At 45.5% G+C, this 142111-nt stretch overlaps 7 protein-coding genes, 1 long non-coding RNA gene, 1 other non-coding gene and 1 pseudogene across 20 annotated transcripts; 8 read left to right on the top strand and 2 right to left on the bottom strand.

Annotated features, from left to right (window-relative positions):
* The first annotated feature begins 26168 nt into the window (after positions 1-26168).
* LOC133052067 (E3 ubiquitin-protein ligase SIAH1-like) lies at positions 26169-27035 on the top strand. Its single transcript, XM_061136840.1, has one exon. It carries the CDS (start codon positions 26184-26186, stop codon positions 27033-27035), a length of 852 nt encoding a protein of 283 aa, XP_060992823.1. The 5' UTR covers positions 26169-26183.
* Positions 27036-45024: 17989 nt separating this feature from the next.
* Positions 45025-46030, top strand: LOC133052068 (E3 ubiquitin-protein ligase SIAH1-like; annotated as a pseudogene).
* A 7046-nt stretch (positions 46031-53076) lies between these two features.
* Positions 53077-61540, top strand: GLOD5 (glyoxalase domain containing 5). Its single transcript, XM_061137150.1, has 5 exons — positions 53077-53199; positions 56694-56831; positions 59593-59748; positions 60744-60872; positions 61274-61540. The coding sequence occupies exons 2-5, from the start codon at positions 56757-56759 to the stop codon at positions 61325-61327; spliced, it is 414 nt and encodes a 137-aa protein (XP_060993133.1). The 5' UTR covers positions 53077-53199; positions 56694-56756; the 3' UTR covers positions 61328-61540.
* A 2167-nt stretch (positions 61541-63707) lies between these two features.
* On the bottom strand, positions 63708-85179 carry LOC133052330 (uncharacterized). 3 transcript variants are annotated; one of them, XR_009692030.1, is made up of 6 exons: positions 84943-85179; positions 77972-78199; positions 76177-76391; positions 74334-74510; positions 67203-67315; positions 63708-66707 (listed from the first exon to the last, which is right to left on the bottom strand). It is a non-coding gene; the product is annotated as an uncharacterized LOC133052330 (long non-coding RNA). The 3 variants fall into 3 exon arrangements; XR_009692028.1 differs by having other exon boundaries at positions 78086-78199; XR_009692029.1 differs by lacking the exon at positions 74334-74510 and having other exon boundaries at positions 78086-78199.
* TRNAE-UUC (transfer RNA glutamic acid (anticodon UUC)) lies at positions 64991-65062 on the top strand. The gene has a single exon. It is a non-coding gene; the product is annotated as a tRNA-Glu (tRNA).
* On the top strand, positions 70137-76836 carry GATA1 (GATA binding protein 1). 2 transcript variants are annotated; one of them, XM_061137148.1, is made up of 6 exons: positions 70137-70210; positions 73907-74145; positions 74635-74922; positions 75116-75261; positions 75782-75907; positions 76334-76836. In XM_061137148.1, the coding sequence occupies exons 2-6, from the start codon at positions 73926-73928 to the stop codon at positions 76703-76705; spliced, it is 1152 nt and encodes a 383-aa protein (XP_060993131.1). In that variant the 5' UTR covers positions 70137-70210; positions 73907-73925; the 3' UTR covers positions 76706-76836. The 2 variants fall into 2 exon arrangements, with proteins under 2 accessions (XP_060993131.1, XP_060993130.1); XM_061137147.1 differs by having other exon boundaries at positions 74635-75012.
* Positions 84537-103071, top strand: HDAC6 (histone deacetylase 6). 8 transcript variants are annotated; one of them, XM_061137143.1, is made up of 29 exons: positions 84541-84651; positions 85699-85821; positions 85907-86035; positions 86170-86258; positions 88206-88290; positions 88397-88437; positions 89119-89215; positions 89357-89454; positions 90666-90770; positions 90889-90957; positions 94545-94671; positions 94768-94833; positions 94926-94985; positions 95065-95154; positions 95465-95571; positions 95661-95728; positions 95983-96154; positions 96244-96372; positions 96532-96700; positions 97006-97139; positions 97659-97727; positions 97837-98029; positions 99488-99637; positions 101075-101249; positions 101360-101784; positions 101868-101972; positions 102101-102247; positions 102343-102471; positions 102686-103071. In XM_061137143.1, the coding sequence occupies exons 2-29, from the start codon at positions 85729-85731 to the stop codon at positions 102752-102754; spliced, it is 3390 nt and encodes a 1129-aa protein (XP_060993126.1). In that variant the 5' UTR covers positions 84541-84651; positions 85699-85728; the 3' UTR covers positions 102755-103071. The 8 variants fall into 8 exon arrangements, with proteins under 8 accessions (XP_060993129.1, XP_060993126.1, XP_060993122.1 ...); XM_061137139.1 differs by having other exon boundaries at positions 84543-84619; XM_061137140.1 differs by having other exon boundaries at positions 84555-84619; positions 85677-85821.
* A 465-nt stretch (positions 103072-103536) lies between these two features.
* On the top strand, positions 103537-107487 carry ERAS (ES cell expressed Ras). Of its 2 annotated transcripts, none has more exons than XM_061136835.1 (3): positions 103537-104349; positions 104484-104546; positions 106739-107487. In XM_061136835.1, the coding sequence occupies exon 3, from the start codon at positions 106783-106785 to the stop codon at positions 107485-107487; it is 705 nt and encodes a 234-aa protein (XP_060992818.1). In that variant the 5' UTR covers positions 103537-104349; positions 104484-104546; positions 106739-106782. The 2 variants fall into 2 exon arrangements, with proteins under 2 accessions (XP_060992818.1, XP_060992819.1); XM_061136836.1 differs by lacking the exon at positions 103537-104349 and adding an exon at positions 106154-106208 and having other exon boundaries at positions 104429-104546.
* A 1139-nt stretch (positions 107488-108626) lies between these two features.
* On the bottom strand, positions 108627-113143 carry PCSK1N (proprotein convertase subtilisin/kexin type 1 inhibitor). Its single transcript, XM_061136290.1, has 3 exons — positions 112916-113143; positions 109262-109734; positions 108627-108949 (listed from the first exon to the last, which is right to left on the bottom strand). The coding sequence occupies exons 1-3, from the start codon at positions 113027-113029 to the stop codon at positions 108757-108759; spliced, it is 780 nt and encodes a 259-aa protein (XP_060992273.1). The 5' UTR covers positions 113030-113143; the 3' UTR covers positions 108627-108756.
* Positions 113028-114736, top strand: LOC133052775 (ragulator complex protein LAMTOR5-like). Its single transcript, XM_061137624.1, has 2 exons — positions 113028-113108; positions 114395-114736. The coding sequence occupies exons 1-2, from the start codon at positions 113028-113030 to the stop codon at positions 114734-114736; spliced, it is 423 nt and encodes a 140-aa protein (XP_060993607.1).
* Positions 114737-142111: the final 27375 nt, after the last annotated feature.

Genomic DNA, 142111 nt, shown 5'->3' with positions numbered 1-142111 from the left:
TATATACCTATGAACAGAGAGAGACCTTTTATACTGCAACATTCAGCCACAGTCATGTCAGGGATCCCACACATTTGGAAATACATCCAACAACAGCACAGGAACCTTACAACACCCTTAAACAGTTTAGGGGGCTGAAACCCTAGGACACAGATTCCCCCTGCCCTCAAAATCAGTCATATTAATATCTGAACACAGACTCTCAAACACCACAGAAACTTCATATCCAGGAACTCAGTGGCCCAAACTGTTCTGACACCCAGTACCCTGGATGCAGACTCTAGTCACCTCGGTGATATCTCTTTCTGGGCCCTAAAAATCCCTAGAGTTCAAAGAACAAACAAAACCTGTATGCATCCTCCAAAGAGTTCATGGCTGTGAAATCTGAGACACAAACTCCTAAAGGCTTCAATGTCCTCACACCCAGAACACAGACTGCCAGAGGGCTCAGAAAGTTCAAATCCTGAACTCCAATACAAGGTATTTTAGAGACATTATACCCTGGGATCACAAATCCCAAGTAGTTATGATCACATTCTGGACATGAACAGAAAAACATCCCAGAACTCCCATAATTCTAGACCTAGATCCTCAATTGGTTCAGACATCTAAAACATAGAGAGAGAGAACCCAGAGATCAGAGACCTGAAAATGTGAAGCACAGAATGCTTAAAACATACAGATATACATACAGGTTACAAGAAACTCAGGACTCTGGAACCCTGGACCAAGACTCTCAAAGAGCTCAGAAACACCTCAAATTACCCCTAAATTTAGCAGCTTAAAACAATGGTAAATGTTAATTATCTCACACAGTTTTGAGGAGTCAGGAACTCAGGAGAAGCTTGACTGCACAGTTCTGGCTTTGGATCTCTTGGGCTGCAGTCATCTGAAGGCTGGAGTGGAGCCAGAAGCTCCACTTGCAGGTTGGATCTCTTACACGGCTAATGAATTAGTGCTGGCTTTTGGCTGAGATACTTCAGTTATGTGGTACAGGTGTATCCCCAAGGGGCTGCTTGAGTATCCTCACAATATGGTGGATGGCTTCCACTAGAGCAAGAGATCCCAGAAAGAGCAAGGCAGAAGCCAAAATGCCTTTTAAACTTCCCTAGAGGGCAGAAGGAGAAGGGGGCAACAGAGGATGGGATGGTTGGATGTGAGTCTGAGTAACGGACATGAGTCTGAGCAAACTCCGGGAGATCGTGAAGGACAGGGAAGCCTGGCGTGCTGCAGTCCATGGGTTGCAGAGTCGGACACAACTTAGTGACTGAACAACAACTAAGAAAGCATTGCTTTGCTGCATTCCGCAAATTAGGGAGTTTTAGTTTCATTTTCATTTAGTTTCAACTATTTTTAAAAATTTGTCTTAAGGCTTCTTTGACTCATTGAGCCTCTGTGTGCATGTGTGGTAAGTCACTTCAGTCGTATCCAACTCTTTGCAACTCTGAGGACTATAGCCCACCAGGCTCCTCTGTCCATGGGATTCTCCAGGCAAGAATACTGGAGTGAGTTGCCATACCGTTCTCCAGGGGATCTTCCCCACCCAGGGATCAAGCCCACATCTCTTACATTTCCTGCATTGGCAGGCGGGTTCTTTACCACTAGCGCCACCTGGGAAGCCCCCTAAGCCTCTGCACCCTCTCCCAAAGCCTTTCTCCAGAGTTCAGAACCTAACCTCTTGCATAAATGCACAAACCTGTCTGTCTTATAACCAGATTTACAGTTTTCACAAGAGGAACAATGTTTTTTCTTCATTGTGTAGCCCTGCCCCATGGTATACAGTCAATTATGTCTGTTCTCAAGCAAACAAGTGAAGTACAATTGTGAATTTTGTAGAGATGGAGACACAAATCTGGCGAGTATTTATTTACTCTTTCTTGAATCCAATACACATTTATAGTAAACGATATGTGCATGTTACTCCTACATTCCAACTGAGACAATCTCAGACCCACACTGGCCCCTGACCAGAGATGGCATTTACCTGGATTGCATTCCTCCCCCTACCCCTGAAATCTGCTTTCAGAAGTCAGGGGAGTGTAGATGTGTGGACTGTATATTGTCCTATTGACTCAGAGCTAAGTCTTGTAAAACTTTAGTAAATCAAGGTTTAGAAAGATGATTCAAAAAGTTAGACTCTCCTACCATCCAGTCAGGACTTAGGGGTTCCAGACTCCAAAACAGGGTCTGAAAGTGAAGTGAAAGTGTTAGTTGCTCAGTCATGTCCGACTCTTTGCAACCCCATGGACTGTAGCCCGCCAGGCTCTTCTATCCATGGGATTTTCCTGGCAAGAATACTGGAGTGGGTAGGCATTCCCTTTGCTAGGGGATCTTCTCGACCTAGGGATCAAACCCGGGTCTCCAGCATTGCAGGCAGATTCTTTACCGTCTGAGCCACCATATGTGACAACATCTAGGGACAGTTTTGGCTGTCAAGGCTGGGAGGGCAGAGGTGCTATTGGCATCTAGAGGGTAGAGATCAAGGATGCTGCTTGTCATTGCCCTTTAGCCAAAGACCCCCCACCCCCAGGAACATACTTGTAGTTAAACAAGTTGGGTTTATTACTCATTGCAGTGAGGAAGAATGTGGGGAACCGTGGGACATCTAGGTAAGAGGGTGTTAGAACAAATCATAGAATCTGGGCTTCAGTTGAGTGGTTTGGGGAAGGGTCTAAGGAACTGCAGGCTCACTCTAGATCGGATGCTGTCACAAAGTGAGAGCAGATTTATTATTTGGTATCCCAATAAGCCTTTAAATCTATGGGGAAGGCAGCCTAGAGTAAGGATAATGCTGAAATTGATAGAGAAGTAGCAGTCACTCATTTTAACCAAGTTGTTGTTGTTCAGACCCTAAGTCATGTCCAGCTTTGTGAATTTATGGACTGCAGCATGCCAGACTCCTCTGTCCTCCACTGTCTCCTGGAGTTTGTTCAAATTCATGTTCACTGAGCCAGTGACACTATCAAACCATCTCATCCTCTGTCACCCCCTTCTCCTTTTGCCTTCAATCTTTCCCAGCATCAGGGTCTTTTCCAATGAGTCAGCTCTTCCGTATAGTCCGTATAGTCAAAGCTATGGTTTTTCCAGTAGTCGTACGGATGTGAGAGTTGGATCATAAAGAAGGCTGAACACCAAAGAATTGATGCTTTTGAACTGTGATGCTAGAGAAGACTCTTGAGTCCCTTGGACTGCAAAGAGATCAAACCAGTCAATCCTAAAGGAAATCAACCCTGAATATTCACTGAAAGGACTGATGCTGAAGCTGATGCTCCAATACTTTGGCTACCTGATGCAAAGGGCCGACTCATTTTAACCAAGAGAGAAGGATGTTTGGTATCGTGTGGATGGCACAGTGACCTTGTTTTTGCCTATGCTTAGACAACATTATAACATGGCTTGGCTTTGTCTCATTTTGGCATGGTCTCAGAATAACCTTGTCTGAGGTTAGTATTCTATGAGATTTTTTATGTCTAATAAGAGAATAACAGCTTACCTGTGGGTGCCAGGACATCTTCTGGATGTTGGGGACTGCTCCTTCTCTCTCTCCCTCCTTTCTTTTCTTTCTCATGCTAAACATCTGTTATGAGTTGAATTGTGTCCCTCAAAATTCACATGTTGAATTCCTAATCCCTAGGACCTCAGAATGTTACCTTATGTGGAAATAGGGTCATTACAAATATAAGACAAGGTCATACTGCAGTAGGGTGAGCCCCTAATGCAATATGACTGGTGTCTTTATAAAAAGAGAAATTTGGGCACAGACACACACAGGGAGAATGCCATGTGGAGATGAAGGCAGAGATTGCAGTGATGCAGCAAAAGCCAAGGAATGTCAGACTGCCAGCAAACCACCAGAAGCTAGGAAAGAGGCATGGAACAAATTCTCCTTCTCACCCCCCAAGAAAGAACCAACTGGACTCACACCTTGATCTCAGACTTCCAGCCTTCAGAACTGTGAGAAAATAAATGTCAGTTGTTTGAGATACCGAGTTTTTGATACTATTTTTAAATTTTTATTGTTGCTTTACAATGTTGTGTTAGTTTCTGCTGTACAATGAAGTGAATCAGCTATATACACACACACACACACATACACACACACACACACACATGTATCCCCTTCCTCTTGGACCTCACTCCTACCCCACTCACATCCCACCCATCTAGGTCATCACAGACTGAGCTGAACTCCCTGCATTATACAGCAGGCTCCCACTAGCTAGCTATTTTACACATAGTAATGTATATATGTCAATGCTACTCTCCTAATTCATCCTACTCCCCCTCACTCCCATGTCCACACATCCGTTCTCTACATCTGTGTCTCTGTTCCTGCCCTTGATGTGGTGCTATTTTTTACAGCAGCTCTAGCAAATGAATACAACATCCTACAACACCTTCCATAAAAAATTTTCCAATCCAAAATGTCAATAGTGTGTGGTGATCATTTTGTAATGTATAGAAATATCAAATCATTGCTATGCACCTGGAACTAACATCATGTTGTAGATCAATTATATTTCAACTTAAAATGTATTATTTATCCAATTATTATTTTTTTCTGTGTATTCCTCTTTATTTTTTATTATTTTTAAGTTTAATGGTTGATTTAATTCTGTTATGAACAACAGAAATCTACTCACATTGGCTTAAACAGTTTTTTCCTTTCACACATTTTATTTATTTTTTAATTTAATTTTTATTTTATATTGGAGTATAGTTCATTTACAATGTTGTGTTAGTTTCAAGTGTACAACAAAGTGATTCAGTTATACATATACATATATTCATTCTTTTTTCAGATTCTTTTCCTATATAGGTTATTAAAGAATATTGAGTAAAGTTTCCTTTGCTATCCACTTATTCTTGATTTGGGGGAAATTCATGTAGAATATCATAATCTTAAGATTCATGGTCTTGAGTTTTCATTTACGTAATAAATTTCAGCAATATCCCCAAGAAAAAACCTGTCAACAGTGCTGAGGTTGAAGAATCCTGCCCTAGACATGTAACCCAAAAGTACTTACTAACCTCAGAATCTCTGATAAAGACCCATAAAAAGTAACAGAGTACACACAGCTTTGGACATAGATCCCCAAAGTGCTCAAAGACCCCACACCCTGAATACAGAAGCCTAAACAGCTCAGAGAAGACGTGCCTTCAAGAGACCCCTAATAAGTCAAAAACTTTATTCTCTGGGGCAAAGACCACCAAGAAGATGAAAAACCTAGCATCTAGAAACAGAAACCAAATGCTCAGAGACATCAAGTATGGGACAGGAAAACTAAGAGAGCTCTGGGTCTAAAATACTCAGATATTTCACACTTTGAACACACACCAAATAGGTGAACAGCTCAAGAACAATAGTATCATTCATTTCCTGCTTCTAAAACTGTATTATCTTTATTTAAGTGCTTTACGTTAGGGGAAGCTGGGCAAAGGGTATACAAGAACTCTGCACTATTTGTGCAATTTTTCTCTAAGTCTAAAGTGATTTTTAAAATAAGCTTTTTAAAGGAAAAAAGATCAAAGGACATAGAACGGAATTTATAAACCTTAAATACATGGTTTCACAAGCTCAGAAAACAACATTATGTCCCTCTAGTAGTCAAAGAAATGCCACAAAAAAAAAAAAAAAAAGGAATTCAACTTTAAGTGAAAAAAACCCCACTTACCCAAGGACAAAGACCCTCAAACAGCTTAGAGATTTTATACCCTGGGACAGAAATCCACAAACGTCTGGAAAACCACAACCCCTGTGACAAGAGCTTCAAAACAGCTGAGAGACTTCACTGTAGGCCCATAGACGTCATACCTTGAACTGAGATTCCAAGCAATGAGATTTCACATTCTGAACACAGTCCTCCAAAATGCACACAGCATATAATAATTATAAGTCGACTGACTTAAAAACCATTTTCCTCCTACTCACTTACACTCAACCAAACACATTCCCTGCCTGATGCTTAAAATCCCATCATCAAAGTTTACTCCTTTGAGTTGTCTTTCTCCCCTTCAAAATTCTCCTTTAATTGTCACACATCCTTCTGTCCTAGAGCGTGAAATCATGCTTCGCTCTCTAGTCATTTATGACCCAGCCCCTCACCCTAACTCCTACACACACACACACACACACACACACACACACACTGCCACACACCCCGAGTCAGGCCTGGTCCAGAAGGGGTAGGAAACGTCCAAGTCATCCTCTCCCGGGGGAGGAGGGGATGGCTTGGAGGAGGATCATGAGATCGCCTTGAACCTTCTCTGCCGGACTCAGACCTACAAAGGCAGCCTAATACAGTGATATCAGGAACCCTGGAGAAGAATTTTTCTCAGTTGCTGTTGTGAATGGTGAGTGGATCCTGAAATCAATATAATGGGATGCAATAAGCATTGTTCTAAAAAGAGAAACAACAGGTAAAAGAGAATAGAAAAGATTACCCGACACATTCTGTGCCAGCCAATAATACCAGCTTCTTTTACAGGTGCGCAAACTGAAGTTCCTAGATGGGATTCGAACCTACACTCTCCAGTAGCCAAAGCCCTGCCTCAGCAACCCCGAACGCCAACCTGGGAGCCATAGCGCCTGCGCCAAACCAGCAGCCAATGGCATCCCGCAGCCGGTGAACCCCGGGCAAGTAGCCTTTAAGTGATTCCAGAAAACCTCGGTACCCTGGAAGAGCTTCTGTAGGGAATCTCGCGGCGGCCAATCAAAGCTCAGGGCAAGATTTGATCCCGCCCTCCTCATCTAGGATCCAATCACCACTCCACGACCTTCCACCCCACTCCACCCACCCCGCTGTTGCTTAGAAGCGGTAGCCAACTCAAGCGGGACTAAATATAAGATCGTGGCGGTGGCTGAGAGTGGAGTTTACCCTACCCCGGACCCCGGGGCCGAGGTCGGTCAGGGCATCGCTATTCTCAGTTTGGGGAAGGGGCCGATACACGCGCGGGATATTTCGTGTCCCCAGACATGAAATGGTTTCTTCCAAAGTACACTACCCACCCACCTCCGTGGTACCTCCCACAGCGGACTGTTCCATCTCTGCGTCGCGCAATGGAGTGTCCCGAAGGTGCAGAGTCTCGTCAGTAACTTCATTCCCAAACCTCACGCTCTTTGTGTGTGTGACCTAAAAATAGCTGTTTTATGTCAATACTCTAAGGATCATTCACACTTCGATTCACGCTGACATAACTAAAGACGCCCTCTCTCTTTCATATCTTCCTCCCCTTGCCCATGTTCCATCCTCCGTCTCCCTCTCAAATGTCCCTCAATAGAGCATCCTAGCCTAAAGATCTTGTTGAGAGCCATGCTAAGGGATCCAACCCCCTGCTGCAGATCCCTGGCCCATTAAAAGGCATTCGTTCCCCTGATGCCACTGATGGAAGTGTGAATTTATGTGCCAGCATCTATAAGAATTAAAAAAAAAAAAAAGACACCTCTTTCTACTAGAATGTCAGTACTACCAGGGTGTATAGAGATTTCTAGTTCCCCTGTGTCCCCACAGCACCTAAAACTGTGCCCTGTACACAGTAGGTGCTCAAAGCGGGGGGTGGGGGGTTGTTGAATAAATTGAGTCCTTTGACCTAGCAGTTCCACTTCTAAATATGTGTTCTAAGGAAATACACATGCACCGGTTTGTGTGCACATGAATATGAGAAACACACAACTGGGGTGCAGGGTAATCAATGTCATACTGTTGTAGAAACCAGTAATCTAGAAACCAAGCACCACACTCGGAGAGTTGGAGAACTCAGGTTTATTACGCCGGTGGGCCCAGAGGAGTTGGGCCCAGAGTGGGCCCAAGCTCTGAGCCCCAAACAAAGGGGTTACAGAGTTTTTATATACGGACAGGCATGATTAAGTGGGTTTGCAGGTTTGCAGCTGCTGGGCAATCGCAAAGAACAGGACAAGGGTGAGTGAGATAAGCTCCAGTTCCTAGTATTGTAAGTCCCCACTTTCTGAGACTATGTGACCTACGTGATCCAGACTTTGCAAGGAGCAAGCTGAATTACAGAGGCAGAAGGAGCAGGAGGTTATGTAAAATTTTAACTTTTCCTCTTCAATACCACAGAGTATGGGCTGTGAGACAAAATAAGACCTCAACACTGGAAACATACCCTACATGGCTCAGGAATGTCACATCATTGGACATAGCACAAAAGAACTTGGAGAACTCACATGATGAGGCATAGATAACCAGTTCATAGATCTCATCCTTTGGACACAGACTCCTACAAACATCTTAGAGATTTTACTCTCTGGGACACCAAAATGCCTCAGGGACCCTTCACACTGGGACACAAACCCCAAATAGCTCACATACCTCATACCACAGACACAGACCCCCCAACAGCTCAGAGATCTTGTCAACTGAGATTTACATTAAAAATCTAGGCAAAGACCTCTGGCTCTTGACATAGACCACAAAACAATTCAGAGGCCTGAACACAAACAGAATGAGGGTGCTGGAGGGACTATTTAAAAGACATACTGTTAATGGGAAAGCAAGTAGGAATGCAGGTGGAAAAAAAATGCTCAAAGACATGAGATGAGCACTGGCCCTGCAAAGTGTTCTGAGACCTTATACCCATACAGCTCAGAGAAGCAACTCAGACACAAATCTTGTGCCCCAAATCATAATCACTTCAGTGATCACACCCCCTAGGATATTGACCCAAGGAGCTCAAAAAGGTGACATCCTGCACATAAGTTCCCAAACAACTCAGGAGACTCTCACACCCTGGGACAAGACAGAGAACCAAAAAATAGAATAGCGGGGACTTCCCCAGTGGTCCAGTGGTTAAGTCTCCACACTTCCACTGCAGAGGGCACAGGTTCAGTACCTAGTGGGGGAACTAAGATCCTTATGCCATGCAGCGTGACCAAATAAATAAATATAGTACAGCAACCTGAGACTCCAGAAACAGATCTCTAAACAGCTAATGAGACTTTATACTCAGGAACACAGACATCCAAATACTCATAGACCCCCCCACACCCTGGAAGAGAGGTTTCAAAACACTGCAGAGATATAACCCTCTGTTACAAAGGCCCAAATATCTCAGGTACCCCAAAACACAAGACACAAAGTTCACAACAACATAGAGACCTCATACCTTGGACGCAGACCTGGAAACAGTTCAGAGACCTTACAACACAAGTTAAATGAAAAAATAGAAGATTTCAAACCCTAGAAATAAACGACAAGTAGCCTATGAGACTTCATACCCAAGAACTCAGACACTCAAAAAACATAGATGCCTTGGAAAAGGAACACTTGTACAACTCAGTGACCTGACTGTCTGGACGTAGACCCTAATGTAGACACATCACTCTCTGGAACTGAGATCACCAAAACGATCAAAAACCTCATGCCTGGAAACAAAACTCAGCTTACTCAAAAATCTGACATCCAAAAATTCAGGATGCACATGACCTCAAACAACTTGCGCATTAAAACCAAGAATCCCAAACCACTCACAGATCTCCAAACATGGGTACACAGCACCTGACAGACTTTATACACTAGACACAGACTTCTAAAACATTTCTAAGACTGCACATTCTGGGATAGAGACCTGCCAAGGGAATAGCGATGTCCTACTTTGTGACACACTCCCATAAATAATTTTGGAAACTGACCCCAAATAGGGCAGGGACATCGTAATCAAGAAAGTAATCCCTACCCTCCTACACTCTTGGTGGGAATGTAAATTGGTGCAGCCATGATAGAAAAATGATACGGTGATTCCTCCAAAAACTAAAAATAGAGTTATCAGATGATCCAGCAATCCTACTCCTGGCATATATCTGGAGAAAACTCCAATTAAAAAAGATACATACAAAAAAAAAAAAAAAAAAGATACATGCAGCCCTAATCTCTGTTTATAGCAGTACTATTTACAATAGCCAAGATATGGAAGACATGGAGGCAACCTAAATGTCCTTTGAAAGATGAATGGAGATATATATATATACACACACATACATATAATGGACTATTATTCAGCTGTTTAAAAGAATGAAATAATGCCATTTTCAGCAACATAGATGGACTTAAGAGATGATCATACTAAGTGAAGTAAGTCAGAAAAAAAGACAAATACCATATGATATCACTTATATGTGGAATCTAAAATATGACACAAATGAACCTATATAGGAAACAGAAACAGACTCATAAACCTAGAGATCAGACTTCTGGTTGCCAAGGAGGAGGTGGGTAGGGGAGGGATGAATTGGGAGTTTGGAATTAGTAGATGCAAACTATTATATAGAAAGTGGATAAACAACAAGGTCCTACTGTATAGCACAGGGAACTACATTCAATATCCTATGATAAACCATAATGGAAAAGAGAATGAAAAAAATATATATATATATAACTATATATAGTAATATATAGTGATTCACTTTGCTGTACAGCAAAAATTAACACAACATTGGAAATCAACTATATTTTAATAAATTGAATTATTTTTTAAAAAAGAAAGAGGACTTCTCTGGCAATCCAGTGGTTAAGACTCCATGCTTCCCAAAAAAAAAGACTCCATGTTTCCAATGCAGGGGCATGAGTTCCATCCTTGGTCGCGGAACTAAGATCCCACATGCTATGCAGAGTGGCCCGAAAAAAAATTAATTAAATAGAAAAAAGAAAGAAAGTAATCTCTAACAGGATAAAGACACCACATCCTGGGACTGACATATCTGAAAGGAAAAGAGATTTCACATCCCAAATGGTTCAAGGATATCACCATATGGAGCTCAGAATCCAAAGAGCTTGGATACCTCCCACCCTGAAACACAAAGGCTGGAACAGCTCTGGGAACTAAGACCCTGGACACAGACCCTAAACAGCTCAGAGACCTCACACGTCAGGACACAGACCCTGAAACACCTTAAAGGTGGCATGACACACTCACAAAAATACCTCAGAGACCCAGACCCTGCAAACAGATCCCAGAAATAAATAAAAAGCCTTATTCTTGAGATCCTACAGAATAGCACAAGGAACTCTACTCAATGCTCTGTGGTGACCTAAATGGGAAGGAAATCCAAAAAAGGGGGGATATATGTATATATATAGCTGATTGACTTTCTTGTACAGCAGAAACTAACACAACATTGTAAAACAACTATTTGTTGTTTTGTTGATGTTACTGTTTTAGTCCCTAAGTGATGTCCAACACTTGTGACTCCATGGGCTATAGCCTGCCAGGCTCTCCTGTCCATGGGACTTCCCAGAAAAGAATACTGGAGTGGGTTGCTATTTCCTTCTCCAGGGCATCTTCCTGACCCAAGGATTGAACCCTCATTCCTGCACTGGCAGATGGATTCTTTACCACTGAGCCACCAAGGAAACCCATGAGCTAAAGATAAGGCTACTATACTTCAATAATTTTTTTTAATAAAAAAGACCTCATTCCTGTACCTGAGACCCACACAAGCATCAAAGACCTCACACATGAAAACATCTGCCAAATAGCTCGAAGATTTCATGTGGTAAGATTTAGAGCCATAAGAGTTATGAGTTCCCACATCTTTGACAGAGGCTTCTACAAAGTTAAGAAACTTAAAACTCTGGACCCATATCCCCCTGCAAAGCACAAATCCTCACACACATGCAGAAAATACACTCCAACAGCCCAGAAAACTTACACTGCAACAAAAAGAACTATGAACATCTCAACAATCTCATTCTTTGGTACCAGACTATTCAAGCATGAAGACCTCACACCCTTGGACACAGAACATGATTCTGAGGCCTTGGACAGCGATTCCCAAGAAACTCAGAGATTTCATAAGCTGGGACAATGATTCGGAAACACTGCAGAGACTTCACACCCTGAGACACAGTGTCCCAAAGATCTCAGCAATCTTACACTGTGGGCACAGCAGAAAACAATTCTGAGGCCTCAAGCTTTGGACTGGGTCCACTCTCTTCACCCCCTACTCCTGGCCAACCTCACAGACCTCGCAAGTTCAGAGAAAATCCAAAGCAGAGATCTCACATCCTGTCACATAGAATCCTAACACGTCAGAGACCTTTAGACCTAAACACAAACCCCAGACAGCTCTGGCAATTCACACCCTAGGAACGCACAACCCCCTAAGGGCTCAAGCAATTCACTCAGGGGCATAGGTGGTAAGTACTTCAGCAATCTCATTTCCTTGAGATTCAGCTCTCCAAAACAGTTCAGAGGATATGACACAAAACCCGAAACAGTTCATAGGTCTCACACTCTGGAACCCCAATCCACAGACAAACAGTGCTCCCACACAGTTACACAGATGACTAAACAGACTCCACCCCTTAGAAACAGAACAGAGGTCAGAGATATCATACCCTTATCAGTGATTGTCCATAGAAACATATTCTTCACGCACCTGGAAACATATCCAAATGGCTCATAATTCCCATCATGAGTCACAGAACCTCCCCCTGAAAAAACACACAGATTTCATACTCTGAACATAGATCCCCAAATCGCAGAAACTTCACATCCTGGGACCCAGACCCTAAAGAGCTCAGAGAACTCGAACCCTTGGACAGAGGCCAGGAAACAAATGGAGACATCAGGCCATGAACACAGATGCCCATGAGTTCACAGACCTCCTGTGTTGGGACCAGGATCCAAAATATCCCAGAGATTTCACACTATGCATTACAGGTCCCCAAGAAAGTCCTTGAAGCCTAATCATAGTCACCAGATAATCTGAATTCACCTAGAGAGTTCAGACATCTCACACCTTGGACAGAGAACACCAGAAACAAAACAAAAGACTGTTTGGAAACCTCCTACCTTGATAACAGATCTCGAACAGATTCACAAACTTCATGGAAACCAAATGGCAAAGACAACTCCAACTTGGGACATAAACCTGGTCCTTTTTCTAACAGACCACTTATTAGTTACAGGTATCACACCCTTACACAGAAACCACCAAAAGTGTGAGTATACCCTAAGTGACACAGGGGTTTTATGGCATGGAACACACACCCAAAAGAACTCAGATGCCTCATACCCTTCAGACAACTCATATCCTCAAACAGCTAAACCTCATTTCTTGGACCTTGACTAAAAAATAATTCATAATTATTGTACCATTACCAAACATCCTGAAGAAAATCAAAAGCCTCAAGCGTTGGGGCACAGATATAGAACCACCTCCAAGACATCACACTGTGGAACAAACCCAATGTGAAAGTGAACATTTTCGTCACTCAGTCATGTCCGACTCTTTGTGACCTCATGGACTGTAGCCCACCAGGCTCCTCTGTCCATGTGGATTCTCCAGGCAGGAATACCAGAATGGGTGGCCATTCCCTTCTCCAGGGGATTTTCTAAACCCAGGGATCATTCCTGGGTCTCTTGTATTACAGGCAGATTCTTTACTGTCTGAGCCACTAGGAACACACCCAGGGACACTATAATTCAAACAGCTCAGAGACCTCATTTCTTGGAACAGAGCCCTCACCGCCCACCCACATCCCCACCCCAATGCCTCAGCGACCTCACACCGTGAGACAGAATACCTCACACATTTCAAAGACTTCAATTCTTGAGAAAAATACATTTATTTTTAAGATCTCTCAAAGCCTGGACACACATTCCAAAAGAGCTCAGATACAACATACCATAAGGCACAGAGGATCAACCTTGGAATTGAGATTTTCCAAAAATAACAGATACATTGTGCTTAATAATGTACCTCCAATGGTTCAGGAACCTTGTACCATGCAAGACAGATGCCAAAAGTGTTCTGAGAATTTACATTCTGAGATCTGGACACCAAAAACAACTGAGAGACCTCACACTCAAATACAGGAACTATGAACACCTTAGAGCTCTCATTCCTTGGGATTCAAGTCTATAAATGGCTTAGAGACTTCAGTCATTGGAAGTAGTACTTTAATAAATTGATAATATCACACACTGGAACTGATACCACCACCCCTGCAAGAAACAGAGACTTAAAACTTGGAAATATACCCCCAAACAACTTAGGGGACTCAGGTAATTGGACACAGAAACCAATGGTTCCAAGACACCTCACCCACTGGACAGAGACACTCACACATAATCCAGTTTTCAAATTCTTTGCTACAGGTGCCCAAATAGTTAAAATAAATTCTAATTCAAATAAAGTCTCCAAAGAACTGAGAGATCACATATTCTTTAGAATGAATTTCCAACAGTATAAGGATCTTTCACCCAGAACCACAGTACCCAACCATAATCTGAAGAGTGTGGGGGAGTAGTGGGGGGAATCTCTGGGGATTTTTTTTTTCTTTTTTCTTTCTTGGTTTGCCCCGAATGGTGGCCCCACTCCAGAACCATATGGCAGCACTGTAGGCAGCTAAATATCCAAGAGAAATGACACCATTCTAGCCAGAGAACCAAGAATACAGGCTCCTAAAGGCTGCAGAATGGGGAGGGAAATGCCACAGAAGAGACAGCTAGAGAAAGGAATCCTCCAATTCCACGTATAAACTGACAAAAGTCTCATGCTTGTTCCTGAGCTGTACGTGCATAAGGATAACGAAGCTTTGAATACTACAGTCCACAAAAGGGGAGATAAAACTTATGGTTTGAACCTAAATAAGTGGATTGTCTGGTAAAACAAATAAATCATTATTTTCAGGAAATTAAAAAGACCTAGAGTCTAAACAACACAATCTTTAAAATATCCAAGATATCACCTAAACTTCCTATACATACAAAGAGCCAAGAAAATGCAGTCAATTCTCAGAGTCTGGACAACAGATAACAACATGCAAAAATTTAGATGTTAGAATTCTCAAAACCTTTTTAAAAGACTTTAAAGAGAAATTATGCCAACTATTTCTCATGAAGAAAGGCAAACACACCTGAAATGAATGGTATGCTAGAAGATTTTGGAAGATAAGTAAGTTTTAAAGGGGCTTCCCAAGTGGCACTTGTGGTAAGGTAGTCCCCAACCAATGAAGGAGACAAGAGATGTGTGTTTGATCCCTGGATTGGGAAGATCCCTTAGAGTAGGAAATGGCAACCTACTCCATTGTTATTGCCTGGAGAATCCCATGGACAGAGGACCCTGGCAGGTTACAGTTCACAGGGTCACAAAGAGTCAGACATGACTGAAGCGACTTAACATGCATGCATGCACCTGTTTTAAAGACTGTAATTTTTTTAATACTCTACAGAGTATGTAAAAACTATAAAGAAACTATAACAAAGAACCATGTGGAAATTTTAGAACCCAAAAATACAACATTAGAAATTTAAAAATTATCTGGATAGTCTCAATAGAAGAATAGGTAGGACAGAGGAGTCAGTGAACTTGCAGATAGGTGAATAGAAATTGTCCAATTTGAAGAACAAAAAGGAAATATTGAAAAATGTAGTGAGAACTTCAGGAACCTCCAGGAAATTATCAAAAGGTCTAATATACATGTCATTGGAGTCTCAGAAACCGAGGATGATACTGGTAAGGAAAAATATTGAAGAAATAATAGGAAAATCATCTCCGACTTGGGTGAAAGATATAAATTAACAACTCAAGAAGTGCAATGATCTTCAAGCAGCGTAAACTCAAAGAAAATAATGTCAAGAATATCATAATCAAATTGCCAAAAACAAAAGATGAAGTATCTTGAAAGCAATTAGAGAAAAACACACATTACTCATAGGAGGAAAAGGATACAAATTCCACATATTTCTCATCAGAAATATGGTGGCCAAAAGACAGTGGAACAACATCTTGGTTTTAACAGTCACCCAGAGTTCCAATCAGCAAAAATGACATTCAGAACTGAGAACAAAATACATTTTAAGATGACAAAATTATGATAATTTGTCAACAGCAGACCTGCTCTACAAGAAATGATACAGAAAAATGATACCAGAGGGAAACTCGGAACTTCAGGAATGAAGGAAGAGCAACAGAAATGGTAAATATCTGGGTAAACACAGAACACCATTTTTCTCCTTATATATGCTTTAGAATATGAATGACTTTTCTAAACAAAAATGTTATCATTGTCTCTTGATGTTTCAGAGTATACAAACGTAACACACTTGACAATGTAACAGAAGAGCATAGGGTAAAGGAACTACATGGTTGCAAAATTTTCACATTTGACCTGAAGTGCTACAATATCAACTCTAAAAAGACTGTACAAGGTTAGGTGTATTCATTGTAATCCCTAGAGCAACCACTAAAAATTATTACAAACAGAGCCAAAATCCTCTTTGTTCTTCAGTCACTCAGTTGTGTCCAACTCTTTGCGACTCCATGTACTGCAGCATACCAGGCTTCCCTGTGCTTCACTGTCTCCTGGACTTTGCTCAACCTCATGTCCACTGGGTCAAGGATGCCATCCAACCATCTCACCATCTGTCATCCCCTTCTCCTGCCCTCAATCTTTCCCAGCATCAGGGTCTTTTCCAATGAGTTGGCTCTTCCCATCAGGTGGCCAAAGTATTGGAGCTTCAGCTTCAGCATCAGTCCTTATGATGCAAGTCCAGGATTGATTTTCTTTCAGATTGACTGGTTTGATCTCCTTGCAGTCCAAGGGACTTCTCCAGCACCACAGTTCGAAAGCATCAATTCTTCAGTGCTCAGGCTTCTTTATGGTCCAATGCTCACATCCATACATGACTACTGGGAAAACCATCTATTTGAGTATACAGACCTTTGTCAGTCAAGTGATGTCTCTTCTTTTTAATACGCTGTCTAGCTTTGTCATAGCTTTCCTTCCAAGGAGCGAGCGTCTTTTAATTTCAGGGCTGCAGACAATGTCCACAGTGATTTTGGAGCCAAAGATAATAAAGTCTGCCACTGTTTCCATTCTTTGCCCATCTATTTGCAAGGAAGTGATGGGACCTGGCTTTAGAAAAGGCAGAGGAACCAGAGATCAAATTGCCAACATCCGATGGATCATAGAAAAAGCAAGAGAGTTCCAGAAAAACATCTATTTCTGCTTTATTGACTATGCCAAAGCCTTTGACCTTGTGGATCACAATAAACTGTGGAAAATTCTGAAGGAGATGGGAATACCAGACGATCTGATCTGTCTCTTGAGAAACCTGTATGCAGGTCAGGAAGCAACAGTTAGAACTGGACATGGAATAACAGACTGGTTCCAAATAGGAAAAGGAGTATGTCAAGGCTGTATATTGTCACCCTGCTTATTTAACTTATATACAGAGTACATCATGAGAAATGCTGGGCTGGAAGAAGCACAACCTGGAATCAAGATTGCTGGGAGAAATATCAACAACTTCAGATAACTGCAGACGACACCACCCTTATGGCAGAAAGTGAAGAGGAACTAAAAAGCCTCTTGATGAAAGTGTAGGAGGAGAGTGAAAAAGTTGGCTTAAAGCTCAACATTCAGAAAACTAAGATCATGGCATCTGGTCCCATCACTTCATGGGAAATAGATGAGGAAACAGTGGAAACAGTGTCAGAATTTATTTTTTTGGACACCAAAATCACTGCAGATGGTGGTTGCAACCATGAAATTAAAATACACTTACTCCTTGGAAGGAAAGTTATGACCAAACTAGATAGCATATTTAAAATCAGAGACATTACTTTGCCAACAAAGGTCCATCTAGTCAAGGCTATGGTTTTTCCAGTAGTCATGTATGAATGTGAGAGTTGGACTGTGAAGAAAGCTGAGCACTGAAGAATTGATGCTTTTGAACTGTGGTGTTGGAGAAGACTCTTGAGATTCCCTTGGACTGCAAGGAGATCCAACCAGTCCATTCTAAAGGAGATCAGTCCTGGGTGTTCATTGGAAGGACTGATGCTAAAGCTGAAACTCCAGTACTTTGGCCACCTCATGCGAAGAGTTGATTCATTGGAGAAAAAAAACCTAATGCTGGGAAGGATTGGGGGCAGGAAGAGAAGGGGACGACAGAGAATGAGATGGTTGGATGGCATCACCGACTCAATGGACATGGGTTTGGGTAGACTCCAGGAGTTGGTGATGGACAGGGAGGCCTGGCGTGCTGCAATTCATGGGGTCGCAAGGAGTCGGACACGACTGAGCGACTGAACTGAACTGAACTGAACTGATGGGACCTGATGCCATGATCTTAGTTTTTTTTGAGTGTGGAGTTTTAAGACAGTGTTTTCAAAGTCCTCTTTCACTTTCATCAAGAGGCTCTTTAGTTTCTTTACGCTTTCTGCCATTAAGATCGTATCATCTGCATATGCGAGGTTATTGATATTTCTCCCACCAATCTTGATTCCAGTCTGTGAGTCATCCAGCCCAGCATTTTGCCTGATGCACTCTGCATATAAGTTAAATAAGCTAGGTGACAATATACAGCCTTGACGTACTCCTTTCCCAATTTTGAACCAGTCTGTTGTTGCACGTCTGGTTCTAACCATTGCTTCTTCTTCTGCATACAGGTTTCTCAGGAAACAGGTAAGGTGGTCTGGTGTTCCCGTCTTTCAAGATTTTTCCACAGTTTGTTGTGATCCACATAGTCAAAGGCTTTAGGGTAGTCAATGAAGCAGAAGCAGATGATTTTGGGGGAATTCCCATACTTTTTCTAGGATCTAGTGCATGTTGGCAATTTGATCTCTGGTTCCTCTGCTTTTTCGAAATCCAGCTTATATATCTGGTACTTCTTGGTTCATGTACTGCTGAAGCCTAGCTTGCAGGACTTTGAGCATAATCTTGTTAGCCTATGAAATGAGTGCAATTGTACAGTAATTTGGTATATGTGCTGCCGAAGCGAGCACGGTTGTACAGTAATTTGAACATTCTTTGGCATTGCCTTTCTTTGGGATTGGAATGAAAACTGACCTTTTCCAGTCCTGTGGCCACTGCTGAATTTTCCAAATTTGTGGGCCTATTGAATGCAGCACTTTAACAGCATCACATTTTAGGATTTGAAGTAGCTCAGCTGGAATTCCATCACCTACATTAGCTTTGTTCATTTAAGGTGAACTTTCCATTTACCTGTGAGGGCAAGCTGTGCTTTATAAAGCACCGATTTCCCGAATGAAGCCAGAGTTTTGAGAAGGTTCAGAGGAGTTGGGCATCTAGGGATGGCAGACATGAGAAGCAAGAATGTGGAAGCATCAGTGGACTTGTAGCCTGTTCCTGCAATGGCTGGAGTAAGGCTGCTGTCAACTGTCCACTTTTAGAACAGGCTGTGGGAGTGAGCACTTGCTGATTGGCTGTTCCGTAGAAGCATGGGGTTGTCTCTGATTGGCTGATATTCAGGAGGATTTTTCTACCAGCTGACTCTAGGACTGGCCATTAGTCACTCAGGGATAATTGATTGGGTGTATTATTCCACAGTTTGTTTATCCTTTCTCCAATGTGTCTGAAGAAGTAGAATTTCTGGATCACAGAAAACAAGTATATTTAAACTTGCTTAAATGACTCTGAGAGGGTAACAGGCAGGAAGGCTAGAGGCCCCCAAATGGAGGAAACAAACTACAAGTGACAGATTTTTTCCCCTTCTCTATACAAAATTAAAAGGAGGTTTCTTTTAAAATTCTGTGTTGCCATGATGACACCTGGTTCCACCTGAACTTTTCTCAAACCTTGAGCTAACCAATGCGTTTTTCTTATGGAAATGTTTTTTCTTAAGCTATGTTAATGAGCTATGTATTTCTCTGTCTTTCTTCAAATTGGTTCTGCCTAAGACTCAAAACCCATAATGGCTGAACAAACCAGTATGTTTTACCCATACAGTTGTTCTCCTACTCTATGTTAATGAGTCTATGTATTTGCTTGAAAATCCGCCTTTCTTCAAGATTCATGTCAACCATTTTATGGCCCGAGATGACTCACATTGTGCCAATGTTATCTCAAAATGCATGTTGTGGGTGAGGGGCCTGGTGCCACTCTCTGAGTTTTGAGACATTTCCTTTCTCTAATTAGCAGCCTGCTAGTAGGTATATAACTTCCTTCTAAAGATTAGCAGAGGGGCACTCATTCTGCCATCTTCTGATGTCTATGTCAGAAACTTTCTCTATCTCTTTTATACTTTAATAAAACTTTATTATGCAAAAGCTCTGAGATCAAGCCTTGTCACTGGCCATGGATTGAATTCCTCTTCTCCAGAGGCCAAGATTCCTGGCATCTTTCACGGCTCAGCAGCAACCTTTCAATTCCAAATGGTTTTCTGAAGTGCTTCTATCATTTAATATTCCCACCAGTAGTGCACAAAGAATTACCTTGAATTTTTTTCTTTTCTCTCTTTTTTAACAATCTGATATTATGTTATGCTCCTTATTGTGGTTTTAATTTGAATTTCCCCTGTGATTTATGAGGTTGAATGCCTTTCAGATTTATTGGACATTTGTAATGTCTTCCGTAATTTGCCTGTTCAGATGGTTTGCCCACTTTTTGAAGCTTGGGCCTGTCATTGATGTGTCAAGTCTCACGAATATAGTCCCTGGGGTGAGACTATTCCTGACTGGCTGATTTTCCAAGCACGTGCACACAGCTGAAGTTATATCTAAACAGTGATTACCTGGTCACAACTTGAGACTTTGCCCACAAAACAGCCTTTTCCTTTCTGCAGTGTGTATTGTTCATTCTCAGTCACCCTTTTTGGTCTTTCCTCCCTCAAATCTGCAGGAGCGACTGTAAGAGATTTTCCAGATCTTTATTTGGGAAGGTATGATTTTCAGTAGTGTTGCCCTGTTAGCGATTTAAGAAGCAAATACTGGAATTTCCCTTGTGGTCCAGTGGTTAAGACTCCATGCTTCCAATGCAGGGAGCACAAGTTTGATCCCTGGTAGGGAAACTGAGATCCCACATGCTGAGGGACACAAGGGAAAACGCAAAGAACCAATTACTGTGGCAGAAAAATGGCTCCAACTGTGCAGTTTCTGTGGGTTTCCCAGGTGGCGCTAGTGGTAAAGAATCTGCCTGCTAATGCAGGAGACACAAGAGATGCGAGTTTGATCCCTGGGTGGGAAGATCCCCTGGAGTTGGAAATGGCAACCCACTCCAGTATTCTTGCTGAGAGACATGCACATCCAGTTTTGGTAAGTCAATAAGGGGGAAAAAAGCTAAATACAAGATTTGGGGTATCCTGACAAAGGCAATGCAGGGACATAGCACAAAATAAATACAGGATATGTCCTGTACATATAAGATGCCTGGCAACCCTGCTCCCTACCTTTGGACCAGACCCCTCCACCACACATACACACACAGACACCTACACACACACAGTGGGATTCATCAGATTTACACTGCACAGTGGTATAAAGACCAATGAAATTGTTAGGGAAAGCACACTGACTGAAATGGCCCACCCTGGTGAGGCACCATAGTAACCATTTGCATGAGTTTTTTTATGATTGGGGTTCCTGGTAAGGAACACAGAACTAATAAGCCACCACCAACTGGAAGAGTTCAGGAAAGGTCAAAAGGAGACACCACATGTTCGACCACCTCCCAGAATCTTTCTAACTGGCATCTATCTTGGCTGAAAAAGGCGTGCACCACCAGGAAGGACTCTGAGTCAGAACGATCGGCTAAAGACAACCCAAATACAAATCCCATCACCATAAAAACCGAGACCACCAGCCACGTCACAGAGCAGTTCTCCCGGGTTCCCCTACCCTGCCGCTCTCTGCCCATTACAAGGTCAAACATAGCTGCCCCATTCTTCATGCCCAACATGGAGCAATGGCCCTCAGGCAGGTCCTGGAGGCTTTCTCTGCCTGGCTTGCTAGGTGACGCCCCAGGGACCTGCATGTCCACTGACCTCACCATTGCACAGTCAGCTATAAAGTCCAAGAATGACTGGTGAATGTTTTCTCAACTTAAAGTCCTAATAGTAATATTGGCAGCTGGATCCTCATTTTAAATTTGAGCTATATTCTAATTAATAAGAATGTGCTTTAAAAAATCCATGAAAATTTCATACCTTGAATTAATGAGAGAGAGCCAGGAAGGGTTCAGTTTGATTTTGTGTCCATCAAATTACCATTAGCATATTTTTAAAAAAGGTTTTCAATGCTTTTTTTAACTTAAAAAAGACTGTCTCCTCGGTTCTATATTCTTTAACAGCCTAAATGGTAAAAGAATTTGAAAAAGTATCAATATAAGCAAATATATTACTGAATTTCTTTGCTGTACGCCTGAAACTAACACAGCATTGTAAATTAACTATAGCTCAATATAATACAACATTTTTTGGATGTCTCTGGTGGTCCAGTGGTTGAGAGTCCACCTGACACTGCAGGAGACATGGATTCCACCCTTGGTCTGGGAAGATTCCACATGCTCTTGGGCAACTAAGCCCATGTACCACAACCACTGAAGACCACAGGCTCTAGAACCTGTGCTCTGCAACAAGAGAAGCCACTGGAATGAGAAGCCTGCACATCGCAACTAGAGAGTAGTCCTCACTCACCACAACCAGAGAAAGTCTGCTCACAGCAGCAAAGACCCAGCACAGCCAAAAATAAATATAAATCTTTTAAAATAAAATAAAATAAATTTTTAAAAGGCTCTCTGAACAACAGGATGAGGACATCTTAGAGATCAGGGCCAAAATCAAATGTGATACTTCCAGAAGAGAACTGTTGATGTGATGGACTCTGTTCTAGACAGAGTGATGTATTTTTTGGCCCCTGATCTCAGCATTCCTATGCCATGTTCAGGGCTGGCGCCTGGAGATCCACATGATAACGTGGGACTTCAGTCAACTCCTATGTGCCCCATGGGCCTGTGTTTTCTGGCAAATGAGGAGTCATAAGCACCATTCTGATCTGCCACAAGTTGACTGGTTTGTGAAAAGTTATAAGACTGTGAAAATAAAGTATCTTTCAGGAATTAAATCAGCCCTCTTAGAACATGCTTTGAAATTACTATCACACAGAAGTTGTTTCTTTGGAGCAAAGTAGCGGGTAATGTCACGGAGAAGGCAATGGCAACCCACTCCAGTACTCTTGCCTGGAAATCCCATGGATGGAGGAGCCTGGTAGGCTGCAGTCCATGGGGTCGCGAAGAGTTGGACATGACTGAGCAACTTCACTTTCACTTTTCACTTTCAGGCACTGGAGAAGAAAATGGCAACCCACTCCAGTGTTCTTGCCTGGGGAATCCCAGGGAAGGCGGAGCCTGGTGGGCTGCCGTCTATGGGGTTGCACAGAGTCAGACATGACTGAAGCGACTTAGCAGCAGCAGCAGCAGCGGGTAATGTCAGTGTATTAGTCTTCTCAGACTGCCATAACAGAATATCACAGATGAGTGGCTGACACATCAGAAATGTATTTTCTCACAATTCCAGAGGCTAAAAGCCCCAAATCTAAGTGCTGGCATGGTTAGTTTCTCCTGAGGCCTGTCTCCTTGGCTTGCAAATGGCCACCTACTCATTGTGTCTTCACCTGGTCTTTCTGTGTTCTTGCTGTCCTAATCTTGCCCTTCTTAAAAGGATATCAATCAGAGTGGATTAGGGCCCACTCAACCTCATTTTAACTTAATCACCCCTTTAAAGGCCATATCTCCAGTTATGGTCACCTTCTGAGCAACTGGGGACTAGGGCTTCAACATCTGAATTTGGGAAGAAAACAGTTCAGCCCAGAATAGCCAGGCACAAATTTTATCTATTTGTCTACAATGTGGAGAGAGGAGGAAGGAGTAGGTTAGATCTGGGCTGTGCTGCTTGGCTCTGAGGAGCCCACATCTGGGATGCACAGATTGCTCAATTGTGGCTACGGCTTTGGCAATGAACATGAATAATCATGACCTTATCATTTTGGTTAAAAATAATGATAATAATGCCTGCTCATTACAAAAAAATGCCCCCCCAAAGTGCAAAGAAGCACAAAGATGAAACATTTTTTTTAATCACTCTAGGGGGGTTCAAGATGGAGGGGACACATGTATACCTAATGCTGATTCATGTTGATGTATGGCAAAAACCATCATAATATTGTAAAGCAATTATCCTCTAATTAAAACAAACAAAAACCTTCTAGAAATAAAAAAAAATTATTCTAAGTCTCACCACTAAGAAATAAACATTTTCTCTCACCATGTTTTTCTACATATGTGCACAGATAGAAGGCAAGACTGGTGGGTACAGAGAGAAAGAGAAATAAAAGTAATTTACACAAGCGGGCTTATACTACATATTTTAGTTGAAGTTAAAGGTGTTAAGTTTCTCTTCAATGACATTAAGAGGAGAAAAATAAAAGGATGCTGTATGAGTCTCCTATCGCTGTTGTAACAAATCAGCACAAACCTAGTGGCTCAAGGCAACACTAATTAATCCCTTACAGCTCTGGAGGTCAGAAATCTGACACGGGTCTCACTGGCCTCCAGTCAAGGCGTTAGCAGGCCTGTGTTCCTTTCTAGATGCTCTAAGGGAAATTGTGTATTCTTGCCTTTTCCAGCTTTCAGAGGCCCCTGCATTCCTCAGTTCCTGGCCTACTTCCTCCATCTTGAAAGCTAATAACTTCAGCTGAGTTCTCCCATCTTATCGATTCTGACTCCCTCTTCACTTTGAAGGACCCCTGTGATTACATTGGGTCCACCAGATAATCCATGATACTCTCCCTATTTTAAGGTCACTTGATTTACAACCTTAATTCCATCTGAAACCTTGATTTTTCTTTTACCACATAATGCACCATATTCATGTGCATGCATGCTCAGTCCCTTCAGTTCTGTCCGACTCCGTGCGACCCTATGGAATGTAGCCCATCTGCGTCCTCTGTCCATGGGATTCTCCAGGCAAGAATACTGGAGTGGGTTGCCATGCCTCCTCCAGGAGATCTTCCCAACCCAGGGATCGAACCCATATCTCTTACATCTCCTGCATTGGCAGATGGGATCTGTGGCACTAGTGCCACCTGGGAATTCCTAATATATTCACAGGTTCTGGGAATTAGGACTGAGACATCTTTGAGGGGTAAGGGCATCATTCTGCCTGCTGCAAATGCAAAATGTAAAAAAAACAAAAGCAAACAACTGCTGAACTTCAGCTAAATTTTTCATCACATCACCCTTCACTTTAAAATTTTTCTTAATTCTCTAAGTAAAAAAAAAAAGAAAAAAGAAAAACCTTTATCAGATAAAATGCTTTTGTTTACAAGTAACAGAAGCCAACTTGAACCAGCTTGACCAATAAGAGACTAAATCAGCTTACAAAAGAGGAAGTGAGCTCTGGTGCCCTGAATACAGACCTAGTGGCCCTGCATTCTTCTTACCTCTCTCCCCTGAAATATCCCAAGGCTCATAATATCGCTTGGTATTCATAATTACTAACATTTGCAAACCCCTACTACCTGGAGTACAAGAAAGGGAAGAGAGGGCTTCAGAGAGGATAAGTAAACTGCACAAGGCCATCCTGCCAGGGGTCCCAGGTCACCCAACTCTAGAAGCCAGTATCTTAACCACTGTCAGTCCTCACTGACCTGTGCTGGGGGGACACTGTGGTCCAGAGACCTGCCTTCCTGAGTGCATGAGTAGGGGCTGGTGGCACAAGTTTCCAGGTCTGGTGAGAGGCACAGGCCAGCCCTCAGCCTGTCCATTACACACAACTATGGAGCTGCACCAGGATATTGCCAGGTTGCCTATTTCCTTCTCTTCCCTCTGCCTGGCTGGGCTAACTTGGGCCTTGGCGATGTGCCTATTGCTTGACAGGCTGGTCTGCTACCTTAAATGGCTTGGTTTCCCCAGGTTAAAATTGTTTGTGCTTAGGATTTCCCTGGTGGTCCAGTGGCTAAGACTCTCTGCTCGTAAAGCAGAGGTCCTGGGTTCAATCCCTACTCAGGGAACTAGATTTCACAGGATGCAACTAAAGAGATTCTGCATGCCACAATGAAGATCAGAGATCCCCTGTCATGCAACTTTGACCCGGGGCAGCCAAATAAATAAACATAATTAAAAAAATATTGTTTGTTCTTGCCGCCTCGGGGCCGCCGGTGCGCGGGCAGTGCCTCTTTAAGGGGACCTCTCTTTAGTGTGTGGTATTTAGCAGGAGTGGGGGGCGGGGTTTGATGACGTGCAAAACTGCGGCCAGGGATCCACTGGGGCGGCCATTGCGAGGCGCACTCTTGAGCAACAAAGGCTTCCCAGAGTGTCCCTTCAGTGGTGGCCTGAGGAAGAGATGGTGGCGGCGGTTGGTGTTGGCAAAGAAACGCATTTGAGCCAGGACCAGGGTCCGAAGCGTGCTCTCTGCCCACAGAAATGAGCCGTGAGGCTGCACCAGCGGTACCTACTAGAACCTCAACGTGTATACCATCCTCCCAGAGCGCGCCTTCCCTGACTGGCACCGCTGCGGCCAACAATGACCTAGCGAGTCTTTTTGAGTGTCCGGTCTGCTTTGACTATGTGTTACCACCCATTCTTCCCTGTCAGAGTGGCCATCTTGTTTGTCGCAACTGTCGCCCAAAGCTCTCACGTTGTCCGACTTGCCGGGGCCCATTGGGGTCCACTCGCAACTTGGCTATGGAGAAAGTGGCCAATTCATTACTTTTCCCGTGTATATATTCCTTTTCTGGATGTGAACTAACTCTGCCATACACAGAAAAAGCAGACCACGAAGAGCTTTGTGAGTTTAGGCCTTGTTCCTGTCCATTCCCTGGTGTTGCCTGTAAATGGCAAGGCTCTTTGGATGCTGTTGTGCCACATCTGATACATCACCATGAGTCCGTTACAACCCTACAGGGAAAGAAAATAGTTTTCCTTGCTATAGACATTAATCTTTCTGGTTCTATTGACTGGGTGATGGTGCAGTCCTGTTTTGACTTTCACTTCATGCTAGTCTTGGAAAAACAGGAAAACTACGATGGTCACCAGCAATTCTTTGCAATTGTACAGCTGATAGGAACACGCAAGCAAGCTGAAAATTTTGCTTATCGACTTGAGCTAAATGCTCACAGGCGGCGATTGGCTTGGGAAGCCACTCCTCGATCTATTCATGAGGGAATTTCAACAGCCATTATGAACAATGACTGCCTAGTTTTTGACACCAGCATTGCACAGCGTTTTGCAGAAAATGGCAATTTATGCATCAATGTAACTATTTCCATGTGTTGAAATGGCAAACATTTTCTGGCCAGTATTTAAAACTATTGTATTCAGTTTCCCAGAGAATAAGTCACCTGTCTGCCTACCAACCAGAAACCTTTGGTAGGTGGAAGCTAGACACATGATGGTAAATCAAAGGAAAGGCTGTTAAATACAGGGAAGATTTGCATGTAATAACATTAATATATTTTTTAAAAGTCAACAGTAAACCACTGAAAAATATAGATATATTTACATGCAACATGGGCATCTTTTGTATTAAAAAAGGAAGCATTGTAAAGGAGTTCTGAATTTCTGTTTGCTGTAGATTGAGTGTACTATTGAAAAATGCTGGGTTCTTGTTTTGTTTTGTTTTTTGTGTGCCTGTGTGTGTTTGGATTTTTTTCCCTTTAACTGACAAGATGTGTTGAGTGCCCTTGAACCACTGATATTCCCCTATGTGAATCAATACATAGTGCTGCTGCTGTTTGTATATATTTTTTGTGTCTGAATTTGCTAATTTTATGAATTCTAGGTTTCATTAAATAAATTTGACTTTCTTTTCTATAAATAAAAAAACATTGACTGTTCTCATCTCCAAGTGCTTTTACACATATCACTGGCACATTCTGTCTCCCCTTCTTCTGCTTGGTTAACTTCATATCCTTTATACATTTCAACCAAGATGTCACTTACTCAAGGGCCCCTTCCTGTCATCCTCAACTGTGGAAGGCTAATTAACGCATGTGTACCTGCTAAGTCGCTTCAGTTGTGTTTGACTCTTTGAGACCCTATGGACTGTGCCCGCCAGGCTCCTCTGTCCATGGGATCTTCTAGGTAAAACTACTGGAGTGGGTTGCCATGTCCTTCTTCAGGGGATTATCCTGACCCAGGGATCCAACCCACATCTCTTAGGTCTCCTGCATTGGCAAGCGAGTTCTTTACCACTACTGCCACCTGGGAAGTCCAGGCTAACTAATAGCCCTAAAAAATTATCTACCTCCTAATCCTTGAAACCTGTGACTTTTCACTTATATGGCAAAAAAGACTTTGTAGATGTGATTAAGTGAAGGGTCTGTAGACAGGGAGATTATCTTGATTATCTGACAGGCTCTAAATGTAACCACAAGTGTCCTTATAAGAGTAGCCTGAGAGAGATTTGAGATAGATAGTAGAGGAGATGCACACACAGAGGAGGTGGCATTATGACCATGGAGGAAGAGACTGGAGTGATGTGGCCAAAGCCAAAAAATGCTAGCAGCCACCAGAAGCTGGAAGATTCAACCAGACAGTGCCCTATTAGAAAGCCATTTTCCAGATCCCTTTTTCCAAGATTGGATATAGATGTGAGGGCTGGAGGTACAGTAGCCATCTTGGGACCACAAGGCATAAACATGAAAACATAAAAGTCAGTATGCTTAAAGATGATCAAGATGAAAGATGGAGAGAATATTCGAAGCTGTTTATGGTATCATTGAGCCTATGACTGCCAACCTCAAATGTTCTGGTAACGGGAGAAAATAAAGCCTTCCCACTTGAAGGCACTCTAATAGAACTTTCTGTTACTTGCAGGGAGAAGAATGCTTTACTGAAGAAAAAAAAAAAAAAAACCCTTTCAGATAATCTCTTAACTACCCCTTTGAAATGGCCAGGCTAGGTTCTAGCATGTCTATTTTATAAACAAGGAAACAGAGCTGCAGAGCTTATGTGGTTTAAATGTCTGCATCTGGTGGAAAGAGAGCATTTTTCTTTTCTTTTTTTGGTTTTGCTGCAAGGTTTCGGGGACCTTCATTCCCTGATCAGGGATTGAACCACACGCCTTGTCAGTGAAAAAGCAGAGTCCCAACCACGGAACTGCTTAGGAATTCTGGCAGGAATTTCCTTTGGGGTAGAAATAATACTGTCTAAACAAGAACTATCACAGCATATTGTGTGGGCCTGTATCATAAGAACATCAAATGGCCCTGAAGGTGGCCCAGTTGGGGGACCCCTGCCCACTGCCCCACTAGCCCCAGGGGCTTTGTCCTAGGAGAAGCACTGGATCCAGTGGTGGGGGTGGGAAGGAGCATGATGGGTCTCATTTACAACAGAAAGTGCCTTCATTCTAAGAAGAAGAAATCCATTGCTGGAGGCATTTAGTGAAATCAAAGTTATATTTAATGTATGTACAGAAAGTTGTGGCTGAACTCTCCCAACTCTAGACGGACCCTGAAGCCCATTATTAAAGCCAAGCAGGCTATAGAACACCAGCACGTCATTCATCTCTAGTCTCTGAAGAACAGCATTCCATGTCCAGGGTCACTCTGCCCCCAGCAGTGTTGCCCAGAGCAGGGTCTAGCTTGGAGATGCAAATGCCCTCCCATCCCCACCCCGTGGCCAGAGCTGTGTCTTCCATAAAGGAAGGAAAACCAAATCCTAGAAGCCAGGAGGCCCTCCCAGAAGAAGGCTGCCCTATTCTTGAGCTCCTCAGCTTGCAGAGCCCATTTCCACAGAGGATTCAATCCACACAGCACTGTGTGTGTGTTCAGGAATGAATTCTCCTCCAGTAACAAACCAACACCCCAATGTCAGTGGTGCAACACAATAATAAACATCACAGACTAATACCTGTGTTCCTGGTTGACAGGTGGACTTCCAAGTAGTGGCAGAGGACCCCAGGCTCCTTGTACACTGTGGCTTCACTCTGCTGAGGCTCTGTAAAAGTACATGAAAGTTATAGTTGCTCAGTTGTGTCTGATTCTGTGACCCCATGGATTATACAATCCATGGAATTCTTCAGGTCAGAATATTGGAGTTGGTAGCTGCTCCCTTCTCCAGGGGATCTTCCCAACCCACGGATTGAACCCAGGTCTCCCGCACTACAGGTGATTCTTTACCAGCTGAGCCAGCAGGGAAGCCCATAAGCTAATGATAAACAACTATAATCCAATAACTTTTGTTTTTACAAAAAAAAACACCTCATTCCTATAGCTGAGACCCACACAAACATCAAAGACCTCACACATGAAAACGTCTGCCAAATAGCTCAAAGATTTCATGTGGTAAGATTTAGACCCATAAGAGTTATGAGTTCCCACATCTTTGACAGAGACTTCCACAAAGTTAAGGAACTTTAAACTCTGGACCCACATCCCCCCACAAAGCACAAATCCTCACACGCATGCAGAAAATACACTCCAACAGCCCAGAAAACTTACACTGCAACAAAAAGAACTATGAACACCTCAACAATCTCATTCTTTGGTACCAGACTATTCAAGCATGAAGACCTCACAAAGTTGGACACAGAACATGATTCTGAGGCCTTGGACAGTGATTCCCAAGAAACTCAGAGATTTCATAGGCTGGGACAATGATTCGGAAACACTGCAGAGACCTCATACCCTGAGACACAGATCCCCAAGGAGCTCATTTGTCTTACACTGTGGGCAAAGCAGAAAACGATTCTGAGGCCTTAAGCTTTGGACCAGGTCCACTCACTCCACCCCCTACTCCTGCCAACCTCAGAGACCTCACAAATTCAGAGAAAATCCAAAGCAGAGATCTCACATCCTGTCACATAGAATCCTAATACATCAGAGACTGTCAGACCTGAATACATACCCCAGACAGCTCTGACTATTCACATCCTAGGAACACATCACCCCCTAAGGGCTCAAACAATTCACTAAGGGGCATGGGTGGCAACTACCTCCATGATCTTATCTCCTTGAGATTCAGCTCAACAAAACAGTTCAGAGGACATGACACAAATCCCCAAACATCACAGAGGTCTCACACTGTGGAACCCCAATCCATGGACAGTTGATCTCACACAGTTACACAGATGGCTAAATAGATCCTACCCCTTAGAAACAGAACAGAGGTAAGAGACATCATACCGTTAATACTGATTGTCCATAGAAACAGATTCTTCATACCTGGGAACATATCCCAGATGGCTCAGAAGTCCCATCATGTGACACAGAACCTCCCACCCAAAAAACACAGGGATTTCACACTCTACATATAGATCCCCAAATCTGAAAATGTTCACATCCAGGGACCCAGATCCCAAAGAGCTCAGAGAATTCGCACACTTGGACAGAGATCAGAAAAAAATTTGGAGACCTCCGGCCATGAACACAGATACCCATGAGTTCACAGACCTCCTATGTTGGGACCAGGATCCAAAATAGCCCAGAGATTTCACACTATGGGGTACATGTCTCCAGAGAGTCCCTGCAGCCTAGACATAGTCACCAGAGAGTCTGAATTCACCTAGAGAGTTCAGACATCTCACACCTTAAACACAGAACACCAAAAAGAACTGTTCAGAAATCTCCTAAATTAGTAACAGATATCAAACAGACTCACAAACTTCATGGAAACCAACTGGCAAACACAATTCCAACTTCAGACATAAAACTGACCAATTTCTAACAGACCACTTATTAGTCACAGGCATCACACCCTTACACAGAAACCACCAAATGTGTGAGTATACCCTAAGTGACAGGGGTTTTATAGCATGGAACACACACCCAAAAGAACTCAGATGCTTCATACCCTTCAGACAACTCATATTCTCAAACAGCTAAAAGACCTCATTTCTTGGACCCTGACTAAAAAACAATTCATAATCCTTGTACCAATATCAAACATCCCAAAGAAACTCAGAGACCTCAAGCATTGGAGCACAGATATAGAACCACCTCCAAGACATCACCCTGTGGACACACCCAATGTGAAAGTGAAAGTTTTAGTCACTCAGTCGTGTCTAACTTTTTGTGACCTCATGGACTGTCACCGACCAGGCTCCTCTGTCCATGTGGATTCTCCAGGCAAGAACACTGGAGTGGGTGGCCATTTCCTTCTCCAGGTGATCTTCTTGACCCAGGGATCAAACCTGGGTCTCCTATATTGCTGGCAGATTCTTTACCATCTGAGCCACTAGGAACACACCCAGGGATGCAATAATTCAAACAGCTCAGAGACATCATATCTTGGGACAGAGCCCCTACCCCCACCCCAATGCCTCAGAGACCTAACACCATGGGAAAAAATTCTTCACATAATTCAAAGACTTCAAATTCTTGAGAAAAATACATATATATTCAGATCTCTCACAGCCTGGACACACATTCCAACAGAGCTCAGATACAACATACCATAAGGCACAGAGGATTAACCTTGGAATTGAGATTTTCCAGAAAGAACAGAAATATCATGTTTTAAAGCATGTATCAAATGGTTCAGGAATCTTGTACCATTCAAGACAGATGCCAAAGGAGTTCTGAGAATTTGCATTTTGAAATCTGGACACCAAAACAACTGAGAGACCTCACACTCAAGTATAGGAACTACAAACATCTTAGAGCTCTCATTCCTTGGGATTTGGGTCCATAAATGACTTAGAGACTTCAGTCACTGGAAACAGTACTTTAGTAAGTTGGTAACATCACACACTGGAACTGATTCCACCACCACCACTACCCCCAAAGAACAGAGACTTCACACTTGGAAATATACCCACAAACAACTTAGGGAACTCAGGTCATTGGACACAGAAATCAAAGGTTCCAAGACACATCACCCACTGGACAGAGACACTCACACATAATTCAGAGTTTTCAAATTCTTTGCTACAGGTGCTGAAATAGTTAAAGTAACTCCTAATTCAAATAAAGTCCCCAAAGATCTGAGAGATGACATATTCTTTAGAATGAACTTCCAACAGTATAAGGATCTTTCACCCAGAACTACAGTACCCAACTATAATCCAAAGAGTGTGGGGGAGGAGAAGGAAATGGCAACCCACTCCAGTATTCCTTGCTTGGAAAAGTCCATGGACAGAGGAGCCTGGGGGGCTGCAGTCCATGGGGTTACATGACTGAGCATGTGTGCACGAGGGTGGGGGGAGATGGGTTGGTAGCAATAAAGTGGTAGAACTAAAAAAAAAAAAAAATCAAAGAGTGTGGGGGAGTAGTGGGTGGAATCTCTGGGGATTTTTCTCTCTCTCTTGGTTTGCCCTGAACGGTGGCCCCAGTCCAGAACCATATGACAGCAGTGTAGGCAGCTAAATATCCAAGAGAAATGACACCATTCCGGCCAGAGGACCAAGAAAACAGCCTCCTGAAGGGTGCAGAATGGGAGCAGGGTGCACATTTCCAAAGAAGAGAGAGCTAGAGAAAGGAATCCCCTAATTCTATGCATAAACTTACACAAGTCTCAGGCTTACTCCGGAGCTGTATGTGCATAAGGATAGCAAAGCTTTGAATATTATGATCCACAAAAGGGGAGATAAAACTTGTGGTTTGAACCTAAGCAAGTGGATTGTCTGGTAAAACAAATAAATCATTACTTTCAGGAACTTAAGAAGACCTAGAGTCTAAACACAATCTTTAAAATATCCAAGATATCACCTAAACTTCCTATACATACAAAGAACCAAGAAAATGCAGCCAATTCTCAGAGACTAGACAGCAGATACCAACATGCAAAGACTCAGATGTTAGAATTCTCAAAATCTTTTTAAAAGAGTGCAAAAAAAAGCTATGCCAACTATGTCTCATGAAGCAAAGGTAAATACATCTGAAATGAACAGTATGCTAGAAGTTTTTAGTAGAGAAATATGTTTTAAAGGGGCTTCCCAAGTGGTGCTAGTGGTAAAGAACTCCCATGCCAATGCAGGAGACATAAGAGACACGAGTTCGATTCCTGGGTCAGAAGATCCCTTGGAGTAGGAAATGGCAACCCAGTCCAGTGTTCTTGCCTGGAGAATCCCATGGACAGAGGAGCCTGGCAGGTTACAGTCCATAGGGTCGCAAAGAGTCAGATACAACTGAAGTGACTTAGCACGCATGCACGCACATGTTTTGAAGACTATAAAGTTTCTTTAGTACTCTACAGAGTCTGTAAAAACTGTAGAGAAACTATAACAAAGAATCATGTGGAAATTTTAGAACCCAAAAATACAACATTAGAAATTTAAAAATTATCTGAATAGTCTCAATAGAAGAATGGGTATGACAGAGGAGTCAGTGAACCTGAACAACAGTGAATAGAAATTATCCCATATGAAGGATAAAAAGAAAAATATTGAAAAAATGTGGCCAGAACTTCAGGAACCTACAGGATCATATCAAAAGGTCTAATATTCATGTCATTGGAGTCTAAGAAACAGAGGATGTTACTGGTAAGTACAAAATATTGAAGAAATAATAGGACAATTGTCCCCGACTTGGGTGAAAGAAATAAACTAACAGACGTGAGAAATGCAATGATCTCCAAGATGCATACACTCAAAGAAAATCATGTCAAAAATATCATAATCGAATTGCCAAAAACAAAAGATGAAGTATCTTGAAAGCAATTAGAGAAAAACAACACATTACTCAGAGGAGGAAAAGGATACAAATTTAACATATTTCTCATCAGAAATACAGTGGCCAAAAGACAGTGGAACAATGTCTTGAAAGTAACAGTCAACCCAGACTTCCAATCAGCAAAAATGACATTCAGAACTGAGAACAAAATACATTCTCAGATGACAGAAAATTAAGAGGACTTGTCAATAGCAGACCTGCTCTACAAGAAATGATCAAGAAAAATGACACTAGATGGAAACTTGGAAGTTCAGGAATAAAGGAAGAGCAAGAGAAATGGTAAATATCTGGGTAAACATAAAACACAGTTTTTTCCCTCATAAATGCTTTAAAATATGAATGATTTTTCTAAGCAAAATGTTATCATTGTCTGTTGATGTTTCAGAATATACAGATGTAACACATATGACAATATAACAGAACAACATAGGGTAAAGGCAGATACCTGGTTGCAAAACTTCTACATTTTACCTGAAGTGCTAAAATATCAACTCCAAAAAGACTGAAAACTTAGGTATATTCATTGTAATCCCTACAGCAACCACTAAAAATTATTACAAACAGATACAGCCAAAATCCACTTTGTTCTTCAGTCACTCAGGGTGTCCGACTCTTTGAGACCCCATGGACTACAGCATACCAGGCTTCCCTGTCCTTCACTGTCTCCCAGACTTTGCTCAACCTCATGTCCATTGAGTCAAGGATGTCAACCAACCGTCTCAACCTCTATCATCCCCTTCTCTTCCTGCCCTCAATCTTCCCCAGCATCAGGGTCTTTTCCAATGAGTCAGCTCTTCCCATCAGGTGGTCAAAGTATTGGAGCTTCAGCTTCAGCATCAGTCCTTATGATGGATATCCAGGATCGATTTCCTTTCAGATTGACTGGTTTGATCTCCTTGCAGTCCAAGGGACTCTCAAGAGTCTTCTCCAGCGCCACAGTTCGAAAGCATCAGTTCTTCGGTGCTCAGCCTTCTTTACGGTCCAAAGCTCACGTCTGTAAATGACTACTGGGAAAACCATCTCTTTGAGTATACGGACCTTTGTCAGCCAAGTGATGTCTCAGCTTACTAATAGGCTGTCTAGTTTTGTCACAGCTATCCCTCGAAGAGCAAGTGTCTTTTAATTTCATGGCTGCAGTCACTGTCCATAGTGATTTGGGAGCCCAAGAAAATAAAGTCTGTCACTGTTTCCATTTTTTGCCCATCTATTTGCAAGGAAGTGATGGGACTGTATGCCATGATCTTAGTCTTTTTGAATGTGGAGTTTTAAGCGAGCTCTTTCACTGTCCTCTTTCAATTTCATCAGAGGCTCATTAATTTCTCTTCGATTTCTGCCATTAAGGTGGTGTCATCTGCATATCTGAGGTTACTGATATTTCTCCCAGCAATCTTGATTCCAGCTTGTGAGTCATCCAGCCCAGCATTTCATATGATTCATTCTGCATAAAGTTAAATAAGCAGGGTGACAATATACAGCCTTTACATAATCCTTTCCTGATGTTGAACCAGTCCATTCTTGCACATCTGGTTCTAACTGTTGCTTCGTGTTCTGCATACAGGTTTCTCAGGAGACAGGAAAGGTGGTCTGGTATTCCCATCTCTTTAAGAATTTTCCACAGTTTGTTGTGATCCACACAGTCAAAGGCTTTAGGGTAGTCAATGAAGCAGAAATAGATGATTTTGGGGGAACTTCCATGCTTTTTCTAGGATCCAGTGCATGCTGGCAATTTGATTTCTGGTACTTCTGCCTTTTCTAAATCCAGCTCATACATCTAGTACTTCTTGGTTCATGTACTGCTGAAGCCTAGCTTGAAGGATTTTGAGCATAATCTTGTTAGCATATGAAATGAGTGCAATTGTACAGTAATTTGAACATCCTTTGGCATTGTCATTTGGGATCAGAATGAAAACTGACCTTTTCCAGTCCTGTGGCCACTGCTGAGTTTTCCAAATTTGCGGGCATATTGAGTGCAACATTTTAACAGCATCATCTTTTAGGATTTGAAATAGCTCAGCTGGAATTCCATCACCTCCACTAGCTTTGTTCAAATAAGGTGAACTTCACGTTTACCTGTGAGGGAAAGCTGTGCTTTATAAGGCACAGATTTCCCCAATGAAGCCAGAGTTTTGAGAAGGTTCAAAGGAGCTGAGGTCTAGGGATGGCAGACATGAGAAGCAGGAATGTGGAGGCATCAATGGACTTGAAGCCTGTTTCTGCAATGGCTAGAGTAAGTTTGCTCTCAACTGTCCACTTTAGAACAGGCTCTGGGAGTGAGCACTTGCTGATTGGCTGTTGGATAGAAGCGTGGGGTTGTCTCTGATTGGCTAGTATTCAGGAGGATTTTTGACTGCCTGACTCTTAGGACTCGGCATTTGTCACCCAGGGGTAATTTATTTGGTGGATTATTCCACAGTTTGTTTATCCTTTCTCCAGTGTGCCTGGAGAAGCGGAATTTCTGGATCACAGAAAACGCGTATATTTAAACTTTCTTAAATGATTCTGAGAGGGTAACAGGCAGGAAGGCTAGAGGCCCCCAAATGGAGGAAACAAACTACAAGTGTTTTTTTCCCTTCTCTATACAAAATTAAAAAGTTTCTTTTAAAATTCTGTGTTGCCATGACAACAGCTTGTTCCAACAGCTGAAGTTAATTTTTCTCAAACCTTGAGCTTACCAATGTGTTTTTCTTATGGAAATGTTTTTCTTAAGCTATGTTAATGAACTCTGTATTTACCCTAGACTCTGTCTTTCTTCAAGTTGGTTGAGAACCCATAATGGCTTAACAAATCAGTATGTTTTACTCATAAAATTGTTCTCCTAATCTGTGTTAATGAGACTATGTATTTGCTTGGAAACCTGCCTTTCTTCAAGATACATGTCAATCGTTTTATGGCCTGGGATGACTCACCTTGTGCCAATGTTATCTACAAATACATGTTGTGGGTGAGGGGCCTGGTGCCACTGTCTGTGTTTTGAGGCATTTCCTTTCTCTAATTAGCAGCTTGCTAGTAGGTATATAACTTCCTTCTAAAGTCTAGTAGGGGGCACTCTTTCTGCCCCCTTCTGATGTGTATGTCAGAAGCTTTCTCTATCTCTTTTATACTTTAATAAAATTGATACTGAAGCTGAAACTTCAATACTTTGGCCACCTGATGTGAAGAACTGACTCATTAGAAAAGACCCTGAAGTTGGGCAAGATTGAAGGCAGGAGGACAAGGGGATGACAGAGTATGAGATGGTTGGATGGCATCACTGACTTGATGGACATGAGTTTGAGCAAGCTCAAACTTGGTGATGGACAGGGAAGCCTGGCATGCTGCAGTCCATGGGGTCACAAAGAGTCAGACACAACTATGCAACTGAACTGAACTGAAAATTTTATGACACAAAAGTTCTGTGCAATCAAGCCTCATCACTGGCCCTGGATTGAATTCCTCTCCTCCGGAGGCCAAGAATCCCAGCGTCTTTCACAGCTCAGCAGAAACCTTTCTTTTTTTTTTTTTTTTTTAGCAGAAACCTTTCAATTCCAAATGGTTTTCCAAAATGCTTCAATCATTTTACACTCCCACCAGCAGTGCACAAAGAATTATCTAGAATTTTTTTCTTTTCTTTTCTTTTTACTATCTGATATTATGTGACCTTCCTTATTGTGGTTTTAATTTGCATTTTCTGCAATTTATGAGGTTGAACATCTTTCAGATTTATTGGACATTTGTAATGTCTTCTGTAATTTGCCTGTTCAGATGGTTTGCCCACTTTTTGAAGCTTGGGCCTGTCATTGATGTGTCAAGTCTCACGAATATAGTCCCTGGGGTGAAGCTATTCCTGACTGGCTGATTTTCCAAGCACGTGCACACAGCTGAAGTTATATCTAAACAGTGATTACCTGGTCACAACTTGAGACTTTGCCCACAAAACAGCCTTTTCCTTTCTGCAGTGTGTATTGTTCATTCTCAGTCACCCTTTTTGGTCTTTCCTCCCTCAAATCTGCAGGAGCGACTGTAAGAGATTTTCCAGATCTTTATTTGGGGAGGTATGATTTTCAGTAGTGTTGCCCTGTTAGCGATTTAAGAAGCAAATACTGGAATTTCCCTTGTGGTCCAGTGGTTAAGACTCCATGCTTCCAATGCAGGGAGCACAAGTTTGATCCCTGGTAGGGAAACTGAGATCCCACATGCTGAGGGACACAAGGGAAAACGCAAAGAACCAATTACTGTGGCAGAAAAATGGCTCTAACTGTGCAGTTTCTGTGGGTTTCCCAGGTGGCGCTAGTGCCTGCCAATACAGGAGATGCAAGAGATTGGAGTTTGATCCCTGGGTGGGAAGATCCCCTGGAGTTGGAAATGGCAACCCACTCCAGTATTTTTGCCGAGAGACACACAGGTCCAGTTTTTGTAATTCAACGTTGAAATAAAAACTATATACAGGATTTGGGGTATCCTGACAAAGGCAATGCAGGGACATGGACAAAATAAATACAGGACAGGCCCTGTATATATAGGATGCCTGACAAGCCTGCCCCATACCTTGGCACCAGACACCACACATACTTATACACACACACATACAATGGGTTTCATCAGATTTATACTGCACAGCAGTATAAACACAAATGAAACTGCCTGTTAAGTGAAGAAATAGAGCTAGAAGATGTCAGTAAATTCTTCTGTAAAGGACCAGATAATAAATATTTGAGGCTTTGCAAGACACCATATGGTCTCTGTCACACCAGTCAACTGTGTCATTATCATGAAAGTAGCCATAGACAATAGGTCAATGAAGGATGGTGGCTGTTGCAATAAAACTTTATTCACGCAAACTGAAATTTGAAATTCCTGTATTTTTCATGTATCACAAAAGTTGTTAAATTCATTTTTTATAATTTTATTTTTTTCACTTTTTATAATTTTAAAAGGTAAAAACTTTCACTGTTTGTAGCTCATGGCTATACACATACAGGCAGCAGAAAAGACTTTGCTCACAGGTTATAGTCACTGGCCACTGAAATAGAGCATGGCCAGGACCACAGAGACCCTTGGTGGGACACTTCCCAAGTGTATGGTCCTCTCTCTAGACAGAACCACTCCCCTGACTTCTGTGGTCATGATTGCCTTGCATTTCTTTTTCCTTACCATTCACATGTGTGAACATAAAGACAAAGTTTAGCTCTGCATGTTTTGAATAGGATATAAATGAACTAATACATTAGATATTTTTAGTGTCTTGCTTCTTTTTCTCAACTGTATGTCTATGAGATGCATATGTGTTGTTGCGTGTAGCTGTAATATTCCTCCTCATCACACTGTAGCATTCCATTGGGTACACAGTCCACTCAGTGTGCAGCAAAGAGTGTCATCTCTGGGTCATAGAGGATGTATCCCTTTAATCTTTCCTAAAGAATTTCAAATGGCTTCCAAAGTGATCACCTCATTTGGCCCTCCCACCAACAGTGTAGAAAGAATTACATTAAAATATTTTTTCTTTTTTGCCAGTCTGATGTGAAATGAAGTTCTTCTTTTGGTTTTAATTTTCATTTCCCTAATGAATAATGAGGTTGAATACCTTTCACATAGTTGCAGAAACCAGTACTCGAGAAACCAAGCACCACATTCAAAGAGTTGGAGAACTCAGGTTTATTACGCCAGCGGACCCAGAGGAGTTAACACTCCAAGCTCTGAGCACTGAACAAAGGGATTACAGAGTTTTTATAGACAGACTATAGTGGGCAACACTAGGTGTTAACAGGCTGGTTTGAACTAAGGGGTTTTGCACATGCAGGAACAGCAGTCAAGATGGGGAGGGGGATGCCTGACCTTTACACGGATGGGCATGAGTTTGCAGGGGCTGGGCAATTGCAAAGAGCAGGACAAGGGCGAATGAGGTAAGATCCAGTTCTTAGTATTGTTAAGTCCCCACTTTCTGAGACCATGTGACCTACATGACCCAGACTTTGCAAGGAGTAAGCTGAGTTACAGAGACAAGAAGGAGCAGAAGGTTATGTAAAATTTTAACTTTTCCTCTTCAACATGGTTATTGAACATTTAGGCAGCTCTTCTGTAATGGGCCAGTTCAAATCTTTTGCCCACTAGTCTACTGGATGCAAAGGATTTTGAAAATTCTAACTAGTGACCAACTAGTAAAAGATCCTCTACTAGACCGCAGTATCTGGTTTCTGTTGAGATATCAGAAGATCTGGCCATCTGTACAGCAGCCATATATGAGAGCTGGGTAGTGGCTGCCCCTCTAGATGGGACATGGGGTCCCCAGTGTCCCCAGAGACCACTGCCTATCTGGCTTCATTCATGAAAATGCTGAACCCTGGAAGCACTGGAGTTTGGGACATGCTGGGGCAACCACTTCTACTCCATCTTCACTTTCACCTTCCAACCAGGTTCTCTGCAAACATGAGGGGTCATGGAGAAATGTAGGCAAGTGTCTGCCAAATGCCAGCTCGAAGGTTGAAACTAGCTTCCCCAATCTTCTCACCCAACATGGAGCAATGGCTCTCAGGCAGGTCCTTGGAGCCTTTCTCCACCTGGCTTGCAAGGTGATGTCTGAGGGCCCTGCATGCCCACTGACCTCACCATCACACAGGCAACTGTAAGCCCAAGTATGATTGGTGAATATTTTCTCAACTTAAAAAATGACCTAATAGCAATATTGGCAGCTGGATCCTCATTTTAAAATTGAGTTATATTCTAATTAATATGAATTTGTTTTAAAAATCCATGAAAATTTCATAACCTTGAGTTAATGAGGGAGAGCCAGGAAGGGTTCAGTTTGATTTTGTGTCCATCAAATTACCATTAGCAAATTTTTAAAAAAAGGTTTTCAATGCTTTTTTTAATATAAAAGGTTGCCTCACTCTGCTCAATAACCTTAATAAACTAAATGGGAAAAGAATTGGAAGAAGAATCAATATAAGTAAATATATAACTGAATTTCTTTGCTGTACACCTTAAACTAACACAGCATTGCAGATCAACTATAGCTCAATATAAAACTACATATTTTTTGATTTCCCTAGTGGTTGAAAGTCCACCTGCCATTGCAGGAGACACGAATTCCATCCCTGGTCTGGGAAGATTCCACGAATTCCATCCCTGGTCTGGGAAGATTCCACATGCTCTTGGGCAACTAAGCCCATGTACTACAACCACTGAAGCCCACACTTCTAGAACCTGTGCTCTGCAACAAGAGAAGCCACTGGAATGAGGAGCCAACACACTGCAACTAGAGAGTAGTCCTCTATCACCCCAACTAGAGAAAGCCTACTCACAGCAATGAACACCCAGCACAGCCAAAAATAAATAATTATTAAAATAAAATAAAATAAATTTTAAAAAGGCTCTCTGAACAACAGGATGAGAACATCTTAGAGATCAGGGCCAAAATCAAATGTGATACTTCCAGAAGAGAACTGTTGATGTGATGGACTCTGTTCTAGACAGAGTGATGTATTTCTTGGCCCCTGATCTCAGCATTCCTATGCCATGTTCAGGGCTGGTGTCTGGAGAGCCGTATGCAAACGTGTGACTTTGGTCAAGTCTTATGTTCCCCATAGGCCTGTGTTTTCTGGCAAATGAGGAGTCATAAGCACCATTCTGATCTGCCACAGATTCACAGGTTTGCTGAGAAGTTATAAGACAATGAAAATGAAGTATCTTTGAGGAATTAAATCAGCCCTCTCAGAACATTTTATTTTGTGGGGCTCCAAAACCACTGCAGATGGTGACTTCAGCCATGAAATTAAAAGACACTTGCTCCTGGGAAGAAAAGTTAAGACCAACCTAGACAGCATATTAAAAAGCAAAGACATTACTTTGCCAACAAAGGTCCATCTAGTCAAAGCTATGATTTTTCCAATAGTCATGTATGGATGTGAGAGCTGGATTATAAAGAAAGCTGAAAGTCGAAGAATTGATGCTTTTAAACTGTGGTGTTGGAGAAGGCTCTTGAGAGTCCCTTAGACTTCAAGGAGATCCAACCAGTCCATTCTAAAGGAAATCAGTCCTGAACAGTCATTGGAAGGACTGATGCTGAAGATGAAGCTCCAATACTTTGGCCACCTGATGCAAAGAACTAACTCATTGGAAAAGAGCCTGATGCTGGGAAACACTGAAGGCGGGAGGAGAAGGGGAAGACAGAGGATGAGATGGTTGGATGGCATCACCGACTCAATGGACATGAGTTTGAGTAAACTCCGGGAGTTGGTGATGGACAGGGAAGCCTGGGGTGCTGCAGTCCATGGGGTCGCAAAGAGTCAAGACACGACTGAGCAACTGAACTGAACTGACTCAGAACATATTTTGAAATTATTATCACACAGAAGTTGTTTCTTTGGAGCAAAGTAGCAGGTAATGTCAGTGTATTAGTCTTCTCAGACTGCCATAACAGAATATCACAGATGAGTGGCTGACACATCAGAAATGTATTTTCTCACAATTCCAGAGGCTAAAAGCCCCAAATCTAAGTGCTGGCATGGTTAGTTTCTCCTGAGGCCTGTCTCCTTGGCTTGCAAATGGCCACCTACTCATTGTGTCTTCACCTGGTCTTTCTGTGTTCTTGCTGTCCTAATCTTGCCCTTCTTAAAAGGGTATCAATCAGAGTGGATTAGGGCCCACTCAACCTCATTTTAACTTAATCACCCCTTTAAAGGCCATATCTCCAGTTATGGTCACCTTCTGAGCAACTGGGGACTAGGGCTTCAACATCTGAATTTGGGAAGAAAACCGTTCAGCCCAGAATAGCCAGGCAAAATATTTATCTATTTGTCTACAATGTGGAGAGAGGAGGAAGGAGTAGGTTAGATCTGGGCTGTGCTGCTTGGCTCTGAGGAGCCCACATCTGGGATGCACAGATTGCTCAATTGTGGCTACGGCTTTGGCAATGAACATGACACGGGTCTCACTGGCCTCCAGTCAAGGCATTAGCAGGCCTGTGTTCCTTTCTAGATGCTCTAAGGGAAATTGTGTATTCTTGCCTTTTCCAGCTTTCAGGCCCCTGCATTCCTCAGTTTCTGGCCTACTTCCTCCATCTTGAAAGCTAATAACTTCAGCTGAGTTCTCCCATCTTATCGATTCTGACTCCCTCTTCACTTTGAAGGACCCCTGTGATTACATTGGGTCCACCAGATAATCCATGATACTCTCCCTATTTTAAGGTCACCTGATATACAACCTTAATTCCATCTGAAACCTTGATTTTTCTTTTACCACATAATGCACCATATTCATGTGCATGCATGCTCAGTCCCTTCAGTTCTGTCCGACTCCGTGCGACCCTATGGAATGTAGCCCATCTGCGTCCTCTGTCCATGGGATTCTCCAGGCAAGAATACTGGAGTGGGTTGCCATGCCTCCTCCAGGAGATCTTCCCAACCCAGGGATCGAACCCATATCTCTTACATCTCCTGCATTGGCAGATGGGATCTGTGGCACTAGTGCCACCTGGGAATTCCTAATATATTCACAGGTTCTGGGAATTAGGACTGAGACATCTTTGAGGGGTAAGGGCATCATTCTGCCTGCTGCAAATGCAAAATGTAAAAAAACAAAAGCAAACAACTGCTGAACTTCAGCTAAATTTTTCATCACATCACCCTTCACTTTAAAATTTTTCTTAATTCTCTAAGTAAAAAAAAAAAAAAGAAAAAAGAAAAACCTTTATCAGATAAAATGCTTTTGTTTACAAGTAACAGAGGCCAACTTGAACCAGCTTGACCAATAAGAGACTAAATCAGCTTACAAAAGAGGAAGTGAGCTCTGGTGCCCTGAATACAGACCTAGAGGCCCTGCATTCTTCTTACCTCTCTCCCCTGAAATATCCCAAGGCTCATAATATCGCTTGGTATTCATAATTACTAACATTTGCAAACCCCTACTACCTGGAGTACAAGAAAGGGAAGAGAGGGCTTCAGAGAGGATAAGTAAACTGCACAAGGCCATCCTGCCAGGGGTCCCAGGTCACCCAACTCTAGAAGCCAGTATCTTAACCACTGTCAGTCCTCACTGACCTGTGCTGGGGGGACACTGTGGTCCAGAGACCTGCCTTCCTGAGTGCATGAGTAGGGGCTGGTGGCACAAGTTTCCAGGTCTGGTGAGAGGCACAGGCCAGCCCTCAGCCTGTCCATTACACACAACTATGGAGCTGCACCAGGATATTGCCAGGTTGCCTATTTCCTTCTCTTCCCTCTGCCCGCCTAGGCTAATCTGGGCCTTGGCAATGTGCCTATTGCTTGACAGGCTGGTCTGCTACCTTAAACAGCTTGGTTTCCCCAGGTTGAAATTGTTTATGCTTAGCATTTCCCTGGTGGTCCAGTGGCTAAGACTCTCTGCTCTAAGCAGAGGTCCTGGGTTCAATCCCCAGTTAGGGAACTTGATTTCACAGGACACTGCTAAACAGATCCCACATGCCGCAATGAAGATCAGAGATTCCCTGTCATGCAACTAGGGCCTGGGGCAGCCAAATAAATAAACATACTTTTAAAAATAATGTTTGGTCTCAGTCTCCTTCCAGCCACCAGCACGCGCGAGGTCACGCCTCCTGACGACTGCTGTCATTGTGTGTGTTATTTAGCGGGAGCACACGGCGGGGTTTGATGATGTGCAAAACTGTGGCGACCAGGGAGAGCTGGGGCGGCCACTGAGGGGCACACTGTCGAGTGACAGCAGCGACCCAGTGTGTCCTCTCAGTGTTGGCCTGAGGAAGAGGCTTTGGCGCTGCCCACGGTGGTGGCTGTTGGCGCTGGCGACGGAGAACCTTTGAGCCAGGACCGAGATCTGAGGTTCGCTCTCTGCCCACAGAAATGAGTCCTAAGGCTGCACCAGCAGTACCTACTGGAACCTCAATGTGTGCACCGTCCTCCCAGAGCATGCTTGCCCTGACTGGCACCGCTGCGGCCAACAATGGCCTGGCGAGTCTTTTATGAGTGTCCGTTCTGCTTTGACTATGTGTTACCACCCATTCTTCCCTGTCAGAGTGGCGGTCTTGTTTGTCACAACTGTTGCCGAAAGCTCACACACTGTCTGACTTGCCGGAGCCCACTGGGATCCACTTGCAACTTGGCTATGGATAAAGTGGCCAATTCAGTACTTTTCCCTTGTACATATGCCTCTTCTGGATGTGAACTAACTCTGCCATACACAGAAAAAGCAGACCACGAAGAGCTCTGTGAGTTTAGGCCTTGCTCCTGTCCATTCCCTGGTGTTACCTATAAATGGCAAGGCTCTCTGGATGCTGTTGTGCCACATCTTATGCATGACCATGAGTCCATGACAATCCTACAGGGAGAGGATATAGTTTTCCTTGCTATAGACATTAATCTTCCTGGTGCTGTTGACTGGGTGCTGGTGGAGTCCTGTTTTGACTTTCACTTCATGCTAGTCTTGGAGAAACAGGAAAACTACGATGGTCACCAGCAATTCTTTGCAATTGTACAGCTGATAGGAACACCCGAGCAAGCTGAAAAGTTTGCTTATCAACTTGAGCTAAAAGCACATAGGCAGCAATTGGCTTGGGAAGCCATTCCTTGATCTATTCATGAGGGAATTGCAACAGCCATTATGAACAGTGACTGCCTAGTCTTTGACATCAGCATTGCACAGCTTTTTGCAGTAAATGGCAATTTACACATTAGTGTAACTATTTCCATGTGTTAAAATGGCAATGAAACATTTTTTGGCCAGTGTTTAAAACCATTGCATTCAATTTCCCAGAGAATAAGGCACCTGTCTGCCTACCAACCAGAACTTTCGGTAGGTGGAAGCTAGACACATGACAGTAAATAAACGGAAAGGCTATTAAATACAAGAAACGGTTGTATGTACTAACACTAATATATTTAAAAATAAGTCAATAGTAAACCACTGAAAAATATAGATATTTACACACAAGATGGGCATCTTTTGTATTAAAAAAGGAAGGATTGTAATGTAATTCTGAATTTCTGTTTGTTGTAGATTGAGTGTACTGTTGAAAAATACTGAGTTCTATTTTTTTGTTGTTTTTGTGTGCCTGTGCGTGTGTGTGAGTGTGCATGAGTGCGTGTGTGTGTGTGTGTGTGTGTGTGTGTGTGCGCACACGCGGATTTTTTTCCTTTAACTGACAAGCCATGTTGAGTGTTTTTGGAGCACTGATTTTCTCCTATGTGAGTCAATACATAGTGCTGCTGCTGTGTGCATATTTTTTGTGTGTGTATTTGCTAATTTTTATTAATTCTAGTTTTCCATTAAATAAATTTGACTTTCTTTTCTGTAAATTAAAAAAAACATTGTTTGTTCTCGTCTCCAAGAGCTTGACACATGTCGCTGGCACATTCTGTCTCCCCTTCTTCTGCTTGGTTAACTTCATATCCTTTAGATTTCAACCAAGATGTCACTCCCCCAAGGGCTCCTTTCTGCCATCCTCAACTATTGAAGGCTAATCAATGCATGCCTGCTTGCTAAATCGCTTCAGTCATGTCTGACTCTTTGCAACCCTATGGACTGTAGCCCACCAGGCTCCTCTGTCCATGGGATCTTCCTGGAAAGAAGACTGGAGTGGGTTGCCATGCCCTTCTCCAGGGAATCTTCATGACCCAGGGATCCAACCCATGTCTCTTAGGTCTCTTGCATTGGCAAGTGGGTTCTTTTCCACTAGCGCCACCTGGAAAACCCAGTCTAACTAATAGCCCTAGAAAATTATCTACCTCCTAGTTCTTGAAACTTGTGACAATTACTTACATGGCAAAAAAAAGACTTTGTAGATGTGATTAAGTGAAGGATCTAGAGACAGGGAGATTATCTTGATTATCTGATGGGCTCTAAATGTAACCACAAGTGTCCTTATAAGAGGGAGCCTGAGAGAGATTTGAGATAGACAGAAGAGGAGATGCACATACAAAGGAGGTGGCATTATGACCATGGAGGAAGACATTGGAGTGATGGGGCCACAAGCCAAAAAATGTTAGCAGCCACCAGAAATGTCCAGGGTCACTCCACCCCCAGCAGTGGAGCTTGTATCCAACTTGGAGATGCAAATGCCCTCCTATCCCCTCCTGCTGGCCAGAGCTGTGTCTGCTATAAAAGAAGGACAAGCAGCTCCTAGAAGCCAGGAGGTCTCCGGGAAGAAGGCTGCCCTGTCCATGGGCTCCTCAGCTTGCAGAGCCCATTTCCACAGAGGATTCAATCCACACAGCACTGTGTGTGTGTTCAGGAATGAATTCTCCGCAGTAACAAACCAACACCCCAATGCCAATGATGTCACACAATAATAAGCATCACAAACTAATACCTGTGTTCCTGGTTGACAGGTGGACTTCCAAGTAGTGGCAGAGGACCCCAGGCTCCTTGTAAACTGACGTCCCTCTCTTGGGCCTCTCGACCTCCAAAAGATGAACAAAAGGCACATGAAGAAAACACGACTGTTTGTTAAGTATACACATCATTTTAGCTCAAGCTCCATTCAGCAGGACTGGCCATATTGAAAGGTTGTGGCTAAATGATTCTTGGCCTCCGGGATTCTTGGCCTCCGGAGGAGATGAATTCAATCTGGGGCTAGAGACGAGGCTGGATCGCTCAGAGCTTTTGTGTAATAAAGTTTTATCAAAGTATAAAGGAGATAGAGAAAGCTTCTGACATAGGCATCAGAAGGGGGCAGAAAGAGTACCCCCCTGCTAGTCTTCAGCTGGATGTTATATAAGTCACTAGCAGTCTGTTAAAGAAAAGAAAGGAATGTCTTAAAACTCAGAATGGCACCAGGCCCCTCATCCATAAATTGCATTTTGTGTTAATCTTGGCACTAGATGATTCATCCCAGGCCATAAAACGATTGACTTGAATCTTGTAGAAGGGCAGATTACCATACAAATAGTTTCATTTACATAGATTAGGGGAACAATATCTGAGTATAACATACTGGTTTGTCAAGTAGGTTCTGAGCCATTTGGCTTGAAGACAGAGTCTGGAGTAAATGCATAGCACATTAACATAGCTTAAGACAAACATTTCCATAAGAAAAATGTATTGGTTAACTCAAGGTTTGAGAATAGTTAGCTTCAGGTGAAACCAGGTGTCATGGCAACACAGTATTTTAAGAGAAGTCTCTTTTTAAATTTGTATAGAAAAGGAAAAAATATTGCTAGTTTTTTCCTCCTGCTGCTTAAGAGAGATTAAAATGTCTGACACTTACAGCCTATTTCCTCCATTTGGAGACCCCTGGCCTTCCTGCCTGTTACCCTCTCAATATGACCCCATTCCTGTGCAAAAGGTGTGGGAAATGTAGTTTATACCTGGGCAGCTGCTTTGCAGTAGCTCAATACTAGGGATGATGAAGCATGACTTTTGGGGACAGCCATCTGTCACCATGACTCCCTGTCAGATAGGTGTGGTCCCCAGGAATCTCAGGCTGGGCTAAGCAAGTGAATTGTTCAAGGTCACACAGTTAGATCCATGATTACAAACTTGGTGTCCACTCTCCCAGCTCCTCGCGCCATGCATTGGACCAACCAGTTCTGTGCTTTGAATTTTAGGAAAAATCTTCAGCCTTGTACTTCACGTTACAAAGCAGTTTTAACTTGAGAATGTCACTTCATCCTCAAAATGTCTTGGCAAAGGAGGTGGGAAATAAGTTATCCCCACAGATCTGGAGAAGGAAATGGCAACCCACTCCAGTATTCTTGCCTGAAGAATCCCATCTACACAATGAGTTAATATGCATTCGGGCTTCCCCAATGGCTCAGTGGGTAAAGAATCCACCTGCAATGCAAGAGACACTGGAGACATGGGTTCAGTTCCTAGGTTGGGAAGATCCCTTGGAGAAGGAAATGGCAACTCATTTCAATATTTTTGCTTGAAAAATCTCATTGACAGTGGAGCCTGGCAGGCTGCAGTCCAATGGGCTGCAAAGAGCCAGACACGACTGAGCAACAAAGCACACAGCACAGAGTATGTGTGACCCCAAGAGTGCCCACCCCCAAAGCTGTGTCACACCAGCAGTGTTCACATCCAAGTCCCTGAGATTCTGAGTGTTCAAACCTTATATGAGTGACCCCAGAAATGTTGACTCCCACTGTGTGTGACTCCACAAATGTCCATTCCCCAATATGTGTTACCCTATGAGGGTCTAAATACCCATATGTGTGACCCCAGAGCCACACACACCACAGCCTGTGACCTCAGCAGAGTCCACTCCCAAGTCTATACTGAGGAGTATCCATTAACCACTCCATGTGACCAAAGGAGTATACACCCTCAGTCCCTAGCCCAAGGGGTACCAACTCATCACTTCTTTGACCACAAGAATGTCTGTACCCTTTCACTGAGACTTCAGTGATGTCTACAACACAGCCTATATGACCATAGGACTGTCCTAGCCTCAGTCACTATGACCCCAGGAGTGTCCTCACCTCTGTGGGACACCATGGATGCTCACACTCCAGTCTGTGCAACCTGAGGAGAGTCCAGTCCACAACATGTGTGATTTCAGGTGTCCACTCCCCAGTGTGTTTAACTTCCAGAGTGTCCCAAACCCTCTGTGACCCTTGGACTGTTCATGCCTCTGAGCACCCTCATATCTGTCCATGCTCCAGCCTATGTGATTCCAGGAGTGTCCAAACCCCCATCATTGTGGCCCCATGTCTCTCCACACCCACTCTGTGTGACCTCACAGTTGCCTACACCTTAGGCTGTCTGATCCTAGAAGCACACATCCCAGTCTGAGTGACCCTAGAGGCTCCACACTACAATCTGTGCAAATCCAAGGGTGTCCATGCCTCAGGCTATCTGACCTCAGAGGTGTCCACACCCCAGTATGTATAACCCTATGAATATCTACTAACCAGTCCAGGTGACTCAGGAGTATCCACTCCCTAGTGTGTTTGAGCTCAGCAGTGTACACATACCAATCTGTCTGACCCCAGGACCATCCACAGTCTAGTTTGTTTGACTGCAACCGTATCGACACACCAGACAGTCTGACCCCAGAAGTGTCTATACTCCACTCTGTGTGACTCCAAAAGTATGCAGTGTCCAGTGTGTGTGACTTCTGGAAAGCCCAGACCCCCATCTGAGTAATTAAGGCTGTTCACAGTGTATACTGCTTCATGTGGGCATCATGCTCCTGTCTATGTGGCCCCAGGAGTGTTCACACCCCACCCTGTGTGACTCCAGGATGATCACACCCCTGTCTCTGTGACCCCAAAGGTGTCCAGACACCGATCACCCAATGCTATGTTCTCAGACGGTACTAGATTCCTTAGCCCTGCTATTCCAGCACACCCTCTGTGGGTGTGAGCTGGGGGGGTGGTCTGCTCCTCAGCTCCCTCCAACACCATAAAGGGGTCTCTTGTATCCCTATTTCCTCTCACTCTCTCCAGTGGACCATGCAGTTTCTATATCCCCCATCCCTGGCCACATGCACAGGCACACACCCACACCCCCAAACAGATAGTCCCAGCCCCAGCCCCTGCAGGTCTTGTAGAGAGCAAAGGTCAAGGCAGCCTGCCTCCTGCTGCAGACCCCACCCCACAGACAGCAGTGGAATAAAGGCACCACTGATGAGAGTGAAACCTCCCAAGACCTTGTGAAACATCTAAATCAAAATTGGACACCCTCCTCCCCAGCTAGACTGTCAGGTCCATGTGGGCAGGGACATTTGTCTTATCTGTCTTATTCTCTGATGTCTCTCCAGCACCAAGAACAGTGCTTGGTACACAGATCCCACTCATTAGGTGTCCACTGAATGAATGAACCCTTGATCCAGCAATCACACTTCTAACTCAAACGTGCACACACATGCACAGAGCTGTGTGCTCAAGACTGGCAGGAGCAAACAGCCGGGAAAACCTTGTAAATGTCCATTTCTAGCCAATGATAGTTGCAGAGTAAAACAAATGGTGGGGGTTTATACTGTATCTCAGAGCACCCACCTAACATGATACAGAATGAATGGAACTACCTGTGGGGTGGGGATGCCTTCCACGGGACATGCTGTTGACCAGGAAAAGTAGGTAGGAGATGGTTATGGTGACTCTGCATATGTGTGTGTGTGTGTGTGTGTGTGTAAGGAACCACTAGAAACTGACTTCAGTGGTCATTTTTGGAGAGTGGAGCTGGGGATCACCAGTGTAGTTCATATACTGGATGTACTCTTGGAACCTTTTATACAAACCTATGTGTGCTATGTACTAAGTCTCTTCAGTTGTGTCCGACTCTTTGCAAACCCATGAACTATAGTCCACCAGGCTCCTCTGTCCATGGGATTCTCCAGGCAAGAATACTAGAATGTGTTGCCATTTCCTCCTCCAGGGGATCTTCTCAACCCAAAGATCGAATCTGCATCTCTTATGTCTCCTGCATTGGCAGGTGGGATCTGTAGCACTAGTGTTACCTGGGAAGCCCATACAAACCTATATTCATGTGTAATCCTTCATAAAGGAAAATCTTAAGCAAAACCAATATGCACAGCACAAAGTATTTGTGTGACTGTCTGAGTGGGTATCTAGAGTGTACAAGATCTGAAGGTACAAGAATCTGAAACTCACATGTCCCAGGGGCTAGACAGGTCATTAACAAGAGAAAGGGCACTCAGCTCGGGGTAAGGTGAACAGCAATGGGGCTGATGAACGTTCCCTCTCAGCAGTGGAGGGTGAGGATGGGGTTGAGAAAGGGGTGGGAAGGGGAGGACTTCAGAGCTCACACCCCAAAAGCATTCATAAACTCGCACCCTGGGACACAGAATATTCAATAGCTTCAAGATCTTGGCTTGGAAACAGATCCATTATAAATTAGTGTAGTGATACTCTAACTCAGACTGTTCCTAACTTCATATGCCAGACACAGACTCCCAAACAGATCAAAGATCTCACACTTGGGAGACACACTCTAAATAGATGAGAGATCTCACACCCTAGAATAAAGGTCCTCTCCAAACTTCAGGATGGGGAGTTTTTCTATGTTATTACAAAGGAATCCTTAATTGTGGACTGAATGTTTGTGTCTCCCTCCCCAAATCCATGTGTTGAGGCCCCCAATGTGATATATTAGGGGCTTTAAGAAGGTAATTATGGTTAGATGAGGTCATGTCGTGTCCGACTCCTTGAGACCCCGTCGACTGTAGCCTACCAGGCTCCTCCCTCCATGGGATTCTCCAGGCAAGAATATTGGAGTGGGTTGCCATTTCCTTCTCCAGGGGATCTTCCCGACCCAGGGATCGAACCCAGGTCTCCCGCATTGCGGGCAGATGCTTTAACCTCTGAGCCACCAGGGAAGCCCAAGATGGCATTAATACCCATATAAGAAGACACCAGAGGGACTTCCCTGGCAGTCCAGCAGTTAAGATTCTGCACTTCCATTGCAGGGGCTACGGGTTCTGTACCTGGTCAGGGAACTTTTCAAAAAAAGAAGATACCAGAAAGTTTGTTCTTTCTCTCTGCCATGTGAGGACCTGGCAAGAAGGTGGCCATCTACAAACCAGGAAGACAGATATTATCTGAACCCAACCATACTGGCACTCTGATCTTGGACTTCTGGCCTCCAGAAAGGTAAGAAAATAAATTAGTCTTTCAGCTACCCTGTCTATAGTACTATATTATGGTGGCCTGAGCTGGCTAAGACACCTTAGGCTTTCACTTTCAAGGCCCTGTGTTTTAGGTCGGAGTCCTTGTACTTGCACCATCTACCTCTGTTAACACCAGCAGTCCCTAGTCAGTGGCCCTCCCATTCCTGCCCCTTGATCTGCAGGCATTGAGCCAGAGGGCTATCTGGAGGCTGAGGGCAAAGATACTTAGCCTACCACACTGCGCCATCTGCACTCCTGGCCAGGATGTGGAGTTGGACTTTGGAGAAGCAAGGTGAATGGGGTAGCCCCCGGGGGTCTTGGGGCACGGGTTCTGGCAAGCAAGGCTGAGAGTTCCCAGCTGGGCCCGGCAACCTGCTCCCCTTCTATGTGGCTATCCCAGTGTGCTTTCATCCATTTTCCCACCCTCTTCCTTCTTCTTTCCTCTTTCAAAGACAAGCAGGGGGCAGCAGAGCAACATAGAAAGCCCCTGCTCTAACACACAGCAGACTGTCAGCAGGTCTGCAGGAGTGGGTAGCCGCTCAGCTCAGCTCCCTAGGGGCGGCTCCAGGAGCTGGTTCAGCCAGGGCCATTGGGGTGGGGCGGGACAGGGAGCGGCCAGGAAAGAGCGCTGCTCTTGAGGTTTGCTAAAAGAATTCCAAGGGCCACTGGCACCCTGAAGGAGACCTTGACGAGGACTTTGTAGGAAGATAGAAGCCGTCCCTGTGGAGGAGGCCAGAGGGAGGCTATAGTATTTTGGACATTCTAGTTTATATATATTTACATATGTAATACACATATAGACATATATTTGGTTGTGAGAAATAAAGTGGATTATGCTTTATGCAGTGCTTAGAACAGAGCTTGACACATAGTAAGCTTAAGTGTCTTGCTTGTAGAAAGGGAATGGTGCCTGCTGTTCCAAGTAAACAATGAATGTTGCCTAGCCTCAAGCCAGCAGCCACTGCAGCTGCCTCCCAATAATGCGCCCTGGGGGCATTTAGGAGAAATACCCTAGGTAGTTAAGAATACTGGCCCTAGGTAGTTAAGATGCATACCTGAGAAAAGATTTCAATGAGCCCAGACTCTTGCATCCTCCCATACATGGAAAAGTGCTAAAATCATTAACTTGAGAAGGCTGCTTTTTGTGATTAGCAGTAATATTTTGATGTTTGACTACATGGGTTTTTTTTCAGCAAAAATTCCTGTATATCCAGAGTCCTCCCTTTCCTATTTGGAGCAGCTCCTCAGCTATCTGGGCAGCTGTCTCCTGGGCTACTGTCCTCAGTCCTCAGTCAAGTCCTGAAATATAACATAACGCAACAACTTTTAGGTTGTGCATTTTTTCTTCAGTCATCTTTTTAAAAACTAGCCTCCCTAACCTCATCTCAAAACCCTGCATGATCTGGCCTGGCCTTCCCCTCTTCCTGTCTCACTCACTCTCCGATTCCAAGCCACATGGGCCTTCTTCCAGTTCCTCAAGAGAGCTAGCTTTGCTTATCCTTGAATTTGCAAGGATGGAGCTCCACATTTGCAAAGCAGAATTGGGGGGTGAATGTGAGCTAGTAGGGCATCAAATAATGGAAGGAGTTAGTTGATTTCCAAATACTTATCAGATTTGGGGGATGTGGCTAAAGCAGTTTAAAGCAGTGCTCAAGGAAAAATCTATAGCTTTAAATGTGTACAGAAGTAAAAACTTGAAAATCAAGTACCTCAGCTTCCATATCCTGGAAAAGGAACAGCAAATTGAGCCCTGAGAAAGTGGGAGGAAGGAAATTATAAAGAGAGCAGAAACTGGAGAAATGGAAAACATACAACAGAGAAAATTAATGTCAAAAATTGGTTCTTTGAACAGATTAATAAACTATTAGTAAATTCTGTTTTCTCAGTAAGAGAAAAAACATAAAATACCAATATCAGGACTGAAAAGGGAGTGCTATTATCAATCCTACAGACATTAAAAGGTTAATAAGATTTTTAATACATAGAACATTAGTTTCAATGAAGCTCAAATGTCAATCATTTCCCCAGTTCTATGGCTTCTGTTTGCATATGGATACTCTTTATCCATGAAAACAGCAGAACTCAAGAACTTTTCTAATGCCTCCTTCACTCGTGAAAATAGAAAAGCACAGTATTTTTTTTTAAAAGCTGGGGCTCAAGTGAAAGCGATTGTTTAAAATGTAATGGGTTTTTTTCTTAAATGTAATGGTTTGAAAGGGAATTGAACACAGCAGAATAGAACAGAGTGGAATAGAACATAAGCCAGACTTTGTGCCAGGCACTGGGTCTAATTATCGTAGTAGATATTCATTAATTGAACAAATATTACAGAACATCTGCTAGCTGTTTGGGACACAGTGGGGAACAAAACGGAAATTTCTATGCTTATGAAGCTTATATTCTAATCAAGGAGACAGATACTAGCATGTGCAAAAGGCCCCGAGGCTAAAGGTTCAAGGATGGCCCTTATGAGGAACAGGCCAAAGGACAATGTGGCTTGGAATCCAAGAGCAATGAATGAGGGGATCTCCCTGATGGTCCAGTGCTTGAGGATCTGCCTTGCAATGCAGGGACACAGGTTCAATTCTTGATGGGGGAACTAAGATCCCACATGCCAGCAGGGCAACTATGCCCAGGCACCTCAACTATAGAACCCATGTACTCTGGAGCCCATGAGCCACAATGAAGGATCCCAAGTGCCACAACTAAAAATTGATGCAGTGAAAATAAATAAATAAATAGGTTGCAAAGATTGAGGGTCACAGTACAGACAGTCTGGATTTTAACAAGATGACCACAACATCATCATCCTCAACTCTTATAGCACTTGCTATTAGGCATTGTTGTAAGATTTTTTTTTTTTTGACCACACTGCCCAGCTTATGGGATATTAGTTCCCCAAAGAGGAACCAAACCCCGGCCCCTGGCAGTAAGAGCACCAAGTCCTAACCACTGGACCACCGGGGAACTCCTCCCAACTTTTTTTTTAAGCTGTTCACAACAGTACTATAAAACACATAAAAAAATCATACCCATTTTCCAGAAGTGGAAACCAAACTCTCTCAGCCCAGGGAGTAAGTAAATATCAGTCTGGCTCCACAATATATTTCTTAACCACTATACTCTGCAATTTATGGTGCATAGGCATCTTATAATCCTGTAGCAGATGTATTGTAAACATACAAATTACTAAAGAACTCGAATCAAGAGAAAGATCTGGTGGGACGTGTGCTGAAGGCAGGAAATGAGTGGTAGGGTGGTGTGCCGTCCCCCTACGTGTCAGTGTTGATCTGTAGGCACACATGCCAGAAACATCACTGCATCTGAGATGCTCCATTCTTGTCCTGTCCTCTGTGATTAACTGTGGAGTGATAAAGGAAGGGACTGAGTTTTAAATTGGCCAATAAAGGTTTTGTACTCATGGAAGTGGGCCTCCTCTGTGTCTTATTATTTCTTATAAAAGAGATGAATTCCAGCTCTGGGAAAACAAAGAAGAGTTTGGTTTTTGGTCTCAACTCTCCTATCTTCACCTCTATCCCTCTGGAAGGAGGAAAAGAATAAGAAAACAGTGGAGGGTGGTCATAACAGACACATGGACTCTTGTGAATCCACACATGAGCAATAAGTACTGAAGATTCCTCCCAGGACTTTCCCCTTGGAATGGGGGTAGAAGGAAGTATAGTCACTAGGGAGGTGAGGGGAAGTGGGGAGAAGGAAACACAGGAAACATGGGTGTGACCAGTGGCAGTGTGGTCTCTTTTGACTCTTTTTTTTTTCTTTTTTTAGTCATGGAGGGACAACAATCGGACCCCTTCCCTGTGTCTTATCCATAGACTTGACCACATTGTGATGACAGTAAAGAGACTCAAAGACACCACTATGTTTTATTCCAAGATCCTGGGCATGGAGGTCATGACTTTTGAGGTAACAACTTCCCCAAATGCCAAACTGCAGCTGGGGTAAAATTTGATTATACTACTTTAAAAAGTAGCCTAAAACTCCAAAACACACACACACAATTTAAAAATTTAGAAAGGACCAGTGGAGGAGATTCCAAACTCTGAATAGTGAGACTTCACTACTCAGTGAAGAAAAAAGAAGGGAAGAAATAACCACAGAGTAATGTGAAAGAACTTTCCAGTCCTTATATGGAAAGAGTTAACTGAGTATCCAGCATGTTTACACCTAGATATGTTCCTAAGAAATTATAGAACATCAAAATAAATACAAAGCCCCTAGAAGTTTTCAGAGAGGTTAAAAAGTAGTTCAACTACAAAGGAAAAGGAAATATGCAGACTTCAGATTTCCCAAGAGTCAGAGACCAGAAGACAACAGAAGAACAACTTCAAGATTCTGAGGGAAAACATTTCAACCTAGAATTCTATGACCAGACAAATTATTAATCAAGGTGGTTGTAGAATAAAACATCCTTAGACATATTAATAAAAAGACTCAGAAGTTTGGCCTACTTGCTTTCAAAATTACTTGAGAATATGTTATCAAAATGAGTGATTAATCCAGGAATAAGACATCAAAGTCAGGAACAGTGGATACTAAGAGGAAGATCAAGAAAGATACCTAGAACACAATCAGTCCAGTTTGGGTCAGGAGAAGAAACGTCCCCAAGAAAAACAGATTCAAGGTAAAAAGGTTTCCAGAGATTGAACAATCCTTGAGAATTTGGAACAACTCCCAAAGTGGGAGATGCAGAGACACTGACTGCCTTCAATGGAAAGGGCCCATGAATGGCAAACAGGGTAAAAAAAAAAAAATGTAAAATTAACATGGAATGTGTGCTCTGTGCTGTGTGCTTGGTCTCTCAGTTGTGTCCAACTCTACAACCCTGTGGAGTGTAGCCCGCCAGGCCCCTCTGCCCATAGAATTATCCAGGCAAGAATATTGGAGTAGGGTGCCATTTTCTACTCCAGGAGATCTTCCCAACTCAGGGACTGGGCCCAAGTCTCTTGGATCTCCTGCATTGCCAGATGGATTCTTTACTACTAGCACCACCTGGGAAGCTCCAACATCAAATGTCATGCATAAAAATAGAATCATGCAGTATCAGACTGGATGTATACACAGCAAGATGGACGGATCTTAAAAAGATCATGCTGAATGAAGATGGCGAAGCCAAATCATGTCTGTAGCACAGTACTATTTATAACATACACACATAAAACAATAATACACCTTTTACAATAACTTATGAAAACCAAAGAATGAACATCAAACACATTATAATCATTGCCTATGTTGGGGACAGGAATGAAGACTGGAGATAAAGAGATTAAGTATACAAATAAAACAAGAGAAGGGCCCTGCATGCATCAACAATAATAGGCATATGAAGCCTCAGTCCTTGGTAACTGGACACACTGGAGTGAAATTTCAGTACATCTAGGATCAAGAAAAGTCTTAAAAGCTGCAAGAGTGGAGGGTGGATGCATCATATATAAAAGAAATGAAAAACAGATTAACATCAGACGTCTTATCAGCAATACCAGATTCAGGAAGACAATGAAGCCACATATAAAAGGCTATGGGAAAATAACCTACAACCTCAAGTTCTATACTCAGCTGAACTATCATTCAAGTGAAATAAAGTCATTTCCTGATAGAATGAATGTAGTATTCACCATGGTGATATGAAGGGACTATAAAAGTGATTTTTTTTTAATGGCAGCAGTCTCATCCTCCTGCTCAACCAGAAGACATGCATACAGATTCTTTTCTGTGTGGTGTCTATGGAGTGGGGGAAATAGCTTTATGAAAAATTAAAATATTTTGCCATTAAATACATAAATAAATAAAAATGGCAAAAGTTGACAGGCACAGGAGAAAGAGGCAAGATGAAGAGGATAGTTGGGTCAATGAGATACTATGTTCATCCATCAAAACATTAAGGTGCAAGTGGGTTATTTTTAAATTGTAAAGGAATCAAAAGAGGAGCTAAAACCGATGACAGAATTCTATTGGGAGGGGTAGTATTGTGGATGAGCTAAATTCTCATTTATCATAGCAGGAAAAGGATAGAAAATGTCTGAAGTTGCCAAATCAAGAAATAGTGGCACGTCAGTTAGGCACTGTGTTTGGAGGCACGTGGGAGAAAACTTAACTGGGTTAAGCTAAGTGGGTTAAATAAAACAGAGTTTTCTCTTTCTCTCATTCAACAATCAGTCTAGAGGTAGGCAGGCAGGGTGTGGGCAGTGGCTGAAAGGAGGAAATGAGTAGGCAAAAAGTGTCAGCTCAGTGGGGTGGGAAGGTTTTCAGAAGCATGGTTCACAGCCTCTGCTAACATTTCATTGTCCAGCCTTCCATGGCTGCCCAGCAAGGAATGCTGGGAAATGCAGGTTTTTAAAGCTCGGTGTGCAATAGATCCCACTGAAACTTGGGTTGTGTTTAAAAGAAAAAGGGGAGAAATGTATATTAAGCAGGCAGATTATAGTCTCTGCCATGGATAGTATCAACATATTATTTGGAGGTATGGAAATAATTTCCAGAAGAAACACATAAACACATTGAAAGCATTTGCGTCTAGGGAACAAGATAAGAGTGGGGCACCAAGTGGCTATTTTTCATCAAAGCCTTGTTCTATTTCTTTTTAACCTTGTTGGGGTAGATCGGGGGCTGTGCCTCACACTCACCTTGGAGGTTTAGTTCCAGGCTGTTTTCTCCCCCCAAACAGGGAGACCAGAAAGCATTGTGTTTTGGAGACCAGAAATTTAACCTCCACGAGGTGGGAAAGGAATTTGAACCCAAAGCCACTCACCTGGTCCCCGGCTCCCTGGATATATGCCTGATCACAAAGATGCATTTGGAGGAAATGGTCCAGTGCCTCAAGGTGAGTCAGACTTCCATCTTCTTTTGAGAAAGCTGCCACAGATGCAATGAAAACAGAAGCATGACTCAAACTTCAGACATAACAGGTTTCATCACATCCAGATAAGGTTTGCACACCATTGTTTACTCATTATCATGGACATAATTTTCCCCATAAACAAATGTATTTTAAAAGAAAACTTTACATCACCCTTGTGGAAAACAGTATACCTAAACTCTATTTATATAAATACATTTGTGTAAAAAGAAAATATTCAACCAAGTAAGTGGAAACCCATCATATCGTGGCATAAAGGGGAGGCAATTATAAAAAACAAACAGCTGTAAAAGCATCACAGTGTCATTAGATTCTAGCCACTTCTGCTTCCCCCAATCTCTGGGCTTGACAAAATTAGGTTGGTTAGAGAGGTATCAAGGACTTTGCATCCACCAGACACTTTCTTCTTGATATAATCAGGAGGATTGAAAGAGGACTGAATAGGGAATAATTTCTGACTCACTGTAATTTTTTTTGACTCACTATAATTTAATTTAGTGTCCCTGTAACACTTAAGATGATTTCATGTGAAGGGGACATTGGTTCTCCTTTTGGGGAACACAGATTGAGGTATTAAATCTACTTTGTGCAAATTGACCTGGACTCTTTTGGAAAATATCAGTGAAAAAGTCTGGCTTGGAAATAAAGTGGGTAAAGCACAGGGGTTAAGGGTATGGACTTTGGCCCAGACTTGCCTGGGTTTGAATTCTGACTCTGCCACTTACTAGGCACATTATCATCCCCATTTGATGGATGAGGAAACTGAGGTGCTGAGCAGTTAGGTACTCTGCTTGAGGTCATACAGCTGTTAAGTAGCTGGAAAAGAGTGAGGGAGAAGAGAATGGTAGGAAATGAAATGTGAAAGATACAGGGGTCTTCTAGGCCATGGAAAAGAATGAAATTTTGGTCTCAAACATGGACTGTGAATGAATGATTTTTGTTCTCTCCTCCCACTTCAGGCTTGTGATGTCATTGAGGAGGGTCCAGTTCCCATAACAGGGGCAAAAGGGCCCATTATGTCCATCTACTTCCGAGACCCTGATGAAGACCTGATTGAGGTGTCCCAACTATATCTCCTCATGATGGAGGTTAGTGCTCTGCCATTCTACCCCCTGCCACGTCACCCCCTCCCTTCCTTCCTGCAAACCCTCACCCAGGCCCAGAAACCTCTAACGACTGAGGACTCGGGCACTTTGTGCATTTTGCTGGGCGATCTGAGGTGGGTTTGGGACCAACATGTCTGAGAGTCCCCTATCCAAGCTGCCCCAATAAATAACTTTCAATTAACATGAGCTCTTTATTATTACTGTCTCAGCATTATATATGGCTGTTTTTCTAGAACATAAGGTCTCTGAGCTATTTGGGGGTCAGTGACCAGGGGGTATGACATCTCTGAGGACCAAATTCAGGATCATCACCTTGGGATTCAAGACCCCTGATAGATTCCCCCTTGTCAGTGAGCTTATCCTTTTCATCCTTTTTGATTCAGCTCACTCCTGCCAAGTGCTGCCTGCTGTTTATTCCACCCAACTGGTTTGACTAAACTCCAAGATCTCTGTGATTCCCATGGGGCCTTCAAGGGCCAGCCCAGATAATACTACCTCCTCCGGGAGCACCTTAGCTGGTTTCAGCCCTGCGGAATGTGGCACTTTCTACGTTTGGATCTGGTAGGTTCAGACTCATCTCAACTGAGGCTCTGCTCCTGACAAGAGGAGACAGATGGGACAAGAACAAATTTTCTCTGTTTCTGTCCTCTTCCCCCACCATTTACTGATTCAGTCAATCAATAAACATACATTGAGCACCTACTGTGTGCTTGGGCCTGTTCCAGGCATTGGAAAGACAGTGTTGAACAGAAGAGATAAACTTATCTATTTTTGTGGAGCTGCCATTCTAGTGGGAGAGACAGAAAAGAAATAAAATTAAGCAAGGAAAATATCAAGTGTGTTAGAGGATGATAGGTTCTTTGGAAAAGTGGCAACAGATTTAAAAAAACTGAAGCATTTTCCAATATGTAATAGGATGGTCAGGGAAACCTCACTGAGAAAGAAGACATTTTAGCCCAGACCTGAAAAGATGAGGGAGGGAGCTGTGCCAATAGCTACAGCAAGAACATAGCAGGCAGAGAGGATAGCCAGTGCAAAGGCCCTGATACATGCAGGGGTCTGGTGTCTGTGAGGAGCAGCGAAGAGGCTAGTACAGAGGAGCAGAGTGGGGGGAGTGGCAGGAGGTAAGGTGGGAGAGGTTGGGGGGACAGATGGTGTGGGACCTCATGGGCCATGGAGAGGACTCTGGCTTTTACTCTGAGTCACAGGGGAGCCACAGGAGGGTCATGAGCAGAGGAGAGCCATGATCTGACTTAGGATTTAACAAGCTCCCTTTGGATGCTTTGAGGAAAACAGATTGCAAGGTTGAGGGTGGAAGCTGGGGGACCCTGAGGAGGAGGTTACTGCAGTGGTTCAGATGAGTAACACTGGTGCTAGTGGGAGAGGTGGTGAAAAGTGGTTAGATTCTGGAGATACTCTGAAGACAGAGACTGGATAAGTTCACCAAGAGAGAAAATGTCAACTAGAGAAGAGATCCAAGGACACTTATAGAGTTCTGAAACGAGAGGAGGAACCAGTGAATGAGGCAGGCAAAGAGGAAAGGGGAGAGTACAGGTACCTAGGCAAATAAGAGATGGATGAAGGAGTACATATGAGACTCTCTTTAAGGTGAGGGAGCCCCTAGTCTTGTGGACTCTGGTCTCCAGATGGTAGTTTAGCCACACCCTATGAGTAAACTCCCAGGGAGCCCCCAAAATGCTGGGCCAGAGGATGGTTAAGGATGTGAGTTTTAGCACATGAAAGGCTTTGCCAAAAGCTGTAGTAGGTTTCCTGCCTATTTTTTACAAAAATAACTTGCCTTGGACCCAGATGCTATGCTCCAAGAGATAGATGATTTATGGAAGGAAGGAAGGAACAAAGGAAGGATGGAAGGAAAGGAATAACAGAAAGGAAGAAAGAAGGAAGGAAGGGCAGTAAATGGATAGATGAATAAAGGGGTACGTGGACAGGTGGATGGATAGATGGGTGGGGAAGTGGAAGGATGGATAGACTGATATCCCCTGCCCCAGGAAAAAAACTCTTCCACATGTGTGTGCACAGAGACGTATGAGTTTGTAAGTTGCAGGTTTGCTGTAATAAAGAAAAGACTGTAAACAACCCAAATGTCCATCAGCAGATGAATGGTTAACTAAATATGGTATATCCATTCCATGGAATACTACTTGGCAATAAAAGGGAATGAACTTACAAAGTCATCATTACTTGATACCAAAACCAGACAAAGACAAGGTAAGAAAAAACAACTATAGACTAATATCACTTATGAATACAGATGCAGAAATCTTTAACAAAATACTAGTAAATAGAATGCAGTAATGTATAAAAGGATTATACACCATAACCAAGTAGGATTTATCCTTGGAATGTAAGATTAGTTCAACATGTGAAAATCAATTAATGTAATATACCATATTAATAGAATAAAAGACAAAATCCACAGGATCTTAATAGATACAGAAAAAGCATTTGACAAAATTCAACACCCTTTCATGATAAAACACCCAACAATGGCTGATTCACAATGATGTATAGCAGAAACCAACACAACATTTAAAGCAATTATCCTCCAATTAAAAATAAATTAAAACAAAAACACAAAACACTCAAAAAACTAGGAATAGAAGAGAACTTCCTCAACCTGATAAACAGCATCTACAAAAAATGTACAGCTAACATCATATTTAATGGTGAAAGACTGAATACTTTTTCTTGAAGATGAGGAACAAAACAAGGATATCCCCTCTCAGCACTTCAATATTGTATTGGAGGGTCTAGTCTGGGTAAGTTGGCAAGAAAAAGAAATAAAAGACATCCATATTGGAAAGAAAGAATTATACAATCTCTATTTGCAGATAACATGATCTTGTACACAGAAAATCTTAAGGAACCCACAACAAAGCCATTACAACAAAGCTCTGCAAGGTTGTAAGTCACAAGATCATAGAAAACTTGATTGTATTTCTATACACTAGCAAAGAAAAACCCACAAATGAAATTAATAAAACAATTTCATTTACAATAGCATCAGAAAAAGAAAATACTTAGTAATAAACTTAACAAAAGATGGGCAAGATTTATACATTGAAAACTATAAAACATTGTTGAAAGAAATTAAGAATACCTAAATAAAAACACATCACATGTTTACGAATTACAGACTTCATAGCATTAAGATAGCAATACTCCCCAAATTGATCTACAAATTTAGTGCAATTCCTATCAGAATCCCAGCTTACTTCTTTGCAGAAATTGACAAACTGACCCTAAAATTCAAGTGGAAATTTTGGGGATCCAGAATAGCTACAAAACTATTGAAAAAGAAACAGAGTTGGAAGACTTGCACATCCCAATTTAAAAACTTACATAATATGGCAATCAAGACTGTGTGGTATTGGCATAAAGATAAATATACAGATCAATGGAATAGAATTGAGAGTCCAGAAATAAATTTATGCACCATGGGCAATTGATTTTGACAAGTGTGCCAAGACATTTCAATGGGGGAAGGAATAGTCTTTTCAACAAATGGTGCTGGGACAGCTGGAAAGAATTAAACTGGACCCCTACTTCACATTAAAGCAACTCAAAATGGATCAAAGACTTAAACATTAAGCACTAAAACTATAAAACTTTTAGAAGAAAACCTAGGTATAAATCTTCACAACCTTGGATTAAGCAATGGTTTCCTAGATATGACACCTAAAGCATAGCAAACAAAGAGAAAAATAAATAAACTGGACTTCTTCAAAGCTAAAAACTTTTGAGAATTCCCTGGCTGCCCAGTGGTTAGGACTCCATGTTCTCACTGCCAAGGTCCTGGGTTCAACCTCTGGTCAGAGAACTAAGATTCCACAAGCTGCATGACGCATCCAAGGAAAAAAAGCTAAAAGCTTTTGTGCTTCAAAGGACACTCTCCAGAAAGTGAAAAGATAACCCACAAATAAGAGAAAAATATATGCAATCACATATCTGATAAGGGTCCAGCATCCAGAACAAAGAATTCTTAATACTCAAAAATAAAAAGCCAACCCAATTAAAATGGGCAAAGGATGTGAATAGACATTTCTATAAAGAATATATACAAATGGCCAACCAGAAATTCCCTGGTGGTCCAGTGGTTAGAACTCAGTGCTTTCACTGCTGGGGCCTGGGTTCAATCCCTGGTCAGGGAACTAAGATACCACAGGCTTCATGGTATGGTTAAAAAAAAAAAAACCAACAAACACATGAAAAGATGCTCAATATCATTAGCCATCAGGGAAATACAAGTCAAAAGCATAATGAGATACCATATCACATTTACTAGGATCAAAAATGAGCACAGTAACAAGTGCTGGAGAGGATGTATAACCTTCATATAGCTACTCTGGAGAATACCTTTGAGGTTCCTCAAAAAGCTGAAATGAGAATTACCACAGGACCTTGCAATTCCATTCCTAGATACACACCCAAGAGAACTGAAAATATATATCCACATAAAAATTTTCACGTTCATAGTAGCATTATTCACGCAGCCAAAACTGTTCACTAATTGGATGAATGAATAGCAGAATGAAGTTTTCATGTGATAGAAAGTTATTTAGCCCTAAAAAGGAATGAAGTACTGATCCATGCTACAACATGCTGCCGCTGCTGCTAAGTCGCTTCAGTTGTGTCCGACTCTGTGCAACCCCATAGACGGCAGCCCACCAGGCTCCACCATCCCTGGGATTCTCCAGGCAAGAACACTGGAGTGAGTTGCCATTTCCTTCTCCAATGCATGAAAGTGAAAAGTGAAAGTGAAGTCGCTCAGTCGTGTCCGACTCTTCGCGACCCCATGGACTGCAGCCTACCAGGCTCCTCCGTCCATGGGATTTTCCAGGCAAGAGTACTGGAGTGGGTTGCCATTGCCTTCTCTGCTACAATATTAACGAACCTTGAAAACTTTATGTGAAGTAAAAGAAGCCAGTCACAAAAGCCCACATGTTGTATGATTCAATTTATATGAGATGTCCATAACAGGCAACTCCATAGAGATATAAAGTAGATTAGTGGTTGCCAGGGGCTGTGGGGAGGGGGAAATGGAAAGGGAAATGGCTACTAATGGGCACAAGGTTTCTTTATGGGATGATGAAAATGTTCTGGAATCAGAAAGTGGTTAACAGTTGTACCACCTTGTGAATTTACTTACCACTGAAATGTATACTTTAAAGGGTGAATTTTGTGGTATGTGAATTACATCTCAATAAAAAAAATGAGCTATACAACAACTTGGATGAATCTCACAGATATTATGCTGAGCAAAATAAGCACATACTATATGATTTAATTTGTATGAAGGTCAAAAACAGGCCAAAACTCCCAAGTATCATTTGTTGTTCATGGGTACATACATACGCAGTAATGCAATGTAAAACATCAAAACATTAATGAGAAAGATAAACACCAAATTCAAGGTAGTGGAAGGAGAGGGGGAAGTGAAATTAAATTGGTGCAAGGGTATCAACTGTATCTGTAATATATTTCTTTTAAAAAAGACCTGAAGTAAATAGGGCAAAATATTAACATTTGACAAAGGTGAGTGCTTGTTATAGTATCTTTTATAGTTTTCTCTTAAAAACAAAATAGTGTGGTTTTAAGGCAAACATCTGATTCCTTAGTCGACTTTGGTTGACGCTTCTCCAGGTGCTACTGACACGGAGGGGAGTCAGGCTCGTCCCAGCCCTGATGGACTCCACAGTCTGGAAGAGACAAGAATAGTCCAAATGCCATGGGCTTAGACCAAGCTCTGGAGCCCCAGAAGATGCCAGGAGGGAGGGAACCAGTCAGGGAAGGCTTCTGGGAAGAGAGAGGAAGAGAGGCCGTTGGGGCTGAGTCTCAAATGGAGGCCTGAGGGAAAGGATGCTTGGCCCAGACACCCACCCCCGCCCCCACCCCCGCCCTCATTGGGCTCCCCCAAAGCCTGGCCTGGCCCTGGAGATTCCCTTATCTGCCCACTCCCAGCTGCCTCCCTGCTGGCTGAACTGTCACCACAGACTTCTGGGCCTGTGCCCCCTCCACAGGGATGGGGGAGGGAATGGGGTGAGGCCTGGCCTCAGAGCCTCAGGGTTTTGGTTCTTGATGGAGGCAGAGCCCTGAGGCCCCCACTCCCCATGCTTTACTTCCGTTCTGAACCCTTTCTCCACTCCAGTTATGAAGAAATGCGCTGTGAGTCCAGCAGCCAAACCCTTGTCTGAGACATGCCTCTGAAAAGGGTAGACTTCCCCACCTTACCCCAACACTGCACCTGCTATTTCTAATAATAGTGAAGAGAGTTACTACCACAGAGCTTACCATTTATGATGTGCAGGCAGGCCCTGTGTTGAGTGGCCTCTCAACAACATTTGAGGTGGGTTCCATGATTATACCCATTTTCCAAGCAAAGAAACTGAGGCTCAGAGGTTGACCTGCCCAGGAATCAGGCAGCAAATCAGTCAGAGCTGAGACAAGAAAGAACCCAAGGCCTTGGATGAACATTTTCATTTCTCTGCACCTATTCCCAGTCCAGAAGATGGGGGCAATTATATGCACTTACACCATAAGGATTGGTGAGATCAGGATAAAAATGATGCATGGAGAGCATTGAGCACAGTGCTTGGGGTGGCTTGGCAAATAATGCTGCTGTGGTTATTATATTAGTGCTAGGAAAAATGTTAGTATCAGAATTAGTATTATTATTATTAGCCACTGGAGTCGTTGATAGAATTAAAATGAATAATAATTTAGTTCTAGAATTAGTATGAATATTAATAAAGTACTCGTATTAGATTAGAATTAGCATAATTATTTATGTTATGTTATGTTAGTCGCTCAGTCGTGTCTGACTCTTTGCGACGCCATGGACTGTAGTCTACTAGGCTCCCTGGTCCATGGAATTCTCTAGGCAAGAATACTGAAGTGGGTTGCCACTTCCTTTTCCAGGGGATCTTCCCAACCCAGGGATTGAACTTGGGTCTCCTGCATTGCAGGCAGATTCTTTACCATCTGAACCACCAGGAAGCCTATTACTATTAATGCTTACTACTAATAATAAACATTATTAGTATCACTATTAAAATTAGCATTAGTGCTAGTATCAGTATTAGAATGTTAGAATTAGTACTGGTATTGGTATCAGCATATTACTAGCATTAGTACTAGCATTAGAAGTAGTGCTAATAAAATAGGACCAAATACCATCCTTCATACACAGTAGGCACTCAATGAATAAATAAGAATACTTAACATTTAGAGATTTCAGAATCAAGTGAGTTGAAATTACTTAATGGATAAAGTCTCATTGAGTTGCTCTAATCATCCTGTGCAGTGGCCGCTAGTACCCCATCTTTTCAGATGAGGAACTGAAGTCTAGAAGTGACAGTAACTGCCCAAGGCCACACGCCAGTCAGTGGTAAGGGTGGCCCATAAATGAGGGTGGGCCAGCTCCAGAGTGGATGTCCTGAAATCATTACTTGAGTCATAGGGGTCTTTGTCCTCTCTGTTACTGACAAGGGCTTGGCACAGAGTGGGGCACAGAGCAGGAGCTCAATAAATAGCCTCCTTTCCTCCTCAAATCTTCCATTTTGCATATGAGGACAGTGAGGCCCAGACAGGTAAGATGAGGATGATAAAATCCCTCTGGGGTGGGCCAGTGAGTGAGCAGAGCCTATTCATCCTTGCCCTCTGCCCTTGGTGTGTCTCGGTCACCTCATCCATAGAATGGGTGGACCAGGGAACTCCCTGGCCCGTGGAGTCCCAGGGCCATGGCTGGTTAGTCTTACCCCCTGCCCTACAGGGACCCAAGTTGGACAGCTATATTTACATGTTTATTCAATGATTTTACATGGGGAAAGTGCTCAGAATAGGACACGGGTCTGTGTCAGCAATGAGACAGTGGTCGTTGTCACCACTGTTACTATGTGGGGGAAGGAGAACAGGATAAGAAGGTGGCACAGGGGCCCAGTGGCTCTCTGGAGGTCCCTCTCAGGCCACAGGCCACACAGGTCTACATCAGTCCACATCCCCTCCCATCCCACCCACCCTGGCACCACCTACCCAGGGCATATGCCAGGCTGCTACTTGGGGTCTCATGACTTCCTCTCAAAGTCTCTGTTGCTGAATCTGTGTCTCTGTCCTCCCCGTCTCTGTATCATCTTTCTCTCCCTTCTCAGTTTCTCCATCTGTATCCTTGGCCTCTGTCACTTTCAGGCTTTATCTTGCACCTTCTGTCCTTCTCTACCTGTCTCCCTTTCTCTTAGCCTCTGTCTGCCCTTAACTGTCTCTGCCCCTCTCTGTGCATCTCTCACCCCTCCTTCCTTTCTGTGCCCTCTCTCTGTCTCCTTCCAGCTCTACGTCTCTTTCTGTCTCTTTCTCTATTTATCTGTGGCTCATCATTCCCATCTCTCTACCTCTCTCCCTTCTCTATCCGTCCCTGCTTCCTTTCCCCTTTTATCCTACTCAAGGACCTGCAGAGAAACCAACCCCTAGTCCCACCTGTTTCCCGCCTCCAAAGCCGCATGGCGGGCAAGAAGTTGAGGCCACTGTCCCTGGGTGCCCCCCCAGCCCTGCCCCCCCCAGCCCAAGACAGCCTGTTACCACCGCGGAGCCAACAGCCACGCCGGCCTCCATCTGATAAGACTTATCTGCTGCCCCAGGGCAGGCCAGAGCTGGCGTAAGCCCCAGTGGGGCGCTGAGTGAATGTGCCTCTGCTTCCCGCCAGTCTTGGCCTGGTCCCCGGGGTGGGCCTGGGTCCTGAAGATGTCCCACCAACATCTTGATTCAAATTCCCACCAAACCTCTTTGAGCCTCATTCTTATCACCTGCAAAATGGGTACAGTCACAGCCCTTCTCTCCCTCTGGCCAGGAAGACACATACATAAGGGGCCAGCCCTCACCTGGATAAGCACACAGTAGGGGCTTTACATTTGTAAAACTCACTGAAAAGCCCAGTGGGATCATGAAACCATATCTGCTATTTTCATTTTATCTTGCTTTCAGCCCATTTTTGTTTGACTGGACACTGAAGCCCACAGAAGCCCAAGTCAAACAGGGTCCAAGAATCTACAGGGTGGGCAGGTGGGGTGGAAGAAGGCCCCACTGCCCAAGAGGTGCCCCACCAGTAGGGGGCCCGCCCCCTCCCCTGGCCTGCCCCACCCACTGGGGCACCAGCCACTCCCTGGAGAGGAGGGAGGAGGGAGAGGGGAGGGAGGGAGGGAAGGAGGAAGGGAGCCTCAAAGGCCAAGGCCAGCCTGGACACCCCCTGGGATCACATTGAGCTCGTCACATCCCCAAAGCAGCTGAACCCTCCGCACCAACCAGCCCAGGTCAGTCTCAGCCCCCTAAAAGCCCCCAGCAAGGCAAACCCTGGGCCTGCTGCCCCTTACTTCAAGGCTACTCCTCCAGCCTGCTCTAGGCTCCCCAACCCACCACTGGTCCCCAAAGTGTCTACCACCCCTGAATCCCCTGACAGCTCTTCCAGACCACCTCTATCTTTCCAACCCCCATCTGTACCCCAAATCTGCCCCTAAACCCAATTCTCTCTGCCCTGACTCCCATCCACTGCTTCCAAGATATTTATGCTCTCCTGATCCCTTAACTCTGCCCACCATACTCCATCTCTGACCTGAAACATGCTTTCATCCCACCAAATCCTAACCTCTGCCCCAAATATGACTTTCACTAACGCAAACTTGTCTCTGAATTCACCACAAAGGCTCAATTCTGTGCCCACCACCACACACACCTCTTTCTGCTCTGAAGCCCCTGCCTACTCCACAACACCCGTCTCTGCCCCCAATTCTCTCTCTGACCTCCTAAGCCTGTCTCTGGACTGCCAAACCCTAGCTCCATGCTCTAAACCCCATCACTGCCTCTCAAATCCTGTACTTGTTCCCTGTGACTTCTCTCTGACGTCCTAAAACCATTTTTCTCTCCCAACTCCTTGCCTATGCATAAAAATGTCTTCATCACTCCAAACACCAAGTCCATCCCTTCAATCTGTTCTGTCACATGAATCCTCCTGTCTGCCTTCTCTAAACCCCATCTTAGCGTCCCGATATTTCTCTGTTCCCCTAGGTGCCCTCTCTGGACCCAATCTTTCTGCAGTCCAATTGTATCTCTATTCTCAAACTCATCCTGTGCTCCTATAAGCCATCTCTAGTCATCAGACACACCTCTGCCTGCCTATATAACTCCGTCTCTGCTCCAGCAAAACCCTTGGACCCTCACACTTTTCCATGACTCTCAGAATCCACCCCAACCCCTAAACTATAGCTCCAACTTCTCAACTTTCCCTCTCTCTCAAACTTTGCCTCTGATCCCCAACACTGATTCTGCCTTCCCAACTTATTTCTGATCCCAAAATGTGACTTTTCAAGCAAACCTTTCACTGCTTCTTAAACTCGCATTTGTTGACCCCAAACTCCATAGTTATTCCCCAAACCCCTGACTCCTTAACCCCATATCTAATCCTCAAACTCCATCTCAGACTCTCCCAAGACTCATCTGCCCCCAGATCCCATCTGTACTCCCTTCAGTCCCGAGGGACCCTCCCTTGAGGGCTGGGGTGGGGACGTTACCTGGGGTGAGGGGCTGGACAGAGGGAGAGCTGAGGGCCGGCCAGCTGCCTGCCACCCGTTGGGGCAGCACTTACTCTAGTGGGGCAGCTGATAAGGAGTTTTCATATCCCCCAGCCTCGAGATAAACTTTATCTCTGTCCAGAGAGATAACTGGGGGGGGGGGGGGCGGGGGGAGGTGGGCCCCTGCCAGAGACGGGTGGGCAGTCCTGGACCTGCCAAGGTACAAGGTGTAGGGACAGGGGCAGTGGGGTTGGAAGGAGACTGGGGGGGGTGCTGGTGAGGAGAGGATGAGGGGATAAAAGTACAGTGGTTAACAGAGACAAAAAGAGTAAGAAACAAATCGAGACAGAGAAAAGGAGGAAAAAAAACAAAGAGAGAAGGAGAGAGAGAAAAGGAGCAAAATACAGAGACATGAAGAGAAAGAAGAAAAACAGAGACTCAAAGGAAGAGTAAGAGAGATGGAGAGACAGGAAAGAGGGAGAGACTCAGGAGCAGAAAAGGAGAGTGAGATAGAAATGCAGAGAGAGACTCAAGGATAGAATCATGGCAAGACAGAGAGGAAAGAGATGGAGTTGGAGATGAGGAGGCAAGACACTGTCCCCAGAGAAGACAGAAGGTGCCTTGGGGCCTAGAGAAGGTTGATGGTAGGTACATTGATAGGGCTGTCTCTTTCCCAGCACAACCCCAACCCAGGGCCCAGCTGTGAGCCTGTCTACATAGGCAATACAATGGGTCACTTAGGCAGGGGAAGGTGGTCTTCTTTATCTCTGTCACTTCACCCTACAGACAGGGAGACCAAGGCTTTCAGATTGACAGGACAAGTCAAGGGTGGGGGTAGGTTTCCTGACTCCTCAACTGGGGTTGTGTGCAGAAGGGTATGATCAGGGGTTTGAGAACATTGAGAAAGACATTAAAATAAGGCCAGAGTACCCAGAGAGAAACATGAAGGAAGAGACAAACAAGCAGAAAGAGACAGAGAGGGAGAGATATACAGACATTCAGAGAGATGAGTGGAGAGGAAAAAAGAGAAACAGAAAAATATAGAGAGCAAAGAAAGAGATAGACAAAAAGAGATAAAGGAGAGATAAAGATGGAAAGAGAATCAGAGACATGGGAAGACAGACAAAGGGAGGAGGAAAAACAGACATTTATAAAAGCACAGAGAGTGCAAGACGAATCATGGTAGCATAGAAAAATGGGAGGGAAATAGAGAGCCAGACTTGACAAGAAGCAGGGTTGGGGAAAAGAAACACAAGGAGACAAGAGATACACACAGAGAAGAATAGAGGAAAGGGGCAAAGACCCCTGTCATCACCTCCTATCCAGCAGATGGGGAAACTAAGGCCTGGGGATGGTGGGGACTGAACGAACTTGAAAGCAGAACTATGGCAGACCTCCCCAGAGGACAGGGTACAGGCAGAGGGAACACCTCCCACCTGTCCCCCTCCTCAGAGGAAGCCACAGGCCTTGGGGTGATTTCAAAAGTTGGGCGGGGATGGCAGAGATAAGCAGTGGGGCTACTGACCCCCCCATGAAACAGGGAGGAACTGAGGGGGCCCTCTGTCTGCACACTCAACGGAGGTGGAGGAGGGGACAGTCAAGCCGGAAACCATGGGGTTTCTGAGAAAGTCAGAAGGCAAGATGCAACAGATAGGGATGAAGTTGGGGAGACAGGAGGCTGAACCCCAAGGTCTGGGGAATGACCAAGGAGTTCAAGGGACTCTGGTTCTGCAGCTCAGCCCACCCCACCTACACATTCCTAGGAGGGTGAGGGGGTGGAGGTAGAGGAAGAAGTGAAAGTGGAGGAGGAGGAGAAGAGAAAATGAGGAGAAGGGGAAAGAGATGAGCAGAAAGGGAGGCAAAGGAGAATGATGAAGACAAAAGAGGGCAGGCGAGGACAAAGGAGGAGAAGGAAAGAGGAGTGAAGCAGTTGTTGAATGGGGAAGGGGGGAGGTGGCTAAGAAAAGGGGAGGAAGAGGAGGAAGAGACGGAAGGAGAGAAGAGATAGAGGACCAGGGAGAAAAGAAGGACAGGGAGAGGAAGAGGAAGAAGGGAAAAAGAGAGAGCAGGGAGGAAGGAAGGAGGAGGAAGAGTAGAAAGTGAAGGAAGAGGGGGAGAGGAGGAGAAAGAAGAGATGGGGAGAGAAAATGGAGAGGAGATAAAACAGAAGAGAAATAAAAGGAGGGTATGAAGGAAAGAAAAGGAGGAGAGGAAAGATAAGAGGAAGAAGGGGAAAGAGGCAGGATAGGGAGTAAGAGAACTGAATGGAAGATAAGGGAGAGATGAGGGTGGACAGAGGAGGCAAGAGGAGGGTACTAGGGAGGTGGAAAAGGGGGATAAGAGGATTGAGGGAATGGAGTGGGAGGAAGGAGAAAGGAGGAAGAGGGAATAGAGAGGGGAGAGGGGCGTTTCTATGTCTGAGGACCCCTCCTGTCCTCACAGGTCAAACCCCAGAGGCCCCATGGAGTTCCCTGGCCTCGGGGCCTTGGGGACCTCCGAGCCCCTACCCCAGTTTATGGACCCTGCCTTGGTATCTTCACCACCAGAATCGGGGGTCTTCTTTCCCCCCGGGTCTGAGGGCTTGGATACAGCAGCCTCCTCCACTGCCGCCAGCACTGCCACGGCTGCAGCTGCCGCACTGGCCTACTACAGGGACACTGAGGCCTACAGACACTCCCCAGGTAACTTCTTTGGGTGGCTATCTTGGCACTGGTTCTGTGCTGTCAAGGTTGCCATGGAGACCCAGAATCCTTCAAAGAGTCAATTCTGGAAAATGGGACAAGGCTTCACATCTCTGTGCTGACTCCTAGTCAAGTCCAGAACTGGGAATGCCATTGCTCCCCAACCTGTCCTCTTGGGGTAGCCATACCGGGAAGCAATGATGGAAGTAGACAGTGGCTGGAGTTTCCAGGTAATATATGTGGTTCCAAATCCCAACAAGTCATCCTCAAAGCTCATTTGGAAATGGTTGGAGGTCAGGGGACAGAGCAACCACTAGGGCTCAGAACACTGGAGTCACTCAAACGCCAGCAGTTCTTCTGGTCACCTGTTCAAAGCATGGAAACTTGGTCACCATATTGGGGCTCTTGGGCATCATTAGGCCCTGAAAGTAAGATGAATTTAGACTGATTGTTTCTCTTCTTTCCTCTTTCTTTCCCATACCCCCATAGTCTTTCAGGTGTACCCACTGATCAACTGTATGGAGGGGATCCCCGGGGGCTCACCATATGCTAGCTGGGCCTATGGCAAGACCGGGCTCTACCCTGCCTCAACTGTGTGCCCCACCCGTGAGGACTCCTCTCCCCAGGCCTCAGAAGATCTGGATGGGAAAGGGGGAAGCAGCTTCCTGGAGACCTTAAAGACGGAGCGGATGAGTCCAGACCTCTTGACACTGGGGACTGCACCACCTTCATCAATTCCAGTCCCTAGCAGTGCCTACGGGGGTCCTGACTTTTCTAGTACCTACTTTTCTCCCACTGGGAGCCCCCTCAATCCAGCACCTTATTCTTCCCCTAAGCTTCGTGGAACTCTGCCCCTAACCCCCTGTGGTGAGGTTCTCAAAAAGGGACTGGGAGGTTGAGGTTGGTGGGGGTGACCAAGGGAAAGCTGGTCTGAGACTAAGTCCTTCTTGCCCTCTGTCTACCCCACCAGAGGCCAGAGAATGCGTGAACTGTGGAGCAACGGCGACACCATTGTGGCGGCGGGACAGGACAGGTCACTACCTGTGCAATGCCTGTGGCCTCTATCACAAGATGAATGGGCAGAACAGGCCCCTCATCCGACCCAAGAAGCGCCTGGTAACACCAAGCCTTGCCATCCCTGCTGTTCTCAACCTGCACAGAAATCCCAGTCCTGATGATCTATAAGAACCCACATGCTCCGCTCCTTCCCCATCCACCCAGGAAACCAGCTTTGTACAGTACCTCTTATCCTTGACCAAACAACATAGGCTGCAAGCAGGAATCCTATCCTCTCCCTGCACTTTTCTTTCTTTGCGTCAACTGGGATCACTTTGGGGCACTTTGAACCACTAGGGATTGATTGAAACCCTCCTCAGATGTGTTGGTTGAACTGGCTAGGATGCAGGGGAATTACTTCTAATTCACATAATGATTCCAGTGGATGGCCAAAGTTACATGCAAATTGTGTAGTGCCCCATAAAATACCCCAAATGCCTATCCTGGCAGGGAGGCCCTGTCCTCACCCACACAGAAACTCCAGCCCTCTCCCTGAAGCAAACCCTGTCTTCAACCTGACCCTCACCTCTTTGGTCCTCCACCCAGAGGTGTGTCCATGCTTACTTGCTCTCTCCCCCAGATTGTCAGCAAAAGGGCAGGGACCCAGTGTACCAACTGCCAGACAACCACCACGACACTGTGGCGGAGAAATGCCAGCGGGGACCCTGTGTGCAATGCCTGCGGCCTCTACTACAAGCTACACCAGGTGACCCAGGGCCCTTGGAGCCTCCCTCCTCTCCTTCCTCCCATTTCCCTTCCTTCCCCTCCACCCTTCCCCCTTCCCTTCTCCATTAGATATTTCCTTCCTTCCTCCTCCTTCACCCTTCCTCCATCCCTCATTCCCTCACCCCTCCACCCTCTCTCCTGATTCCCACCTGTTACCTCCTCCCTAGGCCATCAGCTAATTTCCACTCCCCTGCCCTGCCCTAGACCAGAGGCAGCTCCCATCAACCTGAGAGGCTTTCCCAAACTCACAGCCTGAAAACTTCAGGATTCTTGTCATATCAGGGGCACATTCCCTAATCCTTGAATAAGTTCTCTCTTCTTAGAAGTGGGGTGAATTGGTCATCCCTGGAGGAGTCATAGAGCAAGATGTGGAGCTGGGAAACAGCCATGGCCTCCCTCTTGGCAGGTGAACCGACCACTGACCATGAGGAAGGATGGTATCCAGACTCGAAACCGCAAGGCATCTGGGAAAGGGAAAAAGAAACGGGGATCCAGCCTAGGAGCTACAGGAGCAGCAGAAGGACCATCTGGCGGCTTCATGGTGGTGGCTGGGGGCAGCAGTAGCGGGAATTGTGGGGAGGTGACCTCAGGCTTGACATTGGGCCCACCTGGTACTGCCCATGTCTACCAAGGCCTGGGCCCTGTAGTGCTATCAGGGCCTGTTAGCCATATCATGCCATTCCCAGGACCCCTGTTGGGCTCACCCACAGGCTCCTTCCCCACAGGCCCTGTGCCTCCCACCACCACCACCTCTGTGGTGGCCCCACTCAGCTCATGAGGGCACAAAGAATGGCCTCAGGGCGGGGTCTGGTGTTCCCTCCCCATTTCTAGCCAGCAGTGCGTCCCACCCAACCTTCTGGGACCTAGAAAAACCTTGGGCTGGACCTTCAAAGCTTCTGTAAAATAAAACCACCAGAGTCCTGAAAATAGAGATGTGAGTCTGTGTGGGACTGGGGGGTGTGTGTGTATCTGTGTCCACGATTTTTTCATGACACTGTGGGCTGCCATGTGTGACCATGGGAGATGGCACATGGGGCTTCACAATTGTAATGGTATATGTGAAACTGAGTGTGACAGCGTCCAGGTGGTATGAGACAGCACGTGCACCAACATGTCATGGCGGGAGCTGGTGTGCAACGGGCACTAGGGATGAGGCTGTGTGACATGATGTGTGTGACTCCAGATACACTTGAAAAGCTGGGCAGGGGTGAGTGTGTGAAGTATGTGGAAGTGTGTCAGCGGCAGCACGTGCTGAGTAAATGTGTGGGGTTGTGCACCAGTGGGGTGATCTTTGAGACAGCACGACGGCATGTGCGCTGGGCACAGAAGTGGATCCATACACATTTCGGAACGTTGAACGAGAACTGTTATATGATGGTGTGTGAGGCACAGCAGTGGGACCGTGAGGGTCTGAGTTTTAGAATGTCTTTGTGGGTCTGGTGACAACAGTATTTCTGTGTAAGTCTGTATGTGTGTGAGCATATCGTATGGCGTGGGCCATGTCCCAGTGTCTCCGAGTGGCTGACAATGTATGTGTTAGTTGTTTAGCTGTGTCTGACTCTTTGCGATCCCATGGACTGTAGCCCGCCAGGCTCCTCTGTCCATGGAATTCTCCAGGCAAGAATACTGGAGTGGGTTGCCATTTCTTTCTCCAGGGGATCTTCCCAACCCAGGGATTGAACCCGGGTGTCCTGCATTGCAGGCAGATTTTTTACCGTCTGAGCCATCAGTTTCAGTTGGTGTAAGCTAGGAACCCTCTTCTAAGGGACATCAGACATCTGAGGACAGGAAAGGGAGGAAGGGAGGGGGGGATGGTAGCCGTCAAGTAGGTCAGAAGGCCACTGCGGGACTGTGAGGCTGTCTATGGGCCTTTCTGTCACTCAGCTCTTACCTCTCTCAACCCAGATAGGCCTGCAGCCCTGTGGGAAATGGTAGAGAACAAGCGGGGGAGATTAGGAGGACAAAGTGCCCTCTGGGGGTGATATTTAGACCCTGAAGGTCGGGGAGCTCCCCACAGTACCAGCTCCCGCCCCAACACACCTACCTACTCACCAGGGTGAACTGCTTCCCTGAACATGGAACCTGTACTTCCATTTAACAAACCTTTACACGGGAGCAGTCAGGTGACATCCTAAACCAGACAGGTTAAGTGGCTCACCACAGCTGGCCGAGGCTTTCCAGCAGCTCCTAACAGAAAGCAGCACCTTTAACTGAGTGCTCACTGTGGGTCAGCAACAGCTGAGAGGCTTCAGCCACCTTAGTTCATGAACATCTGAAAAAAAAAAAAAAGCCTGAGGAAACTGCACTCATGCTCATTTGATTAATGAAAAGCTAGGCTCAGAACTTGCCCTAACCACACTGAGTTGAAGGAGTGGATTTTAGATGGGTGACCCTCCCTTCACCATAGTGAGTCTTGCTGCTGCCAAGTCGCTTCAGTCGTGTCCGACTCTGTGCGACCCCATAGATGGCAGTCCACCAGGCTCTGCCGCCCCTGGGATTCTCCAGGCAAGAATACTGGAGTGGGTATAGTGAGTCTTACTCACACTTAATTGGTCTGGTTCTCTGTAGAGCTTCTCCCTTGGAGCCCCAAGGTGGGGACTGTGGGTCCACACACTTGAACACAGTAGGGGTGAGTAGCTGTCCTGAACAGAGCAGCACCCCTTCAGAGCAGTCACCACACTAGCCCATGTGAGAATCATAGTGGTCCACACACTCCTTACAGGAACTGTCCACAAGGGCCCTGGCCCTGTAAAAGCCTGGTTGCCCCACAGGACCCCAGCCCTCTCAGCCTGGAGGAGGCCTACTCTTCATCTTGAACAGAAACCCCTCTCAGAACCTGTGTGGAAGTGTGCCTGGCCCCATCCTGCTCAGGAACCTGGGTCCGCACCGGCTATAAGAATGGCTGCCCAAGCCCGGTACAGAAACCTAGTTCTGGGACTCTAAGGGAATCCCTTTTTCTAATTATCAACAGGAAACCCAGCCTGACTCTGGACAGGAACAGCAGCCCTCACCTTGCACAGGAGGAACCCCTGGCCTCCCATGGCACAAGAACCTCTGCCTTACTCCTGCTGGCAATCTGGAACTCCCACTGAAAGAAGGTCCCTGCACCACCCCTAACAGAAATGCCTGTCCTGACCCTCTTCCCTAGCCTCACTCTCTTTATAGGAATCCTATCTTGACCTTGGACAGGACACCTATGTCCTCACAATGTACTGGAGCCCTGCCCTTCAGGTGGCATTTTCAAATACCTCACTCACTAGAAAATATAGTGAGTGCAGAAAATCCAGACTGAGTTTAGAAGCCCTTGCCTCCAAGGTGGACAACTCCTGATGTCACTCTGCACAATGAGCCTGATTCTCACAACCCACCGTGCAGAGCATGCAGGAACTCATGCTCTAACTCTCAACATGAACCTCAGTCTTGAACTTACACAGGAAACCCTGTGTCAGGGACACCTGTCCTAACCCTCAACTTTAAGCCCATATCTCATCCTATGCAGCCACCTATGGCCTCACTTTGCATAGGATCCTCCTCCCAGACACTGTAGAGGGCTTCCCCTCCTCACCCTCTGCGCCAGGGCCATGATTCTCTACAGGAGGCCTTGACTATAACTATCCTGGAACTTCTAACCAGACTTTAGGCAGAAAACCTTTATCCTGACTCTCCACAGAAATCCTTAACTTGACTCATTTATAGGAATCTCTGACCTGATCCTTTCCAGGAACTCCTAACCTCCCCCTGTGGAAACACCCCTGTGACCCTGCACGGGAAGCCCTGTGACTCTCTACGACAGCCCCTTTCCCGGCCTTGTTCCAGAAGCCCCTCTTTTGCCCTTTACAGGAGCCACTGTCCTGACCCAACAGAAGAAACCCTCACCTGAATCTATGAAGGTGACCGTGTCCTACCTCTGCACAGGATCTCTGTCCTGATGCTGCATGGGACCACCCTCTGAGTCCTTTCAGGAACTTATGTCCTGAGCTGGTACAGAAAACCCTGCTCTCACACTCAAAGGGAACCTCTGATTTGAGAGACATCCAAGAAATGAACCAGTATATAAAAACATCTGTCCTGCACAGGACTTCTGCTCCGACCTTGTTAAATAATCCAGAATCTGAATCACCATGATCACCTGTCCTGAGTCTGTACAAGAACCCTGGCCTCCTGGAGTAGGAAATGGCAAGCCACTCCAGTATTCTTGCCTGCAAAATCCAATGGACAGTGGAGCCTGGCGGGCAACAGTCCACAGGGTCACAAACAGTTGGACAACACTGAAGCAACTTACCATGCACACTGCTACATTTAAAATGGATAACCAACAAGGACGTACTGTATCACAGAGAACTCTGTTCAATGTCATGTGGCAACTTGGATGGGAGGGGTGTTGGGAGGAGAATGGATATGTGTATATGTATGGGTGAGTCCCTTTGCTGTTCACCTGAAACTATCATAATATTGTCTGTTAATTGGCTATACCCCCAACAAAATGAAAAACAAGCAAGCAAACAAACAAACAAACCCTGGCCTAACCCCTAAAAGAGTCTCTCGATCTGTGTCTCTGGCCACCCAGCTCTGATCCCATGCAGAAATACCTGGCCTCAGTATGTTATGATCCTCTGGCCTGACCCTCTACAGAAAACCACCCTTCTAGCCTCTAAAGGAACAGCCACGCTTAATCTGCCTTCACATCCTTCCCTCTCATTCTACAATGTCTCCAATCCTCATATTTTTCTACAAACCTGTCTTACCAAATGATAGGGTCATTCTCCAGACCTCAGACAAAACAACCTGACCCTGTAGAGAAACCTCTGTACCTCCACGAGAACCCCTGTCCTGATACATTAAAGAGAATTCTTGATAGCAGTGCTGTCCAAAAGAAATACAATTCTAGTCACATGTGTAATTTTAAATTTTCATGCAGCTGTATTAAAAAGAGAGAAAAACAGGTGACGTTAATTTAAATGATATATATTATACTTTACCCACTATAATTGAGTACAGTTGACACTTTAACAACAAGGGGGAAGAGCACTGACACCTCCAAGCAGTGAAAATCCATGTATAATATAGTCAGTCCTCTATATTTGGTTTCTCCACATCAGCAGTTTCACATCTATAGACTCGCAAAGAGTCAGACAAGACTGAGCGACTAAGCACAGATTCGACCAACCTCGGATCCTGTAGCAGTAGCATGTATTGAAAAAAAGTTGCATACAAGTGAACCCACAAATTGAAATCCATTTTGTTCAAGGACCAACGGTATTTCATTTCAATATGTAATCGATATAGGGGCTTCCCTGGTGGCCCAGTGGTGAAGAATCCACCTGACAGTGCAGGAGTCATGGGTTCCACCCCTGATCTAGAACAATCCCACATGCTGTGGAGCAACTGAGCCCGAGCACCACAACTGAGCCTGTGCTCTAGAGCCCAGGAATCGTAACTACTGAGCCCACCCGCCCTAGAGCCTGTGCTTTGCAACAAGAGAGGCCACTGCAATGAGAAGCCCAAGCATCACAGCTAGAGTTACTCCTGCTCTCCACAATGAGAGGAATGCCCACATTGCAATGAAGACCAAGCACAGTCAGTAATAAATAAAATTATTTTAATCAATTTAAAAGCTATTGCTGGGACTTCCCTGGTGGTCCAGTGGTTAGAACTCCGCACTTCCACTATAGGGGGCCTTCCCTCATAATTTCGTCGGTAAAGAATGTGCCTGCACTGCAGGAGACCCAGGTTCGATCCCTGGGTTAGGATGATCCCCTGGAGAAGGAAATGACAACCCATTCCAGTATCCTTTCCTGAAACAGCCCACTGATAGAGAAGCCTGGTGGGCTGCAGTACATTGGGTCACAAAGAATCGGGCATGATTGAGTGACTGACTCACACTCTTTCTCCACTTTATGGGTCTCAGGTTTGATCCCTGGTCAGGGAACTAATATCCCCCATGACACAGCTCACCCCCCCAAAAATGTTATCGAGATATTTATTTATACCAATTTAAAAAAAAAACTCAGTGTGTATTCCAAACTTACAGTACATCTCAAGTTGGACTAGTCACATTTCAAGGGCTCAGTGTGTAGCTAGTAACTACCACATTGGACAGCATAGCTCTGTGGAGTCTATAGAATCCTGTAGCAGGCACTGCTGTACGCTCTCAAACCTGTTCCTTTTCTTCCTAGGCTCACTCACTTTTCCAACCTCCCTTATAATTAGATATGGGCATGTGACAGAGCTCTGACCAATGGAATGTGGGCAGATTGACATACTACACTTCCAGACCTCGTCCATAAAATTCTCTCAAAGAATCTTCGACTCTCTCTTTCCCCATCTATTAGCTGAATAGTGAGGATTCCAAGGGCTTAGAGGAGAGCAGAGCTGTGAAATGAAGTTGCCTGGGTCCATGAATGACCAGTAATAAATATTCCCAATGGATTTTGTATGAGTAAGAAATAAACATGCATCTGTGAAGCCTCTGAGATTCTAGGTTTTACAGCAGCTAACATAATTTAGCACAATTAATAGCAATCTAGACTGACTCTGGACATGAACACCTAATCCTAAGTTTGTATGAACACAGCTCTGAATCTTTACAGAAAAACCCGTGCTGACCCTGAACTGGGCTACATAATCTCTTTATGGGCTTCCCTGGTGGCTCAGCAGTAAAGAATCCACCTGGAATGCAGGAAACCAGGGTTCGATCCCTGGGTTGGGAAGATCCCCTGGAGGAGGACATGACAACCCACTTCAGTATTCTTGCCTGGAGAATTCCATGGACAGAGTTGCCTGGTGGGCTACAGTCCATATGGTCACACAAGAGTCAGACACAACTGAAGCGACTAAGCAGCAGCAGCAGGGGAAGATAACCTGGAGAATGAAATGGCAAGCCACTCCAGTATTCTTCCCTGGGAAATCTCAAGGACAGAGGAGCCTGGTGGGCTACAAGAGTTGGACACAACTTTGCAACTAAACAACCACAACCACCTCTTTATAGGAACCTGTCATAATGCAGTTTATGGAGCCTCATCCTGAATTTGTATGGGAATGTGTAGCCTGGAGTTCCCTAGAAACAACTGGTATTTCCTGTGTAGAAACCCCTGCCTAGTTTCATAGAGGAACACCACTACAGAAACTATAGGAATCCCTATCCTCATTCTGTCCAGGAACATTTGCTTGACCCAGTACAAGAACAGCAGAAATAACCTGACCTTTTCTATGAATCCCTATACTCACACCTCACCCAAGAGGAATACCAATCCTCAGGAAACATGCAACCTCTGCACTCATCCTGTAAAAGAATCCCAGCCAGATAAAGGAAACCGAAGACTGACACTGTACAGCAGGGATCAGCAAACCGTGACCTTCAGGCCAAAGCCAGACTGCAACCTGTTTTTACACTTTTAAAGAGAAAAAAAGAACATAAAGAAGAGAAAGGGAGGGGAAGGGAGGGAGAGAAGAAGGAAAAGAAAGAAAGGGAACCAAAAGAAAGGAAAAGAAAGGAAGAGAGGGAAGGAGAACAGGAAGAAAGACAATGCCACAGTGGCCATATAAGACCTGGAAAGCCTAAAATATTTGTTATTAGGCCCTTTATAGAAAAAGTTTGCCATTGTCAGCTCTAGAGAAATCTCTCTTCTGACTATTCAGAAAAATATGGGCCTTGGCCTTTACAAGACTCCCTACTCTTTTACCCTGCATCACAATCTCAAAATGCTCCTTAGGGTGTATCACTGTCTATATGCTTTCTTTGGTCTATGCAGAGGCTTAAAGGTCTTAAGGCTGTAACGCTCTTCCACTGGGACAAAACACATGGTCAGATAGGAAAAGACTGTAAGGGACGAGAAGGCTTGAACTGGGGTTTGCAAGAAGGTCAGAGGACCCAGCTACTGGGCAATGGGGCTGTCAATCTGTTTGTTAGTAAGTGATGTTGAACCTCAGACCGCTTATCTCTCCCACCCCAGCCTACAGCCCGGTAGGAAATGGTGAAGAATGAGAGAGGGAGATTAGGAGGACAAACTGGCTTACTGTGGGGCTGACATTTAGACATGCGATGTGAGGTAGCTGGGGATGGGGTGCACAGGGGCAACTCCCCCCTACGGCACACACTTTCTATTACAGCATGGGAGCAGAAGTGACCCTGTGGAGGGCCACCACCCAAATAAAAACTCCCCTCCTGAGGTCCATTCTGTCTCTGGGCACTATCATTATCACAATTTTCCAGATGAGGAAACTGAAGCACAGAGATATTCAGTAACTTGCCCAAGGTCACATGGTTAAGTCACGTAACCTTAGTTTCCTCATCTGCAAAGCAGCCTCAAGGAACTACCTCATAGTACTGTGGCTTATGACAATGCCTGTCACAACAATACTTGCTATTATCACAATTATTTGCCCCTACCAAGACTCCTTCCGCTCCACCATTCATTTTCGCGGCAGAATATTAATACCTAACATTTGGTGAATGTTTCTTGTGTACTACCTTAGTGAACATGAACTCAGAAAATCCTCACATTTATCATCATCACCACTCCCATTTTGGCCGCCATCAGCCTTGTCCAGATTCCAACGCTCTCCAGGCACAACCACCAGCCCGCCCGGGCTACGTCATTACCGCGCGTCGCGCGGGAAGCCACGGGGAGGTGAGAAAGCGCCCCTTCCTAACGCCCTTGTTTGCTTGCTTGCACTCTTGAGTCATCGCACGGTAAGTTGGCGCGGGTCTGGAGGGCTCCTAAGGTAAGTGGACCGAGAATGAGGGACGGCGGCCATGGCCGACAGAACGACAGCAGTGGTGGTTGGGAGAGGGTCGGGCTTGAGCCCGAGCGCTTGGTCGAACCGCCGGCACGCGCCTCATGCAGGCGCAGTACGGCCAGCGTCGCGCGCAGAGAAGTGGATTAGCCGTTAGTGAATCCACGGGAGGTGTGGCCCGCACTAGGGGCGCGGCGGCGCGGCAAGATCCCCTGTGTGGGCGGAATCGGGGCGGTCTGTGGAGAGACCGGCCCAATGTAAAAGAGGGGAATCACGCACCTGCGGTTGTCAGGAATTTGGAGGCTCCAGGCAAGGGCGGAGTTTGAGAAAGGGGCTGCACCCGGTGGGTGGAGCGGAAGGGATTGGTCGGTGCCAATGGCGGCGAGAAGGAGGAGGGGCCAGCGGAAGGCGGTTCGAACTGGCTGGAAGGGGCTTGGTGAAGCGCTAGGGGTTGGACCTGGGTAGGGGGTGGGGCCTGTTGGAGGGAAAGAGGCAGTCCCCTGAGGAGCCGGGCTTGTCGAAACGTTAGGGTCAGGATCTAGCCAAGTAGAAGGTGCTGGGCTGGCCCGATAAGGGGTGGAGTTACGTGAATCGTTAAGGGTGGAGTCGGGGCCTGGGCTGGATCTGGCTGAGTGAAAGGGTGGCTGATTATCTCGGGAGATTGGCTGGAAGGGGCAGGTTTGCGAAGGGGTGGGGGTCTGCGCGAGGCTTTGAGGAATGAAAGGGTTGATAGAGCGGAAGGGGCGGTGAGAACGGACTGAGCTTGGGGGTTAATTGCTCTGTTAAAGGGCAAGACTTTGAAAGGAGAAAGAATAGTGTTAAAGGGATGGAGCCTAGTGGAATGGGCGGGACCAGGTAGGATGGACACCCTGTTGGAGGGAGAGAGCCTTGAGAGGCGGAGTTTAGAAGGCGGTGGGGAAGAGCCAGCATAAGGGAAGGAGACTAGCGTAGGGGGCGGGGTCTGGGAAGGGGCTGGGATATGGGGTCTTAAGGGCGTTCGGGCCCCTTCCCAGTTACCTCCACCCCACCCCCCAGGACCGCGTCAGGGGTGAAGTCTCCCCAGCCATGACCTCCACCGGTCAGGATTCCACTACACCCAAGGAGCGAAGGAGTAGGCATAATCCCCACTCCCCCACCCACGATTCCAGCATCACCTCGGTGAGGCCCCCCAACCTGCCTTGATGAGGGGGAGGGGGAGCAGCGGGCTGTGCGTTGGACTCTGACCTTTCTCTCTGTTTGGCAGAAGCGAGGTGTTAAAAAGGGTGCCATACTCCGCTCCAGCCCCAATCTAGCGGAGGTAAAGAAGAAAGGCAGAATGAAGAAGCTTAGCCAAACAGCCGAGCAAGACCTAATCATGGGGCTGCAAGGGCTGGTGAGAGGGGCCTGGCCTCAATTTAGCCTCCTGGGACAATCAAAACCCTAAGGTTCTACATCCTGGACTGTGTGGGATGTTCCCACTGATTCAGACCCTCAATGCATCAGTCGTTCCCATTTTTTTCCTCGCAGGATCTGAACTTGGAGGCCAGGGCACTGTCTGGCACTGGCTTGGTGTTCGATGAACAGCTAAATGAATTCCACTGCCTCTGGGATGACAGGTGAGGCTGGCTCCTCCAGGCCATACCCAAACTATACAAATATATGCACTTAGAGCCCATTAGCAAGAATGAACCCTTTCTTAATCTAGCCTAGAGACTGGAAGCAGATGATTTAGGGAGATGGGGCTCAGGCTCGAATGGGTTCTTTTCATTTAGCCAGCGAACCTTTATTGAGTGCCTACTGTGTACCAGAGATGATGATACAAATGTGTCAGACAAGACAGACAGGGAGCTGACAGGTAAGTAGGAGAACAGGTCTCGAAGTAGCCATCAGCAATGTGAGGTGTTTAATGAAGGAGGACCTAAGACCAGGGCTTTCAAGAGTGTTTACTAGAGGACCTTAGACTAGTATCCAGGGTTCTCAGGAGGCTTCCTTGAAGAAGGGACCTTTGTGCTGAAATGGAAGAATTACACTTCCCATTCAGTCACATGTTGCAATCCATCAGCAAATTCTTTTGGCTTTGTTCAAAATGTATTCAGAATCTGACCTGTCCTTGCTGCCTCCACTGCCACTACCATTATGACTCACCTAGACTTGCAGAGGCCTCCTTGCTTCCACCCTCACCCCTACTGCCTGTTTTCCACACAGCAGCCTAAAAGAATACATACGATGATCTCTCTCTTAAAGTCCTTCAAGGACAGACTGTTTCCCTGAAGGTAAAGTTTAAATTCTTCATCCTGGCCTTCAGTGTTCCACGTGACCTGGTTCCATATCACCTCCATGACCTCGTCAGCCAATCCTCCCCCTCATTTGCTTTGCTTCACTTCCTGCACACTGATCCCCTTACTGTTCTTCCAACATGCCTGGCATTCTCTCATCTCAGCCTCCTCTCCCAGTTAACATTCAGATCTCAAGGAGACCCTTGGAGAGGGCTTTGCCTGGCCACTCCCCTTTCCCCACACCTGAGATATTCCTAACCCATGGCATTGTTTTGTCCATTATTATTCTTATGTGGAGAATGAAATGGCAACCCACTCCAGCATTCTTGCCTGGGAAATCCCATGGACAGAGGAGCCTGGAGGGCTACAGTCTATGGAGTCGCAGAGTCGGACATGACTTAGTAACTAAAAACAACATACTTAAGTGTTTACCAGTTTAATTTCTATTGCCCCTCTTCCAGTGGAAGACTCCAGATGGCAAAAGGCTTCATTACCAAATACATATCTATCTCCAGAGGCACTAGGGACAGGCAGTAGACAAAACAAACAAAATTCCTGCCTTTGTGGAGATTACATTGTAGAGGAGGGAGACACAGTAAACAAACAAAAAACAAGGGATAAAGTATGTTAGAAGAAGTGTTATGGAGAAATGCTGAAGCAGGAGGGAGAGTAGCAGAAAGTGCGGTGGAGGGTACTCTTCAGTTTTAAATATGATCAGGTAAGGCCTCATTATCTGAGCAGAGATCTGAAGGAGGTAAGGGAGTGAACTAGAGAGACATCTGGGAGAAGATTGTCCTGGGCAGGAAGGAGAGCAAGTGGAAACTTGGTTTTGATTAAGGAATAGGGAGGAGCCCGGTGTAGAAGCAAGCAGTAGGAGATGGGGGTCAGAGAGGTGATGGGAGCAGATGGTCACAGGACTTCTGGGGCATGGAGAGGACTTTGGCTTTTACCCTGAATGAGATGGGAGCCAGGAGAAGGTTTTGAGTAGAGGAAGGACGTGACCTGATTTGAGTTTTAACCAATGTCTAGGCTGCTGTGCAGAGAAAGGACTGCTGGGGGAGCAGAGGCAGAAGCCAGGAGGCCAGCTGAGTGCAGTAACCCAAGCCAGAGTTTATGGTAGCATTCACTGGAGGTGATAGGAGAGAGTCAGGCTCTGGATATGTTGTGAGAACAGAGCCACCAGGTGCCAGAGGTGACTCCAGTTTCATGGGTCAGCAGCCGTGGAAGGGCAGATGGGGCAGATGTGGTGCTCACCAGTGTCATATATCTGTATCTCTGTCAACCCAGCTTCCCGGAAGGCCCAGAGCGGCTCCATGCCATCAAGGAGCAACTGATCCAGGAGGGTCTCCTGGACCGCTGCGTGTCCTTTCAGGTGAGTCCCCCAGCCAGCATCCTGGGCGGAAGGCAGTGACTGAGGGAGGGACCCGGGCACAGCCAGAGCAGATCCTTAGCCCTTTGTCTCTCTCTTGTCTCCCTAGGCCCGATTCGCCGAAAAGGAGGAGCTGATGTTGGTTCACAGGTGAAGGTTTAGGAGCCTCGTAGGGGATGGGGAGGCGGCTGCCCCTGGGCCAATGCTTTGAGAAGGAATGTCACTTGGGCAAGTCACTGAGCCTCTCTGAATCTCAGTGTCATGCCTGTAACCTGGGAGCTAGTAAACATAAGGATGGTGTGATATGTACTTAGAATGGTGTCTGGCATATCATCAGTCCCTGGTGAGCTATTTTTGTTACTATAATCTGATGTGTAAACAGACAATGGATATGTGGATGGAATGATCAGAGGGTTCCCCCAGCGGGGCTGAAGGAACCCAGAATAAGAGGCCTGTTGTGGTATGTCTCAAGGAAAGTTAGCTTGTCAGAGGGAGTATCAGAGCTGAGAAGAGAAAAAGAATGAGTCTAATGAAGAAGGCTGAGGAGAGGGAGGTCCAGACAGCTGGGACAGTCTGGCCAAAGGCCTGGAGGTAGGATCTGATACGGCCAGAGCAGAGGACAAAGGATATTACTAGAAATGAGACAGACTGGGGAAGGAGCACGGAAGGTGTCCTCTACCCCAGCTATCTCCTACATTGACAGGTGAGGAGGCCTGACTTGTTCCGGGGGTTTGATGAATGGAGGACTCTGTTGGGGAGGGTATGGGGCCCTGGTTCAGGGCCAGGGAGGGAGGCGGACCCCTGAATCCCATTCCCCATCTATGTACCCAGCCTAGAATACATTGATCTGATGGAAACGACCCAGTACATGAACGAGGGGGAACTCCACGTCCTAGCAGATACCTATGACTCAGTTTATCTGCATCCGGTATGGATGAGAACTGTGAGGGCAGAGGGTGGTGGCCATCCTGGGATTCCCCATTCCCACATCCACACCACCCTGGAGGGAGTAGCTGAGTGGCCACTCTCTCCCTCATTCCCTTCTCTGACTCCCTACTGTCTTCTCCAGAACTCATACACCTGCGCCTGCCTGGCCTCAGGCTCTGTCCTCAGGCTGGTGGATGCAGTCCTGGGGGCTGAGATCCGGAATGGCATGGCCATCGTCAGGTAGGGCCCACTGGCATTTGGCTTTTTACATTAAAAAAAAATCCTTTCTCAAATGTGAAAGGTAGTGATATGGATAGTATATTTACATGGTTCAAGAATCAAATGTGAAAAAAGGTTGACAGTCAGGTACAAGTGAAAGTCCTCCCTACCCCTCACCCCATCTCCAGACCCCTGCTTCCTCTCCTGGAGGTAATCACTGTAACCAATGATTCATGTGTCCTCCTGGAAACAGTCTGTGCCTATTTGTGGGATAAATACCATATTTTATTGATTCTAGGATGTATATTATTTCATATTTGTAACATCTTGAAATTCAGATGCATTTTAGAAACAGTAATGCCTCAGAATTCCTTTGGCATAATTTCCTGCTTTGTTGTTGACATGTGAAAAAATCACAGTCCATCTTATTATCCTTGGCACCCCAGAAGTGATGAAATGCAGAAGATGTAGTTTTTTTCCTCCCTCCCCTTTGGTTTTAGTTGCTCAGTTGTGCCCAACTCTTAAAGCTCCATGCCCTGTAACCTGCCAGACTCCTCTGTCCATGGGATTCTCCAGGCAAGAATACTGGAATGGGTTGCCATTCCCTTCTCCAGGGGATCTTCCCAATCCAGGAATCAAACCTGGGTCTCCGGCATTGCAGGCAGATTCTTTACCGACTGAGCTATGAGGGAAGCCCTCCTCCCCTTTATTAGCCACAAATTATGATAGCATTCAATACACTTCCTGTACCATGCGTTTTTCACTTTTATATCTTGGAAAGCTTTTTTCTTTAACAGTGTATAGGCTAGACCTGTGTAGAACACCATTATACAAATACGCAGTAAGTTAACCAGCCCCTACCATTGGGCATTTTAGTTCTCTCCAATCAATTGCTGTTTCCAAAAAAATGCTGCAACAAATATCATCCAATTATAAACATGTTATTTCACCCTTTTTGTTATATAGGTTGTGGACTAAGTCCCCAGGAGCAGAAGGACTTGGTATGAGGGTGTATGCATTGATCATTTAATGAGCATTTTCAAATTTCCTTCAGAGAGAGAAGAGTAGACTAGGGGTGAGGGTCTGAGGGCCCCAAGTACTCAGTTCCTGGCAGCTGTGCAGGCATCAGCACTGAGGGAGTTGGTGGTCCAGGAGTAGAGAGCAGGAAGAGTCCATCTCTGCCGAGGAGAACCCCACCACCAGCAATCTGTGGCCTTCCCTGCCCTGCTCAGGCCTCCTGGACACCACGCCCAGCACAGTCTCATGGATGGGTATTGCATGTTCAACCACGTGGCCGTGGCTGCCCGTTACGCCCAACAGAAGCATGATATTCAGAGGTCAGCAGCAAGCAGCAGGACGGGTGTAATGAGGGTGATATGAGGTGGGGTGTCCTGGTCTGGGCACTTCTTCCCTTGATCTTCTTACATAGTGGCCCCCTTTCTCTCCCATTCACAGGGTCCTTATCGTGGATTGGGATGTGCACCATGGTCAGGGAATACAGTTCGCCTTTGACCAAGATCCTAGGTATGCCGGGATGCTAGAGTACTACCCCAAATGCTAGATTCCCAGCCACCCCCTACCTTTACAGGCGCAGCCAGAAGGGGCCCCAGAGGGAAGGGAAGGCATTCATATTCATTGGTTGGACCTGTCCTGGGAACAGGCTCAGTGCTGCCCTCTGCATGTCTGCTGTCTCTCTCAGAATTTCACTCTGAGGCAGGGGCTATTGGGGTCCCCATTTTACAGATCAGGGAACTGAGGCTTACAGGTTAAGAGGTCGTACAGAGAAGTTGAAGAGACAGGATTTGAGTCCACGGTATTTGGAGAGCTCATTCACCAATTTACCCAGGAGCTGAAGTGAACCTCAAAATACTACTTTGTTTTCCAATTATTTGTTAAAAAATTAAAGGGAGTTAGTTCCCTGGTCACCTAGTGGTTAGGATTCTGGGCTTTCATTGCCACAGCTGGGGTTCAATCCCTGGTCAGGGAACTGAAATCCCACAAGCTGTATGGCACAGCCAAAAAAAAAATAATATCAAAATGTCTAAAGCAGTGAGCCTCCTGTAATTCCCATCACCTCAAAGTAACTAAATTTTTCCTGTAGATATACAAATGTTCATCATTATTACTATTATTAACATACTACCACTACATTTTCTTTGGCAACTTGCTTTTTTGCTTTTAACAGTATGGTGTGGGCACCTCTCCATGTTAGTACCTCTGAAAAGCATCTCATTCTTTGTAAGGCTCTACCATGTTCCATGGTATGGCTGTACCTTTGGTCATTTAATCCTAGGACATTTACAGTGCTTCCCAGTCTTTGCTATTACGGACAATTCTACAGTGAATAGTCTGGTAAATATATAATTTTATACTTCTCTGAGCACATCTGTAGGATGTTTTACTTGGGCTTTTATTGAATTGATTGCATAAATTATACTTTCTCCCTTGTAAGAGGGCTCTTGCCCTCCTGTGGCACTTTATCTAATCTAGGTTGGTGGTTCTCCAGACATTGCTTTGTTATTTTCCACCATTCAGTGTTGCTGGCACATGTCCAGATATCAGTCTGATTTCATTCCTTTCCAATATATTTTCCTTTCTGGAAGGTTTTAGGTTCTTCCTGGTGACCTAAATTTTCACTGCGCCACTGATTCTACTTACCAGTGGTAGACATTTTACATCAGAATATTCACACCTTTCTTAAATCCTCAGAAGTTTTCTGTTAGATTTTGATGATTTCTTCTACTGTGTCCTCTCTGGTCTCTCTGTTAGTCAGATGTTAGACTTCCTGGGTTGATCCTCTGTATCTCTTATTTTTTATCTCATGTCTTCTGTCTCTTTTTCCTTTTGCTCTGTGTCCTGGGAGATTTACTCAACTTTACCTTCTAATTCAACAGTCTTCCTGTTGAATTGTGTGTTTATGAATTCTTTTAATCTCCAAGATCACTTTCTTGCTCTCTGTGTCTATGCTCTACTAAGCTTTAGTTTACTTATTTTCTTTGTCTTCATAACAATGTTTTAAGAACTATCCGAAGGAAATAGCAACCCACTCCAGTACTCTTGCCTGGAAAATCCCATGGATGGAGGAGCATGGTAGGCTATAGTCCATGGGGTAGCAATGAGTCAGACACGACTGAGCGACTTCACTTCACTTCAATTCCTGATGGAGTTAAGAGACAGAAATAGGAAGCTGGATGATTGAAGGTCATAGATAGATTTCTTTTTCATTTATACATTCTTATTCATAAGGAAGAATGTACTGAATATATTCATAGTTCTTCATACCTATACATATAGTCAGTCATATATCCAGAGAAGAATACAGCTGTTGCCTCCAAGGCATTTATTAAAACAAAAAGAATGACTAATCATACTAAGGAAATCTTATTATCATGCCTAAGAAAAGTAACAAGAATTCCTTTAATAAACTAAAACTTAGTAGTTAAAAGGAAAAAAATTAATTTGGTGAGTTTCTCATTCAGTGACAGAATTGATTTTGAGTGCATTGACCTAGATCTGTGCTTGACTTCTCCAGAAGGGAAACTTCAAACTGTCTTGGATATCCTCCCAACATGTTCAGTATGGGAGAGGCCTCACTGGGGCCCTGGATCCTCAGACAACTTTCCAGGGATTTGTTGAAGTCTCTAATTGACGTCCTTTCTCCCACTCTCTGTTTTCCTACTGTTGATTCTTGTTTAAAATATCTTTACTATCTTTTGATAGGATTGTAGGGGAGTGAGGAGGTAAACCTGTGCTATTAATTTACCATTCTTTTACTGGAAGTTGATTGAACTTATTTATTTACTTATTTTTGGCTACACATCAGCTTGTGGGATCTTAGTTCCCTGACCAGGGATGGAACCCAGACCTTTGGCAATGAAAGCACAGAGTCCTAACCACTGGACCATTAGGGAATTCCCAGTTGAACTTATTTTATCTCCTTCTGTTTGTTTTATAAACTTGGACTTTCTTCAGATCTTTTCTTTAGTCCTTTCTTTCCCTGATGATAATCTTTATGTTCTACTGTATGTTTATCTATTAGAGTCAAAAGTGAAACAATCACCCCCCCCATCTGCTCAAGACCAGAGTTTTTGCATGGACTTCATCCCCCAATTCCAAGATAGTTTTCTTCTATTTCAAAAATCCTTTTACTCCAGTTAGCATTTTATTTCACAACTACAGTATGAACATTTATTAAAATGTGACTGTTAAGTTTGCCTAGATTCATTGTTTACTACTATTTCTTGCCTTTTCCTAAAATAGAAAAAAATGCTGCCTTAAATCCTTTCTGGAACAAGGGAGGAAGTGAATGAACAGATGGATAGAAGGATGGATGAGAGATACTCATTTTGATCGCCTCATTCAGAATCAAGCCTTCCTACTGGGCTTACTATCAGAACATATACCATTGTGACTTCAGTATCTGTTCTGTGTCAGTCTTCCTCACTGCTCTGAGTGCTTTCTCTAGAAAACAGAAGTGATAGAGGTGGCCTATAAGGTATTGGAGAAGGAATTGCCCCCTCACTGGCCTCATGGAGCCCCAGCCAGCATCCCTACTCCAGCCCCACATAGCTCCCGAGTCTCCCCACTTCCTTCAGTGAAAATACGAAGCTCCCTAGCTTTGCCTGGCATTCTTTTCAGCCTTACCTGGCTCCCACTAACTAAGAGCCACATGCCCCTATGGGCCTCCGGTGTCATAATGTTCTGTGGTGACTACCATGGTAACAGAGGCAGGTGGGTAAGCAGGCATGATCTAGAGTCCCCCATGGGGTCAGGAGCCCTCGGGGGTGGAATAGACCTGATAGCTCTCGGGGTCTCAGAGGTAGAACTGTATGGGCACTGAAAGGGGCAGCAGTGTTGACTGTGGGAGGAATTTCAGTAAGAGACCAAATGAATGAGTGAGTGAGGTAATGGGTAAATAAATGGAAGAATTAATGGATGGGAAGATGAATAATTTGGCAACTGAATGGAAGAATGAATATATGAATTTAAAAATTCATGGGGAAATTAATGAGAGAATGAATGAGTGGTTAAGTCAACTATGGTAGCTGTGGGTTGGAGGTTTCTGGGGAGTACTGACTGAACCCCGCACTTCTTTTTTTCTCTGCCTCCAGTGTCCTCTATTTCTCCATCCACCGCTATGAGCAGGGTCGGTTCTGGCCCCATCTTAAGGCCTCTAATTGGTCCACCACAGGTTTAGGCCAAGGCCAGGGATACACCATCAACGTGCCTTGGAACCAGGTCAGTGTCTGCCCACCCTTCACCCCCAAAGTGAGACCCACTCCTGCCCTTCAGAGCAGATAGCAGCACGTCCCCATCATGCCTCCCTGTCTGCAGGTGGGGATGCAAGATGCTGACTACATCGCCGCTTTCCTTCACGTCCTCCTGCCAGTCGCATTTGAGGTCCTGGGGCTCTGGGGTGTGCTGGGGCAGAGGTGATGTTGAGGGATGGGCCATGAGAGCAGGTGGCCTCATGTGATTCCTTCCTCCTTCAGTTCCAGCCCCAGCTGGTCCTGGTAGCTGCTGGATTTGATGCCCTCCAAGGGGACCCCAAGGTAAGGCAGGTACACGGGGATGGCGGGAGGGCAGAAGGAGGCCCCGTGGAGCCAGGCTGACCCTCCGTGTCCCCCCCAGGGTGAGATGGCCGCCACTCCAGCAGGGTTCGCCCAGCTCACCCATCTGCTCATGGGTCTTGCAGAAGGCAAGCTGATCCTCTCACTGGAGGTGAGTGACTCACTTCCACTTCAGCCCATAGATCCTGGAAGACAGAAGAACAACATTCAAATCTGGCAGAAGTTCCTGCCCCAGCATTTCCACTTACTAGCTGGACAGCCTCACCTAAGTCCCTCAACTTCCCTATGCCTCTGCTTCCCTTATGTCAGAGGTGCGTCATAATAGTGGTAACCACCTCAGATTATTTGCTCAGCAAATGAAATCACCCTTCAAATGCCTTGACATGCAGCCAGCACCACCCCAGTGTCATTCATACTCTTCTCTGGTAACATCTGGCTCTTTCCTGCCCTCCTTCTCCCAGGGTGGCTATAATCTCCGCTCTCTGGCTGAAGGTGTCAGCGCCTCCCTCCACACCCTTCTGGGTGACCCTTGTCCCATACTGGAGTGTCCTGGTGCCCCCTGCCCGAGGTAAGCCCAGGGGGAGGAGGGGAGAAGCAGGCCCCTCACTGCTCACTCAGGGGCCGGTTGGTCACATTTTACCCTCACTTGACCTCCAGTGCCCAGGTGTCACTCTCCTGTGCTCTAGAAGCCCTTGAACCCTTCTGGGAGAGCCTTGTGAGATCAGGTAGGTGGCAGGGAGTGTGTTGGGTCAGGGGTTGGGCAGGGAATGAGCTGTGGGAGGAGTTTCTCTTCAGACCCCACTCTGACCTTCCTGGGCTACCTTGCTAGGTTGGGGGGGTCAGGCCCTCTCTCTCACTGGGCCCTGATTTCAGGCCTCCCACCCCTTTTTAGGTTTGGGTAAACCTCATTCCAGAGTATTACAGGGATCTAGGTTGGGGTGGCGTAAGGGAGTAGGGTGAATGTAGCCTCTCCTTGCAGTTGAGACCCTGGAGGAAAAGGACACTATGGAGAAGGATGATGTGGAAGAGAAGGAGGAAGAGGGACTGCCACAGTCCCCTGAGCTCTCCATTCCGATATGGCCGGTGCTGCAGGCTCGCACGGGGTTGGTCTATGACCAGCGGATGATGGACCACTACAACTTGTGGGATAAGTAGGCAGTTAGAGAGCCAGGCTAAGTGGGAGGTGGGGAGGGACCCCCGCTTTCAGTACTAAGCCCTGCCTCTGTTCCCCTACTCCTAGCTACCATCCTGAGATGCCCCAGCGCATCCACTGTATCATGCATCACCTGGATGAACTGGGCCTTGCCAAGCGCTGCCACGCCCTGCCTGTAAGACCCGCTACAGATGCTGAGCTGCTCACCTGCCACAGGTCAGACCCACGTGGCCAGGGTAGGATGGGCCTCAGAGCGTGGAGCCTGGGCTTGCCTCTCTGATACATGGAGCTGTTACAAGACACGGGGTGGGGGGGGGATGTGGAGGGGACAGAATTACCTGGCTGTCTTCTCAAGTGCCCCCTCTGTACCTCCAGTGCTGAGCACTTGGAACGTCTGCGGGCCACGGAGAAGATGAAGACCCGGGAGCTGCGCCGTGAGGGTGCCAACTATGACTCCATCTACATCTGCTCCAGCACTTTTTCCTGCGCACAGCTGGCTGCAGGCGCCGCCTGTCGCCTGGTGGAGGCAGTACTGGCCGGAGAGGTGCGTGCGCTTTGGGGAGGGGACCCTGGGCTCCTGGCAAGGAAGTCCTGGGGGCAGGGGGGTGGGAAAGAGGCGACTCTGAGAGTTGGGCCAAGCCTGAGGAAAGGGGACCCCAGCCCCAGCTCGCCAGAGGCCTTGCTCACAGGGAAGTGCACCCAGGGGGATGGGGCCTACAGGGCGGTGGGGAGGAGGCCTTAGCAGCTGGTGGAGTAGTAGGGGGACAAGAGACAGGGAAGAAGAGAGGAAATGGGAGGGAAAGTGGTGAGGGTGGGTGGTCTAATCTTTGCTTCCTGCCCCTCCCCCAGGTTTTGAATGGCATTGCTGTAGTGCGACCTCCTGGCCACCATGCAGAACCGGATGCAGCTTGTGGTTTCTGTTTTTTTAATTCTGTGGCTGTGGCTGCTCGCCATGCCCAGGCCATCAGTGGGCATGCGCTGCGGTAAAGCTCCCTGCCCCCACTGCCCAGTGCTTACTCAGCAGGCCCTGTAATGCAGCCCCCAAAGTTACCCAGAAACACCCCAGGGTCCAGTTGCCCAGCACTTCCAGAAAAGGACCAAGGAGGATCTAGCCTCTGGGGCCTGACCCAAATGGGATCCCCAGATTGTGGCATGCAGGTGCTTATCAAACAGAATCCAGGGTCCCCTGCCCCAGAAAATCTGGCCCTTGATGACTATCCTAGCAGAACCCAGGGGCCAACCTCTGGTGCTTACTTCAAAAGGCCCATGGCACTTACCCATGTGGGGCCCAGGATCTGGCCCTGAGCACTTGCTCTGACCCACAGTGAAGCCCTTAGGACTCAGATAGGACCCACAAGCCTGCCACCCAGCGCTTTCCCCAGGGACTCAGGGTCCTGCCACCCGTGGTAAATGTCCCGACACACAGACACCAGAGGTGTAGCCCCTGCCCTCCCCCAGGGAACCAATGTTGCCAGGTAACTAAGGTGCTGTCCCCTCCTCAGGATCCTGATCGTGGACTGGGACATCCATCATGGTAATGGAACTCAGCACATATTTGAGGAGGACCCCAGGTGAGGGGCTGGGGCAGGGGCTGGAGGGTGGTCAGGGAGATGGGCAGGCCATGCCTCAGGGGCACCTTGCTAACCAGCTGTGTCTCCCCTTCCCACCCTGTCACCACAGTGTGCTATACATTTCCCTGCACCGCTATGATCATGGTACCTTCTTTCCCGTGGGGAATGAGGGTGCCAGTACCCGGGTAGGAAAAGCTATGGGCACAGGATTCACTGTCAATGTGGCCTGGAATGGGCCCCGCATGGGTGATGCTGACTACCTGGCTGCCTGGCATCGTCTGGTGCTTCCCATTGCTTATGAGGTATGATTCAGGGTGCACGTGATGAGACTCTGTATGTGGTAGTGAGTGTGCATGTGTCCAACTTACAGGTGACTGATCCTGTGAGAGGGCCTGTGGGTGACAGTAGTGATGGCTTTGGGTGAAAGGATGTGACTGTGTGATGGCCTTTGGATATGTCTGTGCAGTGTCTGTCTGTGACTGCCCTCTGTGTGTAACTGTGAGGACTTCTGGGTGTGTGAGAGTAATCTTGCCTGGAAATGTGCCTGGTTGTGAACATGTCCCACGTGTACACCATCACTAGTGCTGGTCTGTGTGTGATGGTGGCCCCGTGTGACTGCCATCTCTATGGAACTGCATGGTATTGAGGGGTTCGAGTATGTGTGAGACTCTGCGGGTAGCTGTTTGTCACTACCATTGCTCTGTGTGATGGCTGTGATATTGTACATCACTGCACATTGCTCTCTCTATGACAGTCATCTCTCCAACTGTCTCCTATGGCCTATATATTAATATGTATTTGCCTGACACTGAGTGGCTGTAGGTAACTCTCTTCTCCATGTGTAAACCATGTATGTCTGTGACAAATCATGTATGCATGACTAACTCTGAGGGTTGATGAATGCGAGTGCCATCTTTGTGACCTCTGTGCAGACATGCATGTTCAGATGTGTATGTATGTCTGTGCACAGTGGCTGTGACTACCTTCTGTGTTTGTGTAACTCTTGAAATAGTATGTGTGTGACTGTGTGCAAGTGTCCATCTCCTGTGGGTGCAATAGCATGTATGACTATTTTGACTTCGGTGGCGATGTGTATAATTGTGTTGGTGCAGGAGTAGCTGTGGATTACTGTTTCCTCTGAGAAATTACGTGTGTGTGTGTGTGTGTGTGACTCTTACCATGAATAGTCCAGTTTGTATGAGACTGTCTGATTGTGTGTGGCTGTATGTGACCATCTTCTGTGTGTGGCACTTTTGTTGTCGTCTTCTATGATGGAAGCATGTGTGTACCTCTCTTTAGCACTGTGTATAAAACCCTGTGTTGTACACATGTGTCCCATGTTTTATCCAGGGAGGGGAGTGTTTGCCTCTTGGTCTTACCCTTGGGTGTGTATGTGAGAACATAATCTCTCTGTTTCATGTCACTGTCTCTTGACATGAGTCTCCACAGCTTACAGTTTTGCTTCGTGTCCCCGTCCATCCATTTCTCACATCTACATCTCTCTGTATCTTGTGTTTCAAAATCTGTGTCTGATGTGTCCATGTCTCCAAGTCTCTCTTGTGTCTCCATGTCCTGCCCTCCCTATTTTCAGGGCTCTGGGCTTGTGTCTCCCGGGCTTCGGGTCCCATGTCTCCATCCCTCTGACTTGCATCACCCTGTTTTCATTTGTCCTTGTCTCCATGTCTCTGGGTCTCCCTGAGCTACTGAGTCCCCATGCCCCCTCGTTCATGCTCAGTATGTCTCTTCTCTCTCTGCCTCAGTTTAATCCAGAACTGGTGCTGGTCTCAGCTGGCTTCGATGCTGCCCGGGGGGATCCTCTGGGCGGCTGCCAGGTGTCGCCTGAGGGCTATGCCCACCTCACCCACCTGCTGATGGGCTTGGCCAATGGCCATATCATCCTAATCCTAGAGGTAACTCTCTCAGTCCCTCTTCCCATGGTCAGAGGATGGTTGGGAAGACTTGGGTGTCCCCACCTGGGGTTGTGGGCACATACTGGGCATTAGTAACACCAGCATGAGCAACTTTAATTGAGTACTCACTATGTGCAGGACATCTCTCAGCACTTAACATGTGTAACTAATGCATTTACTTAAAGCAGTCTTGTGAGGTAAGGTCTGCTGACTTTATCATTTTCCTCTCTCAAGATCAGGGAAGCTGAAACACAGAGAGCTGTAGTGACTAGCCAGAGATCACATATTTAATAATGGCAGAGCCAGGCTTGGACCCAAGCAGCTTGGCACCAAAGTCTATGCTTTTTACCTCTGCTTGAGCTGCATCCAACAAAATCCTAGGACAAAGGAAGTTCACTGACCTTTTGTAAATTACTCAGTGCCCCTGCCCCTTGTACCTCAGTATCCTCATCTGTAAGGTGTGGTTGGCTAATCATGGAGGGGTGCCTGGAAAGTCATAAGCCTTGTACAAGAGCTGTAGCTTATTGTTACGCATTGTTCATATGTTAGTTTTACCCTCTCAGCAATCTTATGTGCTGTTATTATTGCTCCTTCACAGATGAGGACAAAAAGTCACAGAAAGATTAATTGACTAGTAAGATGTCCCACCATGTGCCCAGGCCTGCTTGTGGCAGAGCGGAGTGGTAGACTCTTTCCTCAGGTAGCCCAGGTTTTAACCTCAGTGCTACTTCTTACCAGCTGTTAGGCTCTCAGACAAGTCATCTAATCACTCTGAGCCAAAGTTTCTTTATCGGGAAAAAAAGCAGAGACTGGGGTTCCTATAGAGTGTGAGAAACAGGGGATCCCTTACCAGGTCAGGACAGAGGTTCATGTAGAGAGAAAGATCAGTTGTTCCTATACCAGGGCGGGAGAGGGGCTTCTGGGTGGGTGGATTTAGGGGTTCCCATTACTGTGGAGGCAGGTTCCTGCACCAGTTTGGTCCATGTGGCTGTGAGGATTCAGTGCTTAGAATAGGGTCTAGGACTTCCCTGGTGGTCCAGTGGTTAAGACTCTGTGCTTCCACTGCAGGGAAGGGGTTCGATCCCTGGTTGGGGAACTAAGATCCCATGTGCTGCAAGGCTTGGCCAAAAAAAACTAGGGTCTAGCACATAGCAAGCACTTGATGAACATTAGCTCTTACTATTGTTGCCATTAGTGCTGTCATTGTTGTGGTTAATATTATCTTGCACATTACATCACAAGTTTATCACCCTCACAACCATCTCACACAGTGGGTGCTGCTCATCTGACACATGTGGGTTCTACTAACTTGTCCCCAGTACCCACCCTCCAGACTTTCAGGGCCCCAAGGGGAGATTGGGAGGCAAGACATTGTGTCTCCTGAATTCCCTGAGGACTACCCCATCATACCTTTCCCTCCTCTTTTCCTTAACAAAGGGTGGTTATAACCTGACGTCCATCTCAGAGTCCATGGCTGCCTGCACTCGCTCCCTCCTTGGGGATCCACTGCCCCTGCTGACCCGGCTGCGGCCCCCACTATCAGGAGCCCAGGCGTCTATTACTGAAACCATCCAAGTCCATCGAAGATACTGGCGCAGTTTGCGGGTCATGAGTGAGTGGGCATGGGGCATTGGGGGCGATGGGGGCTCAGGGGAGGGCAGGGATCAGAGGTGAGAGAAGGGATAGCACCCACATTCAAGGATCTCCCTCCCATGGTTCCAGAGCGCAAAAACAAAGAGGGACTCTCCAGTTCTAAGTTGATCACCAAGAAGGCATCCCAACCAGCCAGTTCTGGGTCAGCCTGTGTGACAACCACAGTGGAAGGGAACATCCTGGAGGCAGGCATGGGACAGGCCGCCTCAGAAGCATCTGTGAAAGAGTCCACTCCAGATCAGACAGAGTCAGAGACAGCTCCAGTAGAACTTACTCAGGGCCAGTCTTCAGACACAGCCACACAAGGAGCTGCACTGGACCAGACCATCTCAGAGGGGGCCATGAGGGGAGCTGAGCTGATCCAAAATCCTCCAGCCTCATGCATTGAAAACAGGATTCCTCCAGCCTTACCTGTGCAAGGAGCCACAGTCCAGACATCCCCTAGTAAGCTGACGGGGAATCTCAGAGTATTGGACCTAGATAGCACAACTCAGGTAAGGCCCACCACACCCAAGTAAGGGGAAGAAGGGATGAGGATCAGGCCTTCTAAATACATCTTTCCTCTCCATGTGTACAGGAGCCCCCAGAAGAGGAAGGACTCCTAGGAGAGGCAGCTGGAGGTCAAGACATGAATGAGTCAGTGCCAGTGCAGGTCTTTGGAGATCATGCTGACACTGACCAGGTGAGCTCAGGGAGAGGCTAGAACGGTGGCTTCCTTCTCACACCCATTTGTGCCTCGACCTAGGAGTATGTGCTATAAGATTAATGGGGAGATGGAGTCTCTAGCTTACTCAGTTTTACCCACCCCAGGTCATGTTTTATGCAGTGAGACCACTGCTTTGGTGTCCCCATTTGGCAGCAGTATGCCCCATACCTGAGACAGGGCTGAACGTGACCCAACCTTGTCAGGACTGTGGAACACTCCAGGAGAACTGGGTGTGTCTGTCTTGCTATCAGGTATGCAGCTGAAGAAGAGTGTGGGGTGGAGGTTGACCCAGGAGCAAACCCTAGGTGGGTCTAATCTCCACCCAACACTCATTCCCCAACTTCAGGTCTACTGCGGTCGTTACATCAGTGCTCATATGCTCCAACACCATGAAGGCTCAGGACACCCACTAGTACTCAGCTATGCCGACCTGTCTGCCTGGTGTTACCACTGTCAGGCCTATGTCCACCACAAGGTGGGCCCTGGACAGACCCTCTAATGTGTGCACACTCACTCACACTCCCTCCCCTACACACACACCTTTTGTGATTGGGTAAGGGACAAATGGAAACCCTTCTGCATGTGGGATAGGCCAAGAGACAGTGTGGTTGAGGGCTGGAGTTGGGGCTGCCTCCTAGCTGAGGTAGAGGGGTGCTCACTTTACCTCCCCTCTCTTGCCTCCTTCTCAGGATCTCCTAGCGGTGAAGAACATCGCCCACCAGAACAAGTTTGGGGAAGACATACCCCACTCAGACTAAATCCCAGGATGTGCTCTTTTACCTTCAGAGTCCCAAGATAGACCAGCCTTAGTTCATTCCATCCTGAAGACCCTTTCCAACTCCCCCAGGGTGCTGATTTAAGTGTACGTACTCGTATGAAGACTGTGGTCATCGATTGTATATCTCTCCCTGCCCACTGCCTGCTCAAGGGACTCTATCTACTCTGCCGCAAAAGGAAAGGGGAGCACAGCTCAGTGACCCCAAAGGGGCCTGATATAAACCTATTTTGAAGGGCAAGAGAATCAACTGTAGTGTGGCAGGGTTGCATATGCAATAAAGTACAAACTGTTAAAACACCTGGAGAAAGCTTTTAATCTTGAGTGGGTAAAGAAGCCACCCTTCTGGCCAACAGAGCTGATGAGTGATGAAGGAATGAAGGTGTGGGTCTTTATGGGTCTTTATCAGGTCAACCCCCTGTTCAACCAGTGCCCCCCAAAAATTAACTGACAATAGAGCAAGCAGCTCTATTAACTGGCTCCATAAGAGGTTAAATGGTGAACTCTGTGAGAAAAGGAGCACCTGCCTTAGAAATAGAAGGCTCGCAGCTAGTCCCAGCTATACCCTGGCCTGGGAAGGTGAGAAAAATGATCATGAAATGTCCTCATTAGGCCTCAGCCTTCTTATATGTCTTTTTGTCTTGATTGTGGGGGTGGAGAGGGGGGAACAATGTCCAGGTTTACCATGCTTAGATTTGATGGTCATGGGTAGCTTTCCTGGGGGAAGGAGTATCTACTACTGACCAAGGGTGGGGAATTGGAGGATTAATTTGGCTGTTTTATTTCCCCTACGTAATGAGAATTGCTTTGGCTACTCAAAGGAGTCCAGACTGATGTTTCCTGGACTTTTCTTCATGGCCACCCTCATGCTCCCAAGATGACTATCAGAGCCTCACCCAATCAAGAAAAGAGAATGGGAAAAGGGGCTGCTGGTCAGCTCAGTCATCCCCTTTAAAGGAGCATTCTGGTTGCCCCTCTTCCACAACTCCTGCTTACATTTCATTGGTCAGAATTGTGTCACATGACAGCCATAGCTGCAAGGGAGTCTGGGAAATGTAACTTGGCACATATCTCTCTCAAATCAGGTCCTTTTGACCTTTACAGAATAACCCCGGCTTTGCAACTCTCTCCTCCCTTCAGGACCGGATGCAACTCTCTCCTATGCTATCAAAACGCCTGCTTGAGGCAGCGCAGGCTCCCAGGCCTCAGAGAGGCCCTCACAAAACATTTCGCAAAGACGGGACACTCAGGTCAAAAATGTAACAACCCCCTCCCATACACTAAACACACAAAATCACGTCGCAGGTGGGGGCAAGGTAAAGAAGAGGTGCAGCAGGATGCACGAGGTACACAGGGTGGTCAGCGCTTACAGCACACCTCAAGAATACCTCCGGGCACACCCACCTGGGAGCGCTGAACTGTCAGGGGTGCGAGCCAGCAGAGGGGCCTGAGGGCAGCCCGATGCGCATGTGCACTCCCTCCCTTTCCCCATCCCGCCACTGGGACCTGGGGGAGCATCTCCTTCCCTGTCAGAGCGGCGGTTGGGGTCCCAACGCCACCGGCCTTCCTGGAACTGAGGTGAGCTGGGGCACCAGGCCTCCCCCTGTCCCCCGCCCCCACACCGACCTGGGCGGTCCTTCCACTTAAGGCTGTGGGGGTGTGGCCGAGGTCAGGTGTGAGGGCAGTTTCCCCTATTTGCCTCCCCTCCGCAGAGACCTGCAATCTCCATCTCTGCAACCTCCGTCTCTGCAACCTCCGGCCGCCTTTGTGAGAACGTGAGTACGGACCTGGGTGAGGGTGTAGGCCCCAGGTGGGGAACGGGGAGTTGGGAGCTGGGCGGGAAGGTGCAGGCCGAACGCGGCTTTGGGGTGAAACTGGATGTGCCCCCCTCCCAGCCCCACGCCGGGCTAGCCTCCTGGGCTAGTCAGGGGATGCCTAATTGAGGTGGTGCGGAGCCCGGGCCATCCTGGAAGCAGATGGAAGGGACTGCCGTTGGGTGGACATGCCCCTCCCGTACCCCTGCTCCTTGGGTTAGGGAGGCTACACGAAGCGGTTCATGCCTGGGGGAAGGGGTCCCCGACCACCCTCCACTGGCAGTTGGCACCGTTGCTTCCCCACTCCCCTGCCACCCTGCAATGGTCTGTGTGACCTCGGGTCAGTCACTGCCACCCACTTTCCCAAGCCTCGCAGTTCCGGTTCCTCGTTGCGTGGCAGCCTCAGCCCCGGTGACCCCTGCCCAGAGCGAAGGTCCCTCGCACCCGTCTCAGGTGACAGCGGCCATCTCTCCGGCCGCCTGCACCCCGTCCCCTGCCTCCAAACCCTCAGCAAAAACCCTGTCAGGCCGGCCTTCGGAACATCCCAAAATCCCGCTCTGCTTTCATACAGGTCCCCTACGGCCTGCAGTGCTGCCCTGGCTCCTGGCTGGCCCCCTCCCCTGAGCCCATCCTCAAGATCGGATCTCTCCGTTTCTGCCCCACAACTGGAGTGGGGGGTGGGGGTGGCGGGACCACCAGAGCTCTGTCTTCTGCTAACCTCTCCCTATCAGGTCCCCCTTCCTGGCGGGAGAGCACATTCCACAGCTCTTTTCAGGGATCCTCTCTGGGCTGAGGCCCCACAGCTGGATCTCCACCTGGGACCTTCCCCTCCACCCCAACTCTGACCCTTGGATCCCCCAAATGCCACAGAATTCTCCCATCCCGCCTAGCTGCCACTGCCCCTGGGCTTCCGGGGAGACTTGGAGCCTCAACCATTATGATGCATATTCTGAGGCCACACACCAAACCAAGATCAGGGATGTGTATTGAATGGGTTAATGGTGACATTCTATTAATAGTCGACGCTAATTGAGCACCTGCTGTGTGCTCCTCGTGTTCTAACTGCATGGTAATTTACTTGCTTATCTTGTTTATTGTCTCTTTCTCACTTCCAGAATCCTCCCAAGGGCAGGGACTTTATTTTGTTCTCAGCCACTTCACCACCCCCACACCTCCTGCCCCCAACCCTACCTCCCATCTCCACACCCATCACAATGCCTGGCATGCAGGAAAGTCCCCGAATTAGTGAATGAAAATTAAATTATAATAGAAATGCCTAACATTAACTAAGCACCTTCTCCCTGCTTATCACCTATTACTGAAGCATTCTTACTGATTTATCTTTGTTGTCTGTTTTCCTGACTACAAAGTCACGTTCAGGAGGGCCAGGGTTTATTAATCTCTTTTCCCCCACCTCTTTGTCCTTGCCACACAGTGGGTTCTCAATAGCTATATGTTGGATAAGTAATAAAGACTAAATTCCGATGATTATGGTTAACAGACTTCATAATTTGCTTAATTCTTTGGTTTATTGTTTCCATCTTTTTAAAATGTATTTTTAATTGAAGGATAATTAAAATATTGTGTTGGTTTCTTCAATACATCAACATGGATGAGCCGTAGGTAGGTATTCATATATTCCCTCCCTCTTGATGTTTCCTTCTTTTAGAACATAAACTCCTGGGGCAGGAATGTTGCTCAGCACAAACTGTGACTGGCAGTGTCCTGGGCTGGGGTCCAACAGTGACATGATCCAAAATCAAAACTGATGAAATTCCTGCCGTCCCTCCAGAATGGGGAGGAACTGCTAATGGGCAGGGGGTATCTTTTTCAGGTGACTGGAAATGTTCTAAGATTACGGTGATGGTCACACAACTCCGTGAATGAATTTAAAAAACAATTATACACTTTAGGTTAACTTTATGGTATATAAATTAATCAAGGTGTTTTAAAAATCCCTGCCTTCACAGAGTTTATGTTGTAAAGGGGAATAAGAGAGAATAGACAACATGAATAATGTATATACTATATTAGGTGATTGGCACACACTAGGCACTCAATAAATGTTGATTCAATAACACCTGGCTGTCCCTAAATGGTCTCACCTAATCTCCCAACCCCCCACCCCCACTGTCTTCTCTTCCCATCTGCAGAGCCTGCTGTCCACATCTCTTCCCTGAGCTGCCCGCTTGGAGCCATGGCACAGCCGACAAAGCCTGACATGTTTGATTTGGGCCTGGGTACCTGGAGCCCTAGATCCCGGGAGCAGAGCCACAGGGCTTGGGGGGCACCCTCCAAGGGTGTAGGCAAGAAGCTGCCCGAGTACAAGGCGGTGGTGGTGGGCGCAAGTGGTGTGGGAAAGAGTGCACTGACCATCCAGCTGAACAACCAGTGCTTTGTGGAAGATCATGACCCCACCATCCAGGATTCCTACTGGAAGGAGATGGCCCTAGACCACGGAGGCTGCATTCTGAATGTGCTGGACACAGCAGGGCAGGCCACTCATCAGGCCCTGCGTGACCAGTGTTTGGCGATTGGCGATGGTGTGCTGGGTGTCTTCGCCCTCGATGACCCCTCATCTCTAGCCCAGCTGCAGCAGATGCGGGCCACCTGGGGCCCACACCACATCCAGCCCCTTGTCCTTGTGGGCAACAAATGTGACCTTGTGACCACCACTGGAGATGCTCATGCCGCTGCTGCAGCCCTTGCGAAGAGCTGGGGGGCCCCTTTCATAGAGACCTCAGCCAAGACACGCCAGGGTGTGGTGGAGGCCTTTTCCCTACTTATCCATGAGATCCAAAGGGTCCGGGAGGCCATGGCAAAAGAGGCCACGGCAGGGCCAGGTGGGGATAAAGGCCGGCACCAGAAAGCCATGTGCCACTGTGGCTGCTCTGTGGCCTGAAGGTCTTAAGTCTAGAAAAGTGGACCCTCCCCCAGACCAAGGTGATGGTTCCTTCACATGGCCCCCGCTACCAGAAAGTAGCTGTGTGGGACACTGGGTGTCTCTTCTCCTGGGGAGGTTTTCTTTTGGTGATGGGCTTTTTGGCAGTGTGGAACATAGTGTTGGTTGTGTTATATCAAGTTGAGAGATTCTGTGCACAAATAAATCGTGTTCTTAGGTTTCAAAACTGCCTCCATGACAAGTGTTATGTGGGTGGGAATGAGACTGGGTGGGGAGAATGTTATTGAATTGTGAGAATTCTTCCATTCAAGAAATGTGGGGGAAACCCCTATGTGCCAGGCCCTGCTTTGGGTACAGAAGATGTAGAGGCAAGACATGGAAAATCCCTGCCCTCGTAGATAGGACATGAGGCTATGTAGTAAAGGCAGGTGGAGGAATAGAGTGACATGGAGGTCAAGGAAAGCCTTAGTAGGTGACATTTGAGCAAAATCTTATGGATAATTAGGGGCAGAGGGAATAGCCAGTGCACACCAGTTACCACCACATTGACTCCCAATATCTTCAGGGCTGGGGTAACAGTACAATAAGATTGGCCTCTATACTATTAATATATAATTAAATATTTCAACATTACATATCAAGCAAACAAAATTCATCCTATCCTCCTACCTTGATGAATACATTTTCTCAATGATCTGAAGGCCCAGAAAGTGACAGCGTTGGGAGGGCTGACTCCTGGCCAGCAGCCCACTCCCTTTCTCTTCCCTCAGGAAGCCCCTCCCCACATCAGGGAGTTCATGTGTGCAAGTGGACATCCCAGGACCATCCAAGCTGTATTCACCTGCCTCACAAACAGCTTGGTCCTTGGGATGGACTCCGAGAAGATGCTGCTGAAAGTGGCCCTCAAAGACTTCTGGGCTCCCCATTCCCAACCGAGGCCTAGAAACAGGGCACAAAATCTGGTAGGCACTGCCACTGCCCACATGGAGATCTCCCCAGGGAGGAGAGGCAGAGACTGCAGGGAGGGGGTTGTCTTAAAGGTGCTGGACCAAGGGCTGGGGCTCTTCTTCCACTGTCTAAGGAGAGCCATCACCACTTAGTCCACAGGCCCCCTAGACACTGCCACTCACACAAACAAGTACATAACTGCTTCAGATCATATTTATTGTGGGGTTGGGTGGGGATCCTGGGGTTCGAGGGCAGCAACTGTGGCTGGTGGGAGCTGGCAGGGTGTCCTGGGCAGGAGGGTGCACGGGATCCAGGCGGTGCTCAGGGCAGGAGGCGGCGCGCCGGCGCTTGGGGTGCGGGGGTCTCCAGACGCTTCACACGCAGCAGGGCCCCCAGCACGCCCTCAGGGGGTAGCTCAGGGCCCATATCCTGGTCGGCGGCGCGGCGGAGACGACGCGGGGCAGCGACGGCTTCGGTGTCGGCGATTCCCGTTAGGATCCGACCCAACAAATACCTGCAGTGAGGGGGTGTCTGTGAGTCAACGCCTTGGCCCTAGGACCTGGAGGGCGCCGGTACCTCTAACCTCTCGGGGACCTGGCAGCATCCTACCACTCAGGCTTCCCACCTCTTTCTGGAGACAGGTGTCCCTGCCTCCCACTCCAGCCATTCGGACGAAGGGAGCCAGCCAGGCACCTCTGCCCCCACCTAGGGTCCCAGGACCTAGGTGTTCGCACCTCCACCCTGTGAAGAAGGCCCTCCGCCGCTCCTCGCCCCCTTGCTCCCAGGATGATGGCGCCCGCCCCCCGACCACCCTTCGTGGAGGTACCTCAGCAGCTCGGGGTCCAGGTCTGGCGTCTCGTCGCCGGCGTCCTCGCCATCGGGGCCCGTGGGGCCATCGTCATAGACTGGGGGCCGGAGTCTGAGCGCCGCGGCGGGGGCAGGGGCGGGGACAAGCTGGGCTGCCAGGGCCGCCGGGTCCAGGCGGGCGCGGAGCAGGGCACGGGCGAGCTGCGCGGCGGGCGCGTCGGGGTCGTTCTCTAGGCCCAGGGCCGGGTCACTGGTACGGGGTGCGCCCCAGATGCGCCGGAGCTGCGCCAGGACGCGCGCCTGCTGATCCTCGGCCTCCTGCGCCTCAGCCCGCGCCCGCTCCTGCCGTTCGGCTTCCAGCAGGTGCGCCAGCGCCCGCGCCAGCTCCTGCACAGCCCCCGCAGCCTCTCCCCTAGGCGCCGCCCGCCGGAAGCGGCGGGGAGCGCTGGCCTCAGCCAAGGGCGGCGAGGCTGCGCCCAGGCTGCGGGGCTCCTGCGGGAAGACAGGTTGGAGGGGGGAGGTCTTCAGCGTTCGCCCGGCCAGGGACTCCCAACCCGCAGGACTCCTTGGACCTCAAATATCCCTAGATGCCACCAAAGGTGCCGTGGGCCCTCAAATATGAGTAGACACCCCTAAGGCCAATGGAGACCCACAAATATCTCTGGCCACACTTAGGGCCACCGAAGACCCCTAGATTCACCACCACCCCCCGCCAACGATTTCCTAGTGACTCACACCTTGCCCCCCGGGGCTGCTGAAGACCAGGTTTCTTTATAGGAATAGAGATGGCAGATAAGATATCAATGGATTTTTCTATATTAATGTTGTGGACAATAGGAACCAATATTTGCATTTTACAGATTCCTACTGTCCACTTGTTTTACCCGAAAGGTAGCAGACTGTTCTATGCCTTGTTTTTTTGGAATCTATGTCTAGATCCTACCCTAAAAGCATCCTTTCTTTCTTCGATCCTTCCTTTCTTCTGCTTTGAATCCGTCTCCCATGAATGTACAATAGTTTATTTAACCAGTCCAACTGATAAACATTTAGGATGTTTCCAATCTTTTTCTATTCTTATAAATAATGTCAGAATGAATAACTGTGTTCATATGTCATTTATATATCTTTTGTATACATATATCATTTGTATATACAAGTCTATCTGTAAAATAAATTACCCAGCGACTAATGTTCAGTTCAGGCAGTTTTGAAGCAATTTCAGTAAGTTTAAAGAAATAAAAGATATCAAAAGTATGAGAAAGGAACAAAAGACAATTAAATGGCCATGAAGATTTGAAAAAGAAACATACAGCACATTTAGAAAAATAAATGAAATTAAAATTTGAATGGGCAAGTTAAACCACAGATTCAATGCAGTGGAAGAAATAGAATTGAACAGAGCTTGGAAACAGATTCACACACACTGACACTTGCTACAACAGAGGGGACACTGCAGAGCTGTGAGGGACAGGAACAATTTCAGTAAATTGTGCAGGAAAAACAAATGATCCAAATTTGGGATCAATGGAAAGGGAAAAAATTAATTTGACTACATCAACCTAAGAATTTCTTTTTATCCCAAGACACCATAAAAAGAATGAAAAGTAAAATCAGAGTAGGAGAATATGCTTGTAACACAAATAATCAATAAAGGAACAGTGTCCAATATACCAAAAATTCCTAAAAAGCAGTAAGATAAAAGCAAATTAATATAAAAATGGGCAATACTGATGATCAACTATTTCACAAAAAAGGAACCAAAAACAGTTACTAAGCAAATGAAAACTAGTGAACCTCATTAGTAATCAGGAAAATGCAAATTAAAACACCAATGAGATACACTATGCAGGGGGAGTGCAAAAGACTGCCAAAATTAAAGTCTGACTATATCAAATGTTGATATCGATGTAGAAAAAATGGAAGCTTTTATACATTGCTGCTGGGAACTCAACTGTCAAAATAACGTTGAGGAACAATTTGGCAATGTCTTGAAAGATGCACATATATGCCCCACTCCTGGGGTGTTACACCCCAGAGTAGCTTTTGTGCATATATTACTGGACAAGGGTTCATGAAAAATTACAGCAGAACTGTTCATAACAGCATAAAAGTGAAGGGAGGAAAAAAGAAACGCCTAGAAACCAAAATGTTGACGGCATATTGAAAATGCATCTATAAATCATGATATACTCATACACTCATGATATACTCATAGTGTAAAATATTATGCAGTAATAAAAATAATTATGGCCACATACTTCAATGCGGATGAATCTCACAACCAATGTGTAAAAAAAAAAGCAAGTTCCAGAATTCCACTGCAGACTGCCTGTTACAACCATATACCCTGATGACTTCCTAGTGACCCCTAGTGACTACCAGGAGCCAGACACCCAGTATAATTCCATCTCTGTGAGGAAAAACTAAACAACATATTGTTTAGAGATACAGACGTAGATGATAAGCTACAAACAAAAGTAAGGGATCAATTAACAGAAAATACAGGATAATGATTATGGAAGAGAGAGGCTACTGTGGCAAGAGGCACCCAGGGGCTTCTAACTATTGATCATGTTTGATTTCTTAAGCTGAGTAATGGGTACACAAAGGGATTATTTTATCATTATTTCTTACACTGTATATATACATATATTTAGATATATTCTCATATATATAGAATACTTAAAAAAAAACCATCCTTGATGCATGCAGCCTTGAACTCTTCATTAGAAGAGGATGTGCTCCAAGTGCCCTTGATGGCCACCACCCCTGAGATCCCCCAGGGAATCACACACGTCAATCGTGGTCTCACACACACTACTTGGACTGACAAGCCTTGAGATGTCAAATATGCAACCCAACACTGCCACATCCACGCTCGAGGTGGGGGGGGGGGGCTGCAAACATTCACACTCACCAATGCTATGCAGTTACAATTGCCAAGCCATCTAGATGTAAGAGCACGCACCACCCTTAAAGACATAATGCCGCACAGAGAGCGACATCATGGCTCCTCTCTCCACAATGACACAGCTCCACAAAGAAAGAGTCTCATCAACACATATACAAAATCCCAGTCTCTCAGTTCAATAGAACCGAAATGGGATGTGCACCTAGGGGATTCAAAGACCACTCCCTCCCAAACAAAAAGACAATCACACAGAAACACACCCAAACACACAGACACACCCATAAGTCACTCCATCATCACAGGAATCACAAACACACCGGTGCCACACTAAGAAAAGTCACACACAGAAGCATCACACACTTACATCAAAAGAAACACACAGAGACAGCACGCACTCATATCCCTGTCATCACATCTTCGGACACAGACAGAGGTCCGCATCCCTCTCCTTCCAGTGTGCTACGCCCGTGGACAGCGCCACGGGCGGCGGGCGGGGCAAGGCCGGGTCCATCGCCTAGTGCGGGCAGGGCGCGGCGGCCAGACGACCCCCAGATACCGCCACCCGCACACCCAAGAGACGGAGGCTGGCATGGCCTGGGCGCAGACTGAAGGCTGGACCCCAGGCCCCCATGGCCGATCTCTCCACAGGTCCCGAGAACTGGGGCCAGCGAGGATCAGGGGCCAGCGGCCAGGCACCGACCCTCGCCTGTAGCATCCTCCCCCCCCCCCCAACCCCCACCCAGTGCCCGACCCGGGTCGCACCTTTACCGGCCTTGCGCAGAGAGTGCGGGGTGGCCCAAGTAAGCCCAAGAGCAGCAGCACCAAAAGGCCGACGCCCCCGGCCCGCGGCCCGTGGAGCAGTGGCGACCCCGCCATGCTGCCCCAGCGAGCCGGGCTCCGGACAGGCGGACTGACTGGCAAGTGCGCAGCGCCTGAGCTACCCCGCACCGCTGCGGTGCTTTGCGGCTGCGCAGGCTGAGGAATCTTGCCCTTCCCTGCCCATCCCATCCTGTCACTCTACGCAAGCGCAGCCTTGAGCTCCCTCAGCCTCTGCATCCTGCCCGTTGCCAAGGAGATGCCCGAGGGGCAAGGTGATGAGCTGGAGCCTTTGATGGCGGTTGCCATGGCAGTCGGAGGCCAGTTGCCAGAGCAACAGACCTTGCAGTCGCCTCAGCAGACAGGCAGGAAAAATGACTCAGTGGAGTGGAATGGGGGTCTGGTCCCCCCTGCCGCCCCGCTTCTTGGGGAGGAGATATACAATTTTGTTCATTGGATAAACAGTTACGGATGGCCTATGGACCACGGCCTTTACAGAGTGATGACTTCAATTAGTTCACCATTCTAAGATGCTGTCCCTTACCTGCATAAAGCGGTTACTAGTAACTGCCTCCCAGAGTGGCTTTGAAGGTTTAATAAGAATGGTATTTAGAGGACTTCCCTAGTGGTCCTGTGGTTAAGACTTCACCTTCCAATGTAGGGAGCAATGGATTCAACCCCTCATCAGGGAGCTAAGATCCTACATGCCTCCTAACGGAACACCAAAACATAAAACAAAGCAATGTCATAACAAATTCAATTTTTAAAAAAACTTTTAAAAAAATGGCATTTAGTAGGAGCTCAATAAAAGCTCCTTTTTATCCTTTCCTTGTCTCTTTCCCAGTATCTTCATCTCTCCATTGCTCTGTTTCTCTTTCTGACCTTATATGCCCATAGCTCTCTCTGTCTTCCCCTCCCATCTATCTCTTCCTGCCTCTTATTCTTTCTCTCCCTTCATCTCTGCAACCCTCCTCCTGTCTCTGTCTTTATTTGTCTCTACTTGTCTTCCATAGATACCCAGATCGATTTCATTCATAAATTGTTCCAAAAGCATTTTAAGCCACATAAAATGATACAGCAAACAAAACAAAACTTTGGTAAAATTTCTGTATCTATAGGGGGGGAAATGACAGGAAGGGCATATCAGTGGTTATTGTGGGTGCAGGGGGAGATGACAGATGCTTTGTCACATTCTCCTTTACATTTTTCTCTGTTATCTGAAAAAAAGTTTCAATGAATATGTATCATTATTATAACCAGATTTTTTAAAGGCATTTTCATTTTGGTTGGAATTTTAAAAGTATGGTAACATGACATAAATCAAAAGTGAATAAAAGAAAGATCCATTTGTGTTGCTGTGAGTATATCTAAGCCATTCTGTTTCTACTGTGCATGCTCAGTCGTGTCCAACTCTTGCTCGGCAAGAATACTGGAGTGGGGACCAAGGGGCACCTGAAACCCGTGGCAAAGAAGGAGGTGACACACAGCGGGATAGAGGCTACCTTAGAGCAGCACTTGGAGGACACAATGAAGAATCCATCCATTTTCAGAGTCCTGTGCACAGATTCACAGGGACTCAATCTAGGTTGCTGCGGAACCCTGTCAGATGAGCATGCTGGGGTGATATCTGTACTAGCCCAGCAAGCAGCTAAGCTAACCTCGGACCCCACTGATATTCTTGTGGTGTATCTAGAATCAAATAATGGGAAGATTATGATCCAGAAACATGACGGCATCACAGTGGCAGTTCACAAAATGGTCTCCTGACAACTCGCATCAGTTCTCCAGCAGCCTGTCACAGGGACTCAGTCGTACCTTATGTTAATTATCTTATAGAACTATTAGACCATTCATGTAATATATATTGAGCACTTTTCTATTAATTTTAGAGTAGGCTGCATTTTGACACTCTGTGGATTGACTTATCAAAATACTAGTTAAAGAAAGTATCATGTTTTGAAGCAGCATATTTAGGTCACCTTGTATACAGAATTTTGTTAAGTTCAATAAACCTGGTTGGAGGAAAAAAGAGAATACTGGAGTGGGTTGCCAGGGGAATCTTCCCGACCCAGGGATCAAGCCTGCATCTCCTGTGACTCCTGCATTGGCAGGCGGATTCTTTACCACTTGAGCCACCTGGGAAGCCCCAAAATCCTTACACACATCCCCTTATGAACCTGAAGATTATATACTCAGGGATGGTGTAACGGACACACAATTAAGATGGCTCCCATGATCCTTGTCTCCTTGTATTCTCATCCTTGGGTAGTCCCCTCCCTTTGAGTGTGTGTGTGTCCAAAGGTGACCAGATGAATGTGATTACATGTACATAATCATGTTAAAAATGAGGTGGAAATGATGAACTTGTGAGGCAACTCCCACTCCCTTGTTGGCTTTCATGAAACAATTGACCACTTTGGGGAACCTCACATGGCAAGGAATAGAAGGTGGCCTTCAGGAGCTAAGGGTGACCCCAGCTGACAGCCAGCAAGAAATTGAAGCCTTCTGTCTTATGACTGCAACGAACTGAATTCTGCCAACAACCTGAGTGAGCTTGGAAACAGATACTTCCCCAGACGAGCATCAGATGAGACTGTAGCTCTGGTCAACACCTTCATTTCAACTTTGTGAGATTTTATTTTGGGGGGCTCCAAAATCACTGCAGATGGTGACTGCAGCCATGAAATTAAAAGACACTTACTCCTTGAAAGGAAAGTTATGACCAACCTAGATAGCATATTAAAAAGAAGAGACATTACTTTGCCAACAAAGGTCCATCTGGTCAAGGCTATGGTTTTTCCAGTGGTCATGTACGGATGTGAGAGTTGGACTGTGAAGAAAGGTAAGTGCTGAAGAATTGATGCTTTTGAACTGTGGTGTTGGAGAAGACTCTTGAGAGTCCCTTGGACTGCAAGGAGATCCAACCAATCCATCCTAAAGGAGATCAGTCCTGGGTGTTCACTGGAAGGACTGATGTTGAAGCTGAAGCTCCAATACTTTGGTCACCTGATGCAAAGAGCTGACTCATTGGAAAAGACCCTGATGCTGGGAAAGATTGAGGGCAGGAGGAGAAGGGGACGACAGAGGATGAGATGGCTGGATGGCATCACCGAAGTAAGCTCCAGGAGTTGGTGATGGACAGAGAGGCCTGGCGTGCTGTGATTCTTGGGGTCACAAAGAGTCGGACATGACTGAGTGACTGAACTGAACTGAAGCAAAGAATCCAATTAAACCATACCCTGACTCCTGACCCACAGATACTGTTAGTTAATGTTTTAAGCTGAGAAATCTGTGGTAATATTGTTACACAAAAGATAATCTGAATAAAAGAAGACATGTTTCATTCTCTTGGATGAGACTATTTCATATTATAACTATTTCCATTACCTCCAAATTACTATATAATTTCTATATAATCTTAATTTAAATCCCAGCTGAACATTTTAAGGAAAATCAATAAATCTTATTCAATAATGTATATAAAGAGTCCACACAAAACTTTTACATGAATGTTCGAAGCAGCATTTTTCATAATAACCCCCAAATAGAAACAACTCAAATATCTACCAACTGATGACTGGATAGACAGAGTGAGGTATATCCATAAAACAGAATATTTTACTCATCCATATTATTATGGATTATTATTATTATGGATTACTCATCCATAAAAAGAAACAAAGTACTGATACATATTGCAATATGGATGAAATTTGAAATTATGCAGAGTGAAAAGGAGCCAGACACAAAAATTCACATAATTTGTGATTCCATTTATGTGAAATGCTCAGAATAAGCAAATTCATAGAGATAGTTGGTTAGTAGTTGCCAGGGGCTGAGGGGAAAAGAGAAGGGAACAGGGGTGGCCGCAAATAAGTACAGGGTTTCTTTTTGAGGTGATGAAAATGTTCTGGTATTAGATAACGTTGATGGGTGACCAACTTAGTGAATATACTAAAAACCATTGAATTGTACGCTTTAAAATGATGAATCTTATGTATGTGATTATATCTCAATAAATAAATATATATATAAAAGAATAAAGATTTGTGAAGTGCTAAATCATTTCTGAAAAAGATAAGAAAGTAGACTTGACTTACCAGGTATTGGGATGTGTTCTAAGGCCAGAAAGGTAAGATGGCATATGGAAAACTGAAAGAAAATAAGCTGGAGTCCTCACACAATATACAAACAATAGCTCCGGACAGGTTAAAGATTTTCATGTTAAAGAAAACACTATAAGTTAATAGAAAAATATACTATGTGACCTAGGAATGGGGAGGGACTTCCTGAACAAAACTTCAAAAGCACAAACCACAAGGAAGAATGTTAATGACAATGTACACATCAAAATTTACAGTTTCTGTTTAATGAAAGACCCTATACACAAAGTTAACTGATGAAACAGCAAATATCTATTTGCTATAGCTGAAATCTCCCGAGATTAAACATCCAGAATATAAAAGTGACTTTGAGAAACAGCAAGAAAAAAACAAGAGCCTCAAAGAAAAATGGGCAAAGGATAGGAATAGACAGCTCACACAAGAGGAAACCCATGAGGTTATCAAGCATGTGAAGACATGCTCAATTTTACTAATCATTAGAGAAGTGCAATTTTTAAAAAATGACATATTACTTTATATCCATCGTACTGGAAGAAATTAGAAAACTGAATCACATGAAATTTGGCAGTCTTGTGGAGATACAGGGACCTTCATGTACTGTTGGTGAGAGTCTGGGCTTGAGCAGCCATTTTGGGCAATTGTCTGGCAGTACTCAACCAAATTTAGCTTGTACACCAGAGTTGTCAAGTACCCAGTGGTAAGAGGGTCTACCACCCATAGTGGGGGAGGGGGCTTGGAAAATTCCCCCTGAGAAAGGGTATCTATGCTGAGATCTAAAGGTCCAGGAGGAGTTACCCAGGGAGATGGGTATAGGGGGAAAGCATTTCAGGCAAGGGAACTGCACAAGAAAAAGATTTAAGCTGAGAAGCAGCATGGCACGTTCAAGGAAGTGAAGTAAGGCTGGTGAGCCTGAAGCACAGTGGGACATGTTCTCATTCGCTGTATTTTGAAGCCTTCTGGGAGAGTGTGGCAAAATGGTCTAATGAGCAGACACATCTACCTCCCTTCCTTCGCCCAAATTCCCCCAAAGCAACCCCCCCCCCCAAATACCTTGAGTGGTGCTTTTCAAGGGAGCCATCAGGGGACCAATTATTCTGAGGCATTCTCTAGGAGACAGATTGCAGATGGAGTCAAGCCATGCGGGGGGAGTGGAGAGCTAAGAATCAAACCCCAATTACAAGGGATGCGGATAGACTTTTGCAGAAGTAAAAACATAAAAACAAGTCCATTGGCTCTCTGTGGTTGTCATTCCTGCTGTTTGCTAGGATTTTTCTTTTTTTCTCCCTTCCAGGACCACGGAAGGTGGGAGGATTGTACTTCCTCATGACAGAGTGGAAACAGCCTGTCTGGCCTCAGGCTGGAGCACTTGATTGCCAGTATGAGCTCCTCCAGAGCTCTGTCACTCTAATTCTTTTTATTTTATTTATTTAAAAATTTTTATTTGGCTGCATCTGATCTCAGCTGTTGGCACACGGGCTCTCTAATTGTGGTGCAGGGGCTTAGTTACCTCAAAGCATGTGGAATCTTAGTTCCCTGACCAGGGGGTGGAACTCGTGTCCCCAGCACTGCAAGATGTACTCTCAACCACTGGGCCGCCAGGGAAATCCCAGTCAGATTCTTTAAAAATAGCCTGTATTTACTGTTACTCCCAAATTCACATCTCTAGCCCGGGCCTCTTGGGATTCAAACTCCAACTGCCTCCTCAACATTTCTACTTGGGTATTTCATAAGCATTTCAGTGTTAACTTCCCCGAACTCCAACTGTTGATTTACTGTCTTACAAGGCCTGCCCTTCCACTGCAAAGACAAAAACAAAACAAAAACTCGATTCTTCTTTCAGTCTCCCCCATCTCCATAAGTGGTCCATCATTCACCCAGCTTCTCAGATCAAAAACCATAAAGCATCCTTTTTTAAAAAAATTTTTTGTAGTATGGTTGATTTACAATGTTTTATTAGTTTCAGGTGTACAACATAGTGAATGTATATGTCTATTTTCTTTCAGATTCTTTTTCCATATAGGTTATTACAGAATATTGAATAGAGTTCCCTGTGCTATGCAGAAGGTCCTCATTAGTTGTCTAAGTGTATGTAGAGCTTCACCAGTGGTTCAGCAATAAATAACCCATCTGCCAATGTAGGAGATGCAGGAGACACAGGTTCGATTCCTGGGTCAGGAAGATCCTCTGGAGGAGCAAGCCATTCCAGTATTCTTGCCTGGAGAATGCCATGGACAGAGGAGCCTGGTAGGCTACAGTCCATAGGGTCCCAAAGAGCTGGACACAACTGAGTGACTGAAAACACACACACAATTTGTGTATGTTAATCCCAATCTCCTAATTTACCACCTTCCCCCATATAGCCCCTTTGGTAATTATACATTTGATTTTGAGATCTGAGTTTGCTTCTGTTTTGTAAAAAATTCATTTGTATCATTTTCTATTAGATTCCATGTATAAGTGATGTTATATGATATTTGTCTTTCTCTGACTTACTTCACTTACTATGATAATCTCTAGGCAAATCCATGTTGTGGCAAATGGCATTATTTCATTCTTTTAAAAACCACAAAACATCCTTGATGCCTCTCTTTTTCTCACCCCCACATCCAGTCTCTGAGGAAATCCTTTAAAATAGATCCAAAATCCAACCCCTTCTCTTCGCCTCCACTGCCAGCACTAACGTGTGTCATTTGGACCCTTACAGTAGCCACCTCACCAGCCTCCCTGCTTCTTTCCTTGCACCCCTGATAGTTTCTTTTCCTCATAGCAGCCAGAGGGACCCTATTGTAATTAATGTTCCTATGTACTCAGCATTCCCTCCTCCCAGCTCCCATCAGAATAAAAGCTAAAGTCCATGTACCCACATAAAGCCTGTGGTCCATGAGGTCCTGTGAGATCTTGCCCATGTTACCTTTCTGACCTCCCATCCTACCACTGTCCCCCTCATTTTCTCTGTACCTGCACTTGTCTCCTTTCTTTCCTTCATACATGCCGAGCATGTTCCCAACTTCAGTGTCTTTGCATTTGCTATTCATTTTGCATGTGGCTTGTTCCTTTGTTTCATCCTGGTCTGTTTAGAAAATATCACCCTTCACAGAGGCCTTCCTTGATCTTTCTAACTCAAATTCTCTGTGTCTAGGTCTGCTTTATTTTCCACTGTGGCACTTACCAATTTCTTTCATCATATTTCCTCTATAATGCTTTATATACTGTCTCCCCAACTACAGTGTAAGTTTCACGGGGACAGTCTTCAATCTCTTCACCACTGCATCCCCAAACCTAGAGTATAATAGGAGTTCAATAAGTATGTATAAAGCACTGAGTTAATTAATTTAAGAATAACCAATGGAACAACAACAAAAAAAGAATAACCAATGGGACAAAACAGAAAGACTAAGAACAAATGGAATAGGGGAAAAAATGAGAGGAAACAAAAGTAATCAAAGGAATATGAAAATTTCTTATATATTGCTAATATTACACTCATAAAATAAGAACAGATCTAGGACTTCCCTGGCTGTCCAGTGGCTAAGATTCACACTTCCAATGAAGTGGGGTTTGGGTTTGATTCCTTGTAGGGGAACTAAGATCCTGCATGTGAAAGTGAAAGTGACAGTCGCTGAGTCATGTCTGACTCTTTGCGAGAGGCCAGAATTCTCCAGGCCAGAGTACGGGAGTGGGTAGCCTTTTCCCTTTTACAGGGGATCGTCCCAACCCAGGGATCGAACCCAGGTTTCCCACATTGCAGGCATATTCTTTACCAGCTGAGCCACAAGGGAAGCCCAAGATCCTGCATGACACGTGGCAAAAAAAGGACACCAAATCAATAACTCAAATTCACATGAAGAAACAAAGAAACTTGCTAAAGGTAACTTCAGAGGTAAATATTAGGTTGGTACAAAAGTAACTGTGGTTTCAGATCGTCAATTTTAAGTCATTATATCTAGGCTCAAACACATCTTTATTAATCAAAATAGGAACCACTACCATCAACACATCTTTGCCAGGGAGAAATAAGTTTGCTTATTCTTGTAGCAGACTTCCCTGTAGCTCAAATGGTAAAGAATCTTCCTATGATGCAGGAGACCAGGGTTTGATCACTGGGTCAGGAAGATCCTCTGGAGAAGGGAATGGCAATCCACTCCAGTATTCTTGCCTGGAGAATCCCATGGACATAAAAGCCTGGCAGGCTATAGTCCGTGGGGTCAAAAAGAGTCGGCAATGACTGAGCGACTAACACACACATTCTTGTAGCATAAAAATCCTTGTTTCAGGATTTGCCATACTCTTAGAAAGCATTTTCCCTGCAAAAAGTTGTCCTGATGCTTGAGGAAGTGGTAGCCAGTTGGCAAGAGGTCAGGTGAATGAAGTGGATGAGGCAAAACTTCATAGCCCAATTCATGCAACTTTTGAAGTGTTGGTTATGCAACGTGCCATCAGGCGTTGTCATGGAGAAGAATTGGGCCCTCTCTGTTGACCAATGCTGGTTGCAGGTGTTGAAGTTTTCAGTGCATCTCATTAATTTGCTGAGCATTATTTCTCAGATGTAATGGTTTCACTGGGATTCAGAAAACTGTAATGGATCAGACCAGCAGCAGATCACCAAACAGTGACCATGACCTTTTTTGGGTGCAAGTTTGGCTTTGAGAATTGCTTTGGAGCTTCTTCTCTGTCCAACCACTGAGCTGGTCAAAACCAGTGGTCATATAAAATACACTATTTGTCACACATCACAAGCTGATCAAGAAATGGTGAATGGAATTGTTTCCTTAATTTCTCTTTCTATTTTCTCATTGTTAGTGTATAGGAATGCAAGGGATTTCTCTGTGTTAATTTTATATCCTGCAACTTTACTATATTCATTGATTAGCTCTAGTAATTTTCTGGTGGAGTCTTTAGGCTTTTCTATGTAGAGGATCATGTCATCTGCAAATAGTGAGACTTTTACTTCTTCTTTTGCAATCTGGATTCCTTTTATTTCTTTTTCTTCTCTGATTGTTGTGGCTAAAACTTCCAAAACTATGTTGAAGAGTAGTGGTGAGAGTGGGCACCCTTGTCTTGTTTCCGGCAGGTGGATTCTTAACCACTGGGCCACCTGGCAAGTCTTGAATGTATTTTTTTAATTATTTATTTATTTTTGGCTGTATCAGGTCTTAGTTTAGCCTGCAGGCTCTCTAGTTGAGGCACTCAGGCTCAGTAGTTGTGGTGTGTAGGCTTAGTTGCCCTGTGGCCTGTGGGATCTTAGTCCCATGACCAGGGATTGAATCCACATCCCTCGCATTAGAAGGCAGATTCTTAACCACTGGACCACCAGGTTCATTCCTATGAATGCATTTAATACCACCGAACTGTACGCTTAAAAATGGTGGAGATAAATTTCATGTAATGTGTATTTTACCACTAAAAATAAATTGGAAAAAAAACTACCTTATGTGAACTTTCCTCAGTCTTGTCTTTGTTTCCCTGGGAATTGCTTTGTTTAGTTTTATCCACCCAGAATCAGGAGGGTATTTATTCCTGGTCCATGATCAGTGATAATTGGCCTTTGGCCAAAATCTGGAGACATCAAGTCACACAACCACCACCTTTATGGAACACTGTATTTCTTAGGAGATGTTCTCAGTCTGAAACTGTGCCCCTTTCAGGCCAAGCACTTGCTTCATTCCTGTTTTCTCACTGTAATGTCAACACATATGTTTATCTCTCTAAGTGGCATAATTTTGCCAGGAAAAAATTGAGATTTAAGTAGCCACCTTGAGAAACTTTTGTTATGAACAAGATCATCAATTTGAGAGATTCCTTAGGAAAAAGGGCAGAAACTACATGTAGAGCTTGCTTGTTTTATCTACCTAAAGGAGAGAGTTCATTTTATTTAACAAAGGAAACACCCTCCTCTTCATTTCTGTATTTGAGGATTAAGAAGTGCTGACTTTTTAAAAAATTGTTTTACTTTATTTATTGGACACACAGCATGCGTGATCTTAGTTCCCCAACCAGGGATAGAACCCATGCTCCCTCCATTGGGGGCTCAGAGTTTAACCACTGGACCACGAAGGAATCCCCCAAGAAGTGCTGACTTTTTAATAGCATGCCATGATAAAATTTTCAAGGGCCTGAGTTAATGTTTAAATCAGCTGTAATAACTCTCTTTGGAGCATATTATGTCAAATTTCATTTTCCTGCAGACAAAATTCTTCCCCTCTCCTTTCATAGGGAAATGTAACTAGCCTTTCACAGTGATAATTTCATATTCACTACACAACCCTTACACTACACAACCCTTCTCAAAACGGATAACAAATGAAGGAATTTCTATATAGCTTTCCACTACTTGTGTAAATAAAGAATGTAGCCCACAATTCAAATTTCAAAAGGCTCAAATCATTAGCCACTGCAGTCACTGACCTACAAGTACACCCTGAAAGGAATTCAGGGGAAAACATTCTTTGTTTTGTATATATGGGCCCCTAGACAACTAAGATGCATATCTAGGGAAGAATTTCAATGACACCAGATTCTTGCATCTTCCCATAGATAAGCACTAAAACACTTAACTGAGATATGGTGGGGTTTTGTGTGTGTGTGAGTGTGTGTGTGTGTGTGTGTGAGTGTGTGTGTGTGTGTGTGTGTGTGTGTGATTAGCAGCAATCTTTTACGAAGGTGCGTGCATGACCACATGTATTTTCCAGCCAAAAAATTCATACATTTACTGGCTCCCCCACCCCCTGCCTCTTTGAAACAGTTCCCAGTTCTCTAAGTCACTGAGTAAAACTCAACTCACTGCAGGAGACCTGGGTTCAATACCTGGGTTGAGAAGACCCCCTGGAGAAAGAAAAGATTACCCACTCCAGAATTCTGGCCTAGAGAATTCCATGGACTGCATAGCGCATGGGGTTGCAAAGAGTCGGACGTGACTGAGTGACTTTCACTTTCACTATTTTTATGTTGTGTGTTTTTTTCTCCAATTGACACCTGAGATCACCACAAGAGTGGAAGTTAGTAAAAATGCTTCATAATAGCCTTGACACTGGACCAACATTGATGGGTCTTGCTGAGATGTTTCCCTTGAACATCACAGCTCTTAACAACCATTAAGCTCTTAAACACTGAAAATGTAAGGTGTGGATAGGAACCAACAGCTTGAGGCCCTTTTGGTGGCACTAGTGGTAAAGGACCCACCTGCTAATGCAGGAGATGTAAGAGACACAGGTTCAGTCCCTGGATCAGGAAGATCCCCTGGAGGAGGGCATGGCAACCCATTCCAGTATTCTTGCCTTGAGAATCCCATAGACAGAGGAGCCTAGCAGGCTGCAGTCCATAGCGTCGCAAAGAGTCAGACATGACTTAACTGACTTAGCACACATACAAAGGGCTATAAGCAAGATCTGGTTGTGGTTTATTTTCCAGGTGAACTGCACTTTTCCTACTGGCCAGAGACTTTTTGCTCTAAGGATAGGGAAATAGATTGCCTTTGTAATTCCCAACTCAACTTGTCTCTTCAGTAGCAGGGACAGGCATTACACCTAAATAACGTATTTTAAAACTCCATAAAGTTTTTTTTTAATATAACTTAATTTCAGTTTAGTTGCTTTACAGTGTTGTATTAGAAAAACTCTGTAAAGTTTTAACTTCCCCGGAAACTCTGCAGCCATTATCACCCATAATCTTCAGAAAAAGTGGAGAGACCTAATGGAATTTGGAAAGTAAAATCAACAGACTTCTAACCCTAACCCTCAAACTTCCAGGGACTAAAGTATTACCATTAGCCTTAATGGCAATGAGCTCTAACCCCTCTGGGGACCACCTCTAGTTAGCTACTTTTGTGTTAATAACAGACTGCCCCACTCTGTTCTGTCATTTCGCCTCGAATCCTACCCTCTTACAGGCCAATGTGACTAAAGACTCATGTGATACCTCTAGATATCTCCATAAAAAGCTGCATTTTTAAAATATCCACCTCAACAAAGTCTGCATGATCAAAGGGAAACTTCCCATGAGTCTCAGTGGAAAAGACCTTATTAACAGGCTTCAAACTGAGGATTTTTAGGAATTCTCTGGAAACTGATGATTCCAGAGGTGGACAGCTTCTGCTGCACTTTATATAAATACTACAGGTCAATAGAACAATTTCCGATGAGGGTTAAAAAAAAAGGCACTGGGCTGTCTACAAGAGACCAGCTGGGCCATAGGACATGTTTCCATGGCCCAGGCTGGATTACCTAGGATACTATGTCCAGGATCTATTACAAGGACAAATGATCATTATCTTGTTTTTGGTAACTGCCTATGGCGTTTTTGGCCAACAGAGCCTGTCCAGTCTTAAATGCCACTAAGCAGCCCTTGTCACATCACAAGAGTCAACACAAACATATCTAACACACATTCAAATCTTGTGACGACTTTTCTAACTCCCATAACTGAGATGCCCCATGGTTCTCTGCGACGTGTGTTCTCCCTCAGTGTGATGAGCTAATAAACCCAATTTTAACTATTGGTGAATTCCTGATGTTCTTTGGTTGAAGCCCATTGATATTATTAGAAAATTCAAGAGAATCATCTAAAAAACTCTACACCTAATAGGAGAAGTGAGCTAGTTGACCAGAAGCAAGACCTACTATGAAATTAAATAGCCTTCCTTGACAGACACTTTAAAATAATTTTTAAAATTTATTTTATTTATTTTTGGTTGTGCTCAGGCTTTCTCTAGTTGCAGCAAGCAGGGCTATTCTTTGTTGCAGTGCACCGGCTTCTCAATGTGGTGGCTTCTCTCATTGTGGAGCATAGGCTATAGGTGCACAGGCTTAGTAGTTGCAGCTTGCAGGTCAGTAGTTCAGGCTCACGAGCTCTAGAGCACGGGCTAGTAGTTGCAGTGCATGGGCTTAGTTGCTCTGAGGCATATGGAATCCTCCTGGACCAAGGATACAAATTGTGTCTCCTCCATTGGCAGGTGGATTCTTATCCACTGTACCACAAGACAAATCCAAAGCTGCTATATTCTTGTACATGTCTTTGGCTAACATTTGTGCACATTTATGTTAGGTGTACACCTAGAAATGGCAGCACAAGGTGATGGGTGTGCATATATGCAGCTCTAGTAGATACTGTCAAATAGCTTTCCAAAATGATTGGTGTACCCATTACATTCCTATGAACTATGAATGAGACCCATTGTTTCCAGAAATCTTTAGCAACACTTAGTACTCTTGGATTTTAAGGGCTTTTTTTTTTTACCTGTTTGAGTGATGAAATAATATTTTGCTATTTTAAGACACAGTCCTCTGATTTACCATGAGCACATGTTCATATGTTATTGGCTACTTGGGTTTCCGCTTTTGTAAAATGTTTTTCACATCCTTTGCTTGCTTGCTTTTCTACTTCTATTGGATTGCTTGTTAATCTTTTGTCAATTACTGTGTTTTGAAGCTACCTTTTGGGGTAGACAGGTCTATATGTTATTCTAGCAGGTGGGGCTCACAAAACCATTAAGCTCCCATTAAGGCTGGAAAGCGCAATTAATATTTCCTATTGCCTGGGAGGGGGACACAGATTTATTCAGGAGATTTAGATCTGGAGGAGCCTGATAGCCAATTTGAGGGATAAAGCAAGAGCATCAGGCATGGATCAACAGCTGAGGACCTCAGGATCTGGCACATCTCAAAAGATGCCTGTGTGAAGACTTTCCCTCCAAGGACAGCCCACTCTCCCCATGTACTCTCTAAGCACCCAGAGGTTAAGACTACAACCTGTGGGAAATGAGGGGTGTGGACTGAGATTACTGATAGGGTTTGGTGTGGCACATTAGAATGGAAATTTCCTTTAGTATTAGGAAACACAGGTTCCTTTTGTTTATTATTTCACTTAAAAATTTAAAAACTCCTCTTTGGCCCTATTCTTTGTATTTTGCAATAAAAATTTAGCTTCATGGGCTTGTTTTTCCTTTCTTCCTTTTTTTTTTCTTTTTGGCCACGCCTCATGGCATGAGGGATCTTAGTTCCCCAACCAGGGATATCGAACCTGTGCCCCCTGCCATGGAAGCACGGAGTCTTAAGCACTGGCCTGCCAGGGAAGTCTTGTTTTTTCTTTCTAATGCTCACTGAGGAAACTCCCAGAGACCAGCCTGATAATTACCTTTATAATTAACTAAAGGAATCTAAAAAGGAATGGAGATGCTCTCCTGTCCTTTGGCTGTAGAGGAAGAGCTTCCATTCTGCATCATAAAAACAGTTTGCACCACCTGATGTGGTGAGGTGCTCAGTTGGGAAACTTTGTCTTGAATCCCCGAATCCCCCAGCCCTTTGAGAATGCCCAGGATTGTTGACAACTTTAATCTCCATTGAGATAAGGCTGTCCTTGAAATTATTATTATAACAAAGGGCGCTCAGAAATTGTTGCTATGGCCTGTGAAAACCTTCAAATGACACCAGTAATTATGACAGATAAGGAGTTGTCCTGGAAATTATGTTGCAAATGACCTCTCTGAAACTCTTCACATTCTAAAGAAGACTATAAATCCCAGCGTTGGATCCTGGAGAAGGGAAAGGCTACCCACTCTAGTATTCTGGCCTGGAGAATTCCATGAACTGAATAGTCCATGGGGTCACAAAGAGTTGGACACGACTGAGCGACTTTCATTTTCACTTTCTTTTTACCACTTTCAGGCTGTATAAGCATGGGCAAGTTGCTTTACCTTTTCTGTACTTTCAGTTTCCTCATATGCATAATGGGGGTAAGGACAGGAAGGCTCCACTGTCCCCACCGAAGTGATCACTGGCACATCCTTCCTCCTCTACAGACTTGTAGGTAATCCGATGACACTGCAGTTCACCTGGAGATGGCCCCCATTAGTCAGCTCCCTAAATTGGCCCTAAATGGGCTTCTTGAGATGGTCCCCAGGTTCCAACATCAGAGCACAGATTTCTGAAGGTGTATCCCTGGGGAAAGCAGCTCTCCCACCCACCTCTGGACCTTGGGACCAGTGGGGGTAGAGCTCGTAGGGCTGTCCTGCCCATCCAGGCTGCATTTTCCAATGGCCAGTAAAAGAACAGAGGAAATGAGAATACTCAGACCAAGCAACTCCCAGACTCAGGGTAAGGGTGCACCCAATTCTCCTGTCTTACTTTTTCTCTCACTCTCTAGGCTCTCATTCCCTTCTTTGTCTTATTCTGACTTTCTCTGCCCCTCAGTTTCTCTCTCTCTTTTTTTTCTGCTGTATCTGTCTCTCCCTATCTCTGTCTCTATCTCCTCAATTTCACTTCCTCTTTTCCTTCTTTTTTTTTTTTTAACATGTACTACTTTTTTTTTTTCTCTCTTTCTTGGAATCTCCTTCTCTGCATCTCCATCTCTCCTTCACTGTCTCTGTAAACTGGGCTTCTCTTTCGCTTGGTATCTATGTGCCTCTCCCTATCTTTTCTTTGCTGTCTGTCTTTGATTTCCCCATCTCTCTTTCCCTAGCCTCTCAGGGTCTCTGCCTGAGGAAGTGGACAGAGGGATTCCCCTACTCCACCAACAGGGCTGGACCCCGTGGTTCTTCCCTGATTATGTCCACATCTCTAACTCCATCCATCAAATATTTCCCTTTCCCACCACAAGCGGACAGAGGGATGACAAACCCCAGGACTCAGGGAGGGTGAGAGCCACCAACCAGATAAATCAAAGCAGAGAGCTGAGAGACGGATCAAGACAGATAGAGGCAGAAATGGGTCTCAGGCAGGGAGGAAGATAGGAAGGAAGAACCTGTGGGAGAGCCACTGTGACCCCTATTGGAAACAGATGGGATTAAATTAGAAATGAGAGAGAGGAAGAAAGAGGATGCAGTTAGGGCACCTCTCTCTGCCTCTCTGAGGCTGCTCAGCTACAGGGTAAGTGGGCAGGCAGCCTGAGGAGGCCTGGCCTGACCACCCTCTGTTGGTTCAGCCCCTCAACCCAGCTCAGAACTCTACACTCCCACCTCGGTTTCTCTGCCGCCTTGGACTCCATTTGATCCTAAGGGTCTTCCCGTCTGCATTTCTGACCCTCACACACCTTCTTATATGTCTCTTTCTGCCTCCATCTCTATGTCTCCATTACTGTCTCTGTGTCACTAGGTGTATATCCCTCAATTCCTGTTTCTCTCACTCCATCTGTTTCACCCTTGCCTTCTCTGGATTTCTGCAGTCCCTCTAGGCAGAAACCACCCGCGGTCCGATTCCACATTCCCTTATTTTGCAAAGAGAAGCAGGCGGTTGCGGGGAGCGGCTTGAAAGAGCTGACTCTGGGAGCTGCCTTGATTGATTATCAAGGGTCTGTTCGCAGACATAGCTCTCTGTCCCGCCACCCCTCTGAAATTTACTATCCAAGTTAACTCCTAACAGACCATTAGTGAGCCTTGAATGCACACAAGGTGCAGATAGATGGCTTTGCACGACTGCCCTTAAGATAAGTAGGATGCCTTTGGCGCCATGAGAAAGCTCTGGTTATTGTTATCTTAAAGATGATGTACATGGGGAAGAATTTTCTTTGGGATGCCTCTCTTCTTGGTTTAGTATATATGTAACCCTGAGAAATAAAGAATCATCGTTGACTGCAGCGATCCTCTCGACCCCATCTGTTCTGTCTCTTTATTTCTTAGCCTAAAGGAATGCGTAGTGTTGCTCGCTGAAATCTTCCGGCTGGCCAGGCAGGCGGTCAGGTCAGGGGGCAGGATCTGAGGACTCGCCCAGGCCCCAACCCCCTCCAACTCCGGAGACCTGAATGACACCGGAAGCCCCAGCCCCAACTAGGAGCCAGGTGACAGAGCAGACGCTAGGCTTCCACGAGGCCCGCACCACCACGCAGTACCTTTCGACAACTCAGCTGAAGCCACGAGCCTTGGTTCTAAGCTCAGTCCTCCGCTACCAAATCCAGTACTGGTCCCGCCTGGCCCAGCCAGCAGCCCTAGGAGCCAGAGCACAAGGCCCTGGACTTCACCATGAACCATCCCACGGCCACACGGCTTCAACAGCCTTCCAGACACGGAGACCATGAGATGGGTCCTTAAGTTGGGAGAGGAGGGTGGGATGTCCAGGCAATTAAGGCATCCGAAGGGGTGAGAACTTAAAGAGCAGGGGAGGGCGAGGTCTGAAGATGGGAAGAGGAAGGGTCTAGAGGCTACTGAGGGCCGGGAACCTGCAGGGCTTAAAGGCCTGAAAGGGCAGAGTCCATTTGGAAGGGGCATCCCTGGTAGCTCAGAAGGTAAAGAAAAAGCCTGTGACCTAGGTAGACCCAGGTGAATGGCAACCCACTCCAGTATTCTTGTCTGGAGAATTCCATGGACAGAGGAGCCTGGTGGATTATCCCTTTCACTTCTGGGGCTTTCCAGGTGGTGCTAATAGTAAAGAACCTGCCTGCCAATGCAGGAGACTTAAGAGACAGGGGTTTGATCCCTGGATCAGGAAGATCCCCTGGAGAAGTAAATGGCAACCCACTCTAGTATTGGTGCCTGGAGAATTCCCATGGACAAAGGAGACAGGCAGGCTACAGCCCATAGGGTCTCAAAGAGTTGGACATGACTGAAGACACTTAGCCCACACTCAGGGAGACACAGCTGTGTCTGGTTCCTCTGCCTTTTCTAAATCCAGCTTGAACATCTGGAAGTCCTCAGTTCATACACTGTTGAAGCCTAGCTCGGAGAATTTTGAGCATTACTTTGCTAGCATGTGAGATGAGTGCAATTGTGCAGTAGTTTGAACTTTCTTTGGCATTGCGTTTCTTTGGGATTGAAATGAAAACTAACCTTTTCCAGTCCTGTGGCCACTGCTGAGTTTTTCAAATTTGCTGGCATATTGAGTGTGGCACTTTCACAGCATCATATTTTGGATTTGAAATAGCTCAACTGGAATTCCATCACTTCCACTAGCTTTGTTCTTAGTGATGTTTCCTAATGCCCACTTGACTTCACATTCCATGATGTCTGGCTCTAGGTGAGTGATCACAAAGATCACAGGGATCTGACTCAGAGGTGAGTTATCTGGGTCATGAAGATCTTTTTTGTATAGTTCTTCTGTGTATTCTTTCCACCTCTTCTAAATATCCTCTGCTTCTGTTAGGTCCATACCGTTTCTGTCCTTTATTGTGCCCATCTTTGCATGAAATGTTCCCTTGGTACCTCTAATTTTCTTGAAGAGATGTCTAGTCTTTCCATTCTATTGTTTTCCTCTATTTATTTGCACTGATCACTGAGGAAGGCTTTCTTATCTCTCGTTGCTATTCTTTGGAACTCTGCGTTCAAGTGGGTATATCTTTCCTTTTCTCCTTTGCCTTTCACTTCTCTTCTTTCCTAAGCTATTCATAAGGCCTCCTCAGAAAACCATTTTGCCCTTTTGCACTTCTTTTTCCTGGGGATGGTCTCAATCACCGCCTCCTATACAATGTCACGAACCTCCATTCATAGTTCTTCAGGCACTCTGTGTATCAAATATAATCCCTTGAATCTATTTCTCACTTCCGCTGTATAATTATAAGGAATTTGACTTAAGTCATACCTGAATGGCCTAGTGGTTTTCCCTACTTTCTTCAATTTAAGTGAATTTGGAAGCATGGAGTTCATGATCTGAGCCATAGTCAGCTCCCGGTCTTGTTTCTGCTGACTGCATAGAGCTTCTCCATCTTCAGATGCAAAGAATATAATCAATCTGATTTCTCTCTTGACCATCTGGTGATGTCCTTGTGTAGTCATCTCTTGTGTTGTTGGAAGAGGGTGTTTGCTATGACCAGTGCATTCTCTTGGCAAAACTCTGTTAGCTTTTGCCCTGCTTCATTTTGTACTCCAAGGCCAAACTTGCCTGTTACTCCAGGTATTTTTTGACTTCCTAATTTTGTACTCCAGTTCCCTATGATGAAAAGGATATCTTTTTTGGTGTTAGTTATAGAAGGTCTTGCAGGTCATGATAGAATCATTCAACTTCAGCTTCTTTGGCATTACTATTAGGGCGTAGATGTGGATTACGGTCATATTGAATGGTTTGCATTGAAAACAACACAGATCATTCTGTAATTTGTATGACTGCACCGAACTTAGAAAAACATTCTAACCTCTCTGTGCTTCCAATCTGCTGGTTTGATCTTCTGCAAGTTGTCTGACCTTTCTGTGCTTCCGCGTAAGAGGTGTGTGCTTTTAGGCAAGTTGTTAAAACACTATGTGCTTCCAATTCTGAGCTCTGTGATCGTACGCATGTTGCCTGACATCTCTGTGCTTCCACTTCTGATCACTACGATCATAGGCAAGTTACAGGACCTCCCTGACTTTCCACATAAGCGCTGAGTGATCTAAGGCAAGTTGCACAACCTCTCTGTGCTTCCACTTCCAATCTATTTGCTCATAGGCAAGTTGCAGAAACTCTCTTTTTCCGCCTAGGAGCTGTGTGATCATAGGCATACTTGCCTAACCTCACTGTGCTTCCACTCCTGAGCTCGGTCATCTTAGGCAAGTTTCCAACTTCTCTGGGCTTCAACATGTGAGCTGTGTGATCGGAGACTAGTCGCCTGGCCTCTCTGTGCTCCCATGTAGGAGCTGTGTGGTCTTAGGCACATTGCCTGATATCTCTGTGCTTCCGAGTCTGATCTGTTCAATCTTAGGCAAGTTGCCAGAGCTCTCCGTTTTTCCACCTCTATGCTGTGTGATCTTAGGCTAGCTGCCTGACCCTTCTGTGCTTCCACTTCGGAACTGTGTGATCCTGGCACGTTGCCAGACTTCCCTATGCTTCCACATTTGAGCTGTGTGATCTAAGGCAAGTTGCCTAACCTCTCTGTGCTTCCACTTCTCATCCCTATGATCACAGGCAATTTGCAGGCCCTCTCTCTTTTTCCACATAAGAGCTGAGTGACCTAAGGAAAGTTCCCTAACCTCTCTGTGGTTCCATGTTTGAGCTCTGTGATCTTAAGCACGTTGCCTGTCGTCTCTGTGTTTCCTATTAAGAGCTGTGTGATCGGACCCAAGTTGCCTGATTGTTCCGTGCTTCTGCTTCGAAACTCTGGGATATTACAAAAGTTGCCTGTTCTCTCTGTGCTTCCGCCTCTGAGTTCTGTCATCTTAAGCAAGTGACCTGATCTCTCTGGGCTTCCATTTCTGAGCTCTCTGATCTTAGGCATGTTGCCTGACCACCCTGTGCTTCCATGTCTGAGCTGTGTGGTCATAACCATTTGGCTAACCTCTCTGTTTCCACTTCTGAGCTCCCTGATCCTGGTCAAGCTGAGTAACACCTCTGTGCTTTCATATTGGAGCTGTATGATCTTAGGCAAGTTGCCTGACATCTCTGTGCTTCCACTTAGGAGCTGTGTGATCTCAGGCTGATTAACTAACCTCTCTGTACTTCCATATCTGAGCTTGGTGATGTTACGCAAGTGGCCTGACATCTCTGTGCTTTCATGTTTAAGTTGTGTGATCTTCAGCAAGTTGTCTAACCTCTCTATGTTTCCACTTCTGAGCTCCGTGATGTTAGTCAAGTTGACTGACATCTCTGTGCTTTCACATCTTAGCTGTGTGATCTTGTGCAAATTGCCTGACTTCTCTGTGCTTCAACTTCCAATCTATGTGATCATAGGCACGTTGCAAGAACTCTGTTTTTCCACCTCAGAGCTGTGTGATCATAGGCAAACTTGCCTAACCTCGCTGTGCTTCCACTCCTGAGCTCGGTCATCTTAGGCAAGTTTCCAACTTCTCTGGGCTTCAGCATGTGAGCTGTGTGATCAGAGACAAGTTGCCTGACCTCTCTGCACCCCCATGTAGGAGCTGTGGTCTTAGGCACATTGCCTGATATCTCTGTGCTTCCAATTCTGATCTGGTCAATCTTAGACAGGTTGCCAACCTCTAAGTTTTTCCACCTCTATGCTGTGTGATCTTAGGCAAGCTGCCTGACCTCTCTGTGCTTCCAATTCAGAACTGTGTGATCTTAGGCACATTGCCTGACTTCCCTATGCTTCCACATTTGAGCTGGGTGATCTTAGGCAAGTGGCCTGGCCTCCCTGTGCTTCCATGTCTGAGCTGTGTGGTCATCACAAGTTGGCTAACCTCTCTGTTTCCACTTCTGAGCTGTGTGATTTTCGTCAAGTCGCCTGAGCTCTCTTTCTTCCAGTTCTGAGCTGTGTGATCTTAGGCAAGTTGCCTAACCTCACTGTGCTTCCACTTCTGAGCTCTGTGATTGGTAGACAAGATGTGAAACATCTCTGTATTTTCATATCTGAGCTGTGTGATCATAGGCATATTGCCTGACTACTCTGTGCTTCCGCTTCAGAGCTGTGTAACCTTAGACAAGTTGTCTGACGTCGCTATGCTTCCGCTTAGGAGCTGTGTGATCTCAGGCTGATTACCTAACCTCTCTGTGCTTCCGTATCTGAGCTTGGTGATCTTCGGCAAGGTGCCAGACCTCTCCGTTTTTCCACCTCTATGCTGTGGGACCTTAGGCTAGCTGCCTGACCCCTCTGTGCTTCCACATTTGAGCTGTGTGATCTTAGGCAAGTTGTCTGACCTCTCTTTGCTTCCACTTCTGAGGTTTGTTATTTTGGTCAAGTTGCCTGACTTCTCTTTCTTCCACTTCTGAGCTGTGTGATCTTAGGCAAGTTGCCTAACCTCTCTGTGTTCCACTTCTGAGCTCTGTGATTGGTAGACAACATGGGAAACATCTCTGTATTTTCATATCTGAGCTCTGTGATCTTAGGCAACTTGCCTGACTCCAATGTGCTTCCACTTCAGAGCTGTGTAACCTTAGACAAGTTGTCTGAAGTCTCTATGCTTCCACTTAGGAGCTCTGTGATCTCAGGCTGATTACCTAACCTCTCTGTGCTTCCATATCTAAGCTTCATGCTCTTTGGCAAGTTGCCTGACATCTCCGGGCTTCCACTTAGGAGCTGTGTGGTCTTAGGCACATTGCCTGATATCTCTGTGCTTCCAACGCAAATCTGTTCAATCTTAGGCAAGTTGCCAGACCTCTCTGTTTTTCCACCTCTATGCTTGGATCTTAGGCAAGATGCCTGACCTATTTGTGCTTCCACTTCTGAGCTCTGTGATTGGTAGATAAAATGTGAACCATCTCTGTATTTTCATATCAGATCTGTGTGATCTTAGGCAACTTGCCTGACATCTCTGCGCTTCCACTTCAGAGCTGTGTGTCCTTGGACAAGTTGTCTGACGTCTCGATGCTTCCACTTATGAGCTGTGTGATCTTATGCAAGTTGCCTGACATCTCTGTGCTTCCACTTAGGAGCTGTGTGATCTTAGGCTGATTACCTACCTCTCTGTGCTTCCACATCTGAGCTTGGTGATCTTAGCCAAGTTGCCTGACATCTTTGTGCTTTCCTGTTTCAGTGGTGTGATCTTAGGCAAGCTGTCTAAGCTCTCTGTGTTTCCACTTTGAGCTCTGTGATCTTTGTCAAGTTGAGTGACATCCCTGTGCTTCCATATCCTAACTGTGTGACCTTGTGCAAGTTGTCTGACTTCTCTGTGGTTCCACTTCCAATCTATTTCCTCATAGGCAAGTTGCAGAAACTCTCTTTTTCCACCCAGGAGCTGTGTGATCATAGGCAAACTTGCCTAACCTCGCTGTGCTTCCACTCCTGAGCTCGGTCATCTTAGGCAAGTTTCCAACTTCTCTGGGCTTCAACATGTGAGCCATGTGATCGGAGACTAGTCGCCTGACCTCTCTGTGCTCCCATGTAGGAGCTGTGTGGTCTTAGGCACATTGCCTGATATCTCTGTGCTTCCGAGTCTGATCTGTTCAATCTTAGGCAAGTTGCCAGAGCTCTCCGTTTTTCCACCTCTATGCTGTGTGATCTTAGGCTAGCTGCCTGACCCCTCTGTGCTTCCACTTCGGAACTGTGTGATCCTGGCACGTTGCCAGACTTCCCTATGCTTCCACATTTGAGCTGTGTGATCTAAGGCAAGTTGCCTAACCTCTCTGTGCTTCCTCTTCTCATCTCTTTGATCACAGGCAATTTGCAGGCCCTCTCTCTTTTTCCACATAAGAGCTGAGTGTTCTGAGGCAAGTTGCCTAACCTCTCTGTGCTCCCATTTTTGAGCTCTGTGATCTTAAGCACGTTGCCTGTCGTCTCTGTGTTTCCTATTAAGAGCTGTGTGATCGGACCCAAGTTGCCTGATGGTTCCATGCTTCTGCTTCGAAACTCTGGGATATTACAAAAGTTGCCTGTTCTCTCTGTGCTTCCACCTCTGAGTTCTGTCATCTTAAGCAAGTGACCTGATCTCTCTGGGCTTCCATTTCTGAGCTCTCTGATCTTAGGCATGTTGCCTGACCACCCTGTGCTTCCATGTCTGAGCTGTGTGGTCATAACCATTTGGCTAACCTCTCTGTTTCCACTTCTGAGCTCCCTGATCCTGGTCAAGCTGAGTAACACCTCTGTGCTTTCATATTGGAGCTGTATGATCTTAGGCAAGTTGCCTGACATCTCTGTGCTTCCACTTAGGAGCTGTGTGATCTCAGGCTGATTAGCTAACCTCTCTGTGCTTCCATATCTGAGCTTGGTGATCTTAAGCAAGTCGCCTGACATTTCTGTGCTTTCATGTTTCAGCTGTGTGATCTTAGGCTAATTGTCTAAGCTCTCTGTGTTTCCACTTCTGAGCTCTGTGATCTTAGGCAAGTTGCCTGACATCTCTGTGCTTCCACTTCTGATGTCTATGATCCTAGGCAAGTTGCAGGACCTCTCTGTTTTTCCACATAAGAGCTGAATGACCTAAGGAAAGTTGCACAAGCTCTTTGTGCTTCCACTTCTGAACTTTGTGATCTCAGGCACATTGCCTGACTTCCCTAGGCTTCCACATTTGAGCTGTGTGATCTTAGGCAAGTTGTCTGACCTCACTTTGCTACCACTTCTGAGCTCTGTCATCTTTGTCATGTTGCTTGACTTCTCTTTCTTCCACTTCTGAGCTGTGTGATCTTAGGCAAGTTGCCGAACCTCTCTGTGCTTCCACTTCTGAGTTCTGTGATTGGTAGACAAGATGTGAAACATCTCTGTATTTTCATATCTGAGCTCTGTGATCATAGCCAACTTGCCTGACTACAATGTGCTTCCACTTAGGAGCTGTGTGATCTCAGGCTGATTACCTAACCTCTCTGTGCTTCCATATCTGAGCTTGGTGATCTAAGGCAAGTTGCCTGACATCTCTGTGCTCTCATGTTTAAGTTGTGTGATCTTCAGCAAGTTGTCTAACCTCTCTCTGTTTCCACTTCTGAGCTCTGTGATGTTAGTCAAGCTGACTGACATCTCTGTGCTTTCATATCTTAGCTGTGTGATCTTGTGCAAGTTGCCTGACTTCTCTGTGCTTCCACTTCCAATCTATGTGATCATAGGCATGTTGCAGGAACTCTGTTTTCCCACCTAAGAGCTCTGTGATCATAGGCAAACTTGCCTAACCTCTGTGCTTCCACTTCTGAGCTCGGTCATCTTAGGCAAGTTTCCAACCTCTCTGGTCTTCCACATGTAAGCTGTGTGATTGTAGACAAGTTGCCTGACCTCTCTGTGCTCCCATGTAGGAGCTGTGTGGTCTTAGGCACATTGCCTGGTATCTCTGTGCTTCCCCTTAGGAGCTGTTTGATCACACGCTGATTACCTAACCTCTCTGTGCTTCCATATTTGAGCTTGCTGATCTTAGCCAAGTTGCCTGACATCTCTGTGCTTTCATGTTTCAGTTGTGTGATCTTTGGCAAGCTGTCTAAGCTCTCTGTGTTTCCACTTCTGAGCTCTGTGATTGGTAGACAAGATGTGAAACATCTCTGTATTTTCATATCTGAGCTGTGTGATCATAGGCATATTGCTTGACTACTCTGTGCTTCCGCTTCAGAGCTGTGTAACCTTAGACAAGTTGTCTGACGTCGCTATGCTTCTGCTTAGGAGCTGTGTGATCTCAGGCTGATTACCTAACCTCTCTGTGCTTCCATATCTGAGCTTGGTGATCTTCGGCAAGGTGCCAGACCTCTCCGTTTTTCCACCTCTATGCTGTGGGACCTTAGGCTAGCTGCCTGACCCCTCTGTGCTTCCACATTTGAGCTGTGTGATCTTAGGCAAGTTGTCTGACCTCTCTTTGCTTCCACTTCTGAGGTTTGTTATTTTGGTCAAGTTGCCTGACTTCTCTTTCTTCCACTTCTGAGCTGTGTGATCTTAGGCAAGTTGCCTAACCTCTCTGTGTTCCACTTCTGAGCTCTGTGATTGGTAGACAACATGGGAAACATCTCTGTATTTTCATATCTGAGCTCTGTGATCTTAGGCAACTTGCCTGACTCCAATGTGCTTCCACTTCAGAGCTGTGTAACCTTAGACAAGTTGTCTGAAGTCTCTATGCTTCCACTCATGAGCTCTGTGACCTTACACATGTTGCCTGACATCACTGTGCTTCCACTTCTGATCTCTATGATCATAGGCAAGTTACAGGACCTCTCTGTTTTTCCACCTAAGAGCTGAGTGATCTAAGGCAAGTTGCAGAACCTCTCTGTGCTTCCACTTCAGAGCTCTGTCATCTTAGGCAAGTTGCCGAACCTAACTGTGCTTCCATGTTTGAGCTCTGTGATCTTAAGCACGTTGCCTGTCGTCTCTGTGCTTCCAATTAAGAGCTGTGTGATCAGACCCAAGTTGCCTGATGGTTCCATGCTTCTGCTTCGAAACTCTGGGATATTACAAAAGTTGCCTGTTCTCTCTGTGCTTCCATCTCTGAGTTCTGTCATCTTAAGCAAGTGACCTGATCTCTCTGGGCTTCCATTTCTGAGCTCTCTGATCTTAGGCATGTTGCCTGACCACCCTGTGCTTCCATGTCTGAGCTGTGTGGTCATAACCATTTGGCTAACCTCTCTGTTTCCACTTCTGAACTCCCTGATCCTGGTCAAGCTGAGTAACACCTCTGTGCTTTCATATTGGAGCTGTATGATCTTAGGCAAGTTGCCTGACATCTCTGTGCTTCCACTTAGGAGCTGTGTGATCTCAGGCTGATTAGCTAACCTCTCTGTGCTTCCATATCTGAGCTTGGTGATCTTAAGCAAGTCGCCTGACATTTCTGTGCTTTCATGTTTCAGCTGTGTGATCTTAGGCTAATTGTCTAAGCTCTCTGTGTTTCCACTTCTGAGCTCTGTGATCTTAGGCAAGTTGCCTGACATCTCTGTGCTTCCACTTCTGATGTCTATGATCCTAGGCAAGTTGCAGGACCTCTCTGTTTTTCCACATAAGAGCTGAATGACCTAAGGAAAGTTGCACAAGCTCTTTGTGCTTCCACTTCTGAACTTTGTGATCTCAGGCACATTGCCTGACTTCCCTAGGCTTCCACATTTGAGCTGTGTGATCTTAGGCAAGTTGTCTGACCTCACTTTGCTACCACTTCTGAGCTCTGTCATCTTTGTCATGTTGCTTGACTTCTCTTTCTTCCACTTCTGAGCTGTGTGATCTTAGGCAAGTTGCCGAACCTCTCTGTGCTTCCACTTCTGAGTTCTGTGATTGGTAGACAAGATGTGAAACATCTCTGTATTTTCATATCTGAGCTCTGTGATCATAGCCAACTTGCCTGACTACAATGTGCTTCCACTTAGGAGCTGTGTGATCTCAGGCTGATTACCTAACCTCTCTGTGCTTCCATATCTGAGCTTGGTGATCTAAGGCAAGTTGCCTGACATCTCTGTGCTTTCATGTTTAAGTTGTGTGATCTTCAGCAAGTTGTCTAACCTCTCTCTGTTTCCACTTCTGATCTCTGTGATGTTAGTCAAGTTGACTGACATCTCTGTGCTTTCATATCTTAGCTGTGTGATCTTGTGCAAGTTGCCTGACTTCTCTGTGCTTCCACTTCCAATCTATGTGATCATAGGCATGTTGCAGGAACTCTGGTTTTCCACCTAGGAGCTGTGTGATCATAGGCAAACTTGCCTAACCTCTGTGCTTCCTCTAATGAGCTTTGTGATGTTAGGCATGTTGCCTGAGCTCTCTGTGCTTCCACTTCTGATCTGTTTCATCATAGGCACCTTGCAGGATGTGTGTTTTTTTCTGCATATGAGCTATGTGATCTTATGCAAGTTGTCTGACATCTTGATTCCTCCCTTTATGAGCTGTGTGATCTCAGGCAAGTTGCCAGACCTCGCTGTGATTCCACTTCTGAGTTGTGTCATCTTAAGCAAATTTCCTAACTTCTCTGTGCTTCCCCCCCTGACCTGTGTGATGTTAGTAGTTTTCCTGACCAATCTGTGCTTCTACCTATGAGCTGTGTGATCACAGGCAAATTGCCCGACCCTCTGTTCTTCCACCTCTAATCTGTGTGATCTTTGTCCAGTTGCCAGACTCTCCGTGCTTCCACTCAGGATCTGTGTGATCATAGTTAATGGAATTCCAGTTAAGCTATTTCAAATCTTAAAGATGATGCTATGAAAGTGCTGTACTCAATATGCCAGCAAATTTGGAAAACTCAGCAGTGGTGACAGGACTGGAAAGAGTCACTTTTTATTTCAATCCCAAAGAAAGGCAATGTCAAAAGATGTTCAAACTACTACACAATTGCACTCATCTCACACGCTAGCAAAGTTATGCTCAAAGTTCTCCAAACCAGGCTTCAGTAGTAGGTGAACTGTGAATTTCCAGATGTTTAAGCTGGATTTAAAAAAGGCAGTGGAACCAGAGATCAAATGACCAACATCCGTTGGAACATTGAAAAACCAAGAGGGTTCCAGAAAAACATCTACTTCTACTTTATTGACTATGCCAATGCCTTTGACTGTGTGGATCACAACAAACTGTGGATAATTCTTAACAGATGGGAATAACTGCCTCATGAGTAATCTGTATTCAGGTCAAGAAGAAACAGAACCGGACATGGAACAACAGAGTGGTTCCAGATTGGGAAAGGAGTATGTGAAGGCTGTATAATGACACCCTGCTTATTTAACTTATATGCAGCAGCAGCAGAGTACATCATGTGAAATGCCAGCCTGGATGAAGCACAAGCTGGAATCGAGATTGCTAGGAGAACTATCAATAACTTCAGATACGCAGATGACAGCACCCTTATGGCAGAAAGTGAAGAAGTACTAAAGAACCTCTTGATGAAAGTGAAAGAGGAGAGAGAAAAAGTTGGCTTAAAACTCAACATTCAGAAAACTAAGATCATGGCAACTGGTCCCATCACTTCACAGCATATAGATGGGGAAACAATGGAAACAGTGAGAGACTTTTATTTGGGGGGGGGGAGTCTAAAATCATTGCAGATGGTGACTGCAGCCATGAAATTAAAAGATGCTTACTCCCTGGAAGGAAAGTTATGACCAACCTAGACAGCATATTAAAAAGCAGAGATACTACATTGTTGACATAGGTCTGCTTAGTCAAATCTATGGTTTTTCCAGTAGTCATGTATGGATGTGAGAGTTGGACTATAAAGAAAGCTGAATGTCAAAGAATTGATGCTTTTGAACTGTGGTGTTGGAAAAGACTCTTGAGAGTCCCTTGGTCTGCAAGGAGATCAAACTAGTTAATCCTAAAGGAAATCAGTCCTGAATATTCGTTGGAAGGACTAATACTGAAGCTGAAACTCCCATACTTTGGCCACCTGATGAAAATAACTGACTTTTTGGAAAAGACCTTCATGCTGGGAAAAATTAAAGGCAGGAGGAGAAGGGGACGACAGAGGATGAGATGGTTGGATGGCATCATTGCCTCGATGGACTGGAGTTTGAGCAAGCTCCAGGAGTTGATGATGGACAGGGAAGCCTGGCATGCTACCAGGGACCCTGGCATGTCCATGGGGTCACAAAGAGTTGTACACGGCTGAGTGACTGAACTGACTGAACTGAGGCAAGTTGCAGGACCTCTCTGGTTTTCCATATCTGAGTGTGTCATCTCACACAAGTTGCTTAACCTCTCGGTGTTTCCACTTCTGAGCTCTGTCATCTTAGGCAAGTTGCCTAAGCTCTGTGTTATTCCACTTCTGAGCTGTTTCATCTTAAGCAATTTGCCTGACCACCCTGTACTTCCATGTCTGCATTGTGTGATATTAGGCAAGTTACCTAACCTCACTGTGTTTCCACTTGAGAGC

Source organism: Dama dama, chromosome X (assembly GCF_033118175.1).
Source record: "Dama dama isolate Ldn47 chromosome X, ASM3311817v1, whole genome shotgun sequence".
NCBI lineage: Eukaryota > Metazoa > Chordata > Mammalia > Artiodactyla > Cervidae > Dama > Dama dama.
This window is presented reverse-complemented; position numbering and strand designations above follow the sequence as displayed.

What these genes read in the sequence shown, in the direction of transcription:
- GLOD5 (XM_061137150.1), top strand. Translation starts at nt 56,757, where the DNA reads ATGACAGTAAAGAGACTCAAAGACACCACTATGTTTTATTCCAAGATC. An exon ending in TGGAGGTCATGACTTTTGAG is followed by an intron (nt 56,832 to 59,592) that starts GTAACAACTTCC and finishes CCCCCCAAACAG; the next exon opens with GGAGACCAGAAAGCATTGTG. An exon ending in TATATCTCCTCATGATGGAG is followed by an intron (nt 60,873 to 61,273) that starts GTTAGTGCTCTG and finishes TTTTTGATTCAG; the next exon opens with CTCACTCCTGCCAAGTGCTG.
- HDAC6 (XM_061137143.1), top strand. Translation starts at nt 85,729, where the DNA reads ATGACCTCCACCGGTCAGGATTCCACTACACCCAAGGAGCGAAGGAGT. An exon ending in AGGCAGTACTGGCCGGAGAG is followed by an intron (nt 96,701 to 97,005) that starts GTGCGTGCGCTT and finishes CCCCTCCCCCAG; the next exon opens with GTTTTGAATGGCATTGCTGT. An exon ending in ATCATGCTGACACTGACCAG is followed by an intron (nt 101,973 to 102,100) that starts GTGAGCTCAGGG and finishes TACCCACCCCAG; the next exon opens with GTCATGTTTTATGCAGTGAG.
- ERAS (XM_061136835.1), top strand. Translation starts at nt 106,783, where the DNA reads ATGGCACAGCCGACAAAGCCTGACATGTTTGATTTGGGCCTGGGTACC.
- GATA1 (XM_061137147.1), top strand. Translation starts at nt 73,926, where the DNA reads ATGGAGTTCCCTGGCCTCGGGGCCTTGGGGACCTCCGAGCCCCTACCC. An exon ending in GGCCTACAGACACTCCCCAG is followed by an intron (nt 74,146 to 74,634) that starts GTAACTTCTTTG and finishes ATACCCCCATAG; the next exon opens with TCTTTCAGGTGTACCCACTG. An exon ending in TCTGCCCCTAACCCCCTGTG is followed by an intron (nt 75,013 to 75,115) that starts GTGAGGTTCTCA and finishes CTACCCCACCAG; the next exon opens with AGGCCAGAGAATGCGTGAAC.
- PCSK1N (XM_061136290.1), bottom strand. Translation starts at nt 113,029, where the DNA reads ATGGCGGGGTCGCCACTGCTCCACGGGCCGCGGGCCGGGGGCGTCGGC. An exon ending in TCTGCGCAAGGCCGGTAAAG is followed by an intron (nt 109,735 to 112,915) that starts GTGCGACCCGGG and finishes GTCTTCCCGCAG; the next exon opens with GAGCCCCGCAGCCTGGGCGC. An exon ending in CTGGACCCCGAGCTGCTGAG is followed by an intron (nt 108,950 to 109,261) that starts GTACCTCCACGA and finishes CCCTCACTGCAG; the next exon opens with GTATTTGTTGGGTCGGATCC.
- LOC133052067 (XM_061136840.1), top strand. Translation starts at nt 26,184, where the DNA reads ATGAGCCGTGAGGCTGCACCAGCGGTACCTACTAGAACCTCAACGTGT.
- LOC133052775 (XM_061137624.1), top strand. Translation starts at nt 113,028, where the DNA reads ATGCTGCCCCAGCGAGCCGGGCTCCGGACAGGCGGACTGACTGGCAAG. An exon ending in AGCTACCCCGCACCGCTGCG is followed by an intron (nt 113,109 to 114,394) that starts GTGCTTTGCGGC and finishes TTGCTCGGCAAG; the next exon opens with AATACTGGAGTGGGGACCAA.